Here is a 144,179-nt window from a genome sequence, read left to right as displayed (position 1 = left end):
TGTCTCTTCGAGCGTGAAGTGTTCTCTGCTAGTACCGAGCATCGCGCCCTCGTGTCATCGCCGTGCGAGAGAAATACGAGGCGAGTACGCTCCTCAAACCGAGCAAATCTTTCGCGAACATGATAAGCGGACTCTTCCAAACTCTTGGAAACTCTTTCTGCTTTCTGTGTCGCAACGCGGAAGGTTGTTACGAGCTGTAGGATACACACGCACACACACACACACACACAGACACACACACACACACACACACACACACACACTCAAGTATGAGGGCAGATGAAAAAGAAATTCCTCCAGTGTCATACAACATTTAATAATGAACATATAACAGCTGAATTAGTACTCGTCAGGGTCTCAACTGTACTCTACTAAACATTGCTGTTCTACATATACATCTATACTCCGCAAGCTATCCTACATTGTGTGACCAAGGGTACTTTGCTTATCAGTGTCATTTCCCCCTTTTACCTTTCCAGTCGTGTACGGTTCGCGGCAAGAACGATTGCTGATAAGCTTCTGTGTGGGCTCGAATACCCCAACTTCTGTTATCATCGTCATTTCACCTTATATACATAAGAGAAAGTAATACGTTGGTTGACTCTTCTAGGAACGTACGCTCTCGGAGCGTTAACACTAAACCACTCCATGAAGCAAAACGCCTCTCTTGCAGCGTCTGCACTGGAGTTGACTAATTATCTGTGTGACGCTTTCACGCTTACTAAATTAATCAATAACGAAACGTGCTGCTCTTCTGTGGGTCTCCTCTACTTTCTGTATCATTCTTATCTGGTACGGATCCCAGGCTGGCGAGCAATTTTCAAGTATTGGTCGAACAAGTGTTTTGTAAGCTACTTCCTTTGACAACGGACTGTATTTCCTGTGCATTCTTCAAACGAATCTCAGTATGGTGTGTGCAGTTCCCGCAATTGATTTTATGTGGTCGATCTTCTTCAAACCGCGCCACATGCGTATTCCTAGATATTTCATGGAGGAAACTGCTGCCAGTGATTGTTATGCAATTGTGAAATCATACACTAAAGGGTCTTTATATGTATTCGAAATACGATACATTTGCTTAAATTGAGGGTCAGTTGCCATTCACTGCATCAAACGTCGATCCTGATGGTGGTGGTAAGTTCCAATGGAACCAAAATGCTGAGGTCATCGGTTCCTAGATTTACACACTACTTAATCTAACTGAAACTAACATAAACTAAGGACAACACACACACCCATGCCCGAGGAAGGATTCGAACCTCCGACGGGGGGAGCCGCGCGAACCGTGACAAAGGCGTACACTCTCCACTACTCCACGCGGTGAACGTCGATACTCTGCTAGTCTACCTGCATTTCGCAACAGTTTTCTTGCGCTTCGATTGCTCTCTATAACAGCACCTTCCTCGAAAACCCTCATGAGGCTTCCGACTTTACGTACTAGGTCATCTATATACTGTAAAAATTAATGGTCCTGTAGCACTCCCTCGGAGCACGCCCGAAGTTACTTTAACGTCTTAACGCTACTCACCGTCGGGAATGACATGCTGTGTTGCGTTTGCTATAAACTCTTCCGTCCGGTCACACCGGTGGTTTGACACTCCATAAGTGTGTACAGGAAGCCTTCCAGAAGTCAAGAAACACGACACCTACTTGGGCGCCTTTGTCAACTGCTTTCGTCTCATGGACGAAGACAGTGAGCTGGGTTTATACGATGGTTGTTTTCGGAACCCATGTTGAATCCTACAGAGAAGATTTTCTGTCGCCTGAAATGTCATAATACGCGAGCATAAAACACACTATGTGAACAAAAGTATCCGGACACCTGGCTGAAAATGACTTACAAGTTCGTGACGCCCTCCATCTGTAATACTGGAATTCAATATGATGTTGGCCCACCCTTAACCTTAGCTTTCACTCTCGCAGGCATACGTTCAACCAGTTGCTGGAAGGTTTCTTGGGGAATGGCAGCCCATTCTTCACGGAGTGCTGCACTGAGTAGAGGTATCGATGTCGATCGGTGAGGCCTGGCACGAAGGTGATCTGTGGGATTCAGATCAGGACTCTGTGCAGGCAAGTCCATTACAAGGATGTTATTGTCGTATAACCACTCCGCCACAGGCCGTGCTTAATGAACAGGGACTCTATCGTGTTGAAAGATGCAGTCGCCATCCCCGAATAGCTCTTCAAGAGTGGGAAGCAAGAAGATGCTTAAAACATAAATGTAGGCCTGTGCTGTGATAGTGCCACGCAAAACAACAAGGGGTGCAAGCTCCCTCTACGAAAAACACGACCACACTATAACACTACCACCTCCGAATTTTACTGTTGGCACTACACACGCTATCAGATGACGTTCACCGGGCATTCGCCGTGCCGCGCGGTATTAGCCGAGCGGTCTAAGGCTCAAAATGGTTCAAATGGCTCTGAGCACAATGGGACTTAACATCTATGGTCATCAGTCCCCTAGAACTTAGAACTACTTAAACCAAACTAACCTAAGGACATCACACAACACCCAGTCATCACGAGGCAGAGAAAATCCCTGACCCCGCCGAGAATCGAACCCGGGAACCCGGGTGTGAGCGGTCTAAGGCGCTGCCGTCATGGACTGTGCGGCTGGTCCCGGCGGAGGTGTGTGTGTTTGTCCTTAGGATAATTTAGATTAAGTAGTGTATAAGCTTAGGGACTGATGACCTTAGCTGTTAAGTCCCATAAGATTTCACACACATTTGAATATTTTTGAGCATTCGCCATACCTACATCCTGCCATCGGATCGCCACATTGTGAACCGTAATTCGTCATTCCACACAACGTTTTTCCATTGTTCAATCGTCCGATGTTAACGCTCCTTACAACAAGCGAGGCATCGTTTGGCATTTACCGGCGTGATGTGTGGCTTATGAGCAGCATCTCGGCCATGAAATCCAAGTTCTCTCACCTCCCGCCTAACTGTCATAGTACTTCCAGTGGATCCTGATGCAGTTGGGAAATACTGTGTGATGGTCTGGATAGATTTCTGTCTATTTCTCATTATGACCCTCTTCAACTGTCTGCAGTCTCTGTCAGTCAACAGACGAGGTTGGCCTGTACGCTTTGGTACTGTACGTGTCCCTTCACGTTTCCACTTCACTATAACATCGGAAACAGTGGACCTAGGGATGTTTAGGAGTGTGGAAATCTCACGTACAGACGTATCACACAAGTGACACCCAATCACCTGACCACGTTTGAAGTCCGTGAATACCGCGGAGCGCCCCATTCTGGTCTCTCACCATGTGTAATGACTACTAAGGTCGCTGATACGGAGTACCTGGCAGTAGGTGGCAGCATAATGCACCTGATGTGAAAAACGTATGTTTTGGGAGTGTCCGGAGACTTTTGATCACATAGTATATGTTCCAAAATATTAGAACAGACCAACATCAATGATGAAGCGCTATATAGTTTTGGGCGTCTGTTCGACTCTTCTTGCGAACGGGAATGGCTCATGCTTTTTTCCAATCATTATGGACGCTTCACTCCTCAAGAAACCTACGCTACACTGCTCCTTGAAGAGAGGCAAGTCCTTTCGCATACACTGTGTAGACTCGAAAAGGTATACCGTCAGGTTCAGTGACATTTCCTCTGCTGAGCGATTTCAGCTGTTTTCATATCGCTGGCGCGATCGTTGAACACAGGCATCAAAAGCAATTTTTAAAAATTCAGGGTCCTGTTCCTTAAGATTTTTTAAATGTGGTTACATAGGTTTCACTGCTGGTTGTATCTCCTCGAATTCGTTCATCAACATGCCCTCGATTGGCATCTGTGAGGGATGTCGTTCTCCAGGCACTGCACGGTTTATCTGCAATGTCCGTTTCTCCTTACCAAACGTCTTCACCTAGCGCAGCACAATTTTGATGTCCAGTGCAGCGATTTCACATGCTTTCTTCATCGACGACGTTAAAACAGCTTTAAAATCATGGGTCCACAAGGAAAAGCCTGAATTTTTCCAAACTGGTTTTGAAGCCTGGGTTCAGGGATGGCGTAAATGTGTACAAATGCATGGTGACTATGTAGAGAGGACAGTTTAGAATACGATCTCTACTAGTTCCGCTGTAATATGATAATTATAAGACAGAGATTTAGGAACCAAGTTTTAAATTGTAAGACATTTCCAGGGGCAGATGTGGACTCTGACCACAATCTATTGGTTATGACCTGTAGATTAAAACTGAAGAAACTGCAAAAAGGTGGGAATTTAAGGAGATGGGACCTGGATAAACTGAAAGAACCAGAGGTTGTACAGAGTTTTAGGGAGAGCATAAGGGAACAATTGACAGAAATGGGGGAAACAAATACAGTAGAAGAAGAATGGGTAGCTTTGTGGGATGAAGTAGTGAAGGCAGCAGAGGATCAAGTAGGTAAAAAGACCAGGGCTCTTAGAAATCCTTGGGTAACAGAAGAAATATAGAATTTAATTGATGAAAGGAGAAAATATAAAAATGCAGTTAATGAAGCTGGCAAAAAGGAATACAAACGCCTAAAAAATGAGATCGACAGGAAGTGCAAAATGGCTAAGCAGGGATGGATAGAGGACAAATGTAAGGATGTAGAGGCTTATCTGACTAGGGGTAAGATAGATACTGCTTACAGGAAAATTAAAGAGACCTTTGGAGATAAGAGAACCACTTGTATGAACATCAAGAGCTCAGAAGGAAACCCAGTTCTAAGCTAAGAAGGGAAAGCAGAAAGGTGGAAGGAGTGTATAGAGGGTCTATACAAGGGCGATGTACATGAGGGCAATATTATGGAAATGGAAGAGGATGTTGATGAAGATGAAATGGGAGATACGATACTGCGTGAAGAGCTTGACAGAGCACTGAAAGACCTGAGTCGAAACAAGGCCCCCGGAGTAGACAACGTTCCATTGGAGCTACTGACGGCCTTGGGAGAACCAGTCCTGACAAAACTCTACCATCTGATGAACAAGATGTATGAAACAGGCGAAATATCCTCAGACTTCAAGAATAATATAATAATTCCAATCCCAAAGAAAGCAGGTGTTGACAGATGTGAAAATTACCGAACAATCAGTTTAATAAGCCACAGCTGCAAAACACTAACACGAATTCTTTACAGACGAATGGAAAAACTAGTAGAAGCCGACCTCGGGGAAGATCAGTTTGGATTCCGTAGAAATACTGGAACACGTGAGACAATACTGACCTTACGACTTATCTTAGAAGAAAGATTAAGGAAAGGCAAACCTTCACATCTAGCATTTGTAGACTTAGAGAAAGCTTTTGACAATGTTGATTGGAATACTCTCTTTCAAATTCTAAAGGTGGCAGGGGTAAAATACAGGAAGCGAAAGGCTATTTACAATTTGTACAGAAACCAGATGGCAGTTATAAGAGTCGAGGGACATGAAAGGGAAGCAGTGGTTGGGAAGGGAGTAAGACTGGGTTGTAGCCTCTCCCCGATGTTATTCAATCTGTATATTGAGCAAGCAGTAAAGGAAACAAAAGAAAAATTCGGAGTAGGTATTAAAATCCATGGAGAAGAAATAAAAACCTTGAGGTTTGCCGATGACATTGTAATTCTGTCAGAGACAGCAAAGGACCTGGAAGAGCAGTTGAACGGAATGAACAGTGTCTTGAAAGGAGGATATAAGATGAACATAAACAAAAGCAAAACGAGGATAATGGAATGTAGTCGAATTAAGTCGGGTGATGCTGAGGGAATTAGATTATGAAATGAGACACTTAAAGTAGTAAAGGAGTTTTGCTATTTGGGGAGCAAAATAATTGATGATGGTCGAAGTAGAGAGGATATAAAATGTAGATTGGCAATGGCAAGGAAAACGTTTCTGAAGAAGAGAAATTTGTTAACATCGAGTATAGATTTAAGTATCAGGAAGTCGTTTCTGAAAGTATTAGTATGGAGTGTAGCCATGTATGGAAGGAAACATGGATGATAAATAGTTTGGACAAGAAGAAAATAGAAGTTTTCGAAATGTGGTGCTACAGAAGAATGCTGAAGATTAGATGGGTAGATCATGTAACTAATGAGGAAGTATTGAATAGGATTGGGGAGAAGAGAAGTTTGTGGCACAACTTGACTAGAAGAAAGGATCGGTTGGTAGGACATGTTCTGAGGCATCAAGGGATCACAAATTTAGCATTGGAGGGCAGCGTGGAGGGTAAAAATTGTAGAGCGAGACCAAGAGATGAATACACTAAGCAGATTCAGAAGGATGTAGGTTGCAGTAGGTACTGGGAGATGAAGAAGCTTGCACAGGATAGAGTAGCATGGAGAGCTGCATCAAACCAGTCTCAGGACTGAAGACCACAACAACAACAACAACATGTTCGTAGATGGCATTGCATCCCTCAAATATTCAACGCCAAAATGTTTCGTTGGCAGTGTGCCTTTTTGATGAAAATAGCGTGTCAACTGTACACTCATTATTTCAAAGAGCTATGTTCCGTAGACAGTACAGAATTTCTTCAGATTACACTGTCATGATGGAATTATACGAATGATGATTCTCCTAAGACTGGTTGTTGCCTCACGGACCAGTTCCTAGAACCAATACGCAGTACGGTGACGCCGGTATCCAGTATTTAAAATTTTTTGCCATGATCCTAATGCACTGTGGTGCATGTTATGATATGCCAGTTTCGCATGTCTTAGACTCAGAAACGAAACTGGAAATAATATCCGACTTAGACATGAGATCTCTGTTGTATTCGTCTTCCGTGTAAACGATTTGACGCATTACTGCAGGAACCCCTGATGAACAAATTCCTATAGGAATTTACAGAACATTCACGAACATGCAAATTAACTAGTAACCTCCCAGAAGGATTCAAGTGTTTTACTCTATGAGGGCATGCTGAAAAGTAATGCCTCTGAAATTTTTATTCTGTGCCTCAAACGTGAGGTATTACATGTCATGTAGATTACTCGACCGACTTTCCCGCTTTGCTGATACAAGTGTCAACCATCTGCCGCAAGAGGGCTCCGAATTGTAACGTGTAGAATGATGGCAACTGTCGTAACTATGTCGGTGCTTGAGAAACAGCGTGCAGTAATTCAGTTTCTAACAGCAGAAAGCGTGCCTCCAATTGAAATCCATGGAAGAATGAAAGCTGTGTGTGGTAATGATGATGCCAGAACACACTCGAACTCTGCGACTTCCGTGTACTGACACCTTGGTTTCAACGTCATCGATCATACTCCATACAGTCCAGACTTGGCCCCATCTGATTTCAATATGTTTCCAAAACTTAAAGAATATCTTCGACGACTTCACTTTGATAATGATGAAGTCGTGCAAGCAGATGTGAAATTGTGGCTCCGTCAACAAATTGAAACACTTTATAGTGACAGTACCAAGAAAGTGATCTCTCTCGTTCGGATAAACGTGTTCGTCTCCAGGGTGACTATGTCGAGAAATAAATATTTAACATGAAGAATAAATATGTTTACTATTAATAAAGTTTAATTTATTTAAAAAGGTTTAAGAGTTCTCACATAAGAATTCGGAGGAATTATTTTTCTGCGCATCGTCTTATACTGAAATTTACGTGTCTTAATGCTCACTGAAAGTTTTAAGTGGATGTGATAAACGTAAAGCACTTATTGTTAAAGCCAATGAGTTCACTGCAAGTGCGGTAAACAGTGAGGTAACCTGAATTTACTCAGTTTGTGAAGAGATGCCTTAAAACAACCATTTGATTCCGTACGCGTATTTTAAATTGTCGTTGAAGGATAAAAATGGTTTGAAACACTTATATACAGGGTGGTCCATTGATAGTGACCGGGCCAAATATGTCACGAAATAAGCATCAAACGAAAAAACTACAAAGAACGAAACTCGTCTAGCTTGAAGGGGAAACCAGATGGCGCGATGGTTGGCCCGCTAGATGGCGCTGCCGTAGGTCAAACGGATATCAACTGCGTTTTTTTTTTTTTTTAAATAGGAACCCCCATTTTTATTACATATTCGTGTAGTACGTACAGAAATATGAATGTTTTAGTTGGACCACTTTTTTCGCTTTGTGATAGATGGCGCTGAAATAGTCACAAACGTATAAGTACGTGGTATCACGTAACATTCCGCCAGTGCGGACGGTATTTGCTTCGTGATACATTATTCGTGTTAAAATGGACCGTTTACCAATTTGGGAAAAGGTCGATATCTTGCTGATATATGGCTATTGTGATCAAAATGCCCAACGGGCGCGTGCTATGTATGCTGCTCGGTATTTTGGACATCATCCAAGTGTCCGGACCGTTCGCCGAATAGTTACGTTATTTAAGGAAATAGGAAGTGTTCAGCCACATGTGAAACTTCAACCACGACCTGTAACAAATAATGATGCCCACGTAGGTGTTTTAGCTGCTGTCACGGCTAATCCGCACATCAGTATCAGACAAACTGCATGGGAATCGGGAATCTCAAAAACGTCGGTGCTCCAGGAACCGCACAAAGTGTGATACTGAATGGACCGATTTTTTTCCGTGGATGTCGAGTTAATTTTAGTCTTGACGTTGCCACAGGGAGTACTGGAATTGGATGGTTTACCCTTGCTATCGTCCGATGTGAGAATGCCTCTCTACCTGGATTGGAATCATTTGCCGACCGAGATGTTATCGCTTACAAGACCTGGCGTTGTGGAATAGATGCTAAGACCCAATCTAGACCTAGTTATGTATATAGTAATATGCCTTTTACATTGTATACCCGCTCCTGCACCAGTGCACCAGCAATTTGCCACTGGGCACAAGACAAATTACGGGACGATGACAGATTTTTTGCACGCGTTCTGTTTAGCGACGAAGCGTCATTCACCAACAGCGGTGACGTAAAGCGCCACAATATGCACTATTGGGCAACGGAAAATACACGGTGGTTGCGACAAGTGGAACATCAGCGACCTTGGCGGGTTAATGTATGGTGCGGCATTATGGGAGGAAGGATAATTGGCCCCATTTTATCGATGGCAATCTAAATGGTGCAATGTATGCTGATTTCCTACGTAATGTTCTACTGATGTTACTACAAGATGTTTCACTGCATGACAGAATGGCGATGTACTTCCAACATGATGGATGTCCGGCACATATCTCGCGTGCGGTTGAAGCGGTATTGAATAGCATATTTCATGACAGGTGGATTGGTCGTCGAAGCACCATACCATGGCCCGCAAGTTCACCGGATCTGACGTCCCCGGATTTCTTTCTGTGGGGAAAGTTGAAGAACATTTGCTATCGTGATCCACCGACAACGCCTGACAACATGCGTCAGCGCATTGTCAATGCATGTGCAAACATTACGGAAGGCGAACTACTCGCTGTTGAGATGAATGCGCTTACACGTATTGCCAAATGAATTGAGGTTGAGGGACATCATTTTGAGCATTTATTGCATTTATGTGGTATTTACAGGTAATCACGCTGTAACAGCATGCGTTCTCAAAAATGATAAGTTCACAAAGGTACATGTATCACATTGGAACAACCGAAATAAAATGTTCAAACGTACCTAGGTTCTGTATTTTAATTTAAAAAACCTACCTGTTACCAACTGTTCGTCTAATATTGTGAGCCATATGTTTGTGACTATTACAGCGCCATCTACCACAAAGCGAAAAAAGTGGTCCAACTAAAACATTCATATTTCTTTACGTACTACAGGAATATGTAATAAAAATGGGGGTTCCTATTTTTAAAAAAACGCAGTTGATATCCGTTTGACATATGGCAGCGCCATCTAGCGGGCCAACCATCGCGCCATCTGGTTTCCCCTTCAATCTAGACGAGTTTCGTTCTTTGTAGTTTTTTCGTTTGATGCTTATTTCGTGAGATATTTGGCCCAGTCACGATCAATGGACCACCCTGTATAGTGACGTTTAATATTTGTTCCTTAAGAGCACAAATCACATGGAAGTATTCAGACAGTTGCTGCAGTGGCAGCTGACTGTTCCTCGCTTTTCGGGAGCATGCACTTGTGGTAAAGATGTGAAAATAACCATTTTCAAGTAAATGTCACATTTGGGAACTACTTTCACAAATAATTATTCTAAAATGAGGAATAACCGCCTTGTAAACAACGATAGACCTAAGTACTTTAGTTTTCCAAAAAATTGCAGATACCTGTGCAGTGGTTTGTGTTTTCTTTTCAGTCTCTTTGTTTTGAATATTTGTTTACTTCTGCCACGTGATATAAAAATTGTATTTTTGACATTAGATCAAGTTCAAGGATTGCATATTTCAGATAAGCTTCAAACTGAAGCGAATATTTAAGAAATCGCATTTGAGCTAAATTGTACTGATACTTCTAATAGTGGTTATAATTTTAAATCCTCTTTCTCATTTCATCTGCAGCTGTTACATCACCTGTTTGCACCAAAATTTCACACTAGAAATCGCATAGCGAACTGCTAGTCCAATAGAGTCTGTGCCTGAGCGTTGCACGTGCGCAGTGACGTAACTAGAGGTAGTCGCATGTCTCCCTTAGAGAAGCCCTTCACATAGACCACTGACCAGCTGCTCTGCTTGCCTATACCTCCTCATCCAGTTACCGTGCCGTCCGTAGCTATCGATGTTGGTATGTTACTGTTACAGCACAAAGTCCGCGCCGGCACGCCAGTCGGGAACGACAGAGAAGAGACGGCTGTGAGAAGAGGCCAGCCAATCGCACACTGACCGACCTCCCTCCAGGATGACAAGGCTACAGCAGCGGGCCCGTAAGTGAAGAGGGTATATGCGCCGAGCCCGACTGGTGGCACCCGCTTTGACAGCAGCTTCAATGTTAGCCACTTCGTCAGCAGACACATCGCAGCGTCTATTACTAGTATTCTCTATGTAGCACAGACTTGTGTTTGGCTATTCTGAAGAAGACTGATTATTTTGTATTGTCGCCCTTTGTGTGCGACATGTATCCGAGTTAAGTACTGTATTTGTCTTGTTGTAATAAAACTCATTAATACGAGATTTTATAAGCTACCACTTTGGTAGGTTACCTCCTGTTTCTTATAATTCTTTCAATGAATACAGCATTGCCATTTCTTACAAGTAATTTCATGAGGCTGTTCTATTTTAAGTCGCTTCGGAAGCATACGTCTAGACATTTTACAGTTAATACTGGGGAAATCATTGATCTCCAACAGTTTCTCTCACAGTATCATTTGTTGTGTCAAACCTGCATATGCTTCCATGCAGATAAGAGGGCCTAAAATATCACATTGCAGATTATGCTCATTTCATCACGAATAAACCGTCCTCTTGTTCCATTGAGTATGTGTGTATATGGAACAAAGCGTATGAAATTATTATAATTCTTTTGATTACCTTTTTTGTTGACAATTCATGCATAGTCTATTTTTTATTAAGAGACCACCCACAAATGACACACTTTTTACTTATCAAGTAAGTGTGTCTGCCAAATAAAGTGGAATCATACCACGTATGTCCTGTTACCACTTTTCTTTAAAAAATGTACCTATCCTCCAAGATGTGTGATAGCACCGTACTTATTCTTTACATCTAACTTTTACGCCAAACTGATCAAATCACTGAAATTACTCATAGAACTTAGGCTTCAGGGCTGTTATTTACGTTATTATTGGTATTTGGTTTATGGACATAAAGATGAGGTCCTAGGTATAATTCTCTGCCTAACGTTTCGTTTTCCACTACGGGAGACATCATCAGCGCCCTTAACGACTCAGAAAGCTGTTACAGAATCAAACAAACTCAGCAAGTCGAAATGTTTAAATGCATCCACCCAACGGTTGGTTCGTGACGTCATCAAGACGACTGACTAAGGCCCCCGTACGCATGCCTGACCCATTTGCCTATGTGTGGGCTCGTGTTCGTGGTCCTGGACCGTCGGTTCTATAGGCGGATATCTACTTGCTTGGCCCGATCGCTACAAGCCAGCCCATATTGTGTCAGCGCAGGGTACGTGGAGTCCGCCAAGCTGTCACCTGTGTCCACACACAGTGTGACGGGTCGGTGAGGAGGTCGGTGGATGGGTCGGTGGACCAATCGGGCTGTGAACGGGTGCCTTAAGATCACAGAGTAACGCAGACGTATGCTGTAGAGCATTTAGGATGAAGCGTTGACGCTGATGGTTCTATTAAGCATTAAGGTGCAAAGCTTATCTACACTACTGGTCATTAAAATTGCTACACAACGAAGATGACGTGCTACAGACTAAAAATTTAACTGACAGGAAGAAGATGCTGTCATATGCAAATGATTAGCTTTTCAGGGCATTCACACAAGGTTGGCGACGGTGGCAACATGAGGAAAGTTTCCAACCGATTTCTCATACACAAACAGCAGTTGACCGACGTTGCCTGGTGAAACGTTGTTGTGATGCCTCGTGTAAGGAGGAGAAATGCGTACCACCACGTTTCCGACTTTGATAAATGTCGGATTGTAGCCTATCGCGATTGCGGTTTATCGTATCGCGACATTGCTGCTCGCGTTGGTCGAGATCCAATGACTGTTAGCAGAATATGGAATCGGTGTGTTAAGGAGGGTAATACGGAACGCCGTGCTGGATCCCAACGGCCTCGTATCAATAGCAGTCGAGATGACAGGCATCTTATCCGCATGGTGTAACGGATCGTGCAGCCACGTCTCGATCCCTGAGTCAACAGATGGGGACGTTTGCAAGACAACAATCATCTGCACGAACAGTTCGATGACGTTTGCAGCAGCATGGACTATCAGCTCGGAGACCATGGCTGCGGTTACCCTTGACACTGCATCACAGACAGGAGCGCCTGCGATGGTGTACTCAACGACCAACCTGGGTGCACGAATGGCAAAACGTCATTTTTTCGGATGAATCCAGGTTCTGTGTACAGCGTCATGATAGTCGCATCCGTGTTTGGTGACATCGCGATGAACGCACATTGGAAGCGTGTATTCGTCATCGCCATACTGGCGTATCATCCGGCGTGATGGTACGGGGTGCCATTGGTTACACGTCTCGGTCACCTCTTGTTCGCATTGACGGCACTTTAAACAGTGGACGTTACATTTCAGATGTGTTACGACCCGTGGCTCTACCCTTCATTCGATCCCTGCGAAACACTATATTTCAGCAGGATAATGCATGACCGCATGTTGCAGGTCCTGTACACGCCTTTCTGGATACAAAAAATGTTCGACTGCTGACCTGGCCAGCACTTTCTCCAGATTTCTCACCACCTGTAAACGTCTGGTCAATGGTGGCCGAGCAACTGGCTCGTAACAATACGCCAGTCACTACTCTTGATGAACTGTGGTATCGTGTTGAAGCTGCATGGGCAGCTGTAACTGTACACGCCATCCAAACTCTGTTTGATTCAATGCCCAGGCGTATGGAGGGCGTTATTACGGCTAGAGGTGGTTGTTCTGGGTACTGATTTCTCAGTATCTATGCACAAAAATTGCGTGAAAATGTAATCACATGTCATTTCTAGTATAATATATTTGTCCAATGAATACCCGTTTATCATCTGCATTTCTTCTTGGTGTAGCAATTTTAATGGCCAGTAGTGTATTTTCAGTCCTGTTACATTTTTTTTCGTGCTTTTGAATTTCTGAGCCCTCTCTGTGCATCCTATTAGATCGTGCTAAAGTTACAGTCTCAGATGAACGATTTCCACTGGTTTCCCAGTCCTAGCGAATAGTCCACTGCTCCTTATTCATCCGTCTTACCCATTCTACAATATCCCTTGTGTTAATTAAAGTTGGTGCCGATTTTTTTACAAAAAGAAGCATTAACAGCAGCAGCATACAAAATGTCTCACACATGCGACGAGGTATACATAGGTACTACAAAAAGAAGCAATAGTACTCGCCTAAAGGAACACATAAGGTATTGTCACCTGGGCAGGGCAGATATGTCAGCTGTAGCACATCATGTACTGGGAATGGGAAACAACTGTATAGGTTTCTTCGACATTGCGGATTTTGCGAGATTTAGTAATTACTACGCGCCGGCCGCGGTGGTCTAGCGGTTCTAGGCGCTCAGTCGGGAACCGGGGGACTGCTACGGTCGCAGGTTCGAATCCTGCCGCGGGCATGGGTGTGTGTGATGTCCTTAGGTTAGTTAGGTTTAAGTAGTTCTAAGTTCTAGGGGACTGATGACCAAAGATGTTAAGTCCCATAGTGCTCAGAGCCTAATTACTACGCTAGGATGTACAGAGAGGCCACAGAAATTTAAAAGCACACAAACGATTTCAACAGAATGAAAGAAAGTTTAAATTAGACATGTTGTGAGCCTTAATGCTAAATAAAACAAACACGGTCAACTCTTTCCCCACTACACGCTCCATAACGGATACATATAAGCAATTTGGATTGCTGAGCGTATTTGAATCTGTATTAGTTTTCTGAGTCGTTAAAGCCTTTACTATATTTCCAGCAATGGAAGACGATATGTTAGACAGAGAATTATGCCTTGGATTACGGCATTAAGTCAAAAAATCAGATATCAGCAATAACTCAGATTACTATTTGAAGATACTCTGAAAGTACTTTAAAGCAGAACTGTGGTGATTTTGTAGAAATACACATATCTCATTCATTTTATTTCCACTTGATGTAATGCATGATGGATTGCCTTGAATGTAAATAAGCAGAAAAATATGCGTCTGACACAAGAAATGTAGTCTGGCAGTATACATAAATTTAGATAACATTACTGGGAAACAGCGATCTGTCAGTTAAGGTTTTTATTGATTTTACTGACAGTATACGTCGAATTTTGTTGTTGTGGTCTGCAATCCCAAGACTAGATTGTGTGCAACTCTTCCCCCGATCCATCCTGTGCAAGTATCTTCATCTCTGTTACATACATCGAAATCTCCCTTGCTTCCCTCTACAACTTTTACCTAACATACTTCTTCGTTATTACCAAACTGGCAATTTTTAATGCCATAGAATGTGTCGTACTGTTTGTTTTAGTCAAGTTGTTCTATAAATTTATTTTCTACTCAGCGCCCCTCCTCACTAACTACACGATATACCCAACCGATACTCAGCTTTCTTCAGTAGCACAACATTTCGGAAGTTTTTATTCTCTCCTTATCTCAACAGTTTATCGGCCACGTTTCACTTTCGTACAAGGCTACATCGTACACAAAATCCTTCAGAAAAGACTTTTTGACACTTCAATTTATGTTTGTAATTAATACAAGTCCCTTATTAAGAGACGCTTTTCTTGCTGTTGCCAGTCTGCATTTAATATCTTCTCTAGTTCTGCCATCATCTGTCAATTTGCTGCCCAAATGTCACAACTCATCTAATGCTTTTAGTGTTCCTTCGGCTTTGCCTAATTCAGTTCGACTACACTGCAGTACCCTTGATTCAGTTTTGTTCGTGTTCATATTATTACCACTTTTCAAGACATTTATCCATTCCGTTCAACAAATTTACCAAATCTTTTTCTGTCTCTGACAGAATTACAACGTCATCAGCAAACTTTCATGTTTATATTTCTTCTCCCTGAACTTTAATATTTCCTTTCATAATTCATCTTCTTCGAAAATGCAAAACTGCACCGTGTTATGAAATCAACGTGAAGCCTTATGCGCTACAGTAGCTGCCTTTGTTACTTAGTTTCAAAGATAGTAGGAGGGCAAGGGCATATCGCCAATAGAATCCTACCTGGTAAAGCACAGTCGTCTTCGAACCAGTCTCCTTATTGAGGAGAGCTTTACCATAATCTAAGTACTGCGCTGGAGTACACCAATATTTCTCATTTAAAAAATAAATAAAAAATAAGAAAGGTTTTTCAAATAAGGTTTTTCAAATTTTGGGGGCGGGTTCCTCACATCAAAACAAGAAAAGAACTTCATATACACGTATGTCCGAAAGGCTTTTGTTTTCGAGTTATTAATGAAAGATGATGCTCAATGGCTTTCCAACTACAACCCAAATATTTCACTTACCTATGCACCGTTTGACTCATTATATTCTAGATGGCGTCGTGTTGCCAGGGAGTGTTGTTTACATTCGTCGTGAGTTCGTCTTCAGTGCGTCCATTGTTTACGTGTACAAGAGGTAGAGAATCAAGTGAATGTGATCCGTTCAAAGACGGCAAGTTATTCATTTTGTCAGCATGCCGACGTGGCTTTTATGTACAAGTGCTTGAATCGTAACGGATACGAGCCTGCACGACTTTATCAGACGATGTTTCCAACCCAGGGCAGCCTAGTCATCCAACCTTTGGTGTTGTGTATCAGCCCCTTGCATAGACGGGATCCGTACCACCACTGACTACGGATCGAGGAAGACGATTTGCAGGTCGTACAGTGGACCGCGAAGAGCACATTCTGTGGGATGTCGAAGATGAGTCGGCTATCAGCACAAGACAAGTGGCTTGTCATGTGGTACGGCCCCAGGTTCAGCATGGCAGATACTTCACGAGCGACTAGTGTATTCGCATTATCTTTAACCCACGCAGGACCTCACGCCTGCCAATCACTCACCACGGGAGAACTTGAGCCGATGATCTATTGCATAAACTGCCAATCCGTTATTTGTCTTTACAGTTTTATTCACAGACGAGGCAACGTTCGGAAGAGGTGCAACGACAAATTTCGACAATGAACACACATGTACTGATCGCAATCCTCATGCTACAGTACAGGCTAGACATCAGCATCACATTAAGATTAATGTGTGGGCTGGAATTGTAGATGGCTGGTAGGGCACATGTTCCCTCAGCACGTCTTTCAGGTGCTGTCTACAGGGACCTCAGTCAGAGTACCCTCCAGAACCACCTAGAAGATTTGCCTCTGAAAATAAGAAGAATCATCTGGTTTGTGCTTGATGAAGCTCCAGCACATTTCAGTCTCAACGTTGGAGACGCACTGGCTGGCATCTACCACGACAGATGGACAGGTAGAGGAGAAACAGTTCCATGCCTCGCATGTTCTCCCCGCCTTAGTCCTATGGATTATTATTTCTGAGGGCTTCTTAAACAAGTGCCCTGTGTAGCAGACCACACGGATACAGAAACTCGTCGTCGACGTGTCACGGAAGCCTGCGAAACCATTCGATACCGTCGGGGATTATTTGACAGGGTGCGACAGTCCATAAGTCGACGAGTGCATGAGTGTATAAAACCAAGGGGAGGACATTTCGAGTTTCTGCGTTGATGAGCTCGAATCACCTAATTGTAAACCTTCATTAATAACTCGAAAACGAAGGATTTTTGGACATATTTATGTGAACTTTTTATCTCTTTTTGTGAAGGGACCTGTCCCCAAACTTCGCAAAAATATTTTTGAAACACACTGTATATGTCGACACAGATTCATTTTGTTAATATTGGACTTAGAGCAATGTATCACTGACACTTATGAGATAAATAAATATACACTATCTGATCGAAAGTATCCGGACACCATGATGTAATGCATAATTGACCATTAGATGTCTTGAGATGCGGAAATGGCAGTATAAAATGAGGCGGGGAATGCTGTATTGTCAGTAGAGAGAAGCAGCAGCAGCAGAGTGGGCCGCTCTGTAGAGTTCCAGTGACTTCGAACATAGACTAGTTATTCGATGTCACTTGAATCACAGGTCCATCAGGGACATTTAAAACCACCTGAAGTTGCCCAAGATGACTGTTGGTGATGTGAGTGTGAAGTGGAAATGTGAAGAAAAAACCACAGCTAACCCAATACCAGGCAGACGTCATGTACTGACTGACAAGGACAATCGGGCATTGCGTAGGTCACTTGGTGTAAGTCGCATAAAATCTGTTGAAGGAATCACTCTTGAGCAGCATGGTGCTACTGGCAGTCCAACCAGCACAATCACTGTGCGTAGAGAGTTGGAAGAATGGGTTAGCCACGCCGGGTAGCCGCACGGTCTGCAGCTTTTTTCCACTGTCCGCGCGGCTTACCCCGTCGGAGGTTCGAGTCCTCCCTCGGGCATAGGTGTGTGTGTTGTCCTTAGCATAAGTTAGTTTAAGTTAGATTAAATAGCGTGTAAGCTTAGGGACCGATGACCTCAGCAGCCCTACGGTCGCAGGTTCGAATCCTGCCTCGGGCATGGATGTGTGTGATGTCCTTAGGTTAGTTAGGTTTAAGTAGTTCTAAGTTCTTGGGGCTGATGACCTCAGAAGTTAAGTCCCATAGTGCTAAGAGCCATTTGAACCATTTGAACCTAAGCAGTTTGGTCCCATAAGTTCTTACCACTAATTTCCAAAGAATGGGGTACAAAGATCCAGCAGCTCCTCACAAGCCACACAGTTCTGTAGTCAACACTAAGCGACGCTTTACGTAGTGTAAACAGCGATGCCACTGCACAGTGGAGGTTTTAACAATGGAAAATTGTACTGAAATGCAGCGAATTGACGCATGGTGCAGGGAATGGCAATTGAATCTCAATGTAGACAAGTGTAATGTGCTGCGAATACACAGAAAGAAAGATCCCTTATCATTTAGCTACAATATAGCAGGTCAGCAACTGGAAGCAGTTAATTCCATAACTTATCTGGGAGTACGCATTAGGAGTGATATAAAATGGAATGATCATATAAAGTTGATCGTCGGTAAAGCAGATGCCAGACTGAGATTCATTGGAAGAATCCTAAGGAAATGCAATCCGAAAACAAGGGAAGTAGGCTACAGTACGCTTTTTCGCCCACTGCTTGAATACTGCTCAGCAGTGTGGGATCCGTACCAAATAGGGTTGATAGAAGAGATAGAGAAGATCCAACGGAGAGCAGCGCGCTTCGTTACAGGATCTTTTAGTAATCGCGAAAGCGTTACGGAGATGATAGATAAACTCCAGTGGAAGACTCTGCAGGAGAGACGCTCAGTAGCTCGGTACGGGCTTTTGTTGCAGTTTCGAGAACATACCTTCACCGAGGAGTCAAGCAGTATATTTCTCCCTCCTACGTATATCTCGCGAAGAGACCATGAGGATAAAATCAGAGAGATTAGAGCCCACACAGAGGCATACCGACAATCCTTCTTTCCACGAACAATACGAGACTGGAATAGAAGGGAGAACCGATAGAGGTACTCAAGGTACCCTCCGCCACACACCGTCAGGTGGCTTGCGGAGTATGGATGTAGATGGATGTAGATGTAGATCACTGGAAACAAGTGACTTGGATTGAATCATACTATGTCTTATAGCATTACAATGGAAGCGTAAGGATTTGGTGAATGCCTGGAGAATGTCATCTGCCACTGTGTACAGTACCAACAATAAAACAGCTGGTGTTACAGTACTGGATGTTTTTCGTGGTTAGAGTGTGGTCCGCTTATTGCGCTTCAGAATACGCTGAAAGTGAAATGCATCGCATCCTGCGTACAGCCGGAAACTTCAAAGACGAAGATAGTATGAGAATGACAGTACACTATGTCATAAAACAGCATGTGTGAGTCTGTGGTTTTTGGATAGCACCGTCTATGAAATAGGTTGGCTTGCCCAGAGTCCGGACCTGAACTCAATGAAACATCTTTAGGATCAGTTAGAACGCCGACTTCGCTCCAGACCCCAGCTTCTCTGGTTTCGGCCTTACCGATGAATGGACTGCCATTGCTCCACAGATAATCAGACACCACACTGAGAGTGTCCCCAGCAGACGAGAGGCTGTCATAAAGGCGAAGGGCGGACACATCCACTTCCGGTGTCCGAATACTTTTGGTCAGATCGTGTAAGGATATGCGCGGAGTTGGTGCGGTATCGAGCATCCGTTTCTTTGAGCTCTTGCAATATAGGACAGGTTATCAATGCTGTAAGTTATACGTATATCCTTGTTTCCAGAATTCGACTGAGAATGTCTGCTGGGGCTTAAAGACATGCAGTAACGGAGCTTTCGCCTAAAGACATTTATGAAAAGATGTGGGAAATCTAGCATGAAAAGTTAAAATAGCAGTGGATATGGATGTTGGTTGGTTACACTGCGAGGCACCCACATGCCTTGCTCATACTGTGGATCAAGCAGTCAGGCCTGCAAGATGAGTGGTCTGCCAAGCGAGTGGATTTGTTGTTATTTCTCGTGTAGCATCAATGACTCTTTATGAGCTCCAGTACCCACAATTAAGCTAGAAATTATTCTCCTGTTTGAATATTACGCAACGGAAACGGATAACGCACATCTGACTATTAGTAATTTACACAACTCTGATTGTTCATTACGCTCTGGCAATGCCACATTTTCTTTCTTACCCAACGGCTTTGATCAACACGTGACCATCGCACTGAATATGAATAGCGCATACATTATAAATTCTGGATATCATGATAACATATTATTCTAAGAAAAAGGCCACCAATCTTTTTCTTTTCACTATCTTTTTTATTCCGATAAATTCTATAACCTAAACACACCATTACATTTTATACAACAATTACACATGAGAAGCTCCACCCAGTGGGCATGGCTTTAGTTTGGTGATTTTCTATCTTATGGTCTCGGAATTGTCTAACATTACAATGCACTTTCTGGATAGGATGGTGGACCTTTTGCTAATTCTCACACTTCGACTCTCACACCCATCATCACGAAAATTTCCTCCAGACCAAGCGGTACAAAAAGGAACATGCATAACCCACTGCCTCTGAACCTATCTTGCTACTCTCTCATGCAAACCACACATACTTAAATTACATGAAATACATCACACTGGCAACATACAACACATCACAAAGAATAGTCACAACGTTAGAATCACTTCACTTTCAGCTTTCCCACTTCAATTAGTATTCATCCCAGTTTCACACGACACAGCCCCACTTCGTAACTTTTCGTTCCTACTACGAACTCTGGAGGATATATGCACGTCTTCCTGTGCAATGCAAGCCAAGTGGCGTTGCTGGATAGACGGCTGACTCACCTTGCTTCTCTATCAGAGTATTAGAGTTTGAATCCAGCGTCACACGGAAACATAACACACAAAGTAATACTAAGATCAAATTCGTCACACACGTGAGTCCTCAACTGATACCTTGGACGAGCACTTCTCTTTATCCCTTGTCTCATATCCAGATTGAGACTCACAGTGTGCTCACCACGTGGAAGTGCTCGTCTCTAATTTCAAGTCCTGCACACGCCATTTCTTAAATATTTCCAACTTATAATACACACGCCAGTAATTCAGATTAACTTTAGCACTCGGAGGTATTTCAGCCTAGTACTAGCACTCGCAAGTATTTCAACTTATTGGTACACGTGGTTTCACTGTGACCGTTGGTCACTTCCGAAGATTACTACGATCCCCTTAATATTACCTGCCTGTCATTTAATTCTCCCCCCTAAAGTTCCTGAAGTAGAGAAATAATTATTCCAAACTACTCTTAAGTATTTCACATGCATACCATCTCTCCACTCTTTTGTCTTTACGGAGCACACCTAAGACAGGTCTTACCAACACAAGATCCAGCTCCAGAGCGCTGAAACATGGCCGTTCTTCAGGTCATCTCGCGCCTCCCTCAAGGTTGGGGAGCACAATGCTACCGTATTGGTCAGCCACATTTCAGGCCCTCAAAGCTCAGGTAAATTTCATCTCTTTGGTTCCACCAAAGGTGACCAAAGGACCGTCTCAAAGATGATCATATAATGCACATTCACTATCTGCGGTTAGCAGACGACCACACATTCATTCATTTCGCAGATCTCACCAAATTGGATATAGGGATTTATTTTGTGGGAGTGCACATGTGATCAATTAAATAAATAAATTGTCCTTCTTTCCTACACTGGTATCCGGCTTCAGTGTATTAAGTGAAATTGAGTTATAATTACAAAAAATATGTTGTTCTGGCAAGAATAACGAAGAATGTTGTACCTATTTTCAATGTCGGGCGGTACTGTACGCTTTCAACACATGCAGCAGCAATTCGTAACACTTATTCCTGAAATTCGTGGTTCTCAAGCACACTAAACGGGACACCAAAAGCTGTGATATTTCCTTATGCTGAGATATACAACTCCTACGTGTCACACATAAGCACTGATTAATAGCCTGTGACTTATTTAACGTTATTATCATCATGATTGTCCTTCTTATCCTTCTCTGGATATAGCAGAAAGTTCGCATTTCATCTGTATGAGTAATTCCCTTTCACGACACTAACTCTGTCTGCATTACAGTATCAGGTTGACCAAACTCTTCTTAGTTTATCAGGTCCCTTAGCAAGTTTTTAACTTCTGATTCTTTAGCCAGGCGAAGTACACTTGGTTTCATTTATTGTACATTGGATGCCACGTTTCGTTGGCCTTTCCAGCGTCACGTAACGAGCAACTTCCAGATGGATGTAGACCCAGGCAACAACGTTTTCGCTTTTCGTCAGCGGCGCATTTATCTGCTGGTAATCTGAAGACTGAATTACCTATCATGAAATCCTGCCAGGGTTCAGGGGTGTGAGCAAAGGAAACAGAGTTGGCTGTACGCTGCTGGCAGCTGGTCTGAACTTGTTGGATGTAGCACTTGACCCTGCTCCATGTAACAGGTATCCCCTGGAGATCCTCACGCTAAGGTACGCAGTGGAAGCACGAGCATCATCGCAACAATGTCGCGCAAACCTGTCCAGTAACTCGCGTGCTGGTCAGCCGCAATTATCTTTGACTTCTGCAATGTTAGAACTTGCGGACACACTCATTCGAACTGGTCACAAATCGCAATAAACAACTTCTCTGCTCAGCTGGACGTCCCTGTTCATAGTATTGACACACTAATTCGTCATATGGGTTACTCAGAGACCTGTGTTCGCTTGGTTCCTCGCCGCCTAACAGAAGACCGTAAAGAGAAACGAGGGACCAGTTGTGCGAAACTGTTTGCGCGTTACAAGGTTGATCGTAGGAGAGCGATTTTTCGAACATCAACACGGGCAATGAAACATGGGTTCATCACTTCTAACTGCGCCGGCCCCTGTGGCCGGGCGGTTCTAGATGCTTCTGTCTGTGACCGCACTGCTGCTACGGTCGCAGGTTCGAATCCTGCCTCGGGCATGGATGTGTGTGATGTTCTTAGGTTAGTTAGGTTTAAGTAGTTCTAAGTCTAGGGGACTGATCGCTCTAAGCACTATGGGACTTAACATCTGAGGTCTCAGATGTTAAACCCCATAGTGCTTAGAGCCATTTGAATCATTTTTGAACTTCGAACTGTAAACGAAACGGCGATCCATCAAGTTGCTCCACAACACTTGTCATCCGATGTAAAAGTTCAAAGCCGCACCCTCAGTTGGTAAAGTTGTGACGACGGTCTTCTGAGACTCTGAAGGGGTTCTTCTGATTGACGTGCACCCTCACTGTGCAATGATCAACTCCGAAGTGGATTGTGCTACCCCCAGGAAACTGAAGAAACAACTTCAGCGTGTTCATCATCACACTAATGGAAACGAACGTCTCATTTTCCATGACAACGCAGGACCTCATAAAACTTCATTGGGCCCTTCTTGTTCATTCGGGCTGCACCGCAGGTCCCGCACCTTCGGACTTCCATCTGTTTGACCCAATGAAAGATGCACTATGCACGAAGCAGTACGTGGATAATGGTGAGTTTATTTACGCAGCAAGACGTTGGTTCCGACGTCGACAAGTAGAGTGGGCACCATGTAGGCATCACAGGAAGGTAGAGTAAGGCAGTCAATTAAACAGAGATTATGACAAACATCATACTTCACCTCGATGGATGACATTCTAAGGAGAGACTGAAATACTTGGTGGAATGGACAAGCCTTTGTCTAACCGAAAACCAAACTACAGGAACAAAACAGAGAGACTTAGCATGTTGTGTTGTTGTTGTGGTCTACAGTCCTGAGACTGGTTTGATGCAGTTCTCCATGCTACTCTATCCTGCGCAAGCTTCTTCATCTCCCAGTACTTACTGCAACCTACATCCTTCTGAATCTGTTTAGGGTATTCATCTCTTGGTCTCCCTCTACGATTTTTACCCTCCACGCTGCTCTCCAATGCAAAATTTGTGATCCCCTGATGCCTCAGAACATGTCCTACCAACCGGTCCGTTCTTCTTGTCAAGTTGTGCCACAAACAACTCGAAAAATTGTTCAAATGGCTCTGAGCACTATGGGACTCAACTGCTGTGGTCATAAGTCCCCTAGAACTTAGAACTACTTAAACCTCACTAACCTAAGGACAGCACACAACACCCAGCCATCACGAGGCAGAGAAAATCCCTAACCCCGCCGGGAATCGAACCCGGGAACCCGGGCGTGGGAAGCGAGAATGCTACCGCACGACCACGAGATGCGGGCCACAAACAACTCGTCTCGCCAATTCTATTCAATACCTCCTCATTAGTTATGTGATCTACCCACCTACAGCATTCGTCTGTAGCACCACATTTCGAAAACTTCTATTTTCTTCTTGTCCAAACTATTTATCGTCCATGTTTCACTTCCATACATGGCTACACTCCATACTAATACTTTCAGAAACGACTTCCTGATACTTAAATCTATACTCGATGTTAACAAATTTCTCTTCTTCAGAAACGCTTTCCTTGCCATTGCCAGCCTACATTTTATATCCTCTCTACTTCGACCATCATCAATTATTTTGCTCCCAAATAGCAAAACTCCTTTACTACTTTAAGTGTCTCATTTCGTAATCTAATTCCCTCAGCATCACCCGACGTAATTCGACTAACGTTTTGCTTTTGTTGATGTTCATCTTATATCCTCCTTTGAAGACACTGTCCATTCCGTTCAACTGCTCTTGCAAGTCCTTTGCTGTCTCTGACAGAATTACAGTGTCATCGGCGAGCCTCAAAGTTTTTATTTCTTCTCCGTGGATTTTAATACCTACTCCGAATTTTTCCTTTGTTTCCTTTACTGCTTGCTCAATATACAGATTGAATAACATCGAGGAGAGGCTACAAACCTCGTAGGTTTGCCTTTCCTTAATCTTTCTTCTAAGATAAGTCATCAAGGCCAGTATTGCCTCGCGTGTTCCAATATTTCTACGGAATCCAAACTGATCTTTCCCGAGGTCGGCTTCTACCAGTTCGTCTGTAAAGAATTCGTGTTATTATTTTGCAGCTGTGACTTATTAAACTGATAGTACGGTAATTTCCACATCTATCAACTCCTGCTTTCTTTGGGATTGGTATTATTATATTCTTCTTTAAGTCTGAGGGTATTTTGCCTGTCTCATACATCTCTCTCACCAGATGGTAGAGTTTTGTCGGGACTGGATCTCCCAGGGCCATCAGTAGTTCTAATGGAATGTTATCTACTCCCGGGGCCTTGTTTCGACTCAGGTCTTTCAGTGCTCTGTCAAACTCTTCACCCAGTGTCGTATCTCCCATTTAATCTTCATGTACATCCTCTTCCATTTACATAATATTGTCCTCAAGTACATCGCCCTTGTATAGACTCTCTACATACTCCTTCCACCTTTCTGCTTTCCCTTCTTTGCTTAGAAGTGGGTTTCCATCTGAGCTCTTGATATTCATACAAGTGGTTCTCTTCTCTCCAAAGGCCCCTTTAATTTTCCTGTAAGCAGTATCTATCTTACCCCTAGTGAGATAAGCCTCTACATCCTTACATTTGTCCTCTAGCCATCGCTGCTTAGCCATTTTGCACTTCCTGTCGATCTCATTTTTGAGACGTTTGTAATCCGTTTTGCCTGCTTCATTTACTATTTTTTTTATATTTTCTCCTTTCATCAATTAATTTCAATATTTATTCTGTTACCCAAGGATTTCTACTAGCCCTCGTCCTTTTACCTACTTGATCCACTGCTGCCTTCACTACTTCATCCCTCAGAGCTACCCATTCTTCTTCTACTGTATTTCTTTCCCCCATTCCTGTCAATTGTTCCCTTATGCTCTCCCTGAAACTCTGTACAACCTCTGGTTCTTTCAGTTTATCCAGGTCCCATCTCCTTAAATTCCTACCTTTTTGCAGTTTCTTCAGTTTTAATCTACAGTTCATAACCAATAGATTGTGGCCAGAGTCCACATCTGTCCCTGTAAATGTCTTACAATTTAAAACCTGGTTCTCAAATCTCTGTCTTATCATTATATAATCTATCTGATACCTTCAGGTATCTCCAGGATTCTTCCATGTATACAACCTTCTTTTATGATTCTTGAACCAAATGTTAGCCATGATTAAGTTATGCTCTGTGAAAAATTCTACCAGACGGCTTCCTCTTTCATTTCTTACCCCCAGTCCATATTCACCTACTTTGTTTCCTTCTCTCCCTTTTCCTTCTCTCGAATTCCAGTCACCCATGACTATTAAATTTTCGTCACCCTTCACTACCTCAATAATTTCTTTTATTTCATCATACATTTCATCAATTTCTTCATCATCTGCAGAGCTAGTTGACATATTAACTTGTACTACTATAGTAGGCGTGGGCTTCTTGTCTATCTTGGCCACAATAATGCGTTCACTATGTTGTTTGTAGTAGCTTACCGGCGCTCCTATTTTTTTTTTATTCATTATTAAACCTACTCCTGCATTACCCCTATTTGATTTTGTATTTATAACCCTGTATTCACCGGACCAAAAGTCTTGTTCCTCCTGCCACCAAACTTCACTACTTCCCACTATATTTATCTTTAACCTATCCATTTCCCTTTTTAAATTTTCTAACCTACCTGCCAGATTAAGGTATCTGACATTCCACTCTTCGATCCGTAGAACGCCAGTTTTCTTTCTCCTGATAACGACGTTCTCTTGAGTAGTCCCGCCCAGAGATCCGGATGGGAGGCTACTTTACCTCCGGAATATTTTACCCAAGAGGACGCCATCATCATTTAATCATACAGTAAAGCTGCATGCCCTCGGGAAAAATTACGGCTGTAGTTTCCCCTTGCTTTCACCCGTTCGCAGTGCCAGCACAGCAAGGCCGTTTTGGTTAGTGTTACAAGGCCAGATGAGTCAATCATCCAGACTGTTGCTCCTGCAACTACTGGAAAGGCTGCTGCCCCTCTTCAGGAACCACACGTTTGCCTGGCCTCTCAACAGATACCTCTCCGTTGTGGTTGCACCTACGGTACGGCCATCTGTATCGCTGACGCACGCTAGCCTCCCCACCAACGGCATGGTCCATGGTCCATGGGGGGTGGGGTGGAAGGTGTAGCATGGGGGGAACTTAGCATAAAGAATCAAAAAAGATGAACTTAGCATGCAGAATCACTTGGAATAAGATGAATCATTTGATCAACGCAAAATTAAGACATTGCTAGACAGTGATCCGCCATGAAGACTACACGGAGCAGGAAGTGTGACCCTTTTCGAAACAGAGTTACGTAGCAAACTAAAACCGGAACGAAGGGTTCTCAAAAACACATATAGAAATCGAAGAACGTCAAACGGCATATATGGAATACCAGTGAACGAAGAAATGTATATGCAAATAAAAATATATCGAACACCATCCGAAAAGTCACATGTTCTTATGACACATCTTGAGAATTTAGCAAGGGACATTGACACACATGAAGCTTCTTGTGATTAAAAGAGACAAATTACGTCGGTTCCTGGAGGCACAAAGGGAATATTGGTAACCGAAAGTTACAAGAAGGTGACCTTTAACAAAAATTTGAACCTGGAGTAGGATTCTAGGATTGACTTAACCTAGGAGGAAACATCATGGACAGAAGAGCGAAGGATGTTGCTGAAGGAATAATGGACTAAGATGAAAACTGAAAAATAAGAAGCTGATCCGAATTAACGAGATCTCAGATGACCAGAACGAAAAGAAAAAGAAAATAGTTGGTTTACGTTAGAGACTGCCTTACGAAATTTAAGAATCTTTATACATTTCCTCCTTCAGTCGCTGATTTATTCCCGATGAAAACTTGGCGCGATTCGTTTTTGTAACACACTGCCTTCTTCAGAACGAGATATGTTATTATTACATATAATACATAATTTATGTCATTATTCTTGTGGTCTTCAGTCCAGAGACTGGTTTGATGCAGCTCTCCATGCTACTCTATCCTGTGCAAGCCTCTTCATCTCTGAATAACTACTGCAACCTACATCCTTCTGAATCTGCTTACTGTATTCATCTCTTGGTCTCCCTCTATGATTTTTACCCTCCATGTTTGCCTCCAATACTAAACTTGTGATGCCTTGATGCATCAGAACGTGTCCTACAAACAGAGCCCTTCTTCTGGTCAAGTTGTGCCACAAGTTCCTTTTCTCCCCAATGCTATTCAGTACCTCCTCAATAGTTACGTGATCTATCCACCTCATCTTCAGCATTCTTCTGTAGCACCACATTTCGAAAGCTTCTATTCTCTTCTTATCTTCACTGTTTATTGTCCATATTTCACTTCCATACATGGCTACACTCCACACAAATACTTTCAGAAAAGTTTTCCCGACACTTATACCTATACTCAATGTTAACAAATTTCTCTTCTTCAGAAACGGTTTCCCTGCCATTGCCAGTCTACATTTTATACCCTCTCTACTTCGACCATCATCAGTTACTTTGGTCCCCAAATAGTAAAACTCATTTAATACTTTAAGTGTCCCATTTCCTAATCTAATTTGCTCATCATCACCCGATTTAATTCAGCTACATGCCATTATCCTCGTTTTCCTTTTGATGATGTTCATCTTATATCCTCCATTCAAGACGCTGTCCATTCCGTTCAACTGCTCTTCCAGTTCCTTCGCTATCTCTGACAGAATTACAATGTCATGGGATACCTAAAAATCCTTATTTCTTCTCCGAGGATTTTAATTCCTACTCCAATTTTTTCTTTTGTTTGCTCAACATACAAACTGAATAACATCGGGGATAAGCTACGGCACTGCCTCACTCCCTTCTCAACCACTGATTCCCATTCATGCCCCTCAACTCTCGTAACTGGCATCTGGTTTCTGTACAAATTGTAAATAGCCTTTGGCTCCCTGTGTTTGACTCCTACCACCTTCATAATTTGAAAGAGAGTGTTCCAGTCAACATTGTCAAAATGTTTCTCTAAGTCTACAAGTGCTAGAAACCTATCTTCTAAATTAAGTAGTAAGGCCAGTATTGACTTACGTGTTCCAACATTTCTACGGAATCCAAACTTATCTACCGCGAGGTCGTCCGCCACCAGTTTTTCCATTCGTTTGTAAAGAATCCGTGTTAGTATTTTGCAACCATGTCTTATTAAACTGTTAGTTCGGTATAAATCCTCTATATACTCCTCCCAACTTTCTACTTTCCCTCCTTTGCTTAGAACTTGTTTTCCATCTGAGATCTTGATGTTCATAAAGTGGTTCTCTTTCTCCCAAGGTCTCTTTAATTTTCCTATAGGCAGTATCTTTCTCATCTCTAGTGATATATGCCCCTACATCATTACGTTTGTCCTCTAGCCATTCCTGCTTAGCCATTTTGCACTTCCTGTCGATCTCATTTTGAGACGTTTGTGTTCCTTTCCGCCTGCTTCAATTCCTGCATGTTTATATTTCCTCATTTCATCAATTAAATTCGTTATCTCTTCTGTTACCCAAGAATATCTACTAGCCCTTGTCTTTTTGCCTACTTGATCCTCTGCTGCCTTCACTACTTCATCTCTCAAAGCTACCCATTCTTCTTCTACTGTATATCTTTCCCCTTTTCTTATCAGTCGACCCCTAATGCTCTCTCTGAAACTCTCTACAACATCTGACTCTGTCCGTTTATCCAGGTTACATCTCCTTAAATTCCCACCTTGTTGCAGTTTCTGCAGTTTTAATCTACAGTACATAACCAATAGATTATGGTCAGAGTCCCCATCTGCACCCTGGAAATGTCTTGCAGTTTAAAACCTAGTACCTTAACTCTGTCTTACTATTATATAATGTATCTGAAACCTTCCAGTGTCTCCAGGCTTCTTCCACGTATACAGATTTCTTTCATGGTTCTTAAACAAAGTATTAGCTATGATTAAGTTACGCTCTGTGCAGAATTCTACCAAGCGTCTTCCTCTTTCATTCCTTACCCCCATTCCATACACATCTGCTACTTTTCCCACTCTTCCTTTTCCTATTATCGAATTCCAGTCCCCCATGACTATTAAATTTTCGTCTACTTTCACTATCTGAATAATTTCTTTTATCGCATCATACATTTCTTTAGTGTCTTCATCATCTCCGGAGATAGTTGGCACATAAACTTGTACTACTGGGATAGGTGTGGGCTTCGTGTCTTCCGAATGGGGGACTATTTCACTTCCGAAATATTTTACTCGAGAGGATGTCATTATTATTTAACCATACAGTAAAGCTGTCTGCACTCGGGAAAAGCTACGGCTGTCGTTTCCCCTTGCTTTTAGCCGTTCGCAGTACCAACATCAAAGCCGTTTTGGCCAGATCAGTCATTTATTCAGACTGTTGACCCTGCAACAACTTAAAAGGCTGGTGCCCCTCTTCAGGAGCCACACGTTTGTCTGGTCTCTCAATAGATACTCCTCCCTTGTAGTTGCACCTACAGTACAGCTATCTGTATCGCTGAGGCTCGCAAGCCTCCCCACCAATGGCAAGATCCATGTTTCATGCGGGTGGATGTATGTTATAAGGTGCGGTAATAACATATGAGCAGAACAGTTTAAGAAGTCTTTGCGCACTACTGAGCTTGTTTTTCTAAGATTACATCACTCGAAAGAATGGTTAACGTTCGTTCAGCCTACTTCTCATTTGCAGAGTGAAGGAATGTCACAAGAAAGAGAGACTGTCCCATTTAAAAAGAACATTGGAAAGAAATTTCGGTAGGCGGAAATCTGTTCTCGAGGTTAAGTGAGGCCATTTTTCGAAATTCTTGTTCCGATTTCCTAAATGATTTATTAAATTTATTAAATATTACGTTCCATAAACCTCCAGTATTTGTTACACGTCCACGAAAAGTGTAAGAAGTTTAATCAAAAAAGAAATACTTCCAAGCTATTTTGTCAATCAATGATATTTTATTGGTTATATGATAAAAATGTTTTGTAGTAGCTACCAACTACGAAATAAATGACATAAATTGAAACATTTTACTGCACTGGTCATCAACGGTTAAGCAAATTTTGTTCATATTCAGACGGCTCCAATGCACTTACTTGACGAAATATTAACCAGCTGTTGATAGGTGAAAGTGCCATAATGCCCTACATTCATTTCCAGTTTTATTTTGCGAGTGAGGCAAGCAGATACATCGGGCTTCGCAGTATTCTAACTTACTAACCCTGAGGACTACGAGATAAAGTGCGTAACGATCACCTCTGTATTCCCGTTGAAAAATGCATTCATTCCTTAACGTTGTGAGCGTAAAGCATCTCCCCGTTTAACTGATTACCTCACTTGTTTTCCACCATACAATTCAACATTCTTTCAGTCTTATTGTTATGAGGTTTAAGATCTTACCTACGAACAAAAAATAGCTAAGTATCAATTGCTCAAGCATGTAATCGCATAAGCCAGTGGCCGAAACCGCAGGCGTTCGACCGCAACAGTTTATGCGGAAACAGTAAACGCATATAATGGCGACTGCGAAAGCACTCAGTACGTTATTAGGCAGCATCGGACTGCGGTCTTCTGTCCTTGGAGCATACGTGTTCCCAGCAATTGTCCGACAATGACATAATGGCGGAGTTCAGATTATTTCTTTTTGTTCCACTTAAGGTGATAAACCCGAAATTATTCCTCTGGCAAGATAAGGCCATTATGACATACGCGGGAAAGTGAAACGTTATTTCCTCTGTGAGAACTGGTGGACTTATTATAATTTAATAGTCACATTACTGTGGTTAAAATAAGCACGTTTTTTAATCAACACACTCTACAAAGCCGTAGGTAATATAGATGCTTCAGAAAAATTGGGCGAGCTGTGAAATGATGTTATCACTTAGTGAGATGGTTTTTCTCTGACACGTAGCATAGAAGGCTTCGGCTAGTAGGATTGTTCCAGGTGATTAAAGAAAGTTCACGTATTTGAGTCTTTTTATGAACTACATATTGCGGTTGCTATATGCTCTAAATCGGAAAAGCTTATATTCTTTAATGGGAAGTGATTGATGTTGTGGTGAAAGATTATCGAAGGAAGAATAAATTTTTAAAATTCTACTTTCTGATATAAAAATGGAAACGTAGTTCACCACTTTAGCACTGCTGTTTAATGACTATACTACTCTTGATGGGTTTAATTTCTAGGACGAAAATAAATTCTACAGCAATTTAATGTTACATTATCAAGCATAGTTGTTAATAAATGTTATACAAATCTGATGTGTAACCACAAGCTTTAAATTTAGGTAGGGCAATTAGCTACACTAAAATGGTGAAAAGTTAAAATGTGTGAAAGAAACCTTAGGTTGAAATTATAATTTCCCTATAATAGAACAGCTGTCTTCAGCAGACTTGCATTTATGTGCCGGTACCTCAGCGTCACCAGAGCGGAGTACTACCCTACTTTCTAGTCACATGAACAGAAAGTGAAATGCAAACAGGAATTTTATATTCCCATTGCTTGCTGCCCCGCTGTCGCTTTCAAACCGGTCGAACACATTTTCAGGCGATTGTACTGTTTCGAAGTATTGAAATACACGTTACATATCACTTGCTTTTGTAGCAGCCACATGGTTGCAAGATGTATATCCTGATCGCAACCGTTATACAGCTGGATATGTGTATCGTATTATGTGCCATAATAAGCATCACTATAACGTTTCAGATACAGGTAAGACACGCACTGCCTCACGTATTATATATTCTAGAGCACTAGAGTGCATAATTCAATACTGAATGTAACAAGAAATGAGCAACACTATTGACATTTCGTTCAAGTTGTATGTAAACGTAGGAAGGAATCAAATGAGAGTATACTTGAGACAAGGTAACTTACGTCAACCGCGATGTTCACAGAATACTTGGAAGTGGAAATGAAATTTTGAGCAATATGATTAGAATGCTTAACAAGGTGCTCGTGCACACGTTAACTAAACAGTTAAAAAGCATTGGAAATTCAAGGCAGACAATAGTCGGCAGTCTACAGCAAAGTACGAAATAAATGTATGTGCACACTTTTATATGTGTGCGATTTCTTTCACAAAAAAAAGCTTGGTTTACCTGTGGCACATCGGTATTCCGTGTGAAAGCATTGCTTTACCCTTCTCTCTTCTCGTGAGAGACCGATATTTAAAAGCCTCAGCGCTAGATCTAATTTCTCTTATCTAATCGATTCCATCGTTGCGTGCTGAACAGTTTGGCGGGAATAGGCTATTACCACACTGCAAAGTAGAGATAGTGGATCTCATCTTTGCTAACAAGTCCAAGCGAAACGACCCCCACCTGTCTGTCAGGCTGTTGCATATTACACAACTAACACAGTGAGAGTTATATCCATTACAGTCATATTTATATCCCGAGGAAAATTGCCCTTTTTTCCTACACAAAGGGGACCGAGCAGGGGTGTGCCTTATTACCGTTCTTCTATATAACAATTGATGCAGGGGGAATTAGCCACCATCAGGAACGGCTGGAAGCAGCGGTAGGCAGCCACAGACGACAGCATTCAGGCTGCTGTCCCGGTCTGTGGTGGCTATGGGAACCTGAGACGAATGATTTGGCGCCTCTAGTGTCTATACCGTTGATTGCGATTCCTGATGTTGCACTGCCTTCCGATTCTCTCGTCCTGGCTGAATGACACTCACGAGATGGTGAACGAAACAGTGACGTGCTCGCAAATCTCTGAGTGAAGGCGAAATTCGGCACTAGCCTCACAGCTTTCCCCTTACTCCTTAAAAACATGTTAGCGGTATTACTCACTGTTGTAAGCACATCTGATCCATCACGGGCGCATCTTTCTTAGGACTGGGCCAGATCTTGCTGAAAGGTCCAAACAAGTGCCGGAGGTGGGAGACCCATGTTACTCGGATAAGGAAGCCTCTCAGGGAAATAGCAGAAGGTCGGGAAGAAGGCCATTTTCCACTTCGTTTGCTAGCAGGAGAGTCACGTCCGAGGTGTGGAGTCTGCCGGTGAGGGCACTAAGTGCATCTCACTTCATATCGCGTCTCATCTCGGCAGAAAAGACGCATGCCGCTTGGGTTCAGAGGCCATCCTCGATTCCCACAGGCGGTTAGCTGCTTTGGTGGGGGCGAAGCACAGCTTTTGTTTGAACTGATCGCGATGCCCTGCTTTGGAGCCGAGTTGAACGCTTAAACCGGAGGCTCATACGATCTTCTGTGACGATCCTGGCTGCGAATTTCTAAACCTTGTTACCAGGTGGAGAATTCTTGGAACGCCACCCCTAACCCCTTCCCACAGCAGGTCACGTGTGTACAACACGTACGAATCGGCCAGTAGGATGGTGGAGTAGTTGCGGCGAGCACATATGTCAGTTTTAGGATAGGGAAATTTCTCAACAAGCACGATTACGAACGAAGAATATCAGCCCCATTAGTTAAAGAGAGTAGTTTTCGTCATGAGAGATCGAAGAAAGAAACCGGTAATATAGCAATAGTTTATTCCCGGTGCATCCATGGATAGCTCTCAGAACTAATCTCGCTTATAAACGATAATAGTGTGTACGTGGTACTAAGGACAGATAGCTGGCTGAAAGCATATATTAATACCAATGAACTTCTAAACTCAGACTGAAATATGTTTAACGTCGGTGGAGAAGACGTGTTTACATCCGTAAATAATGCGATAAGGTCTGACGAGGTCAGTACATATCCCAAATGCGAAATGGTTTTGGTAAAGATAGAGGTTAAAGATGGGTCAAACATGGTACTTGTACTAAGGCTGGGGAGGGGGGGGGGGATAGATTTCAACTTCAGTTACAGACTGGATGAGTCAAGTAATTAGGACGCGTAGTAGAAATAGGGAATCGTGTGATGTTGTTTTAATCCCCTATCTGAAAATTACCTTGAGCAGTTAATCAGTGAACGGTTCGTGAAGGTAATATCTTAGATCTCCTGGCCAAAATTTCTCGACCCAGTTGGAAAACCAAATAGTAAGCTTCCGTTCGTTGCTATGATAGTGGAAAACAGCACTTTGAATACAAGACCCTTGTAGTAATGTTTAAAAAGAACGGAGTGAATGCCCCCAGTCTTGTTTTATGCTTGGTAGAATGTTAAAGAAATTCAGTATACCGAATAACAGCAATTACACTATAATTAGTAATGGTGTATCCAAGCAATAGTCATCGAACTGTATGGATATCTCTCGTTCTACACATGTATAGAGATCTTGTTTGTCGTACCAAGAGACGGTGTGTTCCCTATAGGGGGAAACACTTTGCCTGAAATACCACTTACTTTAAAATCAAGGGTGTGAGACAATAGAAGAAGGTGAAAATTGATGCTACTCTCCCAAAATGAATCAATTAAGTTATCTACTAATTTAACACCCTTTTTCGGTAATCGATCCGCCACACTCGGTACAGATGTCATCAGATATTCGAGGCTGTTCCTATAGTTACCTTCTAGATACTGAAAGCTTTTTGTCTGTGTGTTGTACTAGAGGAAACCACTGGCCAACGAACAGCGTTCCAGTGTTGGACAGCCAGCAAGTCATAAATCTTTCACTGTAATGCGATTTTTCTAATTATTTGTGTCAGCTATCAAGTTAATTAATACCGTTATTGGACGTTCCTGTTTCACATATGCTGTGGTGTATACAATAATTTACTGAATTTAGCTGCTCATGACTGTTCCATGCTAGCAGCAAAGTAGCAGAAGAGTATTTAATGGAACTATATGTATCATGAGTATGAATACACGCATACAAAGAGGTTGTGACGAGCTATTAGTCTAAATTCGAACATCGTGGACCATTTTAACGTGTGTTCCTGGGACGCTGTCTTCAACATAGTGTGTTTGCAAATGCCCGTTTGTGTCATGTCGAGGAATGAGATAAGTGTTGTCCATCGCACCGTAGATTTAGTTTCCGCGATTATGGATGATTATAAAATAAAGAAGGGGAAGAGGGGCCACCACACACGAAACTACTTGTGAAAGCCAACGGAGACGCCCTACTGAATGTCACCATCTGAAGCATGAATCATTTTTAACAATGCATACGTTCTCAGTCAGTTAGGTACTGCGCCAAGGTTTCGGATTTAATCGATGACAATGGCGCTGACTGTGCATATCGGGAAACGTACGTAACAACCTCACCTTCAAAAATGGTTCAAATGGCTCTGAGCATTATGGGACTTAACTTCTAAAGTCATCAGTCCCCTAGAACTTAGAATTACTTAAACCTATATAACCTAAGTACATCACACACATCCATGCCCGAGGCAGGATTCGAACCTGCGACCGTAGCGGTCGCGCGATTCCAGAATGTAGCGCCTGGAACCGCCCGGCCATCCCGCCCGGCACCTCACCTTCCCTTGACTGCATAATACGGGTGATGAAAATATATTCCAGGGCCGGGTATCGAATCTCTTACCTCTAAATCAGTACTTCAATAACGGATGTTCCCATATACCTTAAAGGAGCTCCTTTTTAAGGGGTTTCAATGATCATCCCTATGAAGCGACTGTCATTTGTTTTTACAGGGAAGGCAGTTAGGTGCCAGTTCAATCTGCCAGACAATCAGTAGATTATTCTAGTTTCAAACGAGGTAACATTTTTTATCCTAATTTTGTTGAGACAGTTCAACGTGGAAGAAAAATGAGTGAAAGAAATTTGAATGATAATATATGTCTTTGCTTCTCTCTTGAAGTTGTGTACCGAGTATGCCGGAAGTTGTGAATCCTCATACTACCTACAGTCTGCGAGAGGCGACCTCTTCAAATCGTCACTGAGCATCGGTCTCGATATCATTCTGTGGTAAAGAGTTCACGTCTTTTATTCGACCATTTCACAGAGCTTCACCGATTTTTTCTTAGTTTGAAAATGTCCAACACGGTGCCACTACTGCCGGCTCTGAGTCTTCATTTCATGAAGCCAAATTATTTTGAAACCATTTTGAAATTATACATTGCACTTTATATTGCATCGAAACGTCACGGGACGAAAGTAAGCCGGCCTCGGTGGCCATGCGGTTCTAGGTGCTTCAGTCCGGAACCGCGAGACTGCTACGGTCGCAGGTTCGAATCCTGCCTCGGGCATGGATGTGTGTGATGTCCTTAGGTTAGTTAGGTTTAAGTAGTTTTAAGTTCTAGGGGACTGATGACCTCAGATGTTAAGTCCCATAGTGCTCAGAGCCATTTGAACCATTTTTTTTTTTTTTGACGAAAGTAAAATATACTATCTAGCATTCTGTAGTAAGGATTGCTAACCATGAATCTTTCCAGTTTCGAAAAAACTTACGAGCATTGGAACATAAATTTCTCTCTATTCGTATTGAAGGTAAGTATTTTACATCGGCGTTCTGTGTCACCAATTAACCGCCAACCGCCATTGTATGAATTCTTTACAATGTCTTCTGTTCAGGTCTGACGTAGGAGTTGTATTTTGAAATCAATAAGAAATATGGAATTTAGTGTACGATGAAAGTCTTTGTTTAAACTGAAGGAATTGTTGTTTCACTATTCAACCATGTACATCAAAGTGTTTCCTTTTCGGTGTTCACAGGTGCAAATCAAGTTTCAGTACGATACTTACGTTATATGCTGGCTAACAAGACCAGAATGCAGTGAAACGTGCTTTTAAAATTTGTTGTAATGGCTAGACATACTGATCGTGGTGGGCAGTTAATCCACGAACTCAGTCTCTAAATACAGAAAAATGATTGATGAGCTGCAGCTTGTAGTTGCAAAACAGACGACTTCGCAGAAAAGATGCTGAGCTCACTCTCCTTGAGGCGTGAAACTTTACGCCTTCGAAAAACAAATACTATCAGCAGGCGGAACATTTGAGGATGTTTATATAGTGATAACTGGCATACTCATGTTGTGAGACTGAGCATCAGTGATTCCGATGTGACTGCAGAATAATGTGGTGAATATAAGAACGTTCACCTTTGTGTGTCTGTGTGTGTGTGTTTAGTCCTTTATGCAACAGTACAACAGGAGTAAAAATTCTGCAGTTGGACTGCCATGGATGTATGTTAATAGCGCTTAGAACTCACTATCAAATAGATGATTAGAGAAGTGTGCTAATACTAGTAATTCACTGCTGTTGAAGTGGAGAAAATAATGTACCACTGCCATAAAAATTAAGCAATCCTGCCTTTGCTTGATGAGTTCGAGAAAACTGAAGAGCCGATGAGGGTATAAAAATTTCAAATTCTAGGTTACGGTTTTCTGTTGATTTCTCTAAACTGTAAATTATTTTCTTCACATTTGCACCACCTCATACAGACTAGCAGATACAATTTACAGTAGAAAGTAACTCACACCTTAGTCATGGGAAAAGTGGAGCTCCGTATAAAAAAATATCTGGAAGTATCAAACTGCAGCCTACATATGGAAAATTGGAACAATGAGGCATACAGAGAAAAAGAAGTTGATTGGAGCTTCATGTCCTATAAAAAAGAGGAAGAATGTCTTATTTAAACTTGAACAACATGGTAAAACCACAGAAAACATAAATCTGAACGACAGAACGGGGATTTGATCCACGATCCTCCCGAATCTGTGCCCACTGTCTTAACCAAATGCGCTAGCCACCTCTGTCTTGTGTAGAGGAGTGTCAAAAATATTTTTCCGGTGTCATCATCATCATCATCATCATCGTTTAAGACTGATTATGCCTTTCAGCGTTCAGTCTGGAGCATAGCCCCCCTTACACAGTTCCTCCATGATCCCCTATTCAGTGCTAACATTGATGCCTCTTCTGATGTTAAACCTATTACTTCAAAATCATTCTTAACCGAATCCAGGTACCTTCTCCTCGGTCTGCCCCGACTCCTCCTACCCTCTACTGCTGAATCCATGAGTCTCTTGGGTAACCTTGCTTCTCCCATGCGTGTAACATGACCCCACCATCTAAGCCTGTTCGCCCTGACTGCTATTTCTATAGAGTTCATTCCCAGTTTTTCTTTGATTTCCTCATTGTGGACACGCTCCTGCCATTGTTCCCATCTACTAGTACCTGCAATCATCCTAGCTACTTTCATATCCGTAACCTCAACCTTGCTGATAAGGTAACCTGAATCCACCCAGCTTTCGCTCCCATACAACAAAGTTGGTCGAAAGATTGAACGGTGCACAGATAACTTAGTCTTGGTACTGACTTCCTTCTTGTAGAAGAGAGTAGATCGTAGCTGAGCGCTCACTACATTAGCTTTGCTACACCTCGCTTCCAGTTCTTTCACTATGTTGCCATCCTGTGAGAATATGCATCCTAAGTACTTGAAACCGTCCACCTGTTCTAACTTTGTTCCTCCTATTTGGCACTCAATCCGTTTATATTTCTTTCCCACTGACATTACTTTCGTTTTGGAGATGCTAATCTTCATACCATAGTCCTTACATTTCTGATGTAGCTCTGAAATATTACTTTGCAAACTTTCAATCGAATCTGCCATCACAACTAAGTCATCCGCATATGCAAGACTGCTTATTTTGTGTTCACATATCTTAATCTCACCCAGCCAGTCTATTGTTTTCAACATATGATCGATGAATAATATGAACAACAGTGGAGACAGGTTGCAGCCTTGTCTTACCCCTGAAACTACTCTGAACCATGAACTCAATTTACCGTCAACTCTAACTGCTGCCTGACTATCCATGTAAAGACATTTAATTGCTTGCAAAAGTTTGCCTCCTATTCCATAATCTTGTAGAACACACAATAACTTCCTCCTAGGAACCCGGTCATATGCCTTTTCTAGATCTATAAAGCATAGATACAATTCCCTGTTCCACTCATAACACTTCTCGATTATTTGCCGTAAGCTAAAGATCTGGTCCTGACAACCTCTAAGAGGCCTAAACCCACACTGATTTTCATCCAATTGGTCCTCAACTAATACTCGCACTTTCCTTTCAACAATACCTGAGAAGATTTTACCCACAACGCTGATTAAAGAGATACCTCTGTAGTTGTTACAATCTTTTCTGTTTCCATCTTTAAAGATTGGTGTGGTTACTGCTTTTGTCCAGTCTGATGGAACCTGTCCCGACTCCCAGGCCATTTCAATTATCCTGTGTAGCCATTTAAGACCTGACATTCCACTGTATTTGATGAGTTCCGACTTAATTTCATCCACCCCATCCGCTTTATTGCACTGCAATCTATTGACCATTTCTCCACTTCCTCAAATGTGATCCTATTTCCATCATCATTCCTATCCCATTCTACCCCGAAATCTGAAACATTACTGATCGCATTTTCACCTACATTGAGCAACTCTTCAAAATATTCCCTCCATCTTCCCAAGGCATCCACAGGTTTCACCAGCAGTTTTCCTGACCTGTCCAAAATACTTGTCATTTCCTTCTTACCTCCCTTTCGAAGACTGCTAATTACACTCCAGAATGGTTTTCCAGCTGCTTGACCCATAGTCTCCAACCTGTTTCCAAAGTCTTCCCACGATTTCTTCTTGGATGCTGCAATTATCTTTTTGTCTTTGTTTCTTTCTTCAACATAACTTTCTCTGTCTACCTGGGTTCTGGTATGTAGCCATTTTTGATACGCCTTCTTTTTCCTTTTACAGGCTGCCTTGACTGTATCATTCCACCAAGCTGTTTGCTTCTTCCTACTTTTACACACTACTGTTCCAAGACATTCTTTAGCCACCTCTAGTACTGTGTCCCTGTACCTTGTCCATTCCTTTTCCAATGACTGTAATTGGCTACATTCAACTAACTGGTACCTTTCTGAGATCGCTGTTATGTACTTGTGCCTGATTTCCTTATCCTGAAGTTTCTCCACTCTTATCCTCCTACATATGGACCCGACCTCCTGCACTTTCGGCCTCACAATCCCAATTTCACTGTAGATTAAATAATGATCAGTGTCATCAAAGAATCCCTGAATACACGTGTGTCCCTCACAGCCTTCCTGAGTTCCTGATCTGTTATTATATAGTCAATGACAGATCTGGTTCCCCTGCCTTCCCAAGTATACCGGTGAATGTTCTTATGTTTAAAAAAGGGGTTTGTGATTACTAAGCCCATACTGGCACAGAAATCCAAGAGTTGTTTCCCGTTCCTGTTGGCCTCCATATCCTCTCCAAATTTACCCATAACCTTTTCATACCCTTCTGTTCGATTTCCAATCCTGGCGTTAAAATCACCCATGAGCAGAACACTGTCCTTGTCCTTTAACAACTACATCACTGAGTGCCTCATAAAAACTATCCATCTTATCTTGATCTGTCCCTTCACAATGCGAATATACTGACACAATCCTAATTTTCTTGCTAGACACTGCCAAATCTATCCACATCAGTCGTTCGTTTACATACCTTATTGCAACTACGCTGGGTTCCATTTCTTTCCTGATGTAAAGCCCTACACCCCATTGTGCTATTCCTGCTTTGACTCCTGACAGGTAGACCTTGTATTCTCCCACTTCCTCTTCTTTCTCACCCCTTACCCGAATGTCACTAACAGCTAAAACGTCCAGCCCCATCTTACTTGCAGCCTCTGCCAGCTCTACCTTCTTCCCAGAGTAGCCTCCATTGATATTAATAGCTCCCCATCTCATTACCATTTGTTTGCCAAGTCGTACCTTAGGAATCCCTGGTTTGTCAGTTAGAAGTGGGACTCCGTCACCTCCAAAGGTCCGAGGCATTTTGCTCTGATTGTTGCCAGCATCATATTTAAAGTACCAGGGAAGCAGGTTGCTAGGCTTACTTGCCCCGAGTCCCATTGGATTTTACCCCTAACGGCTGAGGGACTAACCGGTGGATTTGGTAGTCTTTGCCGTATGAGCACAAAGGTGACCACGACTCAGAATATGTCCGAGATGCCCAGCCTTATTCCAAAGTAACTGGTATCCCGACTGTCGGGGCCACTTACTTGGCCACTCATACGTTGCCCGTGGTTCATGAACTAGGACATGACTACAGTAACCCACACCGGTGTAAGATCCACAAATGAAACACGAAGTAAACATTTCCACATAAAGTACAGTGGGCTGCGCAGTGTAGAGGAACGTGTACAATAAAGACTTTAGGTAGCATATATCAGTGTTTATAGAAATGTCAACCACAGTGGTAGTAACAGACTAAATCAGCGGTAAGAGTGTCATAGTAGCAGTGTAAATCAGAGAGTCGAAAGTTTTCGGTTTGTCTGAGGTATTACCCGCCTAAATGATAGAGAAGCATTTATGACATTTCGTGCCCGTAACTGAGAATAACGTCCTGACGTAACAAGTTCCGTATCACAACGGACGAAGTTTGGCTTGCTGATAGCCATTATTTGTCCTTCAAAAACTTACGTGTTGCCAATTTCTAATAGAGATATTAAATTAATTGTGGCTTTTTGCGTCATTGTATATTAATATACGACGTTGATTTCCGTCAATGTTCCACACGTAATCTCTCTAGATGTTTCGAAACTTATTTGATACGTCAGTCCTCTGACGCCGTTAACGTCATTACGTCTATGACCCGTGAAGTACAATGGAGAACAGCACCTCTTACAATGAAAAGGAAGCAGTGGAACTGAAGGAAACGTTAAAACCGCGCAGCAGCTACGAATGCATCAGCATCACAATACACCACCCTCACGTAACGCCATAAAATGAACATGTGACTCACATTGTGATTGCTTTGGATGGAGGGCTTGCAGATGAGTATTACACAAGTAGCCCACTTTCTGAGTCCCTTCCATCCTTTCTGCTTCTCTCTCGCCGAACATATCGCTTGATACGGTACTGCCCCATCCCCCCCTCCTAACTTTTTAGGTTGGAAGCAAGCAGTGAATCATCAGCGATCGCACGCCCCTCATCCGGATGCAGGCGACCGCCGTGCGTGAAGAAACGCTAGCGCGAGTAGTTCTCAACTTGGTTTTCATTGTATTACAGACGAAACGAACATCGTTTAGTGTTAGACCTTGGGTCACCTCTGCGATGGAGGCTTTGTACCGTTGGTGCCTATACCACGTAGCAGCTTAATTTATCGGTATGTCTTTGGAAAAGGCGCTTTCAGGTGAAAACATGGCGATGACTATAATGCGCTACTAATTGAGAGAAAAATTAGGATATATCATGGTAGGATTATTGTCGCTAATAAGCTTCACTAAAATACAGGTTGCTGTTTCCATAATCATAATTTCGTGGGATACTAAGGAAATTCAAATATAAACAAAATTAAAGTAAATATTGCAACAAAACACGTAAAAAGTATTATTTCACTCGCAATCCACAAACGTCCAGAAGCTTGACCAAATGAAACTAGGGTAAGCTAATGGTACCGTTTTCGCAGTATGGTAAAATGTGAAGAATATCAGCTTTTTCCTCAAGTTATAAAAAAAATTAAGGGATGTATTACTTTATGACTTAGCTCTCTCTGTAGCGTTGTAGATGGAATGAGCAATAATACACAGAATCTCATTTTTTGACAACGATAGGTAATGATATCTAGCTTTACTTTTACCAAAAAAGTAAAAGAAAACGTATGCTGGAACAAATTCTTCTTGTATACTAAACAGAAATCATCGAGGGCTTACCATTTATCGAAAAAGTAAGCCTCGCTGTTGTTTAACAAGTAAACCAATCCCACTGTACACTAGTTCCTGTTTCCTATGTTCAGAATCATTAGTGTTTTTCGTATTCCTCAATAACGTTTCCTGTTTTATAGCTATCAATAACGACCTCTTCTTCGATGGGAAATTAAACTCTGATTCACCCTTCTTCTGTTCTTGACGACCGTCACTGGTTTCTAAATTCCTAAAGTATTTCGTAAATACGCTTTGTGTTGCAAAACGCATTGCTCTTGAAGATTTAAAGAAGCAGTATGTTACATAACGATGTTAGTTTGGTGTCTGTTTCGAGAAAATATTATGTTGAGTTGGGTGTAAGGAATTTCAATCAATGACCTTTCTTGGCCACTATTTTTTTTATTGGACTGTCGGCTTCGACCGGTTTTTGTAGGACATTCTCAGCTCCAGTAACTATGAATTACTGCGTAGCGCATGTCATCAGTTGCCACAGCTTATATGTTTAAACTTAATGTATGTCACCTGACGACTTGCGCTTCGCAGAAATTCATAGTTAGTGGGTCTGAAGATGAGGTATAAAAAAGGGTCGAAACCTTTCATCCACTAAAACGAAAACTTACTTAGATGGTGCTTGTCTTTTTGTACAACATAAAAGGTCACTACACCCAGGGGACATAACGCCTAAACTATGCAACTTACTAAACTTTTGGAAATTGTTTGGTATTAAAATACTACACTATTGGACATTAAAATTGCTACACTAAGAAGAAATACAGATGATAAACGGGTATTCATTGGACAAATATATTATACTAGAACTGACATGTGACTACATTTTCACGCAATTTGGATGCATAGATACTGAGAAAGCAGTACCCAGAACAACCACCTCTGGCCGTAATAACGGCCTTGATATGCCTGGGAATTGAGTCAAACAGAGCTTGGATGGCATGTACAGGTACAGCTGCCCATGCAGCATCAACACGACACCACAGGTCATCAAGAGTAGTGACTGGCGTATTGTGTCGAGCCAGTTGCTCGGCCACCATTGACCAGACGTTTTCAATTGGTGAGAGATCTGGAGAATGTGCTCGCCAGGGCAGCAGTCGAACATTTTCTGTGATCAGAAAGGCACGTACAGGACCTGCAACATGCGGTCGTGCATTATCCTGCTGAAATGTAGTGTTTCGCAGGGATCGATTGAAGGGTAGAGCCACGGGTCGTAACACATCTGAAATGTAACGTCCACTGTTCAATGTGCCGTCAATGTGAACAAGAGGTGACCGAGACGTGTAACCAATGGCACCCCATACCATCACGCCGGGTGATGACGAATACACGATTCCAATGTGCGAACATCATGATGCTGTAAACAGAACCTGGATTCATCCGAAAAAATGACGTTTTGCCATTCGTGCACCCAGATTCGTCGTTGAGTACACCACCGCAAGTGCTCCTGTCTGTGATGCAGCGTCAAGGGTAACCGTAGCCATGGTCTCCGAGCTGATAGTCCATGCCGCTGCAAACGTCGTCGGACTGTTCGAGGCCGTTGGGATCCAGCACGGCGTTCCGTATTACCCTCCTGAACCCACCGATTCCATATTCTGCCAACAGTCATTGGATCTCGACCAACGCGAGCAGCAATGTTGCGATACAATAAACCGCAACCGCGATAGGCTAAAATCCGACCTTTATCAAAGTCGGAAATGTGATGGTACGCATTTCTCCTCCTTACACGAGGCATCATAACAATGTTTTACCAGGCAACGCCGGTCGACTGCTGTTTGTGTATGAGAAATCGGTTGGAAACGTTCCTCATGTCAGCACGCTGTAAGTGTCGCCACCGGCGCCAACCTAGTGTGAATGCTCTGAAAAGCTAATCATATGCATATCACAACATCTTCTTCCTGTGGGTTAAATTTCGCGTCTGTAGCGCGGCATCTTCGTGGTGTAGCAATTTCAATGGCCAGTAGTGTACTTGAGTTCAGCTCAGCACGATTTCTTGTTATTACTATTCGATATATTTAAGGTGTTTAATAAGCAATACAGTGTGATGAAATAATACTTCTTTTTTATTTTGAAAATGAGTAGGGAAACATTAAGCCCAATATGAAACACCAAGATTCTCTACACGGCACAGATATAAATAGAAAAAAGTCTAATTCCCTTTCTGGGATGGGGACTCGCCAACTTCTTGAACCGAAATTCGTGTCCACTTACAGAAACGGAGGGCACAGTTCATCGGGCCACTGTATGCAGATCACATATTCACCGACTGACTCACGTGAAGATAAGACTAGAGAATGAGAGATATGCAGCATTCACAGATAGTCTCTTGGAAAATACGATCGAGATTATGCTGCTAGCTCTTTGCACCTGGACTGAGTTGCTGAAAAGGTACTACGCCTGTCGCTGCAAATACTGCTTCTACATCTGTTGGAGTATGAAATACGTCAAGCACACCATTAAAAGGTGTCATGAATAATATTGAGTTTCATTAAAAACTACGGCAATTGCATACGGCCAACACAGCAGGTGGGCATCCACGTAAGGAATCTTCATTAGCAGGCCTTCTTCCATATTTACAGTTTATGAAAACAGACCAAAGAAGTCACAATTGAAATCTCTAAGGCATAGAGAGGATTTCGGCCTGTGACTGGTTTGAAATTGTTGAACGCTATTGGTATATTTCAGAGGTCGAATACTGACGATCTACGTTCTTGGTAGGGTAATGTTTACAACATCTGTCGATAAGATTAGGTGGTATCAGATTTCTTTTGCTTCTGTGTGCGTCAGTGACCAGTTTTGTAAAATTAAACACCGCCAATATTATGTAAATGTTCCGCTTCCACTGACACGCAATATTTAGCTGTAGGAGACAAGAGTGTGATTGATATTCTCTAACTCTGACCAAATCTACAGGTGTTGTTTGGATAACACACCAAGATCCGCACCGTCAACGAATTAGAATACTCCAGTGTTCCGTAAAAGCAAGTTATGTTTCGTCAAGTCCTTGAAAGCCTGACTATTAGGAGAAAACAGGAAACGCGTCTCATTGCTGCCTGCGTAAAACCGCCTGACATTGGAGATAGTATTACCAGAATAAAACAGGTCGGTATCAACTGCGTCCTAGACCAGCGATTATTAACGACTATTTTGTCTACGAATTGCTTCAGATAGACTCACAATGGAACGAGACGGAGGTGTGCGTTCAGATGATACTTTTGAGTTCTTCACATGCAGTAGCCTTCACTATTCTGGTGGACATGAGTATGAGTTTCGTCTGTAATAACCTATAAATCACGGCATTTTAAACTCACGTCTTATTTTAAATGAGAATAGTGCGATGACAAGCTGTTAGCGTTAGACATAACATGAGTCCCATGTGTCAAAGTTAGTAAAACTTACACAGTTCATGAGGGATCAAAGCTCTTCGCATATTGATATCGATTAGTATGAGAATGTTAGGAGGTAAGAATTCTACTTCATGCATCAAAACATATCCAAAAGAAGCGACGTACCACCTTCTTCCAACACTAATGTAAACAGAATTTCTAGTTATGTAGCGAATCTCTACCTTGCAGCTATATAAAAAAATAGTTAGATTAATGTATGCTGTAAATATTTATGTTCAAAAACACAATGGAGGTGGCGGAATGTTTTAATTCATCTGAGTAACGCAGGGTGACAAAAAAAACAGTGGTCTTAGCTCACTGTTGCAAGCAACGAGACAGCGTTTATTGTGCATTTTTACTCGGTTTGATTCTTTTTTTTAATTTTCATTCCATTTTCCTGGGGTGGTTAGGACGAGCTGCGTGAAAGCATCTTGTTTCTCTATTCGGAAAGTTGGTTTATACATTTTGTTCTTCACTTTTCATAATTTTACAATATAGTATTTACTACTAATACTATTTCTAGCATACACGTTCTTACTTTTCCTTTACTTACAGTTTTTAATGTGTAGGTGGTAACTGCACTTGGCTGTTTTGGTTGCTATATCTGGAGTTCAATTTCCTTTGATTTGCGGAGAGGCTGGTTGCTACAATTTTATGTGTGTACATTTTCACCTTGTGTATGAAGAGGCTTATTACTACAATTATTTAAATTAATCTGTTCACGTATCTGGTGTGTTTGCTCATTTTACCTATTATCCGAAATGGTTTTTATGTTCTACATATTTACAGTTCCCTCTGCCTTGCGCAGAGGCTCGTTGCTGCATCTGTGCACTTACGTTTTAACTATATCTGTTATACCCTAGGATCCCTTAACTGTATGATGTGTGTACACTTAATTTTATTTATTTATTTTGCAATCTCTTTGATCCAAGTACTGGGCTATATTCATGTTCAGGGTGAGCGATGTCATTGTTGGGGCGATGTTGTGGTATATTTTGGTGGTATTTTGAGCCATGGGTTGGTTAGGGCATATGCATTTTTGTTTGATTTTCCTGGTGATACATGTCGTGGTGGCTAGTCCGGTCTTGTTTGTAGGATATGTCTTTTGTACCTGGCTCTTAGTGTGACTAACCGGGGATTGTACGGCGGATAGTTTGGCACTATTATATACGAGGGTTGTAACTTTAATAGTGGCAACTATTTATTTACACCTCATGCAAAATAGACAAGTGTTGTAAAGTTTTTCTGACCTTCAAAGTAGTCACCAGCATTGCGTATAACCCCTTGCCAGCGATGTGGAAGTTGTAGGATACTCTTAGCAGTGCCAGATGTGTTGACAGTTCGAGCGACGAGGTCTATTGCGCGACGAATTTGTAACAGTTCTGAAGCGAATGCCGTAAAGTATTTCCTTCAGTTGAGAAATCGAGTTGAACTCACGAGGGCTTAAGCCAGGGGATTGCAGTAGGTGTTATAGCACTTAGCAGCCCCATCAGTCAAACAAATCAGTAACAGCTTGCACTGTACGTGCTTGAGCATTGTCCTGCAAAATGATGGTCAGGTGCTGCAGAAAGTGTCATCACTTCTGTCTCTACGCTGGTCGTAGGTTGTGTTTCAAAAATGTACAGCATAGAGACAGAAGTGATGACACTTTCTGCAAGATCTGACCATCAGTTAACACGACAATGCTCAAGCACGTACAGTGCAAGCTGTTACCGGCTCAAATGGTTCAAATGTCTCTGAGCACTATGGGACTTCACTTCTGAGGTCATCAGTCGCCTAGAACTTAGAACTAATTAAACCTAACTAACCTAAAGACGTCACACACATCCATGCCCGAGGAAGGATTCGAACCTGCGACCGTAGCGGTCGCTCGGTTCCAGGCTGTAGCGCCTAGAACCGCACGGCCACTGCGGCCGGCAAGCTGTTACTGATCTGTTTGACTGATAGGGATGCTTAGTGTGATACCACATACTGCACTCCCGTGACATAAGCCCTCGTAATTTCAACTCGATTTCTAAACTGAGGGAAACACTTCAGGACATTCGCTTCAGAACTGCTACAAATTCGTCGGGCAATAGATCGCCTCGCTCGAACTGTCAACAAAACTGGCACTGCTAAAAGTATCCTACGCCTTCCGCATCCCTGGCAACGGGTTATACATAATGCTGGTGACTACTTTGAAGGTCAGTAAAACTTTGAAACACGTACCTATTTTGCACGAGCTGTAAATAAATAGTAGCCACTATTTAAGTTCCAACCCTCGTACTTCCTCTCTCGGTGTCCTACTGTGAAGTCCTATGAAGCTTCTAAGTAACCTTCTTTCGGTGCTGTGGTTTTTGTCATACTCCCAGGACCGGGGCTCCATACTCTATTATTTGCTTTATACCGGGGTATATGTTCTATAGGTGCACAGCGCCGTTCTCACGCTGCATCCATGAAACCAGTCTTGCACTTATCTAATTATGCCCTGTCTGTACTAAATCTTATTTAGTATGTACTGCTTGTGGATCTCCAGTTAAGATGCATGTCATAATGGAGGAATATAAATCTTGCGTGGTCGCTGGATTGCATTGGTGTTCCCCATAGGATAAGTCGTACATCTCTTTTGTCATGGTTCTTTTTCTTTGTTAGGTGTTTATGCAAGAACAGGATCACCTGCGTTTTAGTCCGGTTAGGTTCGATTCCGTGTTCCGTCATCGAGTCTTCCAGTCGTGCTAGACAGATGGTGTCTTTTCGGTGTATTCTTTCATTGTGGTTTCCTGCGACCCAATACGGCGTGTCATCGGCATAGAGGGCAAGTACTTCCTCCCTATTGGGAGATATTAATGCGTTGGCAGTGCCTAGGATGTAGATAAAAGCAGAGATGATGCCTCCTCTGGTTACTCCAGCTTCTGGTGTGAAATAGTCAGAAGTTTTGTCTCCTACATGTACTCTGCATTGCCTTTTTGTTATTTGCTCTTTTATAATTCGTATTAATTTGGGCGGAATTTCCATGTTTGGCAATTATAGTAGCAGTCCAGTATGTCACATTTTATCGAAAGATCTCTCGATGTCTAAAAATGTGGGTAGTTCACATTGGGTGGCCAGGATCGTAGGCATTTGTAATGTCAGCTGTTAATCATAGAAAGGGATCGTTGGCAGAATGCTTTCCTCTAAAGCCTGGCTGAACATTGGATACGATTTTCCGGTTTTATGCAAAGGTCCTAAGTCGATCTGTTACTATCTGTTTGAAAGTTTTGCTTTTATATTTAATAAAGATATTTTCTATATGATTTTGGGTCTCTTTTAGTCTTCTCTGGTTTATCAACCATTATTACTTTGCATTTCTTCGACGCTTCTGGTGTTGTTTCTGCCTGTAGGGAGTACCTAAATATCATGAGACGGATGTGGATTATTACTTCGAATGGGGCTTTTATCAGATGGAAGCGACTAATACCGTTTTCCACTGCACTATTATTATCATTTCTTCTATCTTCTCTTCTGTGATTGCCTTGGTGAGTGAGCTTTCATCGTGATTATCCACTCATGCCGTGTTAAGAAGTTGTATCAGTTTTTCCTCAGTCCCCTGCCGAAAATTTTCGTTGAATCTGGGGTCTTGGGGAAAGGCATCTTTATTTTTGAAGGCCTGTGCTATTTCTTGCGCGCCTGTTGTGGGTTCTTTTCGATCAACAGGCATCGTTCTGCTTGCTGTTTTTGGTCTGTCAGTATTTTAAATCTTTGCCAGAACTGCCCTCAATCTTTATAGTTAAGTTTCGGCATGTTTCAATCCACATTCTTTGTTTATGTTCCGAAATCCTTCCCTTTATTCTAGCATTTAGCCTATTCCACATAAGCTTGAAGGCCGGGCCGTTGAGAAGTCTGATCTCATTGTAATGTCTCTTTTGCTCCACCGTCACATTCAGTGCTGTTTGTGATACCATAGGACTCCAGTTATGTACGTTTTTTTGTGGTACGCTTTCATTTATTGATTTGTGTAGTCAACTTGGTACTTTGCTTTTTGCCTTCTTTAATTCTTCCACGTCTGTATATTGAAGTGGTGCTGCCAATTGCTCACCTATTATCTGTTAATATTTTCGCCAGTCTGCTGCTAAATAGTTCCTAACAGTTTTGCTATCTGGTCTAGTTGATGGTGCAGGGCCAAATGTTGTGGTAGATATTATCGGCAGATGGTCGGTTGTGACTGGATCTACGACTTCGTGCTCTGTCATTGTGTTGTTTAGATCTATGGTATATAGGATGTCGTTTGGAGGTGAGTAGCCATTGTATCCTCTAAAGGTCGGCTGATTTACTGGAAGTCGATCTATTTCTTCAGTGGTCTGTCGATCGAAAATTTGTCTGCCAGTGTTGGTTCAAATGGTTCAAATGGCTCTGAGCGCTATGGGACTTAACATCTGAGGTCATCAGTCCCCTAGAACTTAGAACTACTTAAACCTAACTAACCTAAGGACATCACACACATCCATGCCCGAGGCAGGATTCGAACCAGCAACCGTAGTGGTCGTGCGGTTCCAAACTGAAGCGCTTAGAACCGCTCGGCCACACTGGCCGGCCTCTGCCAGTGTTGCTATCAGTTATGTCCCTAAGCTGATGTTGTCCGGTAATGCAGTTTGGTCACCAGGATGAAGTGTGGGAAATTTAACAGTGAAAGAAGTCGACTGGAAGGTTTTCTCTTGGTGGGACGTAAAGGCATGCTACTGTTAATTTTGTCATCATCCTATCGAGATGTGAATAACTATGGCCTCTGTATGCTGGAACTGATGTGGAATCGTCTCTTCTTTTGTGTGAACTTTCCTGGCAGTGAAGACCGCCATTCCTGTTGGCCATCCCCTCTGTGTTTTATGTGACAATTATAGATCGGTAGTTGACTGGTGTAGTGGTTTTTGTCCACGTTTCAGCTACTCCCAGTACGATTATTTTCTTCTGATGCGACGTGGGATATTATGTACGTTATGGAGCTCCTTAGGCAGACTGACGTTCAGGGCTAGAAATAAAACCAAAGTGCACTCTGTATGTCTGCTGGTGGGCCTTATCCGCGATGTGGAAGCAGCCTTGCCTGTGGCTATCGAGCGTGCAGCGTTCGGTCGTCTGCATGTTGTGGCTCACGTCGGCAACTACGACGCCTGTTGCATAGGTTCTGAGGCGATCCTCAGCCCGCAAAGGCGGCTGGTGAATGTGGTGAAGGAGTGCTAGCCTCGTGCGTGGGATGCAAGCATAGCTGGCAATTTGCAGCATCTTTGCCAGTGTTGATTGGGGTCCTTTGGTTTGGAGTCTAGTGGAGGGTCTCAATCAAGGCTTTAATCGAGTCCGTGATGGTCTTGGCCGCAGATTTCTAGACCTGTCTTATCGTGTGGAGATTTGCAGGACTCCCCTTGATAGGTGAGCGGTGCACTTTAAGGAAGCAGCTACTCGGGTAGCAGAGTACTTGTGGAGAGCACATGAGGGTTTTTTAGGCTAGGCAGTAGTTTGAGGTGCTCTGATGAACACTCGTCAGTCGATATGCAGCAAAAGAAGTGAAACGACGTTCAAAATAAAGAGACTTCAACTGTCACAATTTTATTTTTATCCATTGTTTTTCAGTGTTTCGTCCGCGACTCTTTTACTTTCGTAAAATTAAGAACAAACCGCCTTCAGTCACAACTTGCGTTTATTTACTGCGCTATGCATTTCGAGCCCCGGAGGCTCATCTTCAGGTGCTTTTTAGCGATTTACATCAGGTTTTTTAGTTGTTTGCTTGTTGATATTACATTTTTGTGTTACAACATGGTATATTGTAGATATAAGTTTAACAGCGTTAATAATATGAAAATAACTTACAGCTTAACATTGTATGATGTCTGCTTCTGTTGTGCAGTTGGTATACACAATATACATCTTCAATTTTGCAGTACATACTGGGATATATGCATAGTCACACTTTTTCGCACATTGTAGTAGCAGAACGTAAACATGCCAAAGATTCTCGTTCATACAGATGTTCTACTTCTAAATATAATCGATTTTCTTGTTTCACAGAAGATAATATGATATAGTATTATTAGTACACAGGTATAATTAAAATAATTAGTTGGCACCATGTCGTAGATTGTCAGCTGTTTGTACTATTATAGATTTGATTCCTCAGGAAAAAATAAACTTATAAAGGTGCAGAAAAGATTGGGGCTGTTAAACTCTGTTTGTCCACTCAACAATGTTTCGGAATATTTTTCTTTGTGTAGCATTATTCCTAACTGTTATACAATAGCTAACCACATGTATATTAATAAACACAGACTTGACGACATCCACAACAGACTAACTGTACTTCACACAGAACCCAACAGTAAAAAACTTAATCTTCTATAACAGTTAGAAATAATGCTACACAAAGAAAAATATTCTGAAAACTTGTTGAGTGAACAAACAGAGTTTAACAGCCACAATTTTTTCTACACCTTTATAAGTTTATTTTTTCCTGAGAAATCAAATCTATAATAGTACAAACAGCTGACAATCTACAACATGGTGCCAAATAATTATTTTAATTATACCTGTGTACTAATAATACCATATCATATTATCTTCTGTGAAACAAGAAAATCGATTATATTTAGAAGTAGAACATCTGTATGAACGAGAATCTTTGGCATGTTTACGTTCTGATACTACAATCTGCGAAAAAGTGTGTGACTATGTATATATCCCAGTATGTACTGCAAAATTGAAGATGTATATTGTGTATACCAACTGCACAACAGAAGCAGACATCATACAATGTTGAGCTGTAAGTTATTTTCATATTATTAACGCTGTTAAACTTATATCTACAATAGACCATGTTGTAACACAAAAATGTAATATCAACAGGCAAATAACTAAAAAACCTTATGTAAATCGCTAAAAAGCACCTGAAGATGAGCCTCCAGGGCTCGAAATGCATAGTGCAGCAAATAAAACGCAACTTGTGACTGAAGGCGGTTTGTTCTTCATTTTACGTCACAATTTTATCAGTAAAATGCCGAAGTACTCGTAATAAAGTTACCGAATCTGCTGCCTTCAGGAAAGTTCTCACAATCTTGTTATTCTTGGGACCGAGAGCTGGCTGACACCTAAAGTGGAAAGCTCTGAGGTATTTAGCGAGACGTGCGACGTATATGGGAACACACAGATTAGAAGCCATAGAAGAGGAGTGTTCATTGCAGTTTACAAAAATATTGTCACAATTGTGGTCGAAGTTGAGTGTGAGAGTGAAGTCATCTGGTCGCATATAATAGGTGTTGGTGAAACCAAGTTAATTGCTGGATGTTTTTACCGGCCACCAGATTCTGCTGTGACAGTTCTAGAGTCATTCAAAGAAAGTTAACGGTCAATAGCGCGTAAATACCCAGGTCATTCAATACTAGTTGGAGGAGACTTTAACCTGCCGAGTATAGACTGGGATGTCTGTGGATTCATTGCAGGGGGTATGGATAGTCATGCCAAATACTTTTGAACACGTATCCTGAAAATTATCTTCAGAAGCTAGCTTGACAGCCAACACTAAATGGAATTATCTTAGATCTTGCAGCCACAAATAGCCCGGACCTTATCGACAATCTCAGAATAGAAACGAAGATTAGCGATCATGTCGTAATTATAGCAACTATGTTTACGAAAGTTAATAAGTGAGTCAAGAAGGCTAGGAAAGTGTTTCTGCTACATAGAGCAGATAATCAGTTATTAACATCTTACTTAGACAGTGAATTGGCATCACTTAGTTCCAGTGAGATGGATGTAGAGAAATAATGGAAAAGCTTAAGAAGACTATAAATCGTGCTCTGGAGAGTCACGTGCCTAGTAAGTGGATGAAGAATGCAAAACAACCACCATGGTTTAATAATTAAATTCGGCGGATACTGAGAAAGCAGAGGCTGCTGCACTATCGGTTCAAGAGGGAGTGCGTAAATGACTGCAAGCGTCTGTAAAAAGAGCTATTCTCGAAGCATACAACAACTACCACCGTCACATCTTAGCAAAAAGTCTGGCAGAGAATCCGAGAAAATTGTGGTCGTATGTAAAATAGCTAAGCGGGCCAAGGGCTTCCATTCAGCCCGCTGTCGACCAGTCTGGTGTGTCAATTGAAGGTAGCAAAACGAAAGTAGAATTTTTAAATTTCACGTTCAAGAAATCATTAACAAATGAGAGTCGTGCAAACAAACCGTCATTTGGCTATCGGATAGGCTCCCGTATGGACGACATAATAATAAGCTTACCTGGCGTAGAGAAACAACTGAAAGATTTGAAAGCGAATAAATCACCAGGTCCGGACGGAATCCGAGTTCGATTTCACAAAGAGTACTCTACGGAACTGGCCCATTTCCTAGCATGCATTTATCGTGAATCTCTCACCCAGCATGAAGTCCCAAGAGACTGAAAAAAAGCGCATTCGACTCCAGTATATAAGAAGCGTAACAGAACGGGCCCGCAAAATTACAGATTAATATCCTGATTTATGTTTGCTGCAGAATCCTTAAATGTATTCTCAGTTGGAATATAAAATCTTTCTTTAGAAACTTATGTCCACGAATCAACATGGTTTTAGAAAGCATCCCTCGTGCGAAACTCAGATTGCCCTTTCTTACGTGATGTACTGAGAACAATGGAAGAAGCGGAATGGTTAGACTCCATATTTCTAGATTTCCGCAAAGCATTTGACACGGTGCCACACTGCAGACTATTAACGAAGGTACGAAAATGTGGAATAAGTTCTCAGATATGTGAGTGGCTCGAATACTTCTTAAATAATAGAACCCAGTATGTTGTCCTCGATGCGAGTCTTCGTCAGAGACAAGGGTATCATTTGGAGTGCCCCTGGGAAGTGTGATAGGACAGCTGTTCTTCTCTATATACATAAATGATTTGGCGGATAGGGTGGGCAGCAATTTGCTGTTGTTTGCTTATTATGCCGTGGAGTATGGTAGGGTGTTGAAGTTAAGTGGCTGTAGGAAGATACAAGACGACTTAGACAAAATTTCCAGTTGGTGTGATGAATGGCAGCTATTCCTAAATGTGTAAATATGTAAGATAGTGCAGATGAGAATGAAGGTCAAACCTGTAATGTTCGGATACAGTATTCTAGTCTCCTACAGGATACACTCAAGTCTTCTAAATATCTGAGCGTAACGTTGCGAAGCAATATGAGGTGGAACGAGAATGTGAAAACTGTAGGTACGGAAGGCGAATGGTCGACATCGGTTTAATGTGAGAGTTGTTCACGTGTAAAGGACACCGTATATGGGGCGCTGGTACGACCTGTTACTGAGTGCTGCTCGAGTGTTTGGGATCCGCACCAGGTCGGATTGAAGGAAGACATCGAAGCAATACAGAGGGGGGTGCTACATTTGTTAGCGGTAGGTTCGAACAGCACGCAAGTGTTACGGCGACGCTACGGGAACTCAAATGGGAATCCCTGCAGGGAAGTGACATCCTTTTACAGAAACAATATTGAGAGAATGTAAAAAACCGGCATTTGAAGCTGACTGCCGAACGATTGTACTGTCGCCAACAAACAAAATGTGATCAAAAGTATCCGGACACCTGGCTGAAAATGAATTACAAGTTCGTCGCGCCCTCCATCGGTAATGCTGGAATTAAATATGGTGTTGGCCCAACCTTAGCCTTGATGACAGCTTCCACTGTGGCTGGCATACGTTCAATCAGGTGCTGGAAGGTTTCTTGGGGAGTGACAGCCCATTCTTCACGGAGTGCTGCACTAATGATAGGCATTGATGTCAGTCCGTGAGGTCTGGTACGAAGTCGGCGTTCCAAAATATCCCAAAGGTGTTCTATAGGATTCAGGTCAGGACTCTGTGCAGGCCAGTCCATTACAGGGATGTTATTGTTGTGTAACCACTCCACCACAGGCCGTGTATTATGAACAGGTGCTCGATCGTGTTGAAAGATGTAATCGCCATCCCCAAATTGCTCCTCAATAGTGGGAAGCAAGAAGGTGCTTAAAACACCAATGTAGACCTGTGTTGTGATAGTACCACGCAAAACAACAACGGGTGCAAGCCCCCTCCGTGAAAAACACGACCACACCATAACACCACCGCATCCGAAATTTTCTGTTGCACTACACACACTGGCTGATGGCGTTCACCGGCCATTCGTCATAGTCACACCCTGCTATCCGATCGCCACATTGTGTACCGTTATTCGACATTCCACACGATGTTTTTTCCAATGTTCAATCGTCCAATGTTTACGCTCTTTACACCAAACGAGGAGTCGTTTGGCATTTACCAGTGTGATGTGTGGCTTATGAGCAGCCGCTCGACCATGAAATCCAAGTTCTGACACCTCCCGCCTAACTGTCATAATACTTGCTGAGGATCCTGATGCAGTTTGGTACTGCTGTGTAATAGTCTGGATAGATGTCTACCCATTACACATTACGATCCTCTTCAACTGTCGGCAGTCTCCGTCAGTCAACAGACGAGGTCAGCCTGTGAGCTTTTGTGCTGTACGTGTCCCTCCACGTTTCCAGTTCACTATCACATCGGAAACAGTGGACCTAGGGATGTTTAGGAGTGTAGTAATCTCGCGTACAGACGTATGACACACGTGACACCCAATCACCTGACCACGTTCGAAGTCCGTGATTTCCGCGGAGCGCCCCATTCTGCTCTCTCACGATCTGTAATTACTACTGAGGTCGCTAGTATGGAGTACCTAGCAGTAGGTGGTAGCACAATGCACCTAATATGAAAAACGTATGTGTTTGGGAGTGTCCGGATACTTTTGATCACATAGTGGACATTGCGTGTCAGTACCACGAAGATAGGATACCTGAAATTAGGGCTCATACGGAGGAATATAGAGAGTCGTTTATGCCTCGCTCTATTTGCGAATGGAACAGTAAGATAAATGATAAGTAATGGTGCAAGGTACCCTCTGCCACGCACCTACGATGCTTTGCGAAGTATCTATGTACGTGGGTTGGAACTTTAATAGTGGCAACTATTTATTTATAGCTGGCACAATATAGATATGTGTTTCAAAGTTGTACTGACCTTCAGAGTAGTCACCAGCATTTTGTATAACGCGTTGCCTGAGATGTGGAAATCGTAGGATAGTCTTAGCAGTGCCAGTTGTGTTGACAGTTCGAGCAGCGCGGTCTATTGCCCAACGAATTAGTAGAAGCTCCGAAGCGAATGCCGTGAAGTGTTTCCTTCAGTTTAGAAATCGAGTTGAACTTACGAGGGCTTAAGTCATTGGCGTGTAGTAGGTGGTATAGCACTTAGCAGCCCCATCAGTCAAACAAATAATTAACAGTTTTCACTGTACGTGCTTAAGCATTTTCCTGCAAAATGATGGTCAGGTCCTGCAGAAAGTGTCACCACCTTTTTCTCTGTGCTGTTCATTTTTGAATACAACTTAACGACCAGTTTAGAGACAGAAGTGATGACACTTTCTGCAGGACCTGACCGTCATTTTGCAGGACAGTGCTCAAGCATGTACAGTGTAAGCTGTTACTGATCTGTTTGACTGATGGGACTGCTAAGTGCTATACCAGCTACAGCACTCCCCTGACTTAAGCCATCGTCAGTTCAACTCGATTTCTAAACTGAAGGAAACACTTCACGGCATTCGCTTCATGATTGTACACACTTCCACCCCAGTTATGTAAATCTTCTTCTTTTATACCTGACACACATGAATAGTAGTATTTTAGATTAATAGGTTGCCCAAATTGATGTGGAGGTACTGTAGTTAAAAAGGTATCCTCATTATTTTGGTATTCGTACCATGCTTTCCAAATCGGAAGAAAATCACGTTTAGAATCTATACTAGTTGTATTTAATATTAAGTTATTATATTTAAAATTGTATTTAATATTAATAGGTTGCCCAAATTGATGTGGAGGTACTGTAGTTAAAAAGGCATCCTCATTATTTTGGTATCCATACAATGCTTTCCAAATCGGAAGAAAATCAAGTTTATTATCTATACTAGTTGTCTCCATGGGAGCTGAAGACACAAATGCAGTAGGCTTTACATTAACACTACGTATTTTTAAATTAATACGCACACTAGTAATCATATTCTTATTTTGATTTAAAGGTGCAAATTCCGTTTCACTCGAACTGGTTGGGAAACCAATTCTAGGATTTCGAGCATTTACTTTTTCATAACAATGAACAATTCTACTACCATGTGGCAATGAATCAAATTCGGATGGTGTCATCTGTTTTCCGTATCTAATATGGATGGTGCTGGTAAAGGTACATCACGTATATTAGCAGAATCACCCATTCCATTAGCCGATGGTGTTGCAGTACCTGGAAGTGTTTTTTTTAGCCTTTTTTGCATTGTTTCCTTTTGCACATGTCCAGTACTTATAACGGAGTCTACATCCATAGCATTCATATTTGTGTCAGAGTCAGAATATGGCACCAACGGTACGCCTGGGTTGTGATCCTCTTGTTCTTCGTCCGAATGTTCTATATCGTCTTCAGAGACGTCATCTCCTTGCTCATGGACAGTTTCTCCAGTTGATGCAAGTGATGTACTTCCCGAAGATGAAGGGCGTTCGTGATCTATAGGCAAACCACGACGTATACGTGACATTAGTCATTGTTCATATGCAAAAAGTTTATGGCCTACATGTATTTGATTATGATTTGGACGTTCCCAAGGAGACCAATCGTAATTCTGAAGGCAAGAAACGTTATTACTAATTTATGAATATGACAAATAAATTACATATCAGCTATACATACATACGTAATAATATACATACCTCCCTGTTTGGCATCAGGTTGTTTCGGATATAATACTTTATCCAATGTCTTTCCAACAAATGTTTTCAATTTCAAACCGAACTTTCCAGCAAAGGAGTGCTAATTTCGTGTATGACTCCAGTCAATGGCAAAGTCTATAATAGCTTTGGCATCCAACTGCTGTACTAATTGCTTAAATTCTTCTTCAGTAAAAAAGCGTTCTCGAGCTTCCTTTAATAAACGATCATACCCAACGTCGTATTCTTTGGCAATGGCATCTGCACCACTTCGTGGTGCGTTTGTATTTATTGGGTTTCCAGGGCCTGCGTAATCGTTGCCAGGTAACGTTAATCCTTTCGCATTTATTCGGTCCACTAGTTTTTTAGTTCCGTATGCAACACTAGCGTCAGCTAAGGCGGTTACACCAGCAGCGCCAGCTACACTAATGGCCATTAAAATTGCAACACCGCGAAGATGACGTGCTACAGACGCGAAATTTAACCCACTGGAAGAAGATGCTGTGATATGGAAATGATTAGCTTTTCAGAGCATTCACACAAGGTTTGCGCCGGTGGCTACACCTACAACGTGCTGACATGAGGAAAGTTTCCAACCGATTTCTCATACACAAACAGCCGTTGAGCGACGTTGCCTGGTGAAACGTTGTTGTGATGCCTCGTGTAAGGAGGAGAAATGCGTACCATCACGTTTCCGACTTTGATAAAGGTCGGATTGTAGCCTATCGCGATTTTTTCGTATCGCGACATTGCAGCTCGCGTTGGTCGAGATCCAATGACTGTTAGCAGAATATGGAATCGGTTGGTTCAGGAGGGTAATACGGAATGCCGCGCTGGATCCCAACGTATCACTATCAGTCGAGATGACAGGCATCTTTTCCGCATGGCTGTAACGGATCGTGCAGCCACGTTTCGATCCCTGAGTAACAGATGGGGAGGTTTGCAAGACAATAACCATCTGCACGAACAGTTCGACGTTTGCAGCAGCACGGACTATCAGCTCGGAGACCTTGGCTGCGGTTACCCTTGACGCTGTATCACAGACAGGAGCGCCTGCGATGGTGTACTCAACGACGAATGGCAAAACGTCATTTTTTCGGATAAATCCAGGATCTGTGTACAGCATCATGATGTTCGCATCCGTGTTTGGCGACATCGCGGTGAACGCACATTGGAAGCGTGTATTCGTCATCGTCATACTGGCGTATCACGCGGCGTGATGGTATGGGGTGCCATTGGTTACACGTCTCGGTCACCTCTTGTTCGCATTGCCGGCACTTTGAACGGTGGACGTTACATTTCAGATGTGGTACTACCCGTGACTCTACCCTTCATTCGAACCGTGCGAAACCCTACATTTCAGCAGGATAATGCACGACCGCATGTTGCAGGTCCTTTACGGGCCTTTCTGGATACAGAAAATGTTCGACTGCTGTCCTGGCCAGCACATTCTCCAGATCTCTCACCAACTGGAAACGTCTGGCCAATGGTGACCGAGCAACTGGCTCGTCACAATACGACAGTCACTACTCATGATGAACTGTGGTATCGTGTTGAAGCTACATGGGCAGCTGTATTGCACACGCCATCCTAGCTCTGTTTGACTCAGGCGTATCAAGGTCGTTATTATGGCCAGAGGTGGTTCTTGGTACTGATTTCTCGGGATCTATGCACTAAAATTGCCTGAAAATGTAACCACATGTCAGTTCTAGTATAATATATTTGTCCAATGAATACCCGTTTATCACTTGCATTTCTTCTTGGTTTAGCAATTTTAATGGCCAGTAGTGTATTTCAGCAGTAGACAATGAGGTGCTTAAGGTCGCCGCGTCAATTGCTGTTTCAGTCGCGCTAGATAAAATTGGCTTACTTTCAGTCGTATCTATGTCTATTGCTGTGTGACCTTGCTCGTTGTACTCATATGGACGGCGCTGGCGCACTCCGGCATTGATTTCCTGTGTGTGCATTGGCTCCAATCCAAATTCGACTACTTCTTCGCCTAAATCGTCATATGCTGGATTTTCACCATATCTGATTTGATTCGCAGCATCTTGTCAGCCAAGTGTCCTTGTATTGTTGCTTCTATTAACATTAAAATTACCACAGTATGAAGGCTTTCACGACCGGATGACATATCTTCTGGTAAACCTTCCGGGATGTAAGGTCGTGGTCCATGAAACTCTTCAGCTCCTAACGTTTCGTCCAGAGCTGCGCTGGACATCTTCAAAGGGGTGTTTCTCCTCCGGTGAGACTTGCCGACTGACGGGTCGGACGTCTGAGAGCGTCTTATATATCGTAGAAAGTGGGCGTGACAAAGATTATCTCTGCATATCATGTGTAACTCTGGTCACGCCCACTCTCAGACGTCCGACCCGTCAGTCGGCAAGACACACCGGAGGAGAAACACCCCTCTGAAGATGTCCAGCGCAGCTCTGGACGAACCGTTAGGAGCTGAAGAGTTTCATGGACCACGACCTTACATCCCGGTAGGTTTACCAGAAGATATTAAAATTACCACTACTCTCCGCCATTTCAATACCGTCCACTGGTCCTGGAGATAACGTTCCTCCTTCGTACTATACTGACACGCGATGTCCAGTTCTTAAATACTCATTTATCCACGACATTGTCGTGACTACATAAATATTACTCAAGCAGCAGCATTTATATAATTTACAAAATAAAAATCTGTCACTGCATAACGCTCACATGTCAAAATTTATGTACGTGTCAACCTTTTGCTGGCGTGGGTGCTTGCCCAGAGAATGTCCTAACCGGACTGTTATCTCAGCGGGACAGTGACGCCACCATGCTGATCTCAGTTGACCCCGGGCGGGACGCAGCGACCAAACGACCTTGGGTGTCATGAAACAAAACGGCACGCAGTGCCATGTTTTATGTTTCGTTACAAATTCGTCGGGCAATAGACCGCGCCGCTCGAATTGCCAACAAAACTGGCACTGCTAAGAGTATCCTATGACTTCCACATCGCTGGCAACGGGTTATACACAATGCTAATGACTACTTTGAAGGTCAGTAAAACTTTGAAACACGTATCTATTTTGTACGAGCTGTAAATAAACAGTTTCCAACCCTCGTCGATGAAGATGTGGTTTTAATATGGTCTTCCTGTTTTTAAAGCGGTTTTCCTTAGGAAATATGCATTTCATTTTTCCTCTCTGTTCATTTTTTCTTTTTCCTCATCTAATATAGTAGTAGGCAACTGTTTGGTTTTGTTGGTTGTGAGGTGCTACTGTGACACATATTCCGCTTCCTGACTCTTATTGTCACCTTCCTACCAAAAAGCGTCTTAGCTGCCTCCTCAACTGCCTCACCGATTTAATTTCTCTGGTGTTGCAGGATTTTCCATAATACGGAAATTATTAAATGGATTACGTCGTCTTTGAGTGCAGCCGTCTCAGGAATTTCTTGGCCCTTCTGTCCTAAAGTCATGGAGTGGAACTATCCAGAATACCGATGGGTGCGCATCTTTCGTTTGGTCCTGCTTCTGTGAGTCTCTTCTTCACTTTGCTGAAAAAACTTAGTGGAATTCTTGAGCGTTACTTCAGTGCTGTGTTGTTATGTTGATCCTGCATGATGATGATGTTTGGTTTGTGGCGCGCTCAACTGTGCGGTTACCAGCGCCCGTACAAATTCCCAAATTTTGCTCAGTCCATTATCGCCACTTTCATACATGATGATGAACAATGAAGACAATACAAATACCCAGTCATTTCAAGGCAGGTGAAAATCCCTGACCCCGCCGGGAATCAAACCCGGGACCCCGTGCTCGGAGAGCGAGAACGCGATTGCGAGACCTCGAGCTACGGACGTTGACCCTGCACCTTCTCACGCCGTGGTTTCCGCTGTTGTGGTTCTAATTGGAGATGTATGCGCCTTTGGTCAGAAGTGAGTTCATCGTAGACTTACAGTGCATAATAACGCGGAATTTCGTTGTAGGTACTTGCCTGTACCTGTCTTTTATTCTACCGGTGTCTTTGACGTCGTAGTTCAGGAACCTTAACTCGGCCAGTACTTCTTCGTTTCTTATGTCGTGGTCTAAGCCCCTTATGACACTGCTATGGCTGGGAAGTTGTCTTTCAAGTGCCTGTTCATTTATTATTGGGCCCTATTCTTGTACCTGTAATGCGCGGAGCAAGGCAGGGCGCAATGCTTCGCTGAGTTTGTTTGCTGCGTTTGACGTTCATGCTCTTGTATATGCCATACATTTGTGCTTGTTTACTGAGAGTGGTAAAATTCGAAGCTCAGTACGTATTTTCTGAAGGTTAGGACTATATGACAATGGGTCGAAATAACGTATCTACGTATGTGATTGTATCCATTGCTTACATGGAAACTGTGTGAGCCAGTGGTTTGTCTTGACTATGGTCTGGTTTCATAACTCTGTCTCGATGGAGTCTTTTTTCTGTGCTCTAACCACATATGGGTCCAGGTTCTGAGCTTTGTGTGTTTTGAGGTCATAGTTCTGATTTGCTGGCCCTGAGGTCACTATCGCCCTGGAAGGCGGAGGATGAGGGACTGTATGGCATACTATACTATATATGGTGTGTCCTAAGTGCGTTGTATGGTCGCTCAAGGATGTCTGGGCTCCCCCATAGTTACCTCTTCACATACAGCTGGTTTTTTCTCAGCTGCGTCTCAGAAGATGCAGAATGTCGACCTGTCTCCATCAGTTTTGCCGTCTACCATCTCACAGAATAGGTGGTATTTTGGTGTGCGGACAGAATGGTGACCATTGCCGTCTTTTCTCATGATCGTGTGGTATGCCGTTTTTCTCGGCGCGTTGTTTGTAGTGGTGGCTGCGTCACCAGTGATTCGCCTCACGTGTATTATCAGCTTTCCTCTCGTTCGGGCGTCCGTGTGGCAGGCACCTCCACCCCATGCGGCGTCTGTACCGCAACTGGTGTGATTCTAACGAATCCAACGCTAACCTTAAAATGTGGTAGGAGACCCTTTACCAGTTCCTTAGTAGACACGATTTCTTAAGCTTTAATGACTCAAATATTCTGTGTCTTTTGCCTACCAGAATGTTACTCACTCTAAAATAGTACTTTACCAATGATTTTTTCCAATTGAGTGCTCAATAGAATTTTAAAATCACTTACTCCAGAGGTTTTCGAACATGTATGTAACTAAAGAGATAGATATGTTACAGTTAGATCCAGAGGAAACATCAAACTGCGTTGGTAACCTTACCGCTGTCAATAGTGTCAGTAGTCAAGGGTCAGTGACTGGCTGTAGAGCACAACACGTAGACAGGTCACTATTAGGGTGATCCACAGTTTCATACCACAGCTCAGTCGACACAGTTGAATTCGCCACCAGTTAAAGAACACACGAGCCTCTTCTTCCGAACTGTATACTTATTTTACCCACTTCTACGGTCTGGGGATACACAATACTTAGCTAAAATGCGTTCCATGTCAAAATAATTGTACCGATTACTCATCCAGTATTAAAGAAAATAGTGTAATTATTATCATTCAACTAAATATTAAGGGATCAAAATTACGAATAACTTAAATGTTGTGGGGAAGGCTAACCAGAGACCTCATTTTAATGGTAGAACACCTCGAAAGTGCAAACAAATCTACTAAACAGATTGCTTGTATTTAGATTATCCGCCCTCTTTTGAAGTATTTTTGGCAGTACACGGTCCCTATCTGATAAGATTGACGGAGAACATTGAAGAGTTTCAAAGAAGGGGGCTGCATGTTTCGTATTGTCACGAAACAGGAGAGAGACTGTCAGGGAGACGATAATTGTTGCAATCATTAAAACAAAGTCGGCGAGATGTTTTACATAAACATCAGTCATCAACATTCTCTTCCGAATGCCAAAATACTCTGGTGCCCTAAACTTAAGGACGAAAGTAACTTTCGCATGATGTGTGACTAACCGAGTTACATGCTCGATGAAACTGGGACCATAAGCAGAAAGAGCTGCTACAGTATAGCACAGTCGTCAACTGAAAGAAATAAGCAATAAGAAGAACAGAAATGACACTTTCTTCAAATAAAGCAATTACATTGAAATTAGAGAGCGATTCATGATGGTCTCTTGAACATTAAAAAAGACGAGACATGGTTTTTAATAGGGTGTGTGACCACCACGGAGGGCAGTACATGATCTGCAACGTGCTCCCATGTTAGCCAAAAGGCCGGTACGTTCTTATGGTAGAGCCTCCCATTCCTCGAGCAGCGCGGTTGAAAGCTGATGGATGGTCGTTGGTGCATGTGAACGTGCTGCAATACGTCTCGCATACGCATCCCACACGTGCCGATGGGATTTAAGTTGGAGAAACGGACAGGCCAGTCCATTCGCCGAAAATCCTGTCGTTTGAAGATCATCTCCTTCGCTGTACGGTGCGGTCGTGCATGGCGAAGGAGTACATTGTCACAATACCGTGGCCCGATGAATACACCTGATTAAAATACTACACTATGCATCACATACCACAATACCTGGATTACCAAACGCAACAAGTTCGACGACATTCCTGGGCGCTTTGTGTGTTCCCACCTCTCGTCATATGAGGGTACGTCCAGCACAGTCGAACATGATTGTTCTGGTGACCAGGTGTTACTGAGTGGGGAGGCGTAACGTTACACGGGTGTACTCACCTTCAAAAATTTAACACGGTACACTCTCCGGTCATCGTTTCTTTGACACTGTATTCTGTGCTTCTGTGCGCGAGCATTTTTCATTAGTGCATTCGAGACTTACTTCATTTTTATGGATGCCAATGCGCGATCGTATCGAACAGCTTAGGTGGGGAAGCTCTTGGAGCGAAAAGATGTTCGATGAATGGACTGGCTTCCACGTTCCCCCAACGTAAATCCCATCGCACACGTGTGGAATGCGGTAGGGAGATGTATCACAGATAGTGCACATGCAGCAGTTCTCAACCGCGCTAGTGGACGAATGGAATGCCTTTCCACAAGAAATCCTCATCAACTTTGAGGCCAGTGTAGGAGCACGTTGCAGAGAATACATTGTTTTCCGTGGTGATCACACACCCTATTAAGAAGCGTGTCCTGCCTTCTGTAATGTTCAGGCGACCTTCATGAATGGTGCTGACTTCAGTGTAATTGTTGTCTTTGAATAAAAGTATCACTTTTGTTCGTCTCATTGCGTATTTCTTTCAGTAACCTTCGGTACTATTCTGTAGCACTTCGATTAATGTATGGCCCAAGTTACATCGAACTGTGTTACAAGTCAGTAAAACAACAAGCGCAAGCTACTTTCTTCTTCAGTTTTGCACTTCAGCGCATTTTGGTGACTTCCATCTACATAGGAAAATACGACAATCGTGATAAAATAAGAGAAATCAGAGATGACACGAAAAGGTTTAGATGTTCATTTTTCCCAAGTGCTATTCTACAGCGGAACCATAGAAACAGAGTCTCAATGTGCTTCTATGATCTCTCTGCCAACACTTATGTATGTATGGCTGAATAATCATGTAGATATATATCAGCTTCCGTGTCATCAGAGACAGATCTTTAGCCCTTAAGTACACGATGTCATCAGCTTACTCAGTAAACGTTTTTACAAATTCCCTTTTAAATAAATTAGCTCCTACATTGCTGTTAATCTTTAGTCCTATTTTCATGCTTGCCCTGTACTCCCCTTTCACTCATTTTTTCTGGTCTTTCAGTATCTGAAGGTAACTAAGCCATTTCATTAGCCAATCGAAAGTCGTTTAGATAAGTAACATTCCATTGTCACTCCTTCTTGTTAATTTCGAATCTGTATTTTGAAAGATAAAAACAAGTCTTTACGTCAAATTTAGTACTCCTCTGATGTAATCTAACTGAATATTATACATTAAGTTGAAACGATTAATGTTTATAAGTTCAGTTGTTCGTATATCAAGTAGTCTCATCACAGGTTCTTCAGAACGAAGCAGAAGACTTCCTATAAACACAAAAATAACAGGTAAAGTGGTGACTCGTGTTTGGCTTTTGTGTAACATGATTCAAAACTTTTTGATAATACACTGGCTTAGATTTACTTCTAAACTCAAGTTATTCTGTGTCATGATTAAAATGTACTGTATATCTTAGATGATCGAGTAGAATTTTGAAGACAATGAAGGCTGTATACGAATTCACCTAGTCTGCACAATATTCCTGCTGCCTATAACAAGGAATGTTTTCATTCACGAAGCAGTCTTTTATACTAAGAGAAAATATTTCACAGCCTGACGCTGCATTATCTACGACCGAGCTTAAGCAGATAACAGATATGTAACTATGTACATTGCGTCCTAGACTTACCACGTAATTTTTCGTTTGAAAGTCCCTCCCATCAAGAAAATAAAAGTTACTCAGTAAGCAATTAATGTTTAAGAACAGGAAAATTGTGCTTAAACGTACAGAAATTCATATTTACTATTTATAGAAACAAGTTCCCATGAAGCAAATGTCACCAAATTTCACAGTTCCTTGTTGATATCATTCTCTTTTCAGTTCATTTTACAAAAATATTTATTTCCTCATATTTTGTTACATCACATGCAGTTCGAATTCCATATAGTCAGTAAAATTACGAAATAGCTCATCTGACATCCGAAATGACTGTGCTGCCTTAACTTCTAGTCATTGATAATGAATTAAGTGGGCGTCAGGTTGCCAGTTACCTACTCCTCAATTCGTTACATCTCTTGTAATTTTAGATTTATGTCATAATAATGTTTCTGCAAGAATGAGTTTCCTATCTAGAGTGTTATTATATATTTAGCACTTACCTCTATAGCGGACGTCTCTGTTGCAAGAAGAGATTTGAAAGCAGCTCGAATCTGCGCATCCGTTGCGTTTTTTTCTGCAAAAGTGTGTCATGTGAAGTTTTTTTTTCTTAGTAGGCAACTTTTACAACATTTCGCTGAAATTCTTAGGCTGACTGCAGGCTGCTCTTGATAATACATATGCACAATATATTAGAAATTTTTGTTCAGATAAGTTTTACGATGAGTTTTTGGTTTCATAGTAGAATTACAAGTATTAGTTTCTTTTACTACATCTTAATCTTCTCATTATTTCGTAATGAATTTCATAATTCTTAACTATAAACATAAGAGGTGTGCTTTGGAGTTTATCTTAAATTTCAAAGTTCGTCTCACACTTACCAGTGCGCTTTGGCAATAATACTACAATCTCAAGCACCTGTCCTGAGCAATGTCATAGTGCAGGTGGTCTGCTACGACATTCTGTGAATGATTATTTTCATATGGAAATATGAGGCATGGAGTGAGTGAATTACTGTATCGGCACAGGGGCTGTTCCTCTCTGTTAGTGCCAAGGAGGCGGCCAATAGTAATGTCCACATGAGACACACAGTCGTCTCATACACCCATTCCTCAAGTCACACTGGAGAAGATTCGTTTTTAAAACCTAACGTTGGTTCACATCCTGATGATCATAAATTGTCTGCACGATTCAGATGTGAAAGTGAATAGCGAATGCACATGTTGACTGTTCGTGTGTGCCGACCGCTACGGTCGCAGGTTCGAATCCTTCCTCGGGCATGGATGTTTGTGATGTCCTTAGGTTACTTAGGTTTAAGTAGTTCTACGTTCTAGGGGACTTATGACCTCAGATGTTAAGTCCCATAGTGCTCAGACCTATTTGAACCAAGCCACCAAAGAAGTCTCTAATTTCAAAATGAAGTATCTCGAAAACCAACAAGGTGAGCACAGCACGAAGCTACGGAGCATAATTGAACTGCTTAGTCGACGAGTAATTCACAACAGCGTTACAGTGCTTGTGGTTTTGATACAGAGCAGAGAAATGGCAAAAATAAACAAAAACGAGCGTAGCATTACATCTACAGCAACAGTTGCTGAAGCTGAAATTTCGTCAGAAGGGAACACAAGGAATTTCGCAGAGTAAGAAAGAACTGGCAGATGAAATATCAGCGTTTCAGCAAGATGAGTCAGTGGCGTGTGTGGAATCGACGATCGATTATGCGAATAACGTACATCATGAGTACAATGGTGATGATACGTGCTTACCAAGTGAAAGTGACAATGAAACACGTGTTGACCTATATAGTTCACCATCCTTGTCGGACAGAGAGCCACATATACCGTCTCCAGTAAAACGCAGTAATGGACAATCGTTGTCCAAGGAGCGGGTACTAAACGTACACTACTGGCCATTAAAATTGCTACATCACGAAGAAATGCAGATGATAAACAGGTATTTATTGGACAAATATATTATGCTAGAACTGACATGTGATTACATTATCACGCAGTTTGGGTGCACAGATCCTGAGATATCAGTACCCAGAACAACCACCTATGGCCGTAATAACGGCCATGATACGCCTGGGTATTGAGTCAAACAGAGCTTGGATGGCGTGTGCAGGTACAGCTGCCCATGCAGCTTCAACACGATACCACAGTTCATCATGAATAGTGACTGGCGTATTGTAACGATCCAGTTGCTCGGTCACCATTGAGCAGACGTTTTCAGTTAGTGAGAGATCTGGAGAATGTGCTGGCCAGGGCAGCAGTCGAACATTTTCTGTATCCAGAAAGCCCCGTAAAGGACCTGCAACATGCGGTCGTGCATTGTCCTGCTGAAATGTAGGGTTTCGCAGTGATCGAATGAAGGATAGAGCCACGGGTCGTAACACATCTGAAACGTAACGTCCACTGTTCAAAGTGCCATCAATGCGAACAAGAGGTGACCGAGACGTGTAACCAATGGCACCCCATACCATCACGTCGGGTGATACGCCAGTATGGCGATGAGGAATACGCCCTTCCAATGTGCGTTCATCGCGACATCGCCAAACACGGATGCGACCATCATGATGCTGTAAACAGAAGCTGGATTCATCCGAAAAAATGACGTTTTGTCATTCGTGCAACCAGGTTGGTCGTTGAGCACACCATCGCAGGCGCTCCTGTCTGTGATACAGCGTCAAGGGTAACCGCAGCCAAGGTCTCCGAGCTCATAGTCCATGCTGCTGCAAACGTTGAACTGTTTGTTCAGATGGTTATTGTCTTGCAAACCTCCCCATCTCTTGACTCAGGGATCGAGACGTGGCTGCACGATCCGTTACAGCCATGCGGAAAAGATGCCTGTCATCTCGACTGATAGTGATACGTTGGGATCCAGCGCGGCTTTCCGTATTACCCTCCTGAACCCACCGATTCCATATTCTGCTAACAGTCATTGGATCTCGACCAACGCGAGCTGCAATGTCGCGATACGATAAACCTCAATCGCGATAGGCTACAATCAGATCTTTATCAAAGTCGGAAACGTGATGGTACTCATTTCTCCTCCTTACACGAGGCATCACAACAACGTTTCACCAGGCATCGCCGGTCAACTGCTGTTTGTGTATGAGAAATCGGTTGGAAACTTTCCTCATGTCAGCACGTTGTAGGTGTAGCCACCGGCGCAAACCTTGTATGAATGCTCTGAAAAGCTAATCGTTTGCGTATCACAGCATCTTCTTCCTGTCGGTTAAATTTCGCGTCTGTAGCACGTCATCTTCGTGGTGTAGCAATTTTAATGGCCAGTAGTGTAATTACATACATAGAAGATCATCGCAGCATACTTATATATGAGGAGGTTTCGAAAATGAATGTGTAGTGCATAAGATAACTATGGATATTCAAAGGAGGACAATGTACACTTGCTATAAAAACTGGTGTTCGCGACTTTCAGGGATGCTCTATACAATTTACAGGATGTGCATGATAGTGGCCTGCTACATTGTGCATATCAAATTTCGGGCGACATAGATTACAGTGATTTCAAGGAAAGCAATGGATGGATGAATAACTTCATACAGTGCCATGTAACTGGAAGACGTAAGATAACGAAGTTTCAGACAAAGCATCAACTTGACGGTGCACAGTAAACTGCAGATTCGGCCTAAAAATTTGTGAATGCGGTAAAAAAACTTATCCCATCGTTGAGTAAGGAATTTGTTTCCAACTCCGACCAATCGGGATTTTTTATTGTGCTGCGAGCAGCTGGGGGTGCTCTGTCGCGTACTTATCTTTCTCTTGTGCGTGACCTTGCGAGGACATTGGAATATTTATGTCACAGCAAGTAAGAGTGGGGCAATGGGTGAAAGAAAATTACAGCTATGGTATGGTCACTTACTTTGGTCACTTACTTTGGTCAAGCTTTTGCTTGATTCCTTGTCTGCGTACATAAATCATACTCGTTTAGAGCAAGCTGTCCCTCCTGAAAAGTGTGTGACATTGAAATTCCTACCACCTGAAACGACAGGATAAATGCAGCCTCTGAATGTTTGTTTTTTCTCCATCAGTTCTCAACAACCAGTTACACTAACGTGACTCTGTATGTGTTGTTTAAGAGTGGGCACCTAGCTGAACGTCCTACACGGTTTGTAACTCCCAGTACGTTCGCCTTCGATCTTGATGGTGTGAACCTTTATGGTCACTGTGACTTGTCACTTTTCATTCAGTGTTCATGGTACAAGTCAATGGTTAGCTTTGAACATTTCGTGAATGTCGACGATGTCCACTTTGCGAAGTTTAACACATGTATCTCATAGAAGTCTGATCTCTGCACCTCCCGGACACACATTTTCTGTCGCCATCCTGATAGACGTGGTGAGTCATTAACAGCTAATATTTTTCCTGTCATAGTTGTCAACAACACTTTGAAATGAACATTACTAAACATTGAACATTGCGTCCTCGCACTCAAGGGGTTTCTTGTAAGATCGATAGACGAGTGCAACATACGGCACATTTATTGTGAAAGCAATAAGAAATTTATACAGAAGTTGTACAGAAGTTTCGAATAGTTCGAAAAGCTAAAAACTGACGGAAGTGTACGCTGTTTAGCTGTTACAGTATTAAACTCGTCCTCTGCACGCAGTCTTTGCAATCACATCATAATCTGTTCGAAACGTCTACCACAAGACGTACGGAGATGGTGCAAACGCACATTGAAATTTGCTAACACATCCTGTAATATGTCAACGGAAATGAATTCAAATGCCACACAAATCGGCGTTTCAAGCTAATCCAGCGTGATGGAATGGTCCCTGTAGGCCGTGTCTATCAATGTACCCTACAAAAATTAGTCGCAAGAAGTCAGATCGGGCGAATACGGAAGCCTATCTGTCCCTGTGCCAGTGAATTAGCAATAATCCAACACAGTGACTCTATTTCCGAAGTATTCATGAAGAAATCAAAACATCTTTTCGGTGCGATGTGGTCGGGCCCTATCTTGCATGAACTACTCAGTCCATGGTCGATCCTCCAACGTTGTGTAGCGACAAGCCGTTAGAAAATTGCAACCCAACGTTCACTAGTGATCATTTCTCGCATTAAATAGGGGCCAATAATGCTTCTGCCGCATACAGCAAAGCAAACAGTAATTTTATGAGTATACCGTGGTTTACATTCACACAAAATTAGAACTTCAGAACACTAAAATCGAATTCGGGAGAAAGCGTGCTTAATCAGTGAACCAGATGCAGTTATTATCAGAGCTTTTACTATCAATAATTGTGAGAATTTGGTTCATAAACTCAGCCCTGTGTAGCACAATTAGTACAAATATGACATGGTGGTTTTGGCTTTGAATGCAAACATGTATAGACTCTGTCTCAATATTTTCTGCGGGCAGGAACGCTTCAAACCAGTGACTACTGCAATTCTTCGGACGGATTTCCTTGTATTTTGCTGAATAATTCCAGAAACCGTGGCGACATTCGCAGGAGTAACTACAGTTTGCCTGGGGTCAACATTCCCCGCTAGATCATCAGCCACGATACATGCTCGTTGGGAAGTGGCGAAGAGCTTGCGAATAGTTTTCGCATCAGGTCCTTTTGTAACATTAAATAGTTTTTGAAAACTACATCTTGCTGTAGGACTGCGTACTCACCTGTTGTATTCCAGTACCAGAAAAAACACGTTCAACGGAATACGTGATTTCAGCCTCTTCCTACAGAACGCAAACCTCCTTTTACGTTTCAGCGGTGGAAACGATCGCTCTGAGCTACGGCGCACTAATTATAGGCATTATATATTACTATTACAGCCCCATCTGTTAGCGGTATTTCGACCTATTATGAAACTTCTGCATAACGTCGGCAGAAAATTATTACGGTTTTCACAATAAACACACCGTTTGCTGCACTCCTCCACCGATTTTAGTTTTCGAGGTATTTAATTCTGAAATCAGGGACTCCTCCGCTGGATAACCTGTATCACGCTGCTGTATCGTGGCACCATTTTTCAACAGGACAATGCCCGTCCACACATGGCACGTGTCTCTATGAACTGTCTGCGTGATGTCGAGGGACTCCCGTGGACAGCAAGATCAGCCCATCTGTCCCAGGTAGAAAATGTGTGAAACAGACTTAGAATTTCTACGTTGTCTTAGAGCCAGCATTCAGGATATCAAGGACAAGATACAACACGTATGGACTAATTTGTCTCAGGAGAGGATACAACGGATATCCGAGAACATTCCTCACCGAATCAGAATAGGCATCCAGGAGACAGGGGGTGCAACATAAAGTTGACAAGTAGGCCCATAATACCAAGTTATTTTTAAATCTGACTCATGTTGTAATCACAGAAATAACATAACCTCTCAACTCTTGAATTTTCAATTCGTTTTCGCCTCCTCTTCTGAGTGCTTAAAATTTTTTGTCAGGCAATGGACGTGCTTGGAATGTATATCATTCAAGCTGCTCTTTATCTTTTCCATTTCCTTCTTTACTTTTCCCTAAGTGGTTTTCTCAGATTACGCTGCACTTCTTTCTAGGATTTTTGCATTTGTTGCGTTCTTATGGGACCGAAACTTACAAATTAAATATAAATGACAGTAATAGGTTTAAGAGCTCAAGTAAAGTTATTTTAAAACATTTTTTCACCATGGTTAAACATCAGTTAGGTAACACATTATAAGACAGAACGAGAACGGGACTGAAAAAAAAGGTTTGACGTTTTTCAGACTTTATTCTTTAAGTAAGACTTACAATACATTGCAGCACCTTTAAAACATAACATACACAACAGCGTGATCATATTTATGTATCGATATATTAAAGCAAGGAAAGGGGAGAAAGAAACAATTAGATGACTAGTATCCACATTGGTTGCCAACAGAACACAATGCGGTTCACCTCCCTGCTAAGGTAGTTTAGGTAGGCTGTGTCACACATAAGTACAGTACATAGATTCTCATGCAATACTGATTCAACTTGTTGTGTTATTGTGTTGGAATATCAAATAATCGTCTCCTATTTATATCGATTAAAGGAATGAGGACGGGTTGACAGAACATGCGAAACAAGCCACTTAAGTACATCTATTATGTCTGAGAGGAGATGTATTCAGGAAACACCTCAGAGATAAGTAACACCAATTTTATGCTCAATTGAATTTCCATAACACACAACATTGAAATTTAATATATGCTATTGAAACATATGACATTTATACGAGTATATTAACACTTAATGGCTAACACCAACATATATGGACTATATATGAAACAGGAAAACATACAAAGGGAAGCTTAACACATGGATTTATCACAAACAATGAGATATCGCAACCCGCCCAGGTCACGAACTCTCAACTACGCGTAGTATTTTTCAATACCCCTGTGGAAAAAAATATAATAAGTAACTTAACGAAATTAATTGTGCGCCCAATCATTAATATATACATAATGTCATTAAATTATGTGTGAAAGCAGTATACTTTCGCTTTCAAATACTTCCAGCATCTTGCGTTCAGTTTCAGTTTCCCTGCTTGAAAAACCAAAACGAAATGCAACATGTCGCTCTTGCAATTAGAAAACTATAAATGAATGAAACGAACAAAAATCTTAAATATCTTCCTGGTGTATTGAAAAAGTACCTTTGGTTTTGTCCATCATCTTAAGCAGTTAAAGATGTTAGGGATGTTTGTGTAAAGTCTGAGATGTCTGAAAGCTTTAGAATTCGTGACCCATTCTATCAATTTCTACAGCTGCTGCTGTACATTACTTTCAACGACTCGTGTCGTATCTTTCCACATTCATTTCCTTACACAAGACTCTTTTCGACACCGGAAGACACCATTTTTATCAATAGACTGCAATTTGCAGCTTTCAAACTTACGAGACCAAGACCCTCACACGGAAACCTGCAGACAGCTCTACTCGTTTAATACGTGGTACAATATACAAAAAACTCCAGAAACAGTATATCTTTAGTTAAGAGGGACATCTTTAACTACGTTTAATCATTTTATATCTGTAACACAATGTTAATAATCGCTTACACGACGAACACATATCTTATAATTATTATTTTTGAATTCAGTAAGCACAGTAGAGGTTTACTTAGTTATCTACTACACATAACACATTAGTTGTTGATGAAACATGTATGACTAGAACAACTTTTAAGGTAGGGTAAATACATCAATAAGGTCACGAAAGACCAAATACATTTAACATTCCTTCATGACATCCATTGTGCACGTCTGACGTAAGCATTACTTTCTTTATTCATCCGCTATGCCCAATCCCAGTCGTCCCAAATGAAAATAAACACGTAAACAATCAGTCCTTTCTAACTTCTCTTAAATCTCAACGTAACCATTGCCAACAATGTCTGAACTGGCCCATGAATGACTTACATTGAATATGTTCCTCCAGGCGAGGAATTTGAAGTTAAATGAGAACCATACAACGACATATACATTTACTACGTTAAACACATACCATAGAATAAATACATTAGTCAGTTGCAGTAGGTATACAAGCTTATGAAATCATTGATAACTACATATGCATTGCTTTTGCTAATATCAACAACTACCACAGAAAACGGAACAGGTTCTTCCTCATATATTTTCAGTTAAGCTTTTTCCTATAATATGTGTGTGTATTGAAGATGGTATCAGAACAGGAAAAGGTCCCGTGCAAATTATGTAAGTTGTTATTTGAGTGTATTTGTCATTTTACACATGTTCGCCAATATCAAGAGATGTCGATGGCACCTTTTATTGAAAATGATTTTCAAGGAGTTAACTTGTAGCTTACGACTCTCATTGTTAACGAAGGATTTTATTTCCACTTTGGAATAAATAGCAGTTAATACACTTAGCATTATTCACGTGTCATCAAGGTAGGTAAAGTTTGAACTTTGCACATTGTAAGGCATTCCTTAGCGTGACCCACACACCGTCGAGGACTATGCAATAATAGCTTTTCTTTCCTTGGCATCAGCTGAACTGCTCTTGTATTGTCACATCATATGTTTTTAAGAGTTTTTTGACATTCGTTTCAAAAAGTGTCGTCGTTATACAGCCATAACCACGTACCCTGTCAAAAAATGGAGTAAAATTCGAAATGTAACTTGAAGCTACATTTCTCATATTACGCTGCTTGCTGCAGCAGTAAAAAGGGCGAATTTAAAAATATATTTAAGAAATAGGACGTGTGGTTACGAGACTCATGTACACACTCTGTCACAACACACCTCCATAGTTGACACAAAATTATGATGGATTTTCATTAAGAACGATAACAACTAATTTTCCATAAAGAGTTTTCTTGCGTTTGACAAAAGTCGGAAAAAGTTACGAACACTACACATAGTATAACAATATTTGCGAATCACCTAAAAGCATGCGTACATACGAACACTCACTTTTATTCTACCGGACAGCAAAATCCGTAAAAATATATACCAAATATTCATTTTCGGAAATCACAATCACGCAATGATAAAATTAGTATTCAGTATAAACAGTGACAACTGTCGACATTCAGCGAGTCTACAGTGACCCTTACATTCATACATCACACTTACACACCCTGTTATATAGATAAACACGATAGAAGGCGTCACCTAAATTCTTTTGATTAAACAGTAGAAATATCCCATAAGAACTTTTCGATTTACTTCATTGTGTCACAAGACAGAAGCATACAAAAATACTCGCTTCTTTTTGTAATGGATGCCGATCATTCATTCTTAACGATCTCTGTTATATAATTGATTCTTCCTTGAATCTAGCTAAATCACATTCATACAGAGGATACACTAATGGAAACGCGCGCGTTGTACACAATGAATTAAGTTACTGTACCTACTGACACTTTCACCGTCCGCTTCTCAGTATAATCATTATTGTTATTTATTACTGAGTGCATCCATTACATTTGTTTTGTATGGAATTAAGTGTTTTTAAGACTTAGATGCGCTATTTTGACCCAAGACGGAAAACTAGCAATTCGGATTTGAATAATTTAACTGGACTACATGAAGCATTTATTACTTCCATTCTCTGGAAAGGTCATAACGAGAAACAGTCTGCGGTAAAAAAAGGAAAAAAAATCACTGAAATCGTCTCCCTTCTCTTCTCATTACATTTTTTCTGAAAAAACGCCCACTGTAGGACTGAATCACTATTGTACTCTTCTCGAAAAATAGTCTATGGATACCCTGGTTTCTTTATTTAAGGTGTAATTCGTCTGATGAAAATAGGATTTCTCAACGCGGGGTTTTGCAGTCATGCTGTAGTCCCTTTAAATACCACTGTACACGAGAACAATAAAAATAGGTAGGCTTTCCTTGAAGTAGCTTATGTTACCTCAAGGAATCTTTTACATAAATCTCTACTGAACTTCATATGTCATTGGAGACTGTTCACCTAAGACAAGTAATTCATTATTTACAAGGTGTAACTAATGAAAGTGGAATGACTTAATATTGGGAATAGAGGCGAACTGAAGCAAATAAGACAAATTGACATTTAACGTATTTTCTACGGTATCATTAAGTACCTGTGAATGACACTCAGAATGTTGGTGAGAAGCATTCATAATGAGTACTAATAGAGAAATTAAGCTTGTGCAAAGTAACACAGGAAGGAGAATGAAACTAAACAATATACGTCCATCTGATCCTTTGGTATGACGATAAGATTTTGCCAGTAAATAGTAAATATTTAGAGCTACGACGTCTATTTGCTATTCACAATACATGATTTATCTTCCTGAAAGGAATGTACACTCTTACTTTCAGTTTAATTCGTTATATCACACGTATCTGTTTAAACGATTAGGTATTCCGAAGAAAGCAATACTTCAATAACGGAATGTACACATCAAAATAAATTTCATTAATGCTGCAATAAAATAAGGACTTCGTCGGTAACAAGCTGTTCTACTACACCACTTTTACATAGTACAGCTTTACAGACAGACAAAAGTTTCAGCGTTATCAGCCTGTTAGACGGTTTTAGAGCAAACAACAAAAACTTCTTTTCACTTTTCCACATCTGTGGCTGCACAACGTACGTGGATGAAACGTGTTCTGTTTTACAAACAGTACCGCTTCTGTGTTGGCAGTGAATGTTGTACAAATTGCCATACTTTATTAACATGTACTGAAAATGGACATCAGACACGCATTCCAGAAAAAACCGCGTTCTTTGTCTTGCTGCCTAGTCATTTATAGATAAAATACTTTCAAGGTCTATTTAATAGCTGGGATGTGCTACCCGATGTGTGGAAAATTATTTATGAAGAAATTAAGCGAAGAAATTACTCATTTTCCACTCCATACTGAATTATTACTATAATTAGTTTAAAGATTTCAGCTGCTATAAGCAAAATGAACGGTCATCTGAGAATACATTCAGTCGGAGTCCGCTCTCCTGAACGAACAACCAGATTTCCAGTTCAGTACTCTTCGTACACGGTTCTTTCTGTTGCCTCTATCTGCGTCCATCCAGGAGTTCTGAAACAAACAGAGATGTTTGTTTACTATAAGTGTAAATCAAGTAGTCATTATCAACAATATTATAGAAGTAAGAATAAATAGGTGTATAGACTACGCAGATCTGTTACAGTAATAATACATATACCTTTTGGATGGGTCCGTCTGTAGCAAAATACGGTTTGGTTTTTTATCCCAAACATAATTTACTGCAGTTTCTGCATCATCAGTGGGCTTTTATTTTATGACTGTTAAACATAAAGAATTTTCTTTACTGTTTGCACACATGTAAATATTAGTTTTTAAAATCTTAATTAAAAAGTTTTCAAGAATACATTAAAATACGTATTCATTACTTTTTACCACATGGCGCTGTTTTCCCGAGGTATTATGTTTTTATACCACCTGTTTTCTTTCACAGTTTGTCATCTCCAACAATATACAACTTAATGTAGATAAATTGTGTAGTTGTATACGATTTCAGATGACAAACTGTGAAAGAAAATAGGTACTATAAAAGCAGAATACCTCAGGAAAACCACGCCATGTGGTAAAAAGTTATGAATACATAATTTTATGTGTTCTTGAAAAAATTGTAATTAGGATTTTAAAAACTAATATTTTCATGTGTACAAACACTGAAGAATATTCTTTATGTTTAACAGCCATAAAATGAAAGCCCACTGACGATGCTGCAAATACAGTGAAACATGTTTGAGATAAGAGACAAAATTGTGTTTTGCAAAGGCGGACCCCATCCAGAAACATATGTATTGTAAAAGCAAACACTGATAAAGGAGTTTCAACGTCAAGATGATTACAATAATAATGTTGGGTCGGAGGCTAAGTTGCAATAATTCGATGGTCGATCAGCTCTGTCACACTATCTGATCAAAAGTATTCGGACAACTATTAGTGATCTTTAACGTAAGGAGTCAACCCTTCGTCTTTATGACGGTCTGAACTCTGCTGGTGCACTTTGAATAAGGTGACTAAATGCGTACGAATATCTAGTAGACAATTCTTCCTCAAGAACTGAAACCAGAAAAGGTAGTGATGTTTGACGATGGGACCTGGAGCGAGGACAACTTTGTAACTCAGGCCAAAGGTCTTTAACTGAGTTCAGGTCTGGACGCTCGGCAGGTCGACCTGTTTCACGAATGATATTGTCCACAGACCATTGCCTCACAGATGCTACTTTCTGGCAGAGTGCATTGTGCTGATACAAAACGTCATCGTCTCCGAAATGTCCTACTATACGCAGTGCACCATGCTGTAAAATGTATTCAGATCCTTCCGCATTTAGCGTTTTGTTAAGCGCAATAAGGGAACAACAACCAATCCACGAAAAACACCGTCACACCGTAATATCCTTTCTTTCGTACTTCACTGATGGCACTAAACAAGTTGATAGGTAATGTTCTCCAGGCATTCACGAATCCATATCCTCCCACTGGACTGCCATAGGATATAACGTGATTCATCGCCCCAAATCACTCGTTTCCAGTTATCAGTTGTCCCATGGTGTCACCCTTTACACCACCTCAAGCGTCCATTAGCACTGATTATGGAAATGTGTGGTTGATAAAGAGTTGTTCGACCATTTTATCCCATTTTTCTTAACTACGTACGCACAGTCACTGCGGTAGTTGGACTGATGGTAATACCTTCTAAAACACGAGTTCCGTTCCGACTTCCGTTGATTTCGTGTGACTTTCACAACACCATCCCCGTTGCTCGACGGTCCCAGTTCGTTAGTACATGACGTCTACCTGATATCGGTTTAGCTGTGCTTGTTCATTCGCGTTTCCACATCACCAGTAGTCTATTTGGGCAAATCCAGAGGGGCTGTAACATCTGTAATGAATTTGTTACTCAAGTGACATTTAACAACTGGCAAACGTTCGAAGTTACTGATGGTAACACCTTCCTCTGATTTCAGCGACTTTTACAACCACTATCCTCATTGCTCGACGGGCTCAGTCCATCAGTACATGACGTCTATCTAATATCCGCTTTAGTTGTGCTTATTCTTTCTTGTTTCCACATCACCAGTAGTATATTTGGGTAGCTCCAGAGAGGTTGAAACATAACTGATGGAACTGTTACTCACATGACATCTAATAACTAGTACGCGTTCGACGTCACTGAGCTCCACTAACCGACTCACTCTATTGTTGCTGTGTCTGTACTGACAACACAATAGTCCCCGCCTCATTATATACTAGCAGTTGCGCCTGTCGTGACATCTAGTGAGCAATTCCGCGTTACATGGGGGTGTCTTGTAACTTCTGATCAGATAATGTATGTCTTTTTGCACCCTAGGCAGTGATTTCCTCCTTGGTTTGAATTCCACGTGAAAGGGGAGTAGAAGAGGAAATAAGCAATCGGCTGTTAGATCTTTTAGTTAAGCCACCTTCTCGTTACCTACTAATGATAGAGATATGTCATGCAGCTTGAACTGAGATTAGAGTCCGGCTTCTGAGTGATAATAATTTTGTATCGAGCCGTGCATTACGTAGCTCTGCGACAAAGAACTGCACGTAACTTCACATATTGAAATTTTGTAATGTTATTTTTAATAGTTTTCAATTTTCAGTTGACGGGAAAGCAATGAAACTTATGTTGGTTAGGTACCACATTTCATTTGATAAGATGGCAGACAGTCCATCTTACAACGAAAGAAGGAAAACAATATAAGATTTCAGTAAATGTTAGAATAACATGAGAGGTGAATCAGGAACACAAAACGAAATCATCGAAAATAATTAAATCCCGAATGTAATTCCACATGTCATGTATGGAGATTGTACTACGTACGTTCTCGTTTACAGAATGGTTAAAAGTGAGTGTGTGTGTGTGTGTGTGTGTGTGAGGCGATAACCAACGACAATGATCCAGCGAGGTGGCGCAGTGGTTAGCAAACACGTCTTCCATTTGCTTTAAATTCACGTCCGGCCATTCTGATTCAGATTTTCCGTGATTTTCCTAAATCGCTCGCGGCAAATGCCGAGATGCTTCCTTCCCCGTCCTTGAAACAGTCCGAGCTTGTACTCCGTGTCTAATAACCTTGACGTCGACGGTATGTTAAACTCTTCATTTCTTCCTTCCAACGACAGCAAAGCTCTGAAATTTTCATTCTGAATTTCGTTTTTCAAACAATTTTTATGTTATTTTAGTTGAAACCACTTCCGCCTGATAATTAACTTAATTATCATGTGATGTCTATTTCCAGTAACGTGTAATTCTTTATTGTTGAGATAATTTGAGAAAACACCGAATGTTCTACATGCAAACTATGTCACAGGATGTTTAGTAAATATTATTAGAGAAACTTACACAGTTATTATTTGAATTATACTGTTACTGTTATCTGATAAATTTGTTTTATAGTGTCTGTATTTTTGTCATGTTTGTTCTTTTTTTACTTATTCTGTAACCAACGACCAACTTGTCTTTAATAGTGATTTTCAATGGTTGTTTCAAACAATTTGTGTTTCTCCTACGAAGTGACGTTTGTGATTCTCTTTTTCTAGACATATTAAATTACATCAGTTTATTTCGATAGTCCATTACACTAACAAAGAAATAATATAAACATCTCTCTTTTTGGCTACGCTCCCAGTCACATGATTGAACCTGAGGTACCCTCCAACGGCGAAGTTTTAAACATTTTCTGCGGCAGTCTAACAGTCATAAATCTTACAACAACCGCGCGGGATTAGCCGAGCGGTCTGGGGCACCTCAGTCATGGACAGTGCGGCTGGTCCCGGCGGAGGTTCGAGTCCTCCCTCGGGCATGGGTGTGTGTGTTTGTCCTTAGGATAATTTAGGTTAAGTAGTGTGTAACCTTAGGAACTGATGACCTTAGCAGTTAAGTCCCATAAGATTTCACACACATCTGAAGATCTTTTTACAACAAATGAAAGCGCATCATTGGTGCTCCAAAAAGTTTTCGGTTTTTTTTTCACAAGTGTATAGAAACATTTTATTAGAGCTGCAGATATGAAAGAAGGAAAAGAGAGAGCTTTCTGGGCAAATGATGGACCCTCTCCTTTACATAGCACATTTCGATACGTTGTAAAAGATGAAAAAAATTGAAAGGTAGGAATTTCCAAATGCTTTAACGCCAAGAATGAAGGTGTTTGGTGTAGATTAAGAAAAACTAAAACACACAGGAGAAAGATGACTGAAGACCAATCCAATCCACACCGCCAGGAGAAAAAGAAAAGGAGCTATGAAAAAGCAGAAAACTCCTTTACCACTCGTCAGGTTAGTACATCGGAAACAAATGATTTAACATTAACAGGTGCCAATAATATTGTTGCACCGAGATGAACAACTGCTTCCTTCGTTCATGAAAGATGGAAAGGTTGACAACGCAGTACTAGGGTAATCTCAAGGCAAGGAGCGATTGCTGGGAATCCCTGATGTTCCACTGCTTTCAGAATAAGATCAAACCATGTCTGTTGAGTAGTGTGGTGTAACACAAAAAATTCAGCGATTGCATTGTGATGCGACAGCAGGCAATACAGATCGTTTAAAACATGCTAGTAAAAATGTAAATAGAAATCGTTTAATCGTTTTAAGTTGTATCTCCATTGCTGTCTAGACATTTTTGAGAAAGTCTTGAGGAGCTATCTCGAATCTCTCGTCCATCATGAGGCTTTCCAGCATATGTACAGAAACCTACACGAAACTCGACAATAAAGTTTACTTGAGCGGCAGCAATGAAGTGCCTGGTAATGCCTGTTTTCCTTTTGATAGGTAAACTGAATACCGTATTTCCACCCAAAAAACAAACAGCGAGATGTTTAATGAAACCTTTTGCAGTTGCCACAGGACTTACTCTAGGTGAACGCCAAAATCAGTTTCTACATTCAAATTATACATTCTTGAAAATCATCTTCCTTCATCTCATGGAAAGAAACACTCCTAAAGAAACATGTGTATTTTTCTTGCTGGAATGTACTTACGAGCGTGACTTCTGTCATCAAAAGAAGTGCATCACGGTTTCCTATTCATGGGTTAATTGGCAGAATAACAAAACAGTGATTGGAAAAACAGTACTGTTGCTGTGATAAGATTTAATATGGAACTAGAAATTGTTGCGGTTGTTGTGAAAAGATTTTAGAGCCATTTCTAGTAAATAGTTCTAGAATCTTTAATTCTAGCCTTATCCGATGATTATGTTCCAATAAGGATTACAGCAAATATGTAGCACGTTGCGCTGAAGGCAGAAAAAATTAAATAAGAGAAATAAGAAAGGAACAATAGGAAAGATACAATGCGTGTTACAGAAATTTTCTTTCTTTATAAAGATCGGATTCTCATCTTTTGAAAGTGTTGGTCAAAAACTTTCTTCAGGAGATTTTCTCTCACGATCGAATTCCTCGTCATAGATCCTACAACATGAAAGAACGCTCGTCGAAAGTAGAAATGAAAAAAAAATTCAGAAGGCAATTTAGTGCCGAAGGGGATTTTAAACTTATCCAAGATTACAAGCACATTCTTATAAAATATGAAGCGGAGGAACAGTTTACTTTACAGATCGTTGCTGGCAAGTGTAAAAAAATACCCAACCGTTACCAAATCCTTTGTCCGGAAAAAATAATGTTCAATAACTCATCGCTCATATTAGGTTTCAGTTCAGACACAAGTAAACAAAACGAAGTTTATTCTATAGAACTTGTTTGCAACGTCAAATAAGTAGTGTTTTTTTTTACTTTTTCACGTTTTTCAGATAATTTAAGAAAATATTATTTGGATAATGGTATTGACAATCTGTTTAACAAGTTCGGCCGCGGTCTTGCTCAGTTAAATCGAAAATGGTGGTGAGGAGAAGAAGTATATCACTTACGAGCGGAATTAGTCAGTACGTTTGCTATTTTCCTTTCAGGGTGTTTGGGATAGTATCCCGATTGAGCAGAAGTTTTGCACACGTTGTTTTATTGTTAAGTGGAATAGGTGGGAACAACAAAATTTTAACTTTCAGAAAATTACCTATAGCTAACAAGCATCCTAAGGATAGTAGTTATATTTCGTAATCGTTTCAGGAATCTGACCGGGATATTGAAGTTAGCATGGTTTTTCACAGGGACTATGGATATTTCCAACGACATTTAAGGCCCAAAATGGCTCTGAGCACTATGCGACTTAACTTCTGAGGTCATCAGTCGCCTAGAACTTAGAACTAATTAAACCTAACTAACCTAAGGACATCACACACATCCATGCCCGAGGCAGGATTCGAACCTGCGACCGTAGCGGTCACGCGGTTCCAGACTGAAGCGCCTTTAACCGCACGGCCACTCCGGCCGGCACATTTAAGGTCCGTTATAAAGAACAACATAATCATATAACATCTGTTAAAACTTACATGAAACGTTCCGCAAAAAGAAGGTAGTAAATGTGTTGATTATCGGGAAAGAGACAGTTGGCCTAACACACTTTCTGAAATATTACCCGATTTTTAAGTGGCATTACAGCCGTTGTGACGGTCATATACGTTACAGTTAGCACGTACTCTATGTCTTTGTGCGAAAATGTGCAGTGCGAACGTTAATTAGAAAAACATTAAAACGTTATTGAATGCAACGTCTCTTAAATCTAGTAGGAGAAATATATATTTTCAAAAACAAAATGTATTGACCTCTCTGTCTCGGTAGATGTGAATATTACGAAAGTTACAAGTAGGGCAAAAGTAGTACTCAGTGCATAGCATCACTTATCGGAAATCTACTCTCGTAATTTCGAAACGTTTATACGAGTATCTACGCTGTATTACGTTTCCATGTTACATCCAACATTACTCATTTCGGTGTGATTCATCTTCATCTATGGAATGTTAGGGTCATTCAATTGTGTATTTCATTAATGTACTGATACAGTATAATCAATTTACCTGCTTTATGACGGTATTCAGTTCTCATCAACGATTTAGAAATGATTCAGTTCCATCCTCAGGTGTGTTTGTGCAGTCCAGCGCAACCGACATACTAAAAGGATCCAAAAGGCAAGTAGTGCTACCTGCCGTAAGGATATGCCAGTTCTAGTGTACCCAATATGAAGGCCAAACGTACCGTAACCGAAGTTACATAATGAATATTTTCAATCTGCCAGGAAGTTTCAAACCAAACATTTTGTTTCTAAAGAGAGATTACTGATGCCATATAGTTACGTAATAATAGTCAGCAGAAGGCTAAATTTAATTACTTCATCGAAGTTGCTGCTCTCACAAATTTGCCTCGCCATTGCATTTGTGATTTACGCTACGTAGCGTCATTCGGCCGGGAACATTACTGCTTTAGCTCAGGGTAAGCCATCTGTTCACATGATAGAAGCAATCCACTTAAGTCATTGACGTATTGATCCGAACTGAACGGAGCGCTATATAGTATGTAACATCAGCTGTGACTCCAACTTCTGCTCCCCAATGAATTAATTTATCAGCCCAATAACCCAGGCAGGAGGGAGCCGAGTTTCCAGACAAAGCGACGTCTGGCGCAAGTGTGCGAGAACTGCCAAAGAGGACTTCCGCAGCTGTCGACTGCGTAGAAACTTCCGTGGAAGAAGTTGAAAATAAAACACATGGCAACATTGTAGACGCCGGCCAGCCATGATGAAATTATAGCCTGTGGTGTCCAGGCGCGGTCTCCCCATCCATGTGCTGTCCACGTAATTGCGGCACGAGTTCTTGCTAGGAGCCGACGCCACAGTTAAGTATAGCTCCAGCGTCGGATCTCTTACCGATAGACACAACACGCCTGCCTAAGCGCATTACATCTTGTCCACGGAGTGACTTCTCAGCAACTGTCTTATTTGCATAATGACATTTCTTTCATTTTTATCGTATCATATGTTAAAAAATCCTTCGTCTTGCTCTGTTTCATCCTTCTATCCACTTAAAGAATTAATAACGTCCGGTTATTTGACGCTGAATTCGTACTGAATGGTTATATTCTGTCTGTCGCCTCTGGGAAGAAACCTTTAGCCTATAAACATTCCCTGTTAGGCAACAGTAGTATTCTATTGGTCAGATACTTCCACGTTCGATGTTTTATGTGAACCCCAAGCGGCGTTCGATTTGTTCTTTCAAACTTTGCTTTACAAGCAAATTTCACCTGTTAAGCAACCCTAAGACTCATTTATTTTATTTCATAATTAATTTGAACTAATTGGAGTAAACGTTTTACTTCCGTTATTGATGGGCGATAGTCCAACTTGGTATAAAATAACCAGCAATATAGTGGGCACCAACGAAAGACTTCACGCAATAAAGTGATGAGAAAGTAAAGTCTGCAACATATGTAATCTATTCGTCAATAGATTTTTATGTGGAAAGAAGAACGAGATGTGCAAAACTGCACCCAAAACAATACATTATATTCATCGCAAAAAATGCAGAAAAGAATGTCAGACCGTAAAATATGATAAGGTGAGAAGAGAAATACTATCCCCAAAATAAATGGAACTCAGGCTTAATGTTAATGAGACAATAAGCGTCCTATGTTATAAATAAGTTAAGATTCAGACGATCCATACGATTTTATAATCCAAATAGTTGACAAGGAACGAAAAATGCAAGGTGTGTCAACCTAAAGAAAAACAAATGGAAATGCGTGATACACTGAGTCTGGAAACAGGAACTGTATCCTAGGAAACTAAACAAGATCCTCAAGACGCCTCAAGGGAATCGTTCAGTGATTCTTTAATTGTAGACATAATAAAATATCATTTCAGTTGTTTTTAATATAAAATTTGAGTAGGGATAGAAAGGATTTACTTTAATTTCATTAAAATACATAGATATTAAGAAAAAGAGGTTATTTATGCGACTAAAGTAGTGAAGCATTCATGCAGTTACTCGTTTTATATATCGATCTATTTACTCAGATACCTTAAGAAGAGTTCGAATGCTACGAAGCGTCAGTTGTCGGCCGTGACAAGGGCTCTCCCCACCTCCCTCCCTTCCCACTAATACAAACACATACACACATCCTCAGAGACGCGACCAAAGCTCTCTAGAGATGTGAAAGAAGAAAAATAAAACGAAACTGTATTGATAAATTCGAAATAGAAGAAAGGCAACAAAAATTAAGTAAGTACATCACACAATACAATTAAGGGGTCTCTTTTCTGAAACCCCGTAATTTTCTCCTACTGCGAAGTAAAAGATTGAAAACTGGCTCAAAGATGCCTACAACCATCCTCTGTAATGGTGCAAACAGCATGGTGTCGACACATACAAGAAAAAAATGCCAGAGCTCTGAAGTTCATGTCACGGGTACGTTGGGTTAACGATAACACACTGACACCAAATTTCAGTACAATTCTGCCCAACGGTACGGTGGAAGTGTCACGTGATGGGAAGGTCGTTATAACACTCTTACTCACATTTCACCCCCTCTATTGTCGCCTCTGTGATGGACGCCAGATCCGCGTTGCCCAGAGTTGAAATTACGTGGGTTTCTTATGGGTCGGTGAGTTAAACAGTCCAGTCAGAATCGAAACGAAAAGGCATGTGGCCTGAATGGTGTCAGTGAAACCACCTCTTTCCTTAGGGTGTTCATGTTCACATATTTTGCGTCCAGAACGATAGTTTGCAGAGCGATCTGCAACAACACGACGTTCTCGATATCCTTTGAGTCTGATAACTCCCACCCCACCCCCTCCCGGACTATCAGAATTTTCAACCCCTCTCTACGGAATTGGAAGGGTTGCTGTGTCATTGAGCGTAATTTAACCCCTTTGGATTGTAGCAAGACCTCTATTTTTGCTCCGGTATACAGGGTGTAATCACTAGGGACCGTTCAAAACCATTCGACAAAATTTGAACTTGTTACGAAGCAGCAAAGCGCGCTTATGCTGCTTCAGCCCTCCTATTTCACGCCCTCTGTGACATGACTGGGGCGGGGGTGACTGCAACATTGACAATAAGCGAATAAAATAGCAAAAGGATCCACCTAAGACACCATAGTTTGGTAACGCTCTCGGTGCTACCTCCGCACCTTTACGGAGCATTTTAAAAACGTATCTGTACAGATACTATGACATCAGTTCAGCTGAAAGGTGGGCAACTGCTGCTCTAGTACCTACAAGCATGTGGATCTAAGCGGTGTATAACGGGTTGGCTCCCTCAGGCGCTAGAGCTGGAATGGAGTGGGACTCAGATGTGCTCAACGAAGGTGCACAGGTGGCACCGAGGTGCTACGCTCTAGGAGGTCTTTCATTGGTTATGAAACCATTTTGTCATTGCTCCGCTATTGTTTGCAAAATTAAATTTCGGAAATTAGTACTAAGCCAACTCCTAATGTATAATAAGTGCTGCACTACCGATCGGGACAAAAATTTATAGAATGTATAGTTTATTTCGCGAGATGGGAGGACAGGAAGGGAGGGGTTGGAGTCCAAACAAGTGTCGAAGTACCTAGAGTCGACACTGCATACGGATGAAAGGCAATCTATTCCGAGCGCTAATGTCCCTCGCTAAGACATTCCTGGCTGAATACCGGCAATGCTACACCATCAATGAACGATCAATTTCTAATAATATCAAAGCCTAATAAAGTATGAAATGACGCTTCTGAATGGTTGCTTCCACCTTTTATTTAGGGAACGTTTCACAATGAAAATTAATAATATCCCATCGACTGAGTGAACTCATCGGTTCGTCGTAAACGAATACAACATTTCTAATAAGATTCATTAGAACAGGGTTGTCTGCCGAAATGGTGGAAGCCTGATTATCTCCTGTAATTTTATTAATCGTATTGGTTACATTAACGTCGTGACAGTTGACGTGTAGATATTGTGACTGTAGTCATACCTTCAGATTTTCAGTCAAAGTCATAATATCTAAGTCATACTGATTTGAGATGTTATATAATGAGTCTTCCTCGCTACTGTTTATCACTGGAGGCTTACAAAATAACGAGGTATACTGCATAGTTCCTACAGTTCCATTTTCTGCTATTTCGTAGCTAGCAACATTGTGCGGCTGTGTGAGTGTTTCCCACGTTATCAACAATCACTTAGAAAATCAGGGAAGATGTGGGCGTCCAACTGTACAACGGGCCTCAGGCTAAAATGTGGACCATCTATGACGAATACATCAACTCTTCGCTACTCCTGTAAGCGGGAGGAAACATTATGATAAATTCTGATAATCGAGAGTAGAGACTGTAATCAGCTGCAGATCGTTGCTCACGTCAGCTTCAACGACGTCTGTCGCCTGGCCTTAGATAAAATTCTCAATTCTTTCCGGAAGCTGGACAAATCAGCATAATATAAAGCAGCTATTTCAACATGACGAATAACAACTCTGGAGGGTGAGGCAGACCCAGAACTCATGTCTCTCCAAGAAAACTGTCGTTCCAATATCAGACTAGGACCCTTGCGTTAATTGAACTAGAAACACAAAGTAAATTTTCGACAGTACGTATAACATATGTCGGAAGATGGATTAGACTCCCCAGGAGGAAAAATGTTTATAGTGACAAGAATAAACATTAAGTGAGTTCCGAAGTGAATAGTATGGTGATTTAGTATGGACAAGAGTAACTACGGCCGGTGATCTTACATCAATAATCGGATTTTTCTACCGTCCATCAGCTTCAGAAATGTTCAAATGTGTGTGAGTTTCTAAGGGACCAAACTGCTGATGTCATCGGTACCTAGACTTACACACTACTTAAACTAATTTATGCTGAGAACAGCACACACACCCATGCCGGAGGGCGGACTCGAACCGCCGGCGGGAGGGGCCGCGCAATCAGTGACATAGCGCCTCAAACCGCTCGGCCACTCAGCGCGGCAATCAGCTTCAGACTCATCTGTCGTACAGTCATTTAAATATACCACAAACTCAATGGTACGGAAATATCCTGACCATTCGATAGTGGTGAATTTAACCCGCCCATTATTGACTGGAAAAACGGCGCGTACGTTAGCGGCGATCAGAAGTTTCCTTAAGTAACGCTGAAAACTTTGTCTCACAGCTGCCTCGATTTACTAATCCGACAATCCGCAATTGAACCAAATATTTTAGATGACCTGGAGACAAACATAATCAAGCTTTTTCGAGACTGCAACCAATGAAGAGAAAGTCTTTAACAACGCTAGTAAAGAAACGTTATTTCATGAGAGGGAAAAAGGTCATCAAGAAAGCTAGGAGGGTAGTTTTGTCTTATCGAATTCTTAAACAGTTTCTGTCAAATTACTTAACTAGCAAAAAGAGAACATTTAGTTCACTTCCGGCAAATGCAGAACAATTGTGGTTAAAAGTAACAACAGGTATACCAGAAAATCCTAGGAAGTGTTGCCCATACGTTAAGTCAATGAATGGGACACATCCTCCATTCTATCTGTCGTTGATTTGTCTGCTGTTAAAACTGAAGACAGCTGATAGAAAAAACAAAAATTAACTATCCCCTTTGAAAACGCATTGATGCATGAAAAACAATTACGATTAGAACGCGACAGCAGCGGCCCCTATGTGAAGAGAACATAAGCGCCGCGACTGACTGGTGACGACCCAGTGGAATAGCAGCGTCAAGATTAGCGACTTGGGTACAAGCGTCTATCCTAGTTACATCGCTTGTACACTCTATGGGGCACAGACTTGGAATTGTTTGCACTGAAGATTTATTATTTGGTATGTCACTGTTTCCTTGCCACACATCTGTGTTATTGCAAAGTTAAGTACTGTATCTTTACTTTTTGTAATAAAACACAGTAATACGACTTGTCTGATTTCATTGTCTAGCGAACCGAGTACGAAGCGTTCCTAGATTCCACATATTTGTCGACGAGCATGGAGACATAATAAAATCAAACTTCTCTCAAACAATCAGTAGGTATTCAGAAAGCAGCACTTGTATTAAACACAGTGTTCCATAGTCATACACGACATCTTGGAAAAAGCAGATGCAGGTGAGCAAGTAGATAACGTCCTTGTAGATTACTCGTTTTCTTCAAGCAATGTCGAATAGCGTTCAACACTGCACCACCTAACCAAGATATGATCATGTGGAGTATCTTCTCATATTTGGGATTGACTCGATAAGCTTTGGATAAACAGAATCTAGTACGTTATACTGGGCATCGAATATATTACAGAAGCGAAAATATTATCGTGTATACAGAAATCATAATACGAGATCCAGTGTTGCCTATATGCATAAACCTATTACAACGTAATGTCAGCAGCACTGTAAAACTCTTTGCTGACAGTGCTGCTGTCTGCAGAAAAATATATTCGTTGAAAGATTGTAAGGAAATATTTGGACAAAATTTTCGCCTGGCGTAGTAAATGGTATGTCTCTTTATATGTGGATAAATGCATGAACGCAAAATGATGCCTATAACAAAGAGAGAGAACAAGGCAGTTTCCACTTACAAGATTAGTGATGAATATCTTCAGCACGTTACATCGTATTAATACTTAGGGCAATACTAATACGTTATATGATATGGGATGAAAACATATTTTATTAAGGAAGATAAATAGAACATTTAAACTTGTCGGAAGCGTTCAGGGAAAGTGCAGTGCTTTAGTAAAAAGATCGCAAGTGAGTCGCTAGTGTGACCAATCCTGGAGTACTGTTTCAGTCTTTGGACTAATTATTAGGTAGGCATGACACGAGACATGGAATGAAATCAGAGTGACGCTGCTACAATCGTAATAGGATACTATAGCTTGTATGAAGTGTAACCTATTTTAAAATACCAGGTGTAGACTGGGAGACTCAAGTGATTAGGACGGATAGCAGGGACAGAAAATCGAGTGAAATTGTTCTGAGTGCTTTATCGGGCAACTACCTTCAGCAGTTAATCAGAGACCTGATTGGTGAAGACATCACCTTTGACCTGTTGGTGATTCACAGGCTCTAACTTTTCGATTCAGCGTAGAACAGGAAATGAGTGAAGATAAGCCGTTACAAAATTACTGAATATGGTTGTAAATAGGAATACGGAAAAGATGGGAAGGCCTTTCTGTTTAGAAAGAGTGACAAGACACAGAGTTCATATTACCTGACAGTTTAAAACGAAAATTTCGTCTCCAATACAGACAATGTTGAGCATCAATGCACAAAGTTCAGTAGCATCGTACAATACGATGTAGACAGGTACATGTCAAGCAAAATTGTGATGGATGACAAGGAAACACCGCGGTTCGACAACCGTGTTAGAAAGCTGCTACGAAATCAAAGAGAGCTTCACTGTAAATTTAAACGTAGCCAAGGCCTCACAGACAAAAAACACTACACGAAGCCAAAATTAGCATAAAGAGGGCTATGCGTGAAGCGCTCAACCAATTCAAAAGTGAAACTTCATCTACTGAGTTGACAGAAAAGCTTAAGAGATTTTAGTCTTACATTAAATCAGTAAACGAACCGAAGCCATCTGTCCAGGCACTCTGTGACCATAATGGCAGTGAAACAGTGGACGAAACAGTAAAGGACGAAACGGTAAACGTCTTTTTCCAAAATTGTTTTGAAATAGTAGCATGAATGAAAAAATGACAGATATCAAAGTAAGTGACCAAGAGATAGAAAAGCAGCTGAATTTGCCCAAGAGACGAAACGCCACTGGATCTTACGGGACACCAATTCAATTCTATATGGAGTATGAGATAGAAGTTGCCCCGATTTAGGCAGCACTGTACAGTAGGTCTCTAGAGGGCCGAAGCGTTCCTAATGGTTGGCAAAAAGCACAGGTTTTTCCTGTTTTCATGAGTCGTTGAACAGACGCATAAAACTATAAGCCCTTTGTCTTCGATGTTGATCTGCTATAGAATTTTGGAACATGTTTTATGCTCGCATGTTATGACATTTCTGGAGACCAAAACCTCCGGTGTGGGATCAACATGAGGTCCGAAAACAACGATAGTGTGAAACCCAGCTTCTCAAATCATCCACGAGACCCAGAAGGCAGTAGATACAAGCGTCCATGTAGGCATCGCATTCCTTGACTTACGGACGGCGTTCGATACATCCTCGCACTGCTGACTAATAAACAAAATACGAGCGTATGGAGTATAATGACCAACTGTGCAACTGCATAGAAGATTTTCTACCAAACAGGACACAGTATATCACTGTCAACGGAGAGGGGCCTTCAGGTGTAAAAGCAACTTCTGGCACGGCTGGCCGCTGTGGCCGAGCGGTTCTAGGCGCTTTAGTGCGGAACCGCGCTGCTGTTAAGGTCGCATGTTCGAATCCTCCCTCGGGCATGGCTGTGTCTGATGTCTTTAGGTTAGTTAGGTTTAAGTAGTTCTAATTCTAGGGGACTGATGACCTCAGATGTTAAGTCCCATAGTGCTTAGAGCCATCTGAACCATTTAACTTCGGGCATGGCCCAAGGGAGTGTTACAGGACCACTAGTAATCGAAATATATTTAAATGATCTTCTAGAAAACGTCGTATAAGTTCCACGAGCCTTTCCGCGGATAATGCTGATGTATACAGAGAAGTCTCAAGGCTAGAAAATCATAGCGAAATGCAGGAAGACCTGCAACGAACCGAGCCTTGATACAGAGTGGTAAATGATCCTCAAGAGAAACAAATACAGCGTTTTGCGAATACACAGGCAGACATGCCGTTTATTGTATGGTTACACGATTGCAGAACAATCAATGGAAGCAGTTACATTCATAAAACATCTGGGGTATGCGTAGCGAGCGACTGAAGTGCGACGACCACACAAAATTAATTGCGTGTAAGGCAGATGCCACAATGATATTCATTGGGAAATCTTCAGGAAACGTAGTCCATCATCGAAGGAAGTAGTTTACAAAACACTCTTTCGACCAGTACTTGAATAATGCGCATCAACGTGGGAAATAGACGAGTTCCAAAGAAGAGCGGTACATTTCGTTACAACTTCATTTAACAAGTGCGAAAGCGTCACGTAGATGTTCGGCCAAGTCTAGTGGCAGACAATGCAAGGGAGGCGTTCTGTGTCACGGTTACATTACTGTTAAAAATTCCAACAGCGTACGTTCATAGAACAGTCAAAAAATAAGCCTGTGTTGCTTCCTCCTACGTGTATCTTGCGAAGAGACCGTGAAGATAAAATTAGAGATTAGAACCCACACAGAGCTTACCGACACTCGTTCATCGCGCAAATCATATGCTACTGGAACAGGAATGTCGGGAAGTGACAGTGGTTCACAAAGTGCCCCTCGATACACCGGTAAGGTGGCTTACGGAATGTAGGTGTAGATGTATATATAGAGGATCAATGCTCAGGGAAATTAAATGGGAATCCTCGGAAGGAAAATTCCTCGTGAAACGCTGTTGGGTAAAATTAGAAGAGCTGTGTTGGAAGAAGACTCTGCAACCATAATGCAGCCATCATCGTATGGCGTTGTGGTCATGAGCTTAGGTTAAGAGACGTTAGGGCGCGTAAAAAGGTATACAGACAGTCATTCCTACACTTTTTTCAATTCACGAATAAATCTGGACAGGAAATCGCTGTAATTGTTATAAGTTAGCCTGGTTATGCTCTGTAAAGTGGCTTACGGAACATATAGGTAGATGGTGAGGTAGTGCTAAGCAAGTTTCCATTGCACTAATCTGTAGTTTTTCCGAAAGTACAAGTGAAATGAAGCTACCTGTAATGCATGCGTCCCCCTCACCAACGCTCCCCGTGAACAATGCTTACGTGCCTCAACCATATTAGACAGCCGTACAGTATGTGTAACCACATCCATGCGGATCATTCCAGATGATTGACATTAATAATTAACAACATGTAATTGCTATTTTGGTACTGTGAGCGGCTGAATGCAGTGGAAAACTACTATATTGTTCGAGAACAAGCACCTGCACTGAACGGCGTAATGACGATGAGCAAAATACACCAGAGCTATAACAGGCCCCTATTGAGTTCTAAGGGCGAGGAATATTCGTAAGGGTGTTGTTATGACGAAAAACAAACTAGTGTTCCATGGGTGCGAGTGAGAAATTTTAGATCTCTTGTTCGAGTAGTTAGGTGAGGTAATTTAGAAAGAGAAATAGATATACTCCATTTAGCAGTGAAAGGTATTAGTGAAGTGTGACGGGAGGAAGAAGAGAACACCTACTAAGGTGAGTGCAAGTCTATCAAGACAAAATCAAAAATAGATAATGCAACAGTAGGTTTGATAATGAATAAGCAGGAAGTAAAACGTACGAGTATATTTACTTTTGATGGGGAACTGAAAGAGAGGGGGAAACAGTAATGAAGGATTGGGATGGGAAAAGTAATTAAGGGGGAAGCCACTTGGTAGAATCCGGCGCATATTGCAATTTAATCATTACTAACACTTGGTTTAGAAAGCGTGAAAGAAGTCTGTGTACATGGAAGGGACACAGAGAGACCAGAAGGTTTTGGATAGATTACGTAACGGTCTACATCTACATCTACATCTAGATGGATAATCTCCAAATCACATTTAAGTGCTGGCAGAGGGTTCATCGACCCAACTTCACAATTCTCTATTATTCCAATCTCGTATGGCGCGCGGAAATAACGAACACCTATATCTTTCCGTACGAGCTCTGATTTCCCTTATTTTATCGTGGTGATCGTTCCTCCCTATGTAGGTCGGTGTCAACAAAATATTTTCGCATTGGGAGGAGAAAGTAGGTGATTGGAATTTGGTGAGAAGGTTACGTCGCAACGAAAAACACCTTTCTTTTAATGATGTCCAGCCCAAATCTTGTATCATTTCGATGACACTCTCTTCCATATTTCGCGATAATACAAAATGTGCTACTCTTCTTTGAACTTTTTCGATGTACTCCGTCAGTCCTATCTGGTAAGGATCCTACACCGCGCAGCAGTATTCTAAAGGAGGACGGACAAGCGTAGTGTTGGCAGTCTCCTTAGTAGATCTGTTACATTTCCTAAGTGTCCTGCCAATAAAACGCAGTATTTGGTTAGCCTTCCCCACAAAATTTTCAATGTATTCCTTCCAATTTAAGTTGTTCGTAATTGTAATACCTAGGTATTTAGTTGAATTTACGGCTTTTATATTTGAATGATTTATTGTGTAACCGAAGTTTAACGGATGGCTTTTAGCACTCATATGGATGACCTCACACTTTTCGTTATTTAGGTTTAACTGCCAATTTTCACACCATTTAGGTACCTTTTCTAAATCATTTAGCAGTTTCTTTTGATATTCTGAAGACTTTATTAGTCGATAAACGACATCGTCATCTGCAAAAACCTAAGACGGCTGCTCACATTGTCTCCCAAATCGTTTATGTAGATAAGGAACAGCAAATGACCTAGAACACTATCTCGGGGAACGCCAGGAATCACTTCTGTTTTACTCGATGACTTTCCGTCAATTACTAGGATCTGTGACCTCTCTGACAGGAAGTCACAAATCCAGTCACATAACTTAGATGATATTCCATAAGCACGCAGTTTCGCTATAAACTGCTTGTGTGGTACGGTGTCAGAAGCCTTCTGGAAATCCAGAAATACGGAATCGATCTGAAATCCATTGTCAGTGGCACTCAACACTTCATGCGAATAAAGAGCTAGTTGTGTTTCACAAGAACGATGTTTTCTAAACCCATGTTGACTGTGTGTCAATAGACCGTTTTCTTAGAGGTAATTCATAATGTTCGAACACAATACATATTCCAGAATCCTGCTGCATATCGACGTTAATGATATAGGCCTGTAATTATGTGGATTACTCCTATTAACTTTCTTGAATATTGGTGTGACCTGTGCAACTTACCAGTCTTTGGTTACGGATCTTTTGTCGAGCGAAAGGTTGTACACGATTGTCAATTATGGAGCTAATGCATCAGCATACTTTGGAAGGAACTAATTGGTATACAATCTGGACCAGAAAACTTGCTTTTATTAAGTGATTTGAGTTGCTTCACTACTCCGAGGATATTAACCTGTACGTTACTCATGTTGGCATCTGTTCTTGATCTGAATTCCAGCCCACTTCTCGTGGTCGTGCGGTAGCGTTCTCGCTTCCCACGCCCGGGTTCCCGGGTTCGATTCCCGGCGGGGTCAGGGATTTTCTCTGCCTCGTGATGGCTGGGTGTTGTGTGCTGTCCTTAGGTTAGTTAGGCTTAAGTAGTTCTAAGTTCTAGGGGACTGATGGCCATAGAAGTTAAGTCCCATAGTGCTCAGAGCCATCTGAATTCCAGAATATTTACTCCGTCTTCTTTTGTGAAGACATTTCGAAAGGCTGTGTCTAGGTACTCTGCTTTGGCAGCACTGCCTTCGATAGTATCTCCATTGTTATCGTGCAGTGAAGGCATTGATTGTTTCTTGCCGCTTACATACTTCACATACGACCAGAATCTGTTTGGATTTTCTGCCAGGTTTCGAGGCAAAGTTTCGTTGTGGAAACTGGTATAAGCATCTTGCATTGAAGTCCGCTCCAAATTTCGAGCTTCTGTAAAAGCTCGCCAATGTTGCGGATTTTGCGTCCGTTTAAATTTGGCATGTTTCTTTCGTTGTTTCTGCAACAGTATTCTGACGCGTTTTGTGTACTGTCGTTTCTTAATTTGTTTGGTATAAATTTTTCAATTCCTACCAATACTATTTCTCTGAATTCAAGCCACATTTAATTTACACTTATATCATTAATTTGGAAGGACTGGAGATTGTCTCTCAGAAAGGCGTCAAGTGAAATTTTATCTGAATTTTTGAATAGGTATATTTTTCGTTTATTTTTTAAGGGAGAGATTTCAAAACAGATTTTAAACTGGACGATATTTCCAGGGCAGATGTCGACTCTGACTATAATTTATTGCTTATGAACTGCAAACTGAAACTGGAGATACAGAAGGAAGGTCGGAAATGAAGGAGATGGTGAAAGGTCTCTGTTGGATTCCTTTCATGTTAATTTCTTAAATCTGTTGTCATTTACGGCATAAATTCCTCTTCTAAATTTACTGTGGTATTTCTGACTATCTGGGAGGAGACTGAGCAGTGAAACGTGTTACTTTTACACATAAACAAGAACGATTTGTCACACTACTACACTTTAAAACACAGTTTTTTATGTAATTCATGTCACACAATCTCATACGGAACCTACATCCGCTTTCTTTTATATACTGTATATGATAAGATACTGTCATCCCCCTTCCCTTCTGTGTGAGAGGATGAATGAGCTAATATATTTCTAGTTGCATGCTTGATGGTAGCAGACAAGCCTGTCTGCTAGAGAATAGTAGGACCAACGTCGGAACAGGTAGCTACGCTTTCTAAAAGCAGAGAGGTTTCTATTCTTAGCATGGTCCTGTCTGTCCCTTGTCATGATGGTATAGGAAGCTGCCTCTCTGGTCACTTCTGTTTGTATCTGTTAAGCACCCTCGGTAGGAGCCCAGGCAGTCTGTCCGCGGCGAGCATCTGAAGTGGTAAGATCTATGGCTAAGCGCGTGTCTGCTAAGTCCGTAGGACAATGGATTTCTTAAGTTCAGCATAACTGAAAATTTAATCACCTTTACTTCAGGTTTGGATCTAAAATATCTAATGTTATCTTAAACTGCAACGCAGTGTATTTCGAGTGTGAAGTTCAGAATATCTTCCAGTAGTTGCTTTGTCACTACTTTGTGAGTAAAGTGGAACCACATGTTGATCAGTAACTCTAACTAAGATAATCAATCTTAAATGCGAATGTTCCTGAGATTATAACGTCTCGTCTTGCCAATATTTTTAAATATAGCAACTTTTCTTTATGTTCAACCCACGTGGGGTGTACTTTGTGAGACCAGTACCACGTGCTTATACAATTGTTTGACCCATCAGGTTAATAGTAAGACGATAGTAACCAGTTAGAGGTTTTTCTTTTGTAAATTGCTTTTCGATCTAATATACTTTAATTATCAAAATTATTGTAGAGTTACACTCTTTGTGTAAACCAAGTTGACCACGTGAAGCATGTAGTGTAATCATCAAAGTAGCCCTCAGCTATTCATTTCGGGAAGACACAGAGAGTTAGTATGAATTTAGTATACCAGTGTGTGGTAATTTCATGACGGACAGGATTGCGTTACGAACGTAACTTCTATGGGTGAAAATTGAATCGGTTGGTTGTGGTTAATTTCCTCTTGCATATGTTTTACCGTTCTTCGTGTGTTATTTTATGAATGCAGTGTTGTATGCAGTCTCCCAATCTTGGCTCCATATTTGATGTGTTCCGTAAGATTACTAACCCACATTTTCACAATCCTAAGTAGGGCACCAGTTTAGTTATGAATCAAGTTTAATATGTTGAAATTTCAATGATCAATGTTAAAATAAATTTCCAAATATAAACTGATTTATTTTTTTATTTAAATTCTCTTATATATCACCGGTTGTCGTATGACTATTACAAGATTATAATTGACGTTAGTTTGGTTGGGAATTTGGTAAGCTAGACTGGATACCTGGTGAAACAGTTGCTCAGTAATGCAAGGTTAACTTCCGTAGACAGCTCACAGCTTTTAACCCACTTTTATGGTCTTGAATGTCAGCACCGATTTCGGAACAAATTAATGCAACAATATTACAATGGGACTTGCATAATTTAAAGAACAAGATATCGTTTAGTATTTCAAAAGCTGCTTTATGTAAGTATTTGCTGAAGGAGGGGAAATAAATACAATAGTAGGTGAAAGGTTAGCTAATGGGGATGAAATTTTTAAAGCAGCGTTGGATGAAACAGACATGAAGAAAGGGTGCCGTAGAAATCCTTGGAGAAAAAGAGATACTGCGAAACAACAAAATACAAAAATCTAGCAAATGAAGTGGGTAGACAGAGGTATCTACAGGGTATAAAGTGAGATTCACACAAACTGCCAAATGGCAGAGCAGTAACGGCTAGAAGAGAAATGCGAAGTTCTATAAATAGTAGAGATGTGGAGAACTACATAAAGCCAGTCTTCGGACTGAAGACAACAATAACTGATTTGTACATGGCTATGTGAGAGGTAGCTCGCACATTTATGAATATCAGAGGCACTTTAGAGAAAAGAGAATCATCTTTATGATAACTAACTACTCAGATGCGAAGCAAAGAAGGGAAGGCTGGAAGGTAGAAAGAATATATACAAGGGCTGTACAAGACATTATTATAGAAAGAAAAGAAGAAGTAGATGAAGAAGAGACGGGAGATAATATACTGCGAGAAGCATTTGACAGAGCACCGAAAAAACTAACTCGATATAAGGCCTCTGGATTATAAGAGATTCTCTCAGAATTATCAGCAGAGAGTATCATGGCGACATTATTCCACCGGCTATGTAAGGTATATGAAACAGGCGGAATGCCGTCAGACAAGAAGAATGTAATAATTACATTTACAAATAAGGTAGTTCCTGACACGTGTGAATATTACCGAACCATCAGTTTAATAAGTCTTTGCTGCAAAATACTGACCAAAATTATTTATGGATGAGTGGAGAAACTGGTAGAAGTTCATCTATGGGTAGGCCGATTTGGGTCAGGAGAAATATAGGGATACGCATGGAAACTCTCACCATACGACTTAACATAGAAGGTAGACTAAGGAAATGCAAACTTGTGTTTATAGAATATGTGGATTTAAAGAAAGCTTTTGACAATGTTGACTTTAATACAGTAATTGCGAAATTCTGAAGGTAGCAGGAAGAAATTCATGCGAAAGGTTACCTACAAGTTGTACAGAAATCAGGTTACGCTTATAGGAGTCGAAGGACATGACAGGGAAGTAATGGTTGAGAAGGGAGTGAGATATAGTGGCAGTCTGTCCCCGCTGTTATTCAACATGTGTATTTCGCAATCAGTATACGAAACCACGGGACAATTTGAAAAGACAGCTAATTTTCAGGGAGAAATAATTTAAACTTTGAGGATTCCCGACGCTAATATAAATCTTTCATATACGACAGAGGATCTAATAGCACAATTGAAAACGGAATGAACGAGTAGCTTACAATATGAACACCAAAAAAAGCAAAACAACTGTAACTGAATGTAGTCAAATAAAATAAGACGATGCCTAAGGAATCAGATTGGGATGCTAGACACCAATATAGATAGATGAGTTTTGTTGTTTCGGCAGCATAATAAGTAACGATGGCCGAAGCAGAGAGGGGATAAAATTCAGAGTGATAATAGCAAAAAAAGCACATCCAAAAAAGAGAAGTTTGTTAACATCGAATATAAAACTAAAAGTAAGGAAGTCTTTTCTCGAGGTATTTGTCTACAGTATAGCCTTGTATGGAAATGAAACATGAATGATATCAGTTTGTACAATAAGAGAACAGAATCTTTTAAAACGTTGTGCTAAAGAAGAAGGCTGAAGATTAGTTGGGGAGAACGTATAACTAATGAAGAAGTACTGAACTGAACTGGCAAGAAAAGATATTTGTGGCACAGCTTGACTGAAGGAAGGGTTCGTTTGATAAGATACATCCTGAGATATTAAGGAATCGTTAACCTGATAATGAAGGGAGGTGTGGCGGTAAAAACCGAAAAGGGAGCCCAAAGCATGACTTCAGTAAGCAGGTTTAAGTGGATGTAGGTTTCATAGCTGAGCAGAGGTGAAGGGGCTTGCTCCAGACAGACTTATGTGGAGAGCTGCTCTAAACCAGTGCTACGAATTAAGATATCAGCATTCTGTTTAGTACAGATTCGTATCGTAACTGGTTCAGTCTGACCAGTGTCACAACTGATGTTCTAATGTCATCAGTGTAGCTCGCAGCACTGAATATTGCAAGATAATATGTGTAGGATATGGCAAAGAAACTTTTGCCTGTTTTTTGTTCATCTTACATATACACTCCTGGAAATGGAAAAAAGAACACATTGACACCGGTGTGTCAGACCCACCATACTTGCTCCGGACACTGCGAGAGGGCTGTACAAGCAATGATCACACGCACGGCACAGCGGACACACCAGGAACCGCGGTGTTGGCCGTCGAATGGCGCTAGCTGCGCAGCATTTGTGCACCGCCGCCGTCAGTGTCAGCCAGTTTGCCGTGGCATACGGAGCTCCATCGCAGTCTTTAACACTGGTAGCATGCCGCGACAGCGTGGACGTGAACCGTATGTGCAGTTGACGGACTTTGAGCGAGGGCGTATAGTGGGCATGCGGGAGGCCGGGTGGACGTACCGCCGAATTGCTCAACACGTGGGGCGTGAGGTCTCCACAGTACATCGATGTTGTCGCCAGTGGTCGGCGGAAGGTGCACGTGCCCGTCGACCTGGGACCGGACCGCAGCGACGCACGGATGCACGCCAAGACCGTAGGATCCTACGCAGTGCCGTAGGGGACCGCACCGCCACTTCCCAGCAAATTAGGGACACTGTTGCTCCTGGGGTATCGGCGAGGACCATTCGCAACCGTCTCCATGAAGCTGGGCTACGGTCCCGCACACCGTTAGGCCGTCTTCCGCTCACGCCCCAACATCGTGCAGCCCGCCTCCAGTGGTGTCGCGACAGGCGTGAATGGAGGGACGAATGGAGACGTGTCGTCTTCAGCGATGAGAGTCGCTTCTGACTTGGTGCCAATGATGGTCGTATGCGTGTTTGGCGCCGTGCAGGTGAGCGCCACAATCAGGACTGCATACGACCGAGGCACACAGGGCCAACACCCGGCATCATGGTGTGGGGAGCGATCTCCTACACTGGCCGTACACCACTGGTGATCGTCGAGGGGACACTGAATAGTGCACGGTACATCCAAACCGTCATCGAACCCATCGTTCTACCATTCCTAGACCGGCAAGGGAACTTGCTGTTCCAACAGGACAATGCACGTCCGCATGTATCCCGTGCCACCCAACGTGCTCTAGAAGGTGTAAGTCAACTACCCTGGCCAGCAAGATCTCCGGATCTGTCCCCCATTGAGCATGTTTGGGACTGGATGAAGCGTCGTCTCACGCGGTCTGCACGTCCAGCACGAACGCTGGTCTAACTGAGGCGCCAGGTGGAAATGGCATGGCAAGCCGTTCCACAGGACTACATCCAGCATCTCTACGATCGTCTCCATGGGAGAATAGCAGCCTGCATTGCTGCGAAAGGTGGATATACACTGTACTAGTGCCGACATTGTGCATGCTCTGTTGCCTGTGTCTATGTGCCTGTGGTTCTGTCAGTGTGATCATGTGATGTATCTGACCCCAGGAATGTGTCAATAAAGTTTCCCCTTCCTGGGACAATGAATTCACGGTGTTCTTATTTCAATTTCCAGGAGTGTATATTTCAATGTTGTAGCTTCCTGAAGATGGGCAGTTCAACCTGCGTAGCTTCGCCACAGTTAATCCTTATTCTGTCACCTGTTCTAGATTATGAAATTACGCTTCTCCTTATGGTACACTAAACCGTAACGATCCACCGACCGAGGTGGCTCAGTTGTCAGCACACTGGGCTCGTATTCGGGAGGACGAGGATTCACATCTCCATCTGGCGATCCATATTTAGATTTTTCTTGGTTTCTCTAAGCCGCTTACGGAAAATGCTGGAATGGTTCCTTTGAAAATAGGTCCGATCCTGTTTTTCCCCTTCCCACGCTAATCGGAGCATGTGTTCCCTCTCCGATGACCTTGTTGTCTATTGGACGTTACTCTAATCTTCATTCCCTTTAGCCGGCCGCGGTGGTCTAGCTGTTCTGGCGCTGCAGTCCGGAACCGCGGGAGTGCTACGGTCGCAGGTTCGAATCCTGCCTCGGGCATGGGTGTGTGTGATGTCCTTAGGTTAGTTAGGTTTAAGTAGTTCTAAGTTCTAGGGGACTTATGACCTAAGATGTTGAGTCCCATAGTGCTCAGAGCCATTTTTTTCATTCCCTTTAACCATAACTATTTGTGTACAAAGAAGTATTAGCAGTCATTTAATGCGCCTTTAATTTTTTTGATTAATTGTTTTGAACTGCAACTGCCGAGCGGATTAATTTTTGATGACGTTATTTTTACTCATGCCGTTGTCCAGAAACCGTGGCGTGTATACATATACTTAACAAGACAAACCTCTGCGAAAAAATCTGATGGAAGCTAGGTAATTAAGTTCTATTCATCTAGTTACCTGGGAGCTTAGGAGCAAAATTACAGGTTCAGAGAAGTGTACAGAAACCAGTATGGACGACGCAAAAAAACCTACTTCATACAAGAACCACACCTACTTACTCCATGGGGTGCCTTAAGTTAGTTAGGAAGAGCTAAGTCGTGTATCGCGCTCCAGTTTTCCGATTCTCTTTTGTTCCGTTGAGCGCCGGTTCGAGAAAATTTTTCCACATAAACAAAAAAATGGTTCAAATGGCTCTGAGCACTATGGGACTTAACAGCTATGGTCATCAGTCCCCTAGAACTTAGAACTACTTAAACCTAACTAACCTAAGGACATCACACAACACCCTGTCATCACGAGGCAGAGAAAATACCTGACCCCGCCGGGAATCGAGCCCTGGAGCCCGGGCGCGAGAAGCGAGAACGCTACCGCACGACCACGAGCTGCGGACTCCACACAAACCGCTTACTATTTGGTTCCTTCCCTCCTTTTCCCTCGTACTCTTTCACCCTTGTCAGTTTCCTCCACTATTTGTGGTACATCCCGGAAACAAAACTTGCACTTTGGGCTCCTCTCAGCTTAGTGCCTCAAGCGGCCGCTACTACGTCCCGTACAGAAATTTTACAGCTGTGGCACATTTGGCGCCCCTCTCAGCTTGGCGAATTAAGCGACGCCTTGTGTCGCTTGGCCTTAGTCTGGTCACGATCACATTCGCAAACGCTGTGCAAGAAGAGCAGTTTTCGATAAACCTCTGCATTTATCTAGTTTTACCACCATTGTTATTTTCTGATACGTTCTTGGGAACAGCAATATATTGATGAACTCTTCTCGGAACAAGAGTTTTCTGAATTTTAACAATAACTCCCTGCATGGTTCGCCACTTATATGTTGTAAGGCATTGTCAATTGATTTGTATGTGCATCTCATGCAGCTCTCGTGCTGACTAGCCAAACCCATGGCGAAAAGTGTAGCACTATTTCGAGTCTTTCAAAACTTCAATAATAATCGTAAAGCGTGAAGGTAGTACTGTACATTGTTGAAAGTAACTTAAGAATTAGTATGAGTTTGTAAGTAATGTTCTTTTTGGATGCAACACATTCCCTCATCATTCTTTCAGTGAACATCACGATGTACAGTTTCTATACAAACAATTTTTGCGTGTTTATTCCTCCTCAAATCGCACCAGATATAAGCTGCTATACATTTAATTCTTGAACTACTCTAGTTATGGCTGTCAGCGATGTAGTACAACAGCCTATATACGTCCAATACCTTATGCTAGTTTGTGTTAATGGACAACAAATAATTGTCATACCTCTTGTCGATACTCTATAATGTCCTAACTAAACTTATCTAATATTACTCCTATGCCCACATACGACGAGCATTCAATAAATAATGCAGCCCTTTCTTCTGAAATTAGGTTGGTTTGTTCAGGATTCAGTACACCATATTATCCCCCACTCTTTTGGCTACAAAATCTCCCTTCAGTGCCACGACCTTACTCCAAATTACTGGGAGAGCCTGTATGCCCGCAGGTTACCACTCTATTGGTTGACGTCGGAGCCAACGTCTTGTCGCATAAATAATCCCAATCACCCACGGACTGCTTTCTGCGGAGTGCATCATTCATCAGGCCAAAAAGGTGGAAGTCCGAAGGTGCGAGATCCGGGCAGTAGGGTGGGTGAGAAAGAACAGTACAATGAAGTTTTGTCATCTCCTATCGGGTGTACAGACTTGCGTGAGCCGGCCAGTGTGGCCAAGCGGTTAAAGGCGCTACAGTCTGGAACCGCGTGACCGCTACGGTCCCAGGTTCGAATCCTGCCTCGGGCATGGATGTTTGTGATGTCCTTAGGTTAATTAGGTTTAAGTAGTTCTAAGTTCTAATGGACTGGTGACCTTAGAAGTTAAGTCCCATAGTGCTCAGAGCCATTTGAACCATTTTTGAACTTGTGTGAGGCCTTGTCACGGAGAAGGAAAATGGCTCTGAGCACTACGGGACTTAACTGCTTAGGTCATCAGTCCCCTAGAACTTAGAACTACTTAAACCTAACTAACCTAAGGACATCACACACACCCATGCCCGAGGCAGGATTCGAAACCGCGACCGTAGCGGTCGCGTGGTCCCAGACTGTAGCGCCTAGAACCGCTCGGCCACAGCGGCCGGCGGAGAAGGAAAGGTGGTGGTGGTGGAGGTTAGTGTTTAACGTCCCGTCGACAACGAGGTCATTAGAGACGGAGCGCAAGCTCGGGTTAGGGAAGGATTGGGAAGGAAATCGGCCGTGCCCTTTCAAAGGATCCATCCCGGCATTCGCCTGAAACGATTTAGGGAAATCACGGAAAACCTAAATCAGGATGGCCGGAGACGGGATTGAACCGTCGTCCTCCCGAATGCGAGTCCAGTGTGCTAACCACTGCGCCACCTCGCTCGGTGAGAAGGAAAGTTCACTTGCAGTTTTGTGGTGGCGAACATGCTGAAAACGTTTCTTCAATTTCCTGGGGGTAGCAAAATACTCTTCCGGGTTGATCGTTGCATCGTGTGGGAGGTCATCAAACAGAATAACCCCTTCAGAGTCCCAGTAGACCATCACCATGGCTTTACCGAGCGAGGATGCGGCTTTGAATTTCTTCTTCAGTACGACGCTCCCCCAAACCCCACCCCCATAGGACTTCAGTTTTGTTTCTGGTTCGAAGTGCTGAGCCCATGTTTCATCGCCTGCGACGATGCTGGACAAAAAGTTGTCGCACAAGCAATCCCGCACATACGGTCTTCGGATACTCTTAACAGTCTTTTGTTAGGTGGCGAGGAACCAGCGGGCGCACACCTCTGACTACCCTAACTGGTGAACGAGTGTGTCAGAATTACCAACAGAGACGTTCAGTCTTTCAGCGAAGTGTCTGATTGGGATCCGTTGATCACCTCGAATGAGAGTGCCTGCACATTCTCAACAATGCGGAAGTGACAGCTGCGTGTGGCCGGTCGGCACGACGGGGATTGGATGATTCACGCGACCTTGTTTCCTCGCCCAACGACCCACCATGCTTTTGTTCACTGCCAGGTCTCCAAAGTCAATTCCACAAGAGCCTATGAATACCTACGATAGTCCGGTTCTTCGCCAAAAGAAACTGAATGACATCTCTCTGCTTGGAATGAACCTCCATCGCAGATGCCATTTTGAAACCTACGAACAGCGCGGCCACCTATCGGAACGTCATGAAACAATAGAGGCTTAGGACGGAGTATTCCACGATGTTACATAATAGAGTTCGCATATTTTGAACCGACACTGGCTGGAAATTTTTTTTTCACGGGCATACACGCAGGTTTTCTTCATGGTGCAACGATCAACTCGGAAGTGTATTGGTTCAAATGGCTCTGAGCACTATGGGACTTAACATCTGAGGTCATCAGCCCCCTGGAACTACTTAAACCTAACTAACCTAAGGACATCTCACACATCAATGCCCGAGGCAGGAATCAAACCTGCGACCGTAGTGGTCGCGCGGTTCCAGACTGAAGCGCCTAGAACCTCTCGGATACACCGGCCGGCTCGGAAGTGTGTTGTGCTACCCTCAGGAAAATGAAGAAACGTCTTCAGCGTGTTCGTCGCCATAAAAACGCAAGCGCACTTTTCCTTCTTCATGACAACGCAAGGCCTCACACACGTCTGCATAGCCGATAGGAGCTGACAGAACTTCATTGTACTGTTCTTTCTCACCGATCCTACAGCCCGGATCTCGCACCTTCGGACTTCCATCTGTTTGGCCCGATGAATGATGCACTCCGCAGAAAGCAGTACGTGGGTGATGGGGAGGTTATTTATGCAGCAACACGTTGGATCCGATTTCGACAAGTAGAGTGGTAAGATGCGGGCATACAGGCTCTCCCAGTAACGTGGAGTAAGGCCATAGTATTTAGGCAGGTTTAGTGACCTAGTTTCACAGGTTTTATACAAGACCAAGGAGCTGTTACGCTATTTTTCTATCAATGATCTCTTCTGATTGTTACGACGGAGTAACTTTAGTATGCAGAAAGAATCTTGAAAAGTAGTAAGTGGCACGTTCTTCCATATTAGTATTATCCGAAATTATGTTCAGTGACTGGACGTTGAGACAAACGTTGCTTCTGCCATTTACCAATTTAGCCATAAAATGTGAGTGGCGCAAAGGATGTTTAATGCCGGCTAATGCCTCCGGCGAGCGGTGCCTATAATTTGGTGGCTGTCACGTCGCGGCAGAGAATTGTGCAGGTATGTCTCCTCCGCAGCGCCGCAAAACATTCTCCAAAATTACATGGCCCGTAAAACGTGCGTGTATTCATTCGATACGTCCTCCTGGCTTCCTTAATGACGCAATTGCGGATTTCAATTTTAGTCCGAGTCTCTGAATGCACTGCTAATCACGTGAAGCGAAGTCCTTGTACATATTTTAAACATGCATTTGTAATTAAAGTTTCAAAGAAAGTGGAGCTAGATTAATTTATCAGCAGCTTCCGAGAAATATATTTTTCCATGTCCTGGTATGCAACTAAACAAAAAAGTCATGGTCCCAAGGGAATGAAGTTTCACTAAAGTACCATCTAAGTTCATTGGATAAAATATTAGTCTTCACCTTAATCCAGCACACGGGTCGCATTGCAGTGCTGTGGATGATGTCGAACTAGTATCACGTGTTCAGAGTAGCGTCCACCGGTGGCCGAAATCAAGGCTGTGAAGAGGCGTCTACGAGCCTGGCAATTTGACGGAATTAGCGCAGTAATATTGGCCTAAGAGGAGACGTGACATAATGGCAGAAAGAAGGAATGATTTGGACGTGTCCATGACTAAAACATGAATGATATTGTCCGATGTTTTGGTGTACCAACTAAGACTGTCAAATTGTCTTCAAATCGGGTTGTACCACACACAGCCATGTGACCTGGCGTAACAAAGTGCACCACTCACAGCTACGCAACACGGCGTAAAAATAGTGGTCGTACGAAATGGCAGGAGCTGGAGACGAGTGTCACACCTCGTCAACGACAATAGTTTTTTAACCCGACGGGAATTGCGGCTGTTGGTGAGTGTGCATTCATCTCAACCAGCTTCGGAGTGAACACTGAGAACGGAACGAGTGACATTCAATAGGTAAAGCAACACAACTTTTTCTCGGATTTTAGCTGAGAAAATGGGGAATTTATTGTGGCACAAGGTGGAATATCGTCGCCTCAGCCTTTATCGTTTCATGAAGTAGCGACGCCATACGTAGCTTCAAAATGGCATCTGTAAACGGAGATGCGATCCATCCAGAGAGGTGTCATCGAGTTCCTTTTGGCGGAAAAGTAGACAATCTCAGATATTCAAAGGCGATTGCAGAATGTCCATGGAGAGCTGATAGTGAAGAAAAGGACGGAGAGTCGTTGGGTGAGACGTCTGTCGTCATCGCAACAAGATCACGCAAACCTCTCCGATTTCCAGTGTACCAAATGGCCTCACACAGCTGTGACTCCTGCAACTTTAGAAAGTGCGGATACTCTCATTCGAGGTGTTGGAAGGATGACAATCAAACAGTTTGCTGCACAACTGGGCGGCTCGGTTGGTAGTGCCGACAGAATCGTCCACAAGTTGAGGTACTCGAAGATGTGTACACGCTGCGTACTTCGCCGCCTAACAGAAGACCGTAAATAGCAACAAAGGACCATCTACGTAGGATTACTTGCGCATTACCGGGCTGATCGTGACAATTTTTGGTCGAACGGCTTCACAGGCAATAAAAAAAGGTTCATCACTTCGAACCGGAAACAAAGAGGCAATCCATGGAGTGGCGCTACATCACATCTCCTCCGAAGAAAAAGTTCAAGCCATATCCTCAGTTGGTAAACTCATGGCGACGGTATCTTGGTGCCCTGAGAGGTTTATCCTGTATGATGTCCTACCTGACGGTGCAACGATCATCGCGGAAGGGGTACTGTGCTAACCTCAGGAAACTGAAGACGAACGCCTCATTCTCCATGACAACGCAAGGCCTCACACAAGTCTGCACACCCTAGATGGCCTCACAAAACTTCATTGGACCGTTCTTTCTCGTCCATCATACAGCCCGGATCTCACACCTTCCGATTTCCATCTGTTTGGTGCACCTCGCTCGCTAACACAGCTTGCAGGCATTCAAATGGGTGCTACTGTGAAATGACGTGTCGAATTCAAAAGCATGAGGAGACCATTATGGACATTTGATGACTTTCTAAATAAATACTACGAGTAGTTGATGGCAAACTGAAAATGTGCAACTGCTGTATCAACAATAAACAGAATTAAGCAGTTCAAGGCATTTGATTACATGACTTCTTTCCTTTGTTTTGGAGTGCGGCAACTTCCTCCACTCCCCTTCCTCCATTCCCGCCACACATCTTTGCCACTATGTTTGCCCTCACTTTGATCAGTTGTAAATCTATAATTACGTTTCTAAGATCTTAACCTAAAGACGCAGTCAGGACCTGCCATTGTATTACTCTGCGGAAAAGACACTGGCTCCGACGTCGACTAGTTGAGTGGTACCATGCTTGCATACAGGCCCTCCCAGTAAGGTGGTGTAAGACCGTCGCATTGAACGGCGATGATGCTGAAAAGCAGGGGTTTCTAGCCAAAAGAGTGGGAAATAATATGGTGTATTGGAATCCTGAATACAATCAACCAGCTTTCAGAAAAAAAGTGTTTCATTACTTATTGAACGCCCCCCGAAAATAGGCATTTAGTGACGTATACCCCGCAAAAGGATATTGCCCACAGTCGTACGTGCTGTAAAAGTGCAACTCTTCGATGAGCCAGACAATCAGTACAGCAGATCACTGCAGGCTAGTAGTAACGTCCGAAGAGTCAAGATTTCTTCATACCGTCGAGCGCCTCGACGATCCAATGAGGCCTGTAATCCTCAGGTTGTGGAAGAGTGCAGTTGAGGTCGCAGGTGGTTATGGGTTGATTTTTTAAAACATTCTGGCAGATTGAAACTGCGTGCTAGATGGAGGCTAAAACCTGGAACCTAGCCCATAGTGGGCAATGCTGTTATCTACTGAGCTATCCAGAGACGGCCCACGCTCCACCCTCACAGCTTTACTTTCTCCATAACCTCCGTCCTTCCTTTTAACATTCACAGACAACCTCTTACATACCTAGTGCGATTAGCTATGCTGGAAGAATGGAAATTGCCGACAAACTGTTTGCCCACAAGTGATCATCCAAAATTTTTCTTCTTTTTTTTTTTTAAAAAAAGAATGTATTCATTTTGGAAATAATCTTGTAGTAGTTAACCGGAGGTGAAAAGTGTTGCACGGAATCTACTAGCATGGAGAGCTGCATCAAACCCGTCTTCACGTCAAAGACCACAATAACAATAATTCCGTCAAAAGAAAATATAAGCCGAAAATTAGATTTGTTCTATAGTAAATGAAAGGAAGGAGCAGCAGTGATTTTTCGATACCGTTAATATCATTTCGTCAGCATCTGTGTACTGCAATGCATACGACGAGCAACTGCTTCAACCTTGTAGAGCAATTTGGAACTATGGTGAGCAAATTGGTTTGGATCGAGTCTACTTTGTACCAGTGTGGTTCTTAAGCGAGCAAATATTTATTTCATCTTTCTTCACTAACGTTAGGTATCTCAAACTAAAACCATCTAATTTCGATTATTTTTAGGTAATACATAGGCTATAAAGCAATTGCACTTCATCTTTTATTTTATAGCCTCGATACATGTTTCCTTTCTGTAAGCCGGTAGGGTATCTTCAGTGAGTATTGCGTCTAGGAAACATACAACTTAAAGGAAAAAGGTAGGACAAGGTTATAAACAAATTCACAAAGAAACGCAGAAGAAGCTCGGAACTTAGGAATCAAACTAGTCGCGCTAAATCAGTGCTATTTTAAAGTTTCTGAAAACATTTTTTAACACGTTCTCCATAACGATTACAGCGCTCAAGCGAAATGACAGTGAGAATGTTTTATTGCGATCACTGCGTAAAGTGGTAGGGTTTTTCAGTTACAGGAAGTCCACTTTGCATAATTTACCGCCAATGTCGTGCAGTTCACTGAAGCCTATCATTTTGTACTCGTAGTACACTTTCCAATGACATTAATGTGATCACTTGTCAAAAGCCTGTGTAACCGTCTTTTGCAATGCGGTCCGCTGCGAGATGTCCAAGAAGAGTGTGAATGTGGTTCTGGAAGGTAGCGACAGGGTTGTGCAGCCACACAGACTCCAGTGACGCGGTCCAGCCCGATCGATTGGGTTTAAATCCGGGAAGTTTGATGGCCAGGGGAGTGCGGTAAACTCATTCTGGTGCTCTTCGAAACAGGGGCGTACACTGCGTGACGTGTGACACGTTGCATTGTTCTGCTGGTAGATGCCATCGTACCGAGGGAAAACAAACTCCATGTAGGGTAGACATGGTCACCAAGGATAGATGCATACTTGTGCTGATCCATTGTTCCTTCCAGAATGACGAGATCACCCAGAGAATTCCTCGAAAACATTTCCCAGATCATAACGCTCCCTCCTCTGGCGTGGACCCGTCCGACAATTGTTCTAGGGTCTCAGAGGTTTCACGCCATTCGTACCGACAGCCATCGGTCCGATGGAGGTTAAGACGTGAGTCATCTAAAAAATCAACTTGTTGCCACTAAGTCGACGTCCAGTTGTGGTATTGGCGTGCAAATTCCAGCGTTCGTCGCCGACGTACAGCAGTCATCACGGGTGCATGAACCAAGCACCCGCTGCGGAGACCCATACGCAACAACGTCCACTGAATGGTCGTTGAGGAGCCACTATTGGTTGGCCCTTGGTCAATCTGGACGTCGTTCGTCCCAGTCATCTTTGACCCAGCGGTGGATCACAGTTGCCTCGGCGCTGGTTTGAGTGGCACCATGCATGGTATACTTTAACCACGGAAATACGCGGATCTCTTAAAAACTTAGCCGTTTCAAATACGCTTCCACCATTGGCCAGAAGGCCAATGATCATGGCCTTCTTGACATCAGATAAATCGTTCCGCTCCCTCATTATCAACGACTACAATATTTTCCGCGTCCCCCCAACACGTTTTATATCCCCCTTCTCTGCCAGTGCTGCCACCTGTCGTCTGTGAGTGGTTGTTGCACGTTAATGTCATACATAGGCAGTGATCGTATTAATGTGAGTGGACTACAATTTCATTGTTGGAGGTGGTGAGGAAAAATTACTTTTTATATGCAATGCATGTATCTGGCTTCCTCGCAGTGTACAGTAGACCATGTGAGGTATATGTGGAGCAGCAAGTACCTTATTGACAGATTCTCATTCGTTGCAGTATGGTGAACGTTGAATGCTCGTCTTTGTTCACTGTTCACAGCTTATAGCAACGTCTCTTCCAAACATTCCAAACATTAACTGACTACCATGTAACGTACAAACACTGCACGAACTCGCCTTTACTCTTTCGCACAGCTGCTGTCTTCGATAATTTGAACCTCTTATAAGCCCCACATGAATGGATAGTGTAAGGGAACAGGATGTATGAGACTTTCGTACGAGCTCTCCTTCGAATATAACCTAGTATATATATTTTGCTCTAAGGTTACGTTAATTTCAAGCTAGCAACCGAAACTGGAGTTCCTCACTTCGCTTAGCAACCCCGAGTGCTTAAGATTCCGCGGTAATAAACCCGATTTAAATGCAGGTAACACTGCGCGAGATGCGATCTGTGCAGCTACCACAAGTGCCAGCCGAAACATTTGCCCAATAAACGAGGCGGAACAGCATGGCCTACAGATCTCATCGGCGATCCCCGGGCGCTAAGATCTCCCCAGTTAAGATTCCTTCCTCCTCTCGTCTCCTGGCTTCCTACTTTGTTTTGTTTCTGTGCATTCCATTTGCCGATTATATCACATTCTAACATAGAACGTCGATTCACAGGCAGCCTATTAACAACAATAAAGTAAGAAAAAGGAGCAGCAAAGGTATGGGACACTTCTCCACGTGTTATTCTGAATAGCTAACGAAAAATCAGCGAGATAACGAGATATTCTTCATATGGTGAGCTGATAACTGATCTACTAGTACAACGCCCAAGCACGGCGTCATAATTTCGTTTTTTGTCGTAATGAGTGTCAGCAAGGAAGCCGATGATGGTATCTCTAACAATGTTCCATAATTCTCTCGTACTGTTTCACTTTCCAGTTGTCACGAACAACTGAAGATGCGTTTCGTAAATAGTGAGTCTTTTGAAAAGTACTTCGTGCGAAAATACATCTCGTCTTAAATGCAGCAATATGAATGAATATTAAATCACGTGTCATGAGCCTGCGAATAAATTTATGTCAGTGTATCACGAGAAAACACATGCGGACTAAATCAAAAGTACTTGGAGCCACTTTATCGCCAGGCTCTTGAAACAATACCAAGCAAAAACGAGACGTGGCTGTACATATTCGGAAGTGATTTTTTTCCCTAATCTTTATTGAAAACACATTTTATGTCATTTTACGAATACAAGTGAACATGCTGGTGAAATACCGAACAATTGGTAAGCAATAAGCAGAGTTTCTTGGTTTGCGCATGACGGTACTCCAGAAAGCTTAAGCCGCGTTGTTAAAGACGCACAAGATGTAGTATACCAGGAGAGACGGGTGGTGGGAGGGAAGAAAATCGTGGTCTCTCGTGTACCATTTACATTTTTATTTACGGTTCCACTGAAAAGAATTTCTACACGCAATGAACATTCTGTATACAGAGAAGTTTAAAAAAAAATGGTTCAAATGGCTCTGAGCACTATGCGACTTAACTTCTGAGGTCATCAGTCGCCTAGAACTTAGAACTAATTAAACCTAACTAACCTAAGGACATCACACACATCCATGCCCGAGGCAGGATTCGAACCTGCGACCGTAGCGGTCGCTCGGTTCCAGACTGTAGTGCCTAGAACCGCACGGCCACTTCGGCCGGCAGAGAAGTTTTATCTGCGTGTCATTAAGACATGATAAATGACTGGACAAAGTCTGGGAAAGAGGAAGCAAGAGTCCAATGTCTCATACATGGGGCCACCTCGCTCGTTAACACAGCTTGCAGCCATTTAAATGGGTGTTACTGTGAAACGACGTGTCGAATTCAGAGGCATGAGGAGATCATTATGGACATTTGATGGCTTTCTGAAGAAATACTACGAATGATCGCTGGCAAACTGATAATGTGCTACTGGACGATGCTGTATCAACAATAAACAGAATTAAGCAGTGCCAGCCGTCTGAATACATGACTTCTTTCCTTTGTTTTGGCGTGTCGGAATTGCATCCATTCCTCTTCCTCCATTCCCATCCCACACCCTCGCGACTCTGTTTGCCCTCACTTTAATCAGTTGTAAATCTATAATTATGTTTCATAGGTCTTAACCTAATGACGCAATCAGGACCTGCCGTTGTGTTATTCAGATGACATGTTGTACCTGTTCAGTAGAAGAGGGAAACGTTTATGCGCTATGAAACTGGGAATCGTTGCGAAGAGTGCGATAGCATATATCACTCCAGAAATAATGGAAAAAGACAGCGTGGCATCATGTTGTTACAAACAGAAAACGTGGACGGAGACCCTAGATACAACATGGGCGCATCAGCGACAGCAAGGAAAAGCTACACGTTCCGCCATCAAACGCCTAAAACAATATATGTTACATGTGTGGAGTCGGACGGCAAGAGTGTCCGAGTGGCGGAGGTGGGCACAAACATAGGAACCCTTCCTTTGTGAAGCCGTGTGCGGCCCCAGCGGCGCGTAAGAAGGATCCAGAGACGCCTTGTAGCTAGTAGCCCGGGTGTAGTGTCTATTCTTTAATTTTGTTTTTTCTCTTCAGGTACTTCGTTCACATGCAGAAGGCCACAGTTGTACGAATAAAGATTGTTAGTTTAACCTGCCTTCCTGTTCCACAAAAAAAAGGAAAAAGTGTAGCTGTTGAATTATTTCAACGCACAAATTTCATTTTAGTTAACATATTTTCAAAAAAAAAAAAGTTCAAATGTGTGTGAAATCTTATGGGACTTAACTGCTAAGGTCATCAGTCCCTAAGCTTACACACTACGTAACCTAAATTATCTTAAGGACAAACACACGCACCCATGCCCGAGGGAAGACTCGAACCTCCGCCGGGACCAGCCGGACAGTCCATGACTGTAGCGCCTCAGACCGCTCGGCTAATCCCGCGCGGCTAACATATTTTCATTTGGATCTTATATGACTTTGCCTTCATCAGACCCGTGAACTATCATTCCTTCTCCACTTGCCCACCCCCCCCCCCCCCCTGCCACCCCTCGCCCCTGTCAAATGGTTCAAATGGCTCTGAGCACTATGGGACTTGACATCTATGGTCATCAGTCCCCTAGAACTTAGAACTACTTAAACCGAACTAACCTAAGGACAGCACACAACACCCAGCCATCACGAGGCAGAGAAAATCCCTGACCCCGCCGGGAATCGAACCCGCGAACCCGGGAACCCGGGCGTGGGAAGCGAGAACGCTACCGCACGACCACGAGATACGGGCCTCCTCACCCTGTCCCTCACAGTATTCGCCCAGTTACAGTGGAGTCTCCGTTAAAAAATGAAATATGAACCATGCTGGAATTTATTATTTTTCAACTCACAAAACATTGTTTGGGATGACTGATACATGAGCCAATATTATTACCCACTGGGGATCAAAAATCGACATCGATATTTATTGCTAACATTGTGCAAAGTATTATCATTTAACGCAAGGTATTACTTTTAATATCTCGTTTCTCCACGCCATCGTTTAATCTACAGATCACACAGTGCTCTCCCGAAAGAAGTTGAGTTGTCTTGAGGAGCTCAAATATAAAACAGTGCCAAGCGTGAAAACTGTTGCGTGGTAAACGTATTTCTCCAAAATAATGTACTGCAGTATACTTGCAGGTATAGCAGTCACACCTGATGACAGTTACATGAATCTGTAAAAACATGCCCGTCAACGACAGATGACAACTTATGGTTAACTTTCTGTGTAGCTGACCCCCAATTCGTTTACTTTACATACATCACCGTAACAGATTAATAACTTTGTTACTTTTTATCCAGATGAAATATTATCCATTTCCGCTTATTGGGCTCTTTTTACATTAACCACATGGATTCTTGTAGATGTTAATATTTTTGCACAAATACAGACCTAGTCAGGCTTTGCTATGTCAAAAAAAAAAATTCATTAGATGACTTTTTGGCATTGTTGAACAATATTTTGTTGAATACAGATGGATATATCACAATAAATGACAGTAACAGTGAAGAAGTACCCAAATGAAGTGTTCTTCTGTGTTGTGCGTGTGAGAACTATTGTTCACTTTGCTGCACCGGGATCAGAATAACAAAATGATTGACAGCTGCTTGTTTACAGATCAGCCAGCACAGCTCCAGCAAATCAGAGAATGATCTTGATCACGCTTTCTTCTCGTCGTACCGCCCTTCTCCCTCAGGTACCGGTTAGCAGTTTCAGTTGTGGACAGCTGCAACCGGTAACGTAACGTTTGCAGTTCATTTCAGTTTCTGTGAAGAGGCTGTTTATTTTACCCAATACTAGGCCAGAGGCTAACAGCAACATTGAGTAGCAAAGTGACAAGACAATTACGATCCTGTAGAGTGAAATTGGTACTGCACGTTAACATGGAGCGTGTGAACGTATTCATTACATAATCCCACTGACAGTGCTTAAGTGCCATATAACTCTCTCACATGATGTCTATCAACAATATTGCACACTTCCATTCTCCATTACCAATCCTTTTGGTATTTATATCCAGATATAGTTCGCTAATTTGAGGGTCAATACTGGCAAACAAATATGTTCTGAAGGTTTGGTTCATATATATAGACTGTAAAAATCATTAAAGGTGAGTTTTCATATTTGTGCAGCAAAGTAAATGACAATGGCTGAGGTGGAGAATATATAAAACAGAGACTGGTGGTAGCAAGAAAATAATTTCTGAAAAAGACAAATTTGTGAACATCGCATTTGAATTTACATGTTTGGACATATTTTCCGAAGGTATTTGCCTCTAGTGTAGCCTTTTACGGGAGTGAAACATGGACGATAAACGCTTCATACAAGAAAAGAATAGAAGTTTATGAAATGTGCTACAGTAGAATTCTAAAGATTAGTTTTATGTGTCGCATAACTAATCAGGAGGTACTGAATCGAACGGGAGAAAAGAAATGCATTCCTAAACTTGATTTAAAGGAGGGATCGGTTGACAGGAAACGTCTTGAGGCATCACTGGATTGTCAAATTGATAATGAAGGGAAGTGTTATTGTTGTTGTGGTCTTCAGTCCAAAGACTGGTTTGATGCAGCTCACCATGCTACTCTATCCTGTACAAGCCTCTTCATCTCCGAATAACTACTGCAGCCTACATCCCTCTGAATCTGCTTATTGTATCCACTTCTTGGTCTCCCTCCACGATTTTTACCCTCCACCGATCCCTCTAACACTGAACTGGTGATTCCTTGATCCCTCAGAATGTGTCCTACTAATCGATCCCTTCTTCTAATCGAGTTGTGCCACAAATTTCTCTTCTTTCCGATTCTATTCAATACTTCCTCATTAGTTCTGTGATCTGCCCATCTAATCTTCAGTATTCTTCTATAGCACCACATTTTGAAAGCCTCTAGTCTCTTCTTGTCTAAACTACTTATCGTCCATGTTTCACGTCCATACATGGCTAGATTCCATACAAATACTTTCAGAAAAAACTTCCTGACATTTAAATCTATACTCGATGTCAACAAATTTCTCTTCTTCAGAAACGCTTTTCTTGCCACTGCCAGTCTACATTTTGCATACTCTGTACTACGACCATCATCAGTTATTTTGCTCCCCAGACAGAAAAATTCATCTACTACTTTAAGTACCTCATTTCCTAATCTAATTCCCTCAGCATCATCTGATTTAATTCGACTACATTCCATTATCCTCGTTTTGCTGTTGTTGATGTTCATCTTATAGCCTCCTTTCAAGACACTGTCCATTCCGTTCAACTGCTCTTCCAGGTCCTTTGCTGTCTCTGACAGTATTACAATGTCATCGTCAAACCTTAAAGTTTTTGTTTCTTCTGCATGGATTTTAATTCCTACTCCAAATTTTTCTTTGTTTCCTTTACTGCCTGATCAATATGCAGATCGAATAACGTCTGAGGTAAGCTACAACCCTGTCTCACTCTCTTCTTAACCTCTGCTTCCCTTTCGTGCGCCTCCACTCTTATAATTGCAATCTGGTTTCTGTACCAATTGTAAATAGCCTTTCGCTCCCTATATTTGGCCACTGCCACCTTCAGAATTTGAAAGAGAGTATTCCAGTCAACATGTCGAAAGCTTTCTCTATGTCCACAAATGCTAGTAACGTAGGTGTGCCTTTCCTTAATCTGTCTCCTAAGATAAGTCGTAGGGTCAGTATTGTCCCACGTGTTACAACATTTCTACGGAATCCAAACTGATCTTCCTCGAGGTCGGCTTCTACCAGTTTTTCCATTCGTCTGTAAGGAATTCGAGTTAGTATTTTCACACCATGACTTATTAAGCTGATAATTCGTTAATTTTCATACCTGTTAACACTTGCTTTCTTTGGGACTTGAATTTTTATAATTCTTCTTGAAGTAGAGGACATTTCTCCGGCCTCATACATCTTGCTCATAAGATGGTAGAGTTAAGGTAAATGTAGGGACTGAAAATTAAAGAGGTACTCCAAGTGTTGATTACAGTAAGCTGGTCAAACACAGATGTAGGATGTAGCTGTTATGCGGAGATGAAGTGTCTTTCACCGTACACATTAACATAGAAAGCTGCATCACTGTAGTATTCGGACTGAAGATCACAACAGCGATAGCTGTTACTGTAAAATTTATACTTATTTCTTATAGAGTACCTGAGAGATGTTAACTGTATTAATACAGCTCTTCATCTCCATCGCATTGCATCAGAATCAATCTACCTGATTCAAATTAAATTAATGGACTAGCATTCTTATTCATCACTTCTACTGAACAAGTTAAATTTGCCTGTTTAAGGATGAACGCCTGGGAAAGACCTACAGTCTTCGAGGTTTTAAGCTGAGCTGCTGAAATAAACAGTGTATAACTTTTCAAGTCAAGGATTTTTTTTTTATTTCTGTACAAACGTAAACTAGAGAAATTAGAGCTTATAGCGTTCCTTGCTATTATTTTGTTTACTGGCTGCGCAGTCAGCAATGGAGGACGTATGAATAATGTGCACCTGTGTTTATGAAAACAAATTAAGACAGAGAGACAGAGAGGGGGGGGGTGGAGAATTTTGTTCCTTATGAATTTTTTGAAACGGAAAATTAGAAAAAATGCGTGATAATATTATATCGTTTATTACGATCGTTCACTGACGAGGAATCCTCTTCCATTTTGTCGAGCCATTGAATGGGCAGTTGTGCATAATAGAAACACAGCGGCCCTTGTTCGAAATTTACAATCCTTGGGTAACATAACTTGGGAGATCTGACTGAACAACAACAATCGGGCGTGTGTCAGAGGCCAACTGAATGCAAGTTATAAAGAAATTTTAAGTTTAATAACGTAATTTATAGTGGAGGCAAGGAAGACAGTCATGGGTTGCCGTACAGAAATTAGTATTTGAAGCATTTAGATATTTTACCAATATTTATTCCTACTATGTATTTGCGGAATGTAAAATTTAATAATGGATGACTAGTGAATATTATCAGTTAAACTGTGTGAAACAGATGTATTGTGGTACATATCGATGAATAATGAGAGAGATGACCGTTTTCTATAAGCAGATTACTAATTACAAAAGACGAGAATATCTTAATGACGTTCATAAAGGAAAGTGTAGGGATCATGCTCTAATTCTACGACATTCGTTAGTCGATCAGAATCTGGCTGTTCTCTTGGCAGCCACGTACCCACGTAAGTGGCGCCCTGTGTCACACGCCGCTACCTCCACAGCTGTCTGTGTACGTAGCTAATTGGCAATTTACGGAACCGCGATAAAGTGCCGGCCGACACACTGCACCCTAATTACACGCGGCTAACTTAGTTTCAAAGAAATAAATAAGCCACACCCCAAATTACACATCAACAGCTTCGCTGTAATTTTGTTGGCAAAAATGAACGCATGATGTGGCATTTGATTACTATTGTTATTATTATTATTATTCTCATTATTAAACATAGTTAAAGTTAAGAAAAATATTAAACTTAAAGCATCTATATTTACAGTGGTTATATCTGGAAAGAAATCAAATATCGTACCAGTGCGATTTTCTTTCTGTTAAATGTTGTTCAAGTAATTCCTGTTATTGGTAGCTACATCGCAGATCATTCAGATTTTTCCAGTATTTCATTATTCTTTTAAAAGAATGTGTTTCGAAACCATGTTCATCGAAGTCTGCTTGTTATTAGGTACGCACATCTACATCGTACCTAAATAACCGTGTACAGTATACTAATATTACAGTATTATCAAAATCTGTTACTTAATTTGATCTTTGTGCCGTAAACTAAAAGAGCCATTTTTGTTTCCAAATCTGATCGCGTGTATAGGAAAATCTAAAGTAGAGATATTCAACAAGAAACATGACGCTCGTACAATAGTATTAAAAAGACTGAATTTAAACTATACCAGCTTTTTAATACGTGTCTGTACAGTAAATACCAACAACAAAACACTTCCTGCAATACATTTGATAGAATGCAAGGTAAATGACACTAATTCAAATAACTGCTTCCTTTAGTTTGACGTAAAGTCACGGCTTCTCCTGCAGGAATCTATTTCTAGTATGAGTTCAGTATCAACGTCTCTGCCCCGTATGTGGTTTAGGTTTAACAAAACGATAAAAATTAAGAACGAATTCGTGTTATTGTATAACAGCATAACATATCTGAAGCTCATTTTCTATTAACTATTACATCAGGCATTTCTAGTGCCACATCCTCTGTCCATCTCTTACAAAAAATAAAATATTTTAGTTTCAATTAGCAACTGAAGTTGAATGAAACTATCATTAAGGTGTATCTATGGCGCTCGTTGAAAGTTAATGAAGCTTCAAACATTGACAACAGGAACATATCTGAAAGTTAATGAAGTCGCATTTATGGGAAAATGTAGTTTTTAATTGAAAAGACTATAAATGTGCCTGAGTGTGCAGCAAAATTTAGTCATCACTTTTGAAGAGACCGTGTATCAAGTCCACAAAAAAGGACAAACATGACCCCACCAAAAACGGAAATTTATTTCCTACCATTTTCACTCAGAAAAAATGCTATATCTTCCTTATCTCTTGGTAGTTTTAATGTTACAACTATAAGGATTGGTTCAAGAATAGATCATGAAGATTATGACCGAAAATAGTAGACATGCTGTCGGTACGAAGAAATATTTCATAAAGAGTTAAGTTTCATAGCTTTTCTGAGAAAAACATGTCACACTCCGTTTATAGTTTTATCCTAGCATTGATATCTAGTGAAGTTAAATAAACTATAGCACAGAGATGTCAGTACGTTATTTCGCTGATAACACTAACCACATTTTGGAGTTAGAGACCATTTTCTTGACGACAGTTACATCAGGCTACTTAGCTGGTTTCACGTTCCATGGATTACTCGTAGTGTTAATCGTAATGATATGAAAGAATGAGTGTGAATCAGAGCTGCATTTTCAGTTGCCAAGGTTTTTAAGGCGTCCAGCGGAAATATCACGACGAAGCACGTTTTGAGCATCACCCGTCTACCCTACCACCTCTTATTGTCAATTCCAAATAAAAAAAATTGTGGCAATCATAATATCACAAAACTCAGTTTGTCTGCTTGATATGTAATCCGAATTTACGTAATAATCGCACCGTTGTCCATGCAAGTGTAACTGTGTTTTAAAAACAGACTTACCGTATTTCTTTTTCCCTCAGTGTTAGATCTATGTGTATATTGACTCTACTTTCCCCTCCTGTAAATGTGGACGGAAGAGGATCTCACTGCAGCCGGAGGAAAAAGTATAGTGTTTCACTTAATTTATGTTCAAATTCCGGTTTTTTTCTGCCTCGTGGGGGTAATGTGAGACAGGCATTTTCGTAATTTTGTCAAAAACACGTACATTTATCAGATGTTAGAGAGTGTTGCGGCTAAAATTCCCCTTATTCATCTCTGTAGCGGAGCTTGCGAGGAAATTGTGCGCAGGGGTTTAGGTAATATCGCACTCACCCACTTTTTCGCATTAATTCGTTGATCAACGTTCTCCCGAGCGAATAACTGCATCCTGTAACGAAAATGCTCCTCAAAACCGCCGGACAACCTTCAACCAAATTTCATGAACTTTTTATCGCAGATGTTACTATGAAACACACGCAGCACACTCAGTTCCTGTCGACAGCTAGAAATTAATCGTACGTTTGTTCTTTGTAACATAAAATTGTTGATAAACGAATATTTCGAAATTCACTTGAACATAACTATACGAGTGCAACTTTTATATGTGCATTCTTTAGCAGTAGGGCACGAATTTCCACTCTCTCGTTTTTATTTTTATTTTTTTTTTTTTAACAAGTGATGCCATATCACGTTCGTCCTGGATTTTTCGGCTCTTATATCAATGGTATCAGCTAAGGTTCAGTTCTTTAATCAAACACATGGTCCAAAATCTGCAGCCAGTCCACCTCTTTAAATGTACCTTCAGTGTGTGTGACTGCACGAGAAAGACCCAGTTTTCATTTGGAAGCTGTCATGCATTTGTTGTAGATGGGAGGATGAAAACAGGAAGTATTGCTTCATTTAGGAGTGAAGTGAAGAAGAAGAGGACTAGGTTTGACAAAGTCGACATCGACGATAATGAGAGCGGTGAACAACAGTCTCTGGCTTATCAAGAATTTTCACTAATATTTTGTTATTGCAGCCAGTCCACCTCTTTAAATGTACCTTCAGTGTGTGTGACTGCACGAGAAAGACCCAGTTTTCATTTGGAAGCTGTCATGCATTTGTTGTAGATGGGAGGATGAAAACAGGAAGTATTGCTTCATTTAGGAGTGAAGTGAAGAAGAAGAGGACTAGGTTTGACAAAGTCGACATCGACGATAATGAGAGCGGTGAACAACAGTCTCTGGCTTATCAAGAATTTTCACTAATATTTTGTTATTGCACCTGTAGTGAAAAGAAGTTGAACTGGAAGCATATGTCCAGCAGAGTGGAGTGTCCCGATGATGAAGGGGCCGTGGTATGTGCTAAGCCATCCTATACGTGACATCCCAGTCGCCTCATCTAACGTATGCGGCGGCTACGAAACCGCTACTATCTCCCTCTATAGTGTCTCAGAAGTACTCAGAAGGATCAACAGCAGGTGACATTGGTGAGTACCAAAGCACGTTCATGTCCGTGGATACAACTATTCTGAAAAAACTCAGATGGCGCTAGGCTTTCTGAAAACAGAGGTTGTCTGCAGAGTCCCTTAAGCATACGAACCTGTGTCCATGGCCCAATGGTGATAGAGGCCAAGGGAGCAGTGAATGTTGGGCTAGTCGTTACCCAGATCAGCCAGGACAAGCACCTCCATCAAGTCATCTCATGGAATCGTCACATTTTGTAACAGGGTTCATCCAAGATTGTCTGGTCTGAGTCTTGGCTTCTTGGTATTCTGATATCTGACATCAGTCTGAACGACGAATCACCTGATCCGCAATCTTCGGGGTTTCCAGCTTCTCGAGTGACATTTTATTTATATTCGGTGCTACGGCCATTTTATTTGTGTTTAACACACAAATTTTGTTTACAGCTGACGCTGTTGAGCCGTCTACATCTGTGACTCACGTGCATTGAGACCCCAGTACTGCTTCCAGTCACGTGTTTTTGGCGTCTGAACGGATTAATAGGGACACATTAACAAGTGAAGTGAGTCCCCTTTCCCAACGAAACTTCAACAGACTTTCTCTTCCAGACAAGGAAATCCGCCCAGTATTTGTCCATCATATCACCTCTATCTCTTCCCTTCCTACCCAATCCCACATAAGAGTTTCCTCCTCCGTCTCTCTCTCTCTCTCTCTCTCTCTCTCTCTCTCTCTCTCTCAATTCTTTTACTCTTCGTACCACCCAAAACAAGGTGACGCAGCGGTTAGACACTGGACTTTTCTGGAGGACTGCAACTCGAATTACCATCCTGTAGTCCAGATCAAGACAAATTCCGGGATGGTTGCACTGAAAAGGATATGACCGGTAACCTCCCATAGCCTCCTCGCTCCGAGTTTGTAATTCATCTCTAACGACCTCGATCACTTTCTCACCCAACAAACACAGGAGAGTGGAATACATCATTTCATTTGTTTCCGACACGGTCTAACGTACTCTGCCATTCAGACATCTACTTGTCAAAAGTTTATGGGCCCTCAAAATGTGTTTCAGGAATTAGAACCACGTTGTGTAATACGTGCACTGTCTTTTTTAGTTGTCGTTTTTCGACCTATGTTGCAATAATGTGCTGCGCCCTTTTTCTATCTTCCCACAGGGTCTGTTTCCAAGAGATGCAGTCTTTTAACCGTGATCAAGGGATAAAAATCGTCACTGAAATTCGTTCAATGGAAAACGTTAAACATTTTTGTAGTACTACTTGTAATAAAAATATACGTCATATCGTACATGTATCCTCTTCCGTCTAAACGTTATGGTTTAATGTTTTCTTATAGATCCCACCCATAACATTTAGAATTAGTGACATTATATAACTAATCGATGAGGCTAAAATAATTCCTTTTCCTTTCTTAGCACTCAAAGTACAGCTGCTGGTCGAATTATTCGCTAGCTGGCTGCGTCACGCTACCTTTATGTAACCAGAAAATGAGTTAATGGCACTTCAGGTGTCAATGTAGTTCCATTTCCGACCTAGGGTGAAGTTAAATATAGTCCGTAATCGATGCAAGTACGAGCACGGTTCGTCAGAGACAGGAGGTGTCTGACTTTCTGCCGCACATCATATTCAATAATTCGTGCTAGAGTGCCTGTTTTGTAATAAATGACATTTATCTTGCTGATAGTACTGATAGTAATTACGCCGATAAGGTCTCTAAATCCATATTCGATTGTAGCGGAGTTCATATCTCCAACCGGTCACCAGTTTCAGGTTAAGTAGTATCCCTAACTCACTTCATGCTAATACTGGAGATGGGTCAACGAAATAAACCTGCCTCTTTCTTATCCAGTTTCAATTACTATTTCACTCACAATATACTCGTCGTAAACACAAAATTTCTTGGTAGCACAATGCCCACGCAATATAGAGATCAGGGTGCGAATTTAGGCTCATCACATACTTTTAACTTTTCAATTAAAATCGTCAATTTCCTTAAATCTATCAGTTTAATTCAGACCAACAACTACATCCTTTTTTTTTAATATTGTGTTTTTAAAGCTTTTTCAACCTTCATATAAACATAGAGGTCATACATGTGCCATTTTTGTTAGCTTTGTTCTTTTGTCACACATTTTAATGATATTCATGATATTTATTACTCTTCACCTGCTGTTTTGCATGCTGTTTAGAAGAAATTGATTATTCATTGTAGATGCTTTCACTGCATGTAGGTACAACGCTTGAAAAGTAGTTCTCTACTAGATTCATGCTTTATTCATACACGTATTAGTCGAATTTCAGTCCTAGAACATTCTAAATATATTATGCTTGCATGTGTCTCTGAATACTTCCATCACTCTCAGTAAATACAGCTTATGTCAAAAGGCATATTTACAGGTGGAGGTGACGTAGTGGATATATTATCTTTTCTAACTCCCTGTTACAGTTTTACGCACGTTGTTAAACAATTACCTATCTATGTAGGATAGACTTGGCCCCATGTAAAATGATAGTTTCAACTATGAGACTAATCGTGTTAATAGTGAATTTGGGCAAAATATAGTGACGTGAACTGCTAACAAGTAATTTTGTTGGGAGTAATTCTACGATTCTACATGTGGTGTACGGCAATGTTATCCAGTCAACATACCATAGATTTGGCATCCTGAAATCCAGCGGACTTATGTGTTCAGTCGCGATTGAGCCACACCGAATGAAGATGCACGTTCCTAAGAAACCAAGTGACATACGTTTACGAGCCTTGCAGCATTTAGCGTAGCTTAAGGACGACACAAAAGACTGCCGTTGCGCGATATGGAAGTTCGGTGTCAATTGGATGACCTTGAACATATGCTGGATTTCTAGAAGATGTGGTTCGACAATGCATAACTTTTATGTTCCCTTTACCAGCAACTCATGACGTCAGTGGCACAGTTAATGATAGTTGTATGGGTAAAAAACGGAGTCAGCACCCGAATTGGGTTGCTGTACGTCAAAAAGGGGGCGGATTAAACGGGAGTGCCTTTGACGCAGTTAAAAGCCAATTAAGCTGTGGCTGCAGTATTGAACGTTAGAAAGACATTAATGTTTATCGATCTTCTGTAGCTGTCGGATAAGAGGTTGAGTGAAGTCAAACCACGATATCTGCAAAACGAAGTCGCGACTTGTTCCTGGGCGCTTTGCGAGACAATGGGCATAGACGATAGTGATTCCGCTGCTCGGTACCCATTGTTATTTCTGAACACGTTCCAAAGACAGTGATGGTCTTCCGATCCAAATGCGTGGAAGGAGTGTATGGCGAGGTAACGATTCATTTCGTAGGTGCGGGTGTTATTTTTTGTCTCGGACGACTAATGTAAGTGGAGCATCTAAAGAATACGCTGGAGAATGTTATGGTGGTAATGAACGTACTTGGTGAGTTTGAATTATTCTGAAAGAACTGCGTTGTTCCAAAGAAACAAAAGTATGTTATTCGACGTGATGTTTTTTTAACAGTTGCAGAGTGAATTTGCTCTTCTTGAATGTTATTTCATGGTACAGTAGTAGGAGGCAGACAACCAGTGCATTATGCTGAAGTCCAGTGGACGGACCTGAGTGCTACAGAGTTCATGTTAGTGGAGTAGAAGATGTAATTAACGTTGTCTCGCCAGTCTATGTGTGGTCGACAACGGTCATGCAGCAACTATTATACAAGTGCAAGAGTTGATGTTTCTGTCACCCTAGGTGACGTAGCTACATTACATAGCGAACTCGAACGCACCACATCTCGCTTATAGTATGTGGACTGTGGCCGCGGACGCTTTCCAGTGCACTAGTATTCAGCAGAATTGGGGCTCAAACCACGATGCGCTCATCGAGAATTTCCGACCCGCCTCAGGTGAAAGCCGGGGAGTATCGTAGAAAAAATTTACACACTCGATTTATTGTCTTATCCTTCACCATTTCTAATCTTGTGTTCCATCATTAATTTTCTGACATTCAGTGAGAAGTTAAACCTTGTGATAATGTGGCACACCAATGACTCGTTCGATGGGTTTATCTGGTGCCCGTTATGTCCCCCCCCCCCCTTTCCCTCCGGTAATTACCACAAACGAACAATTCGCCAGTTTCAGTCAGGTAGGCAGTCTATGTGACATCTGACACTAACGAGAAAAGGTACTTCGGTTAATGGTGTCGAGTACATCCTTATTTGCACATGATGATTGCGAGGAAGAGTTACTCAAAACACAGCATTCAGTGTACGTTGAAGCAAATTGTTAACTTAAAATAGCAGAAATGGGGCAGGATGGCCCAGTGGTCAGAAACAGGACTAGTAATGGGGAGGATCTGGTTTGCATTTTTCATCTAGTTATACACATTAAAACTTCATTTTTTTCTGATTTCCGTCTTTTCCTTAGTTGCTCGAAATTCGTGGAAGTATGTACCATCTATGCAACTAAATGAAAGCAGTTTGTTTATTGCCATATGCGTTTCGCTTCTTTTATTTGGGAAGCATCATCAGTGGCCTGAAATACATGTTTCCTTTTATACATGCACTAAACATATTAAGTGGTTGATATAATATGCTGATATATTAGATTTTTTCGTGCTTTTCTCTTGTTGTTCAGATTAGAATCAACTTTTGTAGCACAAATTCCGTAATGTGAACTTTCGTTGGGTGTTACTTACGATATCCAAAACTTTTTTGTGTGATGCTGGAGATGTATTTGTCAGTTTCCATACTCCAGCTGGCCAATTTCTGTAAGTAACACCGAACGATAAGTTCACATTACGGAATTTGTGCTACAAAAGTTGATTCTGACCTAAAAAAACAAGAGAAAAACACGACAAAATGTAATATAACAGTTTATTATATCTACCACACAATATGTTTACGGCATATATAAAAGGAAACATGTATTTCAGGCCACTGATGATGCTTCCCAAATAAAAGAAGCGAAACGCGTATGGCAATAAACAAACTGCCTTCATTTAGTTCCATAAACGGTACATACCCCCACGAACATTGAAACTTACGTGCTTTCCCTAAATATTTTTTGACAAATCCTTGGACGGTTGCTTTGTAAGGGAAACGCCCGACTTACTTTCTCACCCTGTCTAATTTTTACTTTTTAGCAGACGCCCGACGGGACTTAAAATCTTATCTTCCAGCTAAAAGGTGCCATATACATTACTTCGATTTTATCTCGAGTCTGCAGAACACTATTCTTTCGGTTACAAATAAGCCGGCGGTTCTTCGTTATTGAAACCCTATGCAACAAGCAGTCTCTGGGAGAGCCAGCAGCGAAACGTTACTGCTACGCAAGAAGACAGCGATCGGTGCCTAGCGAGTGGTCGCAAGCGAACACCTGCGAACGGGAAACGGGTCGCACGTCCGGCACGTCTCTCGCTGTCAGCAATAAGCAACGGTCGCGGTCGTAGCGCACAGCGAGAGCGGACCATCCATCACGAAAGCCGAAGAATTCTGCCGCACTGGCGCTAGCCAGCGCGGCCTCGTGGGAAAGGGGAAGGGGAGGTGGCCTCGGCGTGACGAAACGCGCTGCGTGCCGAATCGCGCGACTTTACCGGGGGGCAGGCGGCTCTACTGCGACGCTTTGTAGGTTAGCCTTAGTGTCATTCACAAAAACAGCCGTCCCCTTACTTCTTTATGTCTGCGCCGGGGACCAGGTCCTCAGCTGCGAGGCATCTGCGGCCTCGTGTGTGCGTATCGCAGCCGAGATCTGGCGCCTTTCTTCTTCGGCAGCCCCCGGCTGCTGTGTCGAATCTGCAGCCCACCCGCCCCAGTGCTGCCGCGCGGCGCACCTCAGCCTGTTGCTTCGTGCCGCTGGCCGAATCTCAAAGCTCACACTCGTTGACGTTCTTGTCCACCACTCGATCCGTGCATCTGCTCCATTCCATTTCTGAAGCAACGCCAGTCCGTCCTGTGCTGATCTGCAGTTCAGATAAGGGGCAACGAGCGGTACTAACGTCGTAAATTAATTCGATCTGTTTTTTCAAAATGCGTTAACAACTATTTACAATGTTTATGTATAAAAAAGAGCTATCTCCAAGTGGAGATTGTAAGTGATTGCAACGTTTAGGAATAAGTATTCGTTAGGTGCAATAGAAAATATCTAGAGTCGAAACAGACGGAGCCAATAAACAGAATTTGTGTGAGTAGTGACGGATGGAGACATGAGAGTGAGCCAGATTCGGATCGAATCCACATGAATGGATAACTACTGTGGCTGGTACAGCTGCCCGCTTGAATGCGGATTTTAGGCAGTTTCCCTTGTTTATTTAGGCAAATGCTGGGATGTTCCCGCAAGTTAGGGCTGTTACTATTAAGCTGGACTCGCATTCGGGAGGACGATGGTTCAAATCAGCGTCCGGCCATCCCGATTTGAAGTCTGCGTGATTTCCGTAAGTCGCCTGAGGCAAGTGCGAGGATGTTTCTTCTGAAGGAGCATGGCCGATTTCTTTCCTCAATCCTTCATAGGACGAGATTTTTCTCCTTCTCTAATGAAGTCGCGGTAGGAGGGACAATAAACACTGATCTTTCGTGTGTGGAATAGTGCCCAATTTCCACCCCAGAAAATATGACATACGAACAGTTAAAATACGATCACTCACACAGCAAAGTTAACACAATTCGCAGACAAGAAGCGCACACATCTTCTTTCCCTTAAGCAACTGACGATTGTGGCAACAGGATGGCCATCCGACCGCTAAGATATATATAATAAAACTAAAAAATCTTGTGTACGCCGGACTCCATATCAGACGGGTTTAACGCTAAGAAGAAGAGTGATGGACAACTTTTGTAACCAAATTGAATGAACCCACGGACGCTCTATTCCAACGGTATAGCAAACATGAACAAATTATAACCGGTGGGTAAGTGTCACAACACAGATCAAAAGGTCGGAACTTCAATACTCGGTTGTTCCTTGCATTTCCTTTCTCACTTACGACTTCTTTTCCTTCTGACTATGATTTGTATGCTACTTCAAAAGTCAGAGGAAGGCAAGGGTATATCGTCTGCAGGAGAATTACGACTAGTAAAGCACTACTGTATTCAAACCAAACTTCCTGTTGAGGACAGAGCGAGGTGACGTGATGGTAAAACATCGAGGATATTTAGACCTCTGTGATTTTTTAAAATCATTTCAAAAGAGTCTGTTATTTACTGTAGTATTTCTCTTGTTGCTCATGGATGCGAACAGTTTACTTATTTGCTCAATAATTAGTGAAGGCAAATTAAAATCAAACTTTACTTCATTGCAACAGAAAATGAGCTACTTCATCAGCTTCGACCAAGAAATCAAGTCAAATAACGTTGTGAGAAAACTCGGGAAATATGTGACACTGAACAGCATAATGAAGACTTTCTCTTCATTTTAGTTTCTGGAATAAGAGAGTGTTACTGAAGAAGTATTTGCAGCTACCTGTTCCTATTTAGGATTACAGCATTTTTTAACCATTTACAGTCGTGTTGTATTTTCTCACGCATATACGGACAGAAAAAATTTATATTTGCACTACACTCGAACAGAAGATGGCAAGTGGTCAAAGCAAGTACAACGTTGGAGCCCAATACACCAAAAAAAAAGGGTGGGATGACCAACGGACAAATGGGACAGAGACTCAAAAACGGCAGCCGCGGTGAACTGACTACGAGAAGCTCAACATCGGCAGAAATCGGAAGAATTTGCAGAGGCCACATGTTACACGTCGACTCAAAGAGACCATATCACCAAGTTATCGAATTGACTTAAGATTGTGTGTGTGTGTGTGTAGCTACGGAAATACTTTCCAATCGCACTTTCCATTAGAACATAGGCGTCATTGGGAAACTTCAAAATCATCGTTCCTTCATGAAGCTCTGATAGCAGTCGTGCTGGCGCAGTTTGGGAATCTAGAACCTTTACGTTATTATCAGTTGGTATTTTTATTCAGTTCTGGAAAACGAAAACATGTTTTGAGCAATAATTATTGGGACGAAATCAAGCTTAAGAAAATGTATGTCTGAATAAAGCAATAATGATAACAGTTTATGTCAGAATAAGGAAAAAAGGAGGAGGAGATTAGTGTTTAACGTGCCATCGACACAGACGTCATTAGAGACGGAGCAGAAGCTCGTATTAGGGAAGGATGGGAAGTATATCGGCCGTGCCCTTTCAAAGGAACCCTCCAGGTATTTTCCTGAAGCGATTTAGGAAAAATAAGGATATAATTACAACAGACGTAAACTGTTGTAGACCTAATTTCGTTGCAATAATTATTACATAAAGCTTATTCGTATTTCACAGAAAGCAATAAAACTACCCACTGACGATGGCACAGAGGTGCTGAAACATGTATGGACATTAAAGCAAATAATTGTTTCCAGAATTAGCGGAATAATTTGGTCACTTCATTCTGACAGTTCATATGACAGTTTTGATCGATGCAGCTTCTTAGCGTACACTATTTTTATACAAGTGTTGATAATAATAACTTTCCACAATTATTTCAAAAGTATTCACAGCCAGTTTTTCTTTAGTGTTGCAGCAATTCATTTTCGTTCAACGGTCATGGTTTCGTAAGAAATTAAGACACTGAAGTTGGATGATAATTTTACTCTACATAAATATTGGTGGTACATAGGGGTTGAACTGACATATGTAGATTCCATGTATTATGTGAGAGTGTGTGTCTGTGTGTGTGTGTGTGTGTGTGTGTGTGTGTGTGTGCTAATACGCGAGCATGCGTGTTGTATTTCCTTTGAAATTGAAACATCTTGAAAGTAATATGTACTGTAAACTGAGAGAGATATAAAAATTAGATTCGCAAATCACTTTGCTACCATTTCCGTAGCCACGCGGATAAGACAGAAAAAGGGGCGAGTATTAAGAGCAATCAGGGCTCCTGTTTTCTTTCTGTTGTGTAAGCATAAATGTACGCCTTCGGCAAAAGGCTGTAAAAACATACGAAACCAGTAAGAGGTAAGAAAACATGTCTATCAACTGAAACAGTAACTCGTTGTTGCAAATTCTTCGCTGTAAAATACGCCAAATTCACGGTGCATTATGGGAAAAACGATTACTGTTAACATTAAGACGTCGACAGCTGAAATCACTAGCAAACACGGTAGATGACTGAGATATATTTATGACATTTAATCGTTCTCGACAGTTGCTCCTTCACATTTTGCCTTTCTTTCTCGTAATTCTTTTGCTAGCTCGCGTGGCCAGCTCTCGGGAGCGAGTAGTCATTCTGTAGCCGGTCGGTGGGACAGGCGCACAATCGGGAAAGCGCGCTCGGCTTGCTGATGGAGTTAAAGAAAACAAGGGAAGGCGGGCCTGGGAACTGCAGCTGTGGATACACCACTTCGCCATAAGCTTCCCGGAGAGCACTCGCCGGGGCCGCACTCGACGCCGCCTCTCAGGCGCACAATTACCACAAGCTCTCCCATAATACAAATGTCGGAAGTCTTTTCACAGCACACTCGCTCCAGTTTCGTCGATGCGTTTTGTTGACATGAGAAGGTCAGATGCCCAAATGTTACGCGTAATACGCAGCACTCACTCGGAACGACTTTTCCACTGACTGTTAGCTCTGCTATCGTTTACCTACACACTTAAAAGAGTGTGCTATCGATTAAAGCGTGAAGAATATTGGCTGTAATGTACAGCATATCACATCTGTACTATTTCTAGCGTACCTATCCTTCCAGATCCACAGATCTAGGTCTTCTGTGGGTTCCTTAAATGGCTTAGGACAAATACCAGTAGGTTCTTCTGGAAAGGATGCGGGTGCAATTCTCCCTCATTCTTACATATTCCGAGTTTCTGTACCGTCTCTAAAGACAGCATCGTCGACGGACCGTTAAACCGTAATCTTCCTTTTTGGAATTGTTTTTGATGTTCCACACTTGCAGAATCTAGACAGGTAACGTAATCAACATGTTACGTACATGGCGTTTCCGGAGCTTGTTTGTTCGTTTGTCTGTAAAACAATGTGGATATTCTTTCTCTTACCGTTGCAATCTAAAAAATCTGAAAGCATTTAAAGTAAACAGTAAGCCGGTAACAGTTACCTAGAACCATGGCAGCAGATAAAGGTTACACGATAGTTTCAGCTGACAAATACAGTAGTGAAAGAAATGCTAATCTTCTGACAGTCAGGAAGGTATTAAAGAAGATTACATCTATAGATCTTATAATACACCAAGGCGAAAGGAACTGCATAAAAATTCATTCGTACCAGACCTGATACCACTGGAACGTCTATAATCTAGGTTAATGAGAAAAAATGGCTTCACTGGTACAAGAAAAATGAAACCATTATTACCAAACAATGGAAATATGTTATGTGACAATCTAAGACATGATGTGAACTGATGTTTGTGTTAGGGAGAGCGTTACACTAGAGTACTCCATATAGTGATGTTAACTAGAGTGGTGTGGTCTTGTAATGGCTAGCATTCCTGTCTGAGAAGCAAGGAGACCCCGCTTCGAATCCTTGCTATGGCACAAATTTTAAGTCAATTCTTCAGCTTCCCTCATTACCGTAACATTACATATATCATTACATTCCCGCAGACACGAAACCAACTGCTGGTTTTATTCCACACCGAGAGAAACGTGTGTCAAATAAGCCAGAACGACATGAACTGCGTAGAAAGTCATTCGTGTCAGAAATGATATTACTGCAACATATGTAACATAGGTTAATGAAGAAAAAGGAGGCTTCACTGGTACAAGATAAATAAAATAATAATTACCAAACAACAGAAATATGTAATGTGGTGCGATGGATGTTCTCTTACACTTTTCAATTAGACTTATACAGTGAACGGAAGGTCAAGTGTACTATACAGATTTCCACCTGTCAAAAGTGTGGAGGCTATGAGCAGATTTTTAGTGGGTTTAACGCTTGTTTTGAATGAAAACATTCGTAATTTGAGTCTGAAATTTTGAATAAGTAAAGAGGGAAATAAGCTGTGTGGCCAAAAGTCACGGGAAGGGATGTTCTGGATTAAGATGTGCTGTGTTGTACGCACAAATGCTGTTGCTAGGTGTTCGTGCAGACAGGGTATAGGTGCAATCCGTTACAGGTAAGTATGTGCTGAGTGTCGCAGCACACACGTCACGAATTAATCAACTGTGAACGGAGGATGATTCCGGATGAAGTAGAAGGCGATATTCTGTTGGTAGAACGTGGTCTTACAAGACGCACGCGCTGAATTTCTGGACAGATTTATCTCCGGACGTTACCCCTTTTAGATTTTTGCCTGTGAGTATGGTCGAAAGACGAAGTCTGCCAATAAATAACATGCAGAAGAGACCATTTGATCGTTCGTATTACGAATACTGCAGCACTCGTAAGATAACGGGAGACAGCCTCAGAAGAGCTACATGTGATGTTATCAAGAGAATTCGAAAGTGCATTTAAAATCGAATTTATGGAAATCCAGTTTAAACTAAATCATTAGCTTTTTCTTAACACCTGCCGTGAGTATATGTTTGGGTTACATTCTGACAGCTGCATCTCTGTAACCAATAAAAACTGAACACATGTTATAAGGAATGTTTCATTCGAATCAGACTATGCTACCACCTCTTAAAGTAATTACTATTCTTACTCAAACAGCGTGTATGGATGAAGATGGAGACGTAACTTCTTGTTTTAATTTTTTGCCAGATATATTGAAATAGGTGTACTGAGCAATGGAAATCCTAAAGGAACTTTTGTCACTGGCTACGACGTGTGTGCTTTACCCTTGTAAATTCGAAAGTTGTACGTAATCGGTCACATTAGAGCTGCGAGTGTCGTTGAGTGGGGCTTCTCGTCGATGTGATCAGCTAATAACGCGTTCCACCGGGTGACGCTATTAGCAGAGACACGTTTTTTAGGCAGCAGGCGGGCCTGTACAATGCTATCGCGCGCCCACATTCCGAGCCGAGCCGGCGTAAATCTGTGCTCTCATCAAGCGAGCCCGCTCCCCACTGGCCGCTCCCGGCGCCTGGGGCGCTCTCTTAATACGCTGCTGCTTCCAGCCGACACAACATCCCAGTGACAGGCTAATTCGGAAAAATGCCTTCTACGAAACGAGTTATCCCATAGATGCAGTATACAGTCGGAGCGTGGAACTTTTCACGGCGTAATAATGCGAAGAAAATTTCCGCGCTCACAGGACGCGTAATATCACCGTCCGAGAGCTGCGTTCCGAATAGTGTGACCTCTTCCCAGTTTTCTCCTGAAACAGAAGCAGTCTTCTTATAGAAAAGGACGTTTCTTTCACAACAGAGCATTTGCCATCTAAGGACTTCTTTTTCCTAGTAAGTATAAACTGGGTATTTTACAAGAGGGAAGCAGTACAATTAATCAATGTACAAGCAAAAATAAGACTGACAAATTTATATCCTCGCTTTAAATAATTGGAATATTACTGACGACGAAGTTATGAAAAGAACTCACACTCGTGTTCAAATTATACATTTTCACTACTTTCATCTTATTTATCGGGAAGAGAGCTGGAACTGCATTAAAATTAAAGCTTTATTTTCCACTTTCTCGGTTTTATTGCTGATAGAGTGGTTACTAATTTCTGTCAAACAGGAACATCTTCACGTTTATGGATCCGCCAGTTCAACCAGTCGTAACCGTCTGATGACTTGGTTATTTACATGACTCTGTACATCACAGTTTTAAACTGAAAAGCTTCATATTATTTCTTGTTAGTCACGTATGCACATCAACACGAAAGTGATATGACTCGTTGCGGGCCTACCGCGGTGGCCGTGCGGTTCTAGGCGCTGCAGTCCGGTACCGCGAGACTGCTACGGTCACACGTTCGAATTCTGCCTCGGGCGTGGATGCGTGTGATGTCCTTAGGTTACTTAGGTTTAAGTAGTTCTAAGTTCTAGGGGACTGATGACCTAAAATGTTAAGTCCCATAGTGCTCAGAGCCAATTGAACCATTTTTTGACTCGTTGCATAAACATCGATGTGAAGGTCGCCTAGTTATATCGAAACTAATTACTGTACGGACTGTGTAAATGATACGATAGAAATTAAGGGTAACTTTAATTAAATGAGTTTTAAATATGGGTCATGAGGAAGTGCCAGGCTCGCTATTTGAACAATGTGAGGGAACATCACAGATGAGGAGATAATAGTAATCGCCAGCAGAGAGCTTCAGCTGAACTAGAGAGGGAGAGAGAGAGAGAGAGAGAGAGAGAGGGAGAGAGAGAGAGAGAGAGAGAGAGAGAGAGAGAGAGAGGGAGAGAGAGAATTAATCTTGGAAGAGGAATTTTTTTCCTTAGAACGATGTGCCCAACGAATCTTTTTAAAGGAGAGATATTGGATTGTTCTACAAAAAGGATTTCAGAAATATAAATGTGCAGGGATTGTGGATCGGTTTTCTTTTAGGTGGACTTTATTAAAGGCTGAAAACGTTATACGTTAACGGCAACATAACTGGTAATATTACATAAAATAAGAAAACTGTATTTTATTCATATACATGTGAATAGTTTACAACTATTGATAGTCAGTAATAATGTTAAATGATATATATTAATTTTTGTTTCAAGTCAAGTACACTAGTAATTAATGTGTCAAGTAAACTGAAATGTTATACATTTGATTACGTCTGCAAACACTGAAACAATTTTCATATCAATGCACTTAGAGTCCCATGACTCACCGTAAGTGTGATCTAACAAGTCTCGTGAAATACGATGTCCCCTTTACGCGGTACAGGTAGGCTACAAATAAAGTGCGATCACACTTCACCTCCGTGATCGAATATTTGTTGGTCATTATAGTGCCACCAGAATTTCGTATATCGCACGCACGACTAGGACCAGAGAAGATTTGGTGTATACATCAACTATGAGAGGCCAGATTTCAAAGAAGCTCGATAAGAGTGTCGCCAAGTTCTTTTCGCTTTATTTTCGCTAGCTGTGTTGAAAAGCCGCACTGATTAATAGTTAGAACTGTTATGAATTTAACACGTTTTTGGCAGAGACATGGTAGAACAATAAAAAACGTACAAGGAAGGAAGAATGTTGCGGTTTGACGCAACATTGACGACGACATTGTTGAAGACGGATCACAAGCTCGTGTTAGTAAGGGATATCAAGCGTGTCCTTTTTATACGAACCATCCCGACATTCGTATCCACGCTCTCTCGAATGCGTGGACGGTGTCTTAGCTTTGTGTCATCACTATTTCTCAAAATGGGGAAATTTGAAGATTCTTCTTGGAATACATTATCTGAAGGGAAAGCGAAAATAGTTCGTCTAAGCTTGTCCAAATTACATGATAGGAAAATGCGGTAACGAGGTAGCAAAATATAGCTTATAATTCAAAATGCAAAGAAACTGCAGATCATGTTGGAGAAGGTTAGATCATTGATCATAGCGATTTAAGTTCAAACTAGGAGAAGAAGAACAAGAGAAGTAATAAAATTTTAATCGTAATGGTCATTATGATGACGACGATGCAAACTTCATTTACAACACTCTGGTCGTCTCTTATAAAATGGCTACTTTTTGATGCATTTATCCTCACCAACTATCTCTTTGTTTATTTCACAATGAACTTTATATATATTCGGATCCCCTAAGCGTCATATTTACCTTGTCTTTAACACGAATGTGGTGTTCAGGTAAATCTCTTTATTGGATTTCTTTACAGAAAAAAGTGAAATACGATTTACAAATTAGTAGGATAGTGGGTCTCTAAAACTCTAAATGTGAGCAGTACCTTGAAGAAATTGCCTCATGTACAGTGTAAATGCGACAATTGTCTTATATATAACTTATGACTCACTGGTATAATCAAGACAGAATAACCTTCAGACACATGAAGACAGATCTGGAGACCAAGAACTTCAGTGATGAAGCACACAGCAAATAAGTATGTCTAAAACAAATAATAAATGTTTCCCCTTAGTTATAGGCAGTCTTTCTGGACAGATGCAGCAGGATAGTCGGAATTAAATTCCCTGTTGCTGTGGAGTGTATTTTGTCTGCAGTACGTCTTGCCGACTGTGATCTTTAGGCTTCTTTACTCAGAAACTTGTCAGTTTTACATCTACAACATCCAGCCAAGGGATATACTGTCTATAACATGTAACATAAATAAGCATATTCTGTATATGGAGCACCCTGTACATAAATAAATGACACTAATTTCGATTAATTCACATTCAGCGTCAGTACACAGTCTGTGTTCGATTTTTATAAAATACACTCCTGGAAATTGAAATAAGAACACCGTGAATTCATTGTCCCAGGAAGGGGAAACTTTATTGACACATTCCTGGGGTCAGATACATCACATGATCACACTGACAGAACCACAGGCACATAGACACAGGCAACAGAGCATGCACAATGTCGGCACTAGTACAGTGTATATCCACCTTTCGCACCAATGCAGGCTGCTATTCTCCCATGGAGACGATCGTAGAGATGCTGGATGTAGTCCTGTGGAACGGCTTGCCATGCCATTTCCACCTGGCGCCTCAGTTGGACCAGCGTTCGTGCTGCACGTGCAGACCGCGAGAGACGACGCTTCATCCAGTCCCAAACATGCTCAATGGGGGACAGATCCGGAGATCTTGCTGGCCAGGGTAGTTGACTTACACCTTCTAGAACACGTTGGGTGGCACGGGATACATGCGGACGTGCATTGTCCTGTTGGAACAGCAAGTTCCCTTGCCGGTCTAGGAATGGTAGAACGATGGGTTCGATGACGGTTTGGATGTACCGTGCACTATTCAGTGTCCCCTCGACGATCACCAGTGGTTTACGGCCAGTGTAGGAGATCGCTCCCCACACCATGATGCCGGGTGTTGGCCTTGTGTGCCTCGGTCGTATGCAGTCCTGGTTGTGGCGCTCACCGCACGGCGCCAAACACGCATACGACCATCACTGGCACCAAGGCAGAAGCGACTCTCATCGCTGAAGACGACACGTGTCCATTCGTCCCTCCATTCACGCCTGTCGCGACACCACTGGAGGCGGGCTGCACGATTTGGGGCGTGAGCGGAAGACGGCCTAACGGTGTGCGGGACCGTAGCCCAGCTTCATGGAGACGGTTGCGAATGGTCCTCGCCGATACCCCAGGAGCAACAGTGTCCCTAATTTGCTGGGAAGTGGCGGTGCGGTCCCCTACGGCACTGCGTAGGATCCTACGGTCTTGGCGTGCATCCGTGCGTCGCTGCGGTCCGGTCCCAGGTCGACGGGCACGTGCACCTTCCGCCGACCACTGGCGACAACATCGATGTACTGTGGAGACCTCACGCCCCACGTGCTGAGCAATTCGGCGGTACGTCCACCCGGCCTCCCGCATGCCCACTATACGCCCTCGCTCAAAGTCCGTCAACTGCACATACGGTTCACGTCCACGCTGTCGCGGCATGCTACCAGTGTTAAAGACTGCGATGGAGCTCCGTATGCCACGGCAAACTGGCTGACACTGACGGCGGCGGTGCACAAATGCTGCGCAGCTAGCGCCATTCGACGGCCAACACCGCGGTTCCTGGTGTGTCCGCTGTGCCGTGCGTGTGATCATTGCTTGTACAGCCCTCTCGCAGTGTCCGGAGCAAGTATGGTGGGTCTGACACACCGGTGTCAATGTGTTCTTTTTTCCATTTCCAGGAGTGTACATTCACCCCAATAAGAACGCTCCTCAGTAGCGATAAATTCGAAAGGAGTCTTATGCCTTAACACAAAGCTGAATTTCGCCATTGCTAGCTGTTCTGTTTCAGTGATTCTTCTGATCTCTTATCTCGCTATAGTATGATCCTTCTATCAGCTAACACATTTGGGCAAGTAAGTTAATTCAGGTCAGATTTGATTCCACACGTCGGATCGACTACTTTGCACAGCGGCTGCACTGCGCGTGGATTTTGTGCGACTCACACCTTTCCACACGAGCTTGTAAAACACATCATACGTTCTGGACATAGGCTGCATGATGTAAAGACACAGCACATCTATCAGATACTAATTGTAGAAGCAAATATCATTTCCACCTAATCTCTCTGCAGACGTTCCACTCAAGTAATTGCTAAGCCACAAAAACCGACAAAAAGGATGACGTTAACTGATTGTCAAAACAAGTCACAACTGGAAAATTGGTTGCGACCACATATAAAGCACATAAAATGACGCCGCGCCAGAGATAACGAACACATTCCATTCCCTCTCGATAACAGTCTTCTCTTGCCTCTCCTACAAGAGTAAAAGAAAAGAGGAAGAATTTGTTTTACACCACTGTGCCAAGTATGTATGCCATATGAGTGTTACATCTTATTTTCAGACAAACACCAGATAACTGAACTTCAGCGATGTATTTATGCTTCATAACGTACGTGGTGCTATATAATAATAACGTAACGCGCATCTAGGTTAGAACGTAGAAGATATTACTAAAAATGGGTTATCAGTCTTTAACTTAGTTTGGTCATTGAGCAACTGCATATATGTAATAATATTACTTCATTTAAAGTTCAGTTTATCCGCGTGAAATACATTTTCACTTATATTCGAGTGCGTTAACTCACATATTTTGAAACTTAAAAGTACAGTACAACATCATGAATTAAACTGTGTTTATTCGGTTTACATAAACATAACCTCCAGTCATTAATGAATATTACTAGCAGCTAGGGATCATATCAGCTGCACTAAGCCTTTCCTCAACCCGAGTTTGTGCTCCATCGGTAATGACTTTATAGACGATGAGACGTTAAACCCGAACATTTCTTCCATCAAGTAACTTACCAATATATATATATATATATATATATATATATATATATATATACCTCCTGTACCGAGAGTCCTAGTTGTTGCATGACAAATAACGCCGGTTGTTACGTGAAGGTAATGTTTCATTGACGTACATCCGTTTTAGGCAGCCTAATAAATGATTCGTAACGTAACAGGTATCGATTGCGAAGTTCTTCCGCGAGTTTGGAGCGCTGCAGCAGGCCTTTGGTGCGTATTGTCGTGAGGAGCGCTTTTCGGTGAGCCGGCTGACTTGCTCGCAGCCGCCATCTGCGTGGGAACCTCTGCAGCGGGCCGGGCTACGCCAGACCAGGCGCCGGCCCGTAATGGAAAGGGCTTCCCGATAGCGTGCGCCGAGCTTTGCCATCCGTCACGTGGCCCTCTAGTGGCTGCCCTAATGAAGGAGCGCCGTGTCATGGCCGCCACACGCACGTCTCGTCTCAGCCGCCATATTCTTCTCTTGAACAGCTCTGCGCCTTTCGCTAGCAAAACCATTTTTTAGAATTCCCAGTACTACGAGGTCAGTAGAGACGACGACACACTCAGTCAGAGAAAGCTGGCGAAAAGAAGTAGCCATTTTTTGTCAGAGGAACCTCCCTGGCATTGAGGCGAAGTGATATTCTTTCCAACAGTTTAC

The sequence above is a fragment of the Schistocerca cancellata genome, chromosome 4 (genome assembly GCF_023864275.1).
Source record: "Schistocerca cancellata isolate TAMUIC-IGC-003103 chromosome 4, iqSchCanc2.1, whole genome shotgun sequence".
Taxonomy (NCBI): Eukaryota; Metazoa; Arthropoda; class Insecta; order Orthoptera; family Acrididae; genus Schistocerca; species Schistocerca cancellata.
Note: the sequence above shows the minus strand (reverse complement) of the source record.